Consider the following 121,885-nt stretch of genomic DNA (forward strand, 5'->3'; position numbering starts at 1 on the left):
TACTTGCAACAATAAAGCAGGGGGTGATGACTTCCTTCTCTCCACTAACAGCCCATATTCCAGTGATTCTTGCTTGGGATTTAGTTGAGGAAGGTTTAAATCTAAGCTGAACCTAAATCACAAGAGTGGTTCTCACATCTTGGAGCAGGCCTTGTTGCTCATCTCTAGGACATTGTGTGGCGAGTCCTTCTGATGTAACATTTGTACTGTACAGTAATACAGAAGCATTTATTGCAGCAGATAAGAGAGGCCAGATTGCTTCCTTTACAAGGAAGACCTGGAACCATTCAGGATGATTCTCATTGTCCCTCTTTTCAAACAAATATTTGACTATGCTCTATATTAAAGATAATTTTCAAATTGAAAAGAAATAGTTAAGTGTTGAGTAAAAATATTTTTTCCATTTCTTGGTTTGATGGCTGAATGAGAAAAATTGCATATTTTTGTTTTTTATTCATGACTCTAGCTCCAGCATTTACAGCTCTCCTCTGTCCAGCAAGTTTATTACATTTAAAATTAAACTTCTGCTAGCATTTTGGGTAGCATGTCCCAGCTGTCTTCTGAGACTCTCCCACACATGGAGTATCCTCTTTTTAACAGTTGTATCAGCTATCTTAGATGAAGACTACTATACACCTCTCCTTCCCTGCCTGTCACCCTCAGGAAACAACATCGAGGGCTTCTGCTTGAATTGTTACCATTTCCATTGGGTTGCTAAGCGCACTCTAAAAGTAGGCTGTCATTTCTTTCTTCACTTTCTTTCTCCTCCTCTCTTTTCCTCCCCTTGTCTCCACATTCATTTGTGATATGTTTGTGGAGTTGTTCTTCAGCTTCATTAGAGCATTGATTTTTTTTGGCTAATTTATCTAATTCCCGGTCAAATGAGGACATGGTATTTGTAAATCGTTTAGTTTCTCATTAATCTCTTCCAGTGCTGGCTCCATTTTTCAGCTGTCTCCCTATTTACTATCTCTAGCAAAAAATACCCAGTGTTCCCATCACTTGTCACAAGTAATGTCACGGTTGCTGTGGATCCATTGGCCTGAATAATCAACATGATTTTTTTTAAATTAGAAATCAAAATATTTTCTGCTGCTGTAGAAACCCACATCTGAAATCCCATACAAGGAAGTTCACTAAATGAAATGCAATAAACAGAAGATCTCAAGCCTGCTCTGTTACTTTGTGCCAAATCTTTTTCATTAATTTTTATTTAACAATAGCTGTAGAATTTGAAGATGTTGTTTAGAAGAGCAGAAATCCTGAGAGCTGCATCCTTATGCCTTGATACCTCTCTGGCAAGGATCCCATTGAGATGAGAGGAATAAGGACTTCAGCATTCACTTGAGAGATGCAAGTATCAGCTTAGTCAAACCCACAGATCAAGAATTCTCTGCTGCTTATCCTTGACTATAAAACACTGGTATCACATCAGACTTACAAGCTGCTTATAGGTAGATTGCCAGGCCAGGCAGGGTGCCTGCTCATATAGCAAACTAATGATAAAATAATTTTCTCTAGAAATGAGGAAGTGCTTTTCAGGGCAATAGGCGGTACTCTCCCTTCCAGGTCAGCACTAAACAGCACCCTAGCAGGGTAGAAAAGAGAATTAGGCTAAATCTCTGCTGAAGGGAAGGGTTGTCATTCCCCGTAGCTGTGAGGTTAGTTTTATTGTTGAGGTAAAACAGGCCCCACCTTCAATGTTCGCTGACCAGATCTATCCTTTAGCTGCATGAGAAGAGTGGACTCCAGTGTCCCCTAATATTGCTCCGTACTATATGGCAGCTTTTTCAAAGTGGCTTTCGTTGCATTTCAGATATGTTTGCAGATTATTTCTGTATAAGCATACATATGCTTTGTGGCCTTTAGATCATTAACCTTAGCCACTGTTATCATCTTATTTTGAAAAGAGACAGATTTTGCCAACAGACCTTTCTTGGTGTCACTTATCCTGACTTTATCTGTAGGCTTTGTGCAATAGTCACTGAAAACAACTTCAACGCTATGGTTATTTTAGTTGCCACTCATCTTCCTCTAACTGTAATGGGATTTAAGGAGCATTTAATGTTCTCTACCAAGTAGGGGGCAGTTTCTTAGCCAAGAGAATGATAAGCATCTTAGACTTACTATAGATAGAGACTTTAGGCTGATGGGAAGGATTAAACCATGTACACATTTTGTATTTGAAGCAGCAAATAATACCTACTGCTTCTTCAAGAAGAGAAGTCCTATGCAGGGAAGATCTTCAGGTGTTTCTTCACGTGGCAAAAATATCAGAGGAGATGGAAGAAATAAATGGTGAAGCTTTGTCTGTGAAGTATGCCCCTGTTAAATTGCTGCTCCCTGCTGATCCGTCTAATCCTTTTAATGAGGCTAGGTAAGCAAAAAGGAGGCAATAATGATGCTGATGACTCAGAGATTTCTCTCTGTGAAAGAAAACAAGCAGAAGATGGTTGTCTAAAGAGTGCAGTACAGTGACTCTCCAGGTGTCCTTTTCACCTGTAAAAACGATTGCTGGATTGTAAGCTAACCAAACTCAGAGGCTCCCAGTGTCCCTGGGTACAAGTGCTAGAATACAAATCAGTATGGTGTAAGAGTGTGAGATTTGTTATGTTTCAGCCACCTTTTGGCTTGCAGCATGCATTTTTCTGAAGGCTGGATTTGTGTTGGTCCTTTTTGTTTAAAGAATTATGCAGCAGCACAAAGGTATAGAGGCTGGGGCCAGCAGGTAGAGACACTTTGGCACTTTGTTCTGCTCTGCTGTATGGGATTTAACTCATCTTTCTTGATGAAATTTCCCCAATCTGACAATAAGAGATGGTGTTTCTTTTATACCCACTCATTCTAGTTTTTGTAAGATAATTAAAGATTTGGAGGGGTATGCTTTGTATTCAGTGATTCCGCAATGGAGAGTCCTGGGACAGCATCCCTTTACCGATGTTGATTTCACTGCAAAATTTGTAGTCACTTCTATAGACCTAGGAATGAGAACTCCCTGGAGAGAAGACTGACCACTAGGTAACAGAGCCAGGTTACTTTCCTTCACCCAATGAGCTATTAATTTTTTATACAGAGTGAAACCAGCTTAGCCAGCGAGATGGTAAGGACTCCTGCCCCATAAAATAGCTAGACACTTGTCATAAGAACAGTCTTCTGGAGAGGCCAGTTTGAATCCCGTCAGGTAGAAGATGGCTTTGAATGTTTTTTTTCTGTTCCTTCGTTTGCTGAATTTACTGCTAGATTGTGGTACAGTAGGGGGAGCAGTAGTTCATTGGTTAGCTGTGCTTCAAAAGGCAGGAGGAACACTCTTCCTTTAGACATCCTGAGAGACCACCACCTGGATCACCCCTCAATTGGAACACCAACTGGTGGGACACAGCAGGGCTTGGCACTCAATTGCCAAGTGATGTTAAGTATTTGTGTGCATGGCCAGAAGTACTCTAGATACTTGGGGAACACTCACATTTTGGCTTGAGTCCCTTGAGGGACTTGAGGTTTTATGTGCCAACTGAGGAAGGAGGCAGACAGCAGTTTTACGTATCTCAGCTTCAGAATTTGGTGGTAAATACAGAGACAAGTGAAATGTAGATGCCCTAGCCTTTTTGTGCATCTGGTACTTAGTAGCTTTATCACTTGAACAACATGGCCTTCTGCCATTGCAACCTCATGCCAAGAAAACCACAGTAATGTATGTTTCATGCCAGCTGTGCAAGTTACACACAAGAAAACTAGTTAGAGGAAAGTTTAGAAAATCTAAATTATTTCTGCAGGGGATTTTTTTTTTTTTCACCTGCAAGGCTTAATTAGTAGGACTCCAGATTGTAACAGTGCAGTGCTTGAAAACATGTTGGATTGTATTGAGACGTGTTGTTTATAGGTTGCTCTCATATGCGAGTTTTGATGATATAGTGAAGTTGTGGAAAAATCCAGCAGCACTTTTTCAGACAGCTCCAGCTGATGCACACTGCTTTGGATATCGGAACTCATTTCATTGCAGGCCAGAAAGTTTCACATTTGACTTATTTTTCTTCATACAGTTCTTACAACAGTTTTATTTTTTTGATTTGTCACTATAGAAATCTACATGACCTTTACGATAATCTTGGATGGTTGTAGCAGTCTCAGTGCAATGTATGTTCAAATGTACAAGGTAGGTGAGAATGTGACACGCAGTACAGAACATCTCTGTGCTTTTGCCTGGGGAGCTGTTAGCCTACTATGCTCAAGAAAGCAGAACAGAGCACAGTGCATTTCACAGTGCATAAAGCTAGCTGAGCACTTGGTAATATTTTTCACTTTCTATCAAAACACTACAAAGCAAAAATGTTAGTATACATATTTCTAGGCAACAGTGCGTTTGTGTGCATTGGTAAATATCATAATTCTCTTCTGCTTGTCCAGATGTGCTACCTACGATCATGGGGCTTCAAAGGAGGCCATTTAAGAACATAATTTTCCGAACATGATTGGCACTTGCATGCCCCCCTAAAAGAGAGTCATTGAGACTGCAATTTTGAAATCCTGCTAAAAAGGGCAGTATCTCTCTCCTGACATATCTGTGCACTTACTGCTGGAAACCAGTTAAACCAAGGGAATATTTATAGCACCAGTGAGAGAATAAAGTTGGTCCCTTCACAGTGACAGAGCCCATTTCAGTCTTGTCAGCTGTCTCCTTTCTTAGCTGAACATCAGAAAGCAAGTTCCATTCAATGGTGGCTTCATGCTGCTTTCTGCTTCTAGCTGAAGCTTCAGTCGATGTCAGTGTGAGTCAGTTGGTTATTAGACACTTCTGTCTGTACTGGCTGCAGCTCCTGCTCTTGATCCCTGATCTCTTGCATCTGACATCTTCTTGCTCTCTTGATTGTGTAATGCTTCATGGAAGTTTTCTAGTCCGTCTGTGTGTAGGGGATTTTAAGTATATGCTAATTTTGTTGTAAATTATTGACAAGATGAACATGGAAAGATCTGTTTTTTATAATGCTGCTGACACTGGAGAAATCTGATCAGAAGTTTTCCATCAAGGAAGCCTCTTGTCCTGTTTTTCCCTCTTTGTATGCCTGATTGTGAGTGTCTCCTGCTTGGTAAGTGGTCTGAGAAACTGAGAACTAGCCCCCACAGTGTTCATAGCTGCAGATGCATGAAGGGTATAATCAAGTTTAGGCAGCTCAGGCTAACTCATTATGTTGGTGTCTGCACATTTGGCTCTATGGTGACTATCACCAATTCCTTCCCCGCAGGTTAGGGTGGGGAGGGCCAGAAAATGCCTTCTGAGATATGCTCAAGAGAGCCCAAAGAACAGTGTTTAAGGCAGCTAGATGTCATTAATTAAAACCCTAAATGAATTTCCTTAGCTAAACCTAGCCACAGATTCTTTGACCTTTCAATATTATGGGTTGTTATTAGGATTATTATTAGGACATTATTAGGATCATTGTTGTTAGGATTAAGGGCCCCAAGCTCTTATTATCCTAAAAGGATAATGTGTTCTTTTTATTTTAGATTAAGAAAATCAGACCTGCCAAATCTCATGATTGCTTGAGAGGCTCCCACCATGGTGTCACATCTTGTTTTCCTCACCTCCCCGTCCTTTGTCCGCTACATAACAACCTGCCCTTTATCCTGCTTTGTGGAACCTGATGATGGAGGATGTGCATGACCAATGTGACCTGTAACCTGCCTGTAGTGGCACCTGGTGCATGGGCTGGTGGAGGGGCAAGGCCATGGTGCTACAATGAAGCACAGATATGCCATCTCATGGGATCCAGTATTCGAAGAGACTTTCAGAACTTCTTCAGCAGGACCCTTTTGCCAAGATCCATCCCTGTCACAGGCTTACCAGATCCAGTCCACTATCACACACTGAAGGTGCTGGGACTTGAATACTGGGAAAGAAACAGCTTGCAAAGACTGCAGAAAAACCAAACCAGAACAAACTTCCAGTGAATGCTATGTGAATACCTTCCCTAATAGCCAGAAGTAACCCTGATACAAAATGTTTGCTATGCTAAGGACTCTGAAGGCAGAGTGCACAGTAAAAAAGATACTTTGGCTGCGTAAATCACAGAATTTCAGAATATTACCAGTGTCTCCTGTGCAGATCCCTGTTAATTATCTGTGCTGTAGAGAACATAGTTTTTATTTCCCTCCTGCAAATTGATCTTGTACACGCTTGTCTGACATACGAACTTTCAAAGAAATTTAGATTTATTTTTTTGCAGGTTCAGAGGCTATAGCACTGAGACCCTGAGTTCCTCCAGTTAGCTGCCAGAAATTAAATCCAGGCTCTTTGATTCATGACCGTGTCTCTTTCCCATCACGCCTGAGGACTGATACCCTAAACACTGAATTCTGGGAATTTGATTCTGAACTTCATAGTCTTGGCTTCTTCATCTGTGCGCACATACCCAGTGGGTACTATGTCCTTATATGCTCTGAGTTGGTATCTCTGTTTAGGGATCCTTGTCTGATATTTCTGGGACTTGGAATTTGCTCTTTTAGATTGTCTTGGCAGAGAGACCTGAAGTTGGCCCTCTGCCTGCTTCCTTTGGCCTTTAGTCTTTGCAGTGGTATGTTCTTCTTTCCTGAGACCTGTCTTCATCTCAGCTGTCTGGAGAACTCTGTGACTTTTCCCATCCTTTGCCCTCTGGTTTTGCGGGGACTCCTACCTAATTGTGATCTGCACAGGTCACTGATATTGCAGGGAATCAATTTTCTGAGAAATCTTGCTCTTGCTGTTCTTTTTTTTTTTTCCATTTCCTTTTCCATCTTAGCACCTTTGCCTTTCACTTGGCCTTGATTTAATATCTCATGGAACTTCACACTTTGCCCCTTCATAGCATGTCCTCTACCTGTTGATGTTAAATGAATTCAAAAAGTCTTGCAGAACCCTGATTCAGTTGTAGCATTATGAAAATATCAATATTGAGAACATTTCCTGAAAAGAAGTCAAAACAAAAGAGTTCGATACTGTCTCATTACTGTTTAAAAACCCTAAATATTCACATCCTTTGCACTTGGGCATAGCTTGCTAGAGCTGAAAATGTCCTAGTTAGATTAAACATTGTGGAAAAAGTTCACATGAGATCATTAACGACTTCAAAATACAACAATTAATTTTCATTTCCCTTCCTCTTGAGAAAAAAATAATTTGGTGATCTACACTGTGGTGGTCTGAACTCTTTCAGTAAAAGTTTCACAGATTTCCTGAGCAGTGTCAGATGACTTTCATTGTTGGAAAAAGTTCTAGTTCTATCGCACCTAAATATATACCTATTCTCTTTCAGAGAACTTTTTAAAAATAACTCCTCTTGACCAAGTTTCAATTATTAAAATTGCTACAATCTCACTGAGCTCAGAGCGAGATCAGAGCCCTTCTTCCAGTAGATAAGTACACCTCTAAGTGTACTGTGAAACCTAAGAGGCGTCCAAGGTTGGCTTCCCTCTCTGACTACCAATGGATCCAACACAAAGCCATTTAGAGGGCTTTCCAGGTGGTCATTAGTGGGGTAATTTGGCCGTAAGATGAGCCTCTGCTGCACAGGACTGTGAAGATTGTGTAGGGGCAGTGTCTCCAATGGCAGATAAAATGGGCCAGGGAGCATTCTCTGCCCTTAGGCCAGGTAGTGTAGCCTAGCTCATGTTCGCATGCCTAAGTTCTCTTTCCCTCTTCAAACATGATGATTAAACCCAAATGGCTTAATAATGACATGCCAATACTGCTCCATCCCCAAAACTGAGCCCGGATAGGATGTGGGACAGTTAGTATGAGTGAGAACTGGACTGGGAGCATGCTAAGACCTAAATGGCATTGATGATCACGGACCAGAACGCAGGTCAGTACCTGGCCCTGCTTAGGTTACAGTATACAGTTATTAAAATTGAATTTCGTGGCTATTTTAAGTTAATGTGTTACACATTGTAGTGACAATCACTGTGATGGCAGGGTCATAATGATGACAATTATCAACAAGGCCTGACCAGCAAGGAAAAAACCTTTGCTATTAATGGCTAACCATTTCCATCAATAGTAAAGAAACTTTGTGAAGAAAAGGTGTGAATACTTACTCCACTTACTCCTTTGGCTTTGAATTGGTTTCGTATTCTGTGACTATGAATGTGTAAGTGGGGTGAGATCGGAAAACCTTTGCTCCCTCACAGGAAAAAAAAATTATGACCATATCGTACCTTTACCTCAGAAGTGTTGCCCTAGTTTGAATCCCAGGTAGCTTCTTTTCGGACCAAAATAGTTTATTCCCATGGAAACTCTGCATTTGCATGTTGCTGCTCTAAGCCAAGTCCCTTCAGGCTTTTGCCTTGAGGTACTCTGTCCTGTACAATTCTGATCATGTAGCCATAATCCTTTGCTTCGTTACAAGCCTTCCTTTTCCTTCCTAAAAATGCATGCTTTCCAGCTCAGTTATAAGATGACCTAACAAAGATGTCTCCTGTAACCTGATCTATTTGTTCAATGGTCAGTGCAGCCCAGCAACAAATGTTAGAAATTTCACTCTTTCACTTCCAGTTGCAGAGAAAAGAAGCAGAAGCGCAACACATGGCATATCAGGGATGGACAGAGAAGCATAGCCCTAATTAGCATTCCCTAGGTTATTTTCATCCAGTTCATTTTTTTTACATCTTGACAGGACAGTAGTTTTGATAGGTCTCTGATCTGAAAGTCATAAATGTCAAAATAGATCAGTATTCTCTTCCTCTGTGTTGTGACTGTTATCTTAATTTATTTTTCTTCTTTTAGAAGATTAATGATCATCAATAACTAACTTGGGTTAAAATATGAAGGCATCTGGGAGTTCCAGGTCATATTTTTTTTCTGGAAAATTCCAGTTAAAATGTTTTCTGATAAACGATGATGTTGATAATGCCTTTGAAATACGTGAGGGTTTTTTAGTAGTATTTGATCATTTGGGGCTAAGTTTTATTTATCCAGGAGGAGGTATAAGGAAAGAGCTTATTATGGTACAGCTTTGTGTGCGATTGTCTTTGGCCCCAATCCTTCAACTTGATCTTTGCAGAGGGACTTCTCCAAATGCTGCATAGAGGCACTTGAGGTCATGGAAGATGCTCCTGTGTTATGTAGCAAAACTCAGCACACAGACCTCTGGGGTGCTACTGGCCTGCACTCTCACATGCACCTGGCGCAGAGTTGCTAGCCTCGATCAAGCCGTACTGCCAAAGAGCCACAGGTTATGATCAGCTGCAGAGGAGTTCAGTGAAGTGAGGCCTAGACTAAAAAGGCTGTGAGTTAGAGGTCTATAAAGTGCCACACTGAAGACTTTCGTAACACTTGCAATTCCCAGACAAGTCGTTCACAGGAATGGCCGAAGTGTTGTCAAAATGCGTGGGGATAGTCCTGCAATCCGCTTTGGGGTTTGGCTTTGACCGGGACCTCCTCAGCCAGAAGACAAAGATCGCTCCTCCCCTCTTCATCCATACATAGAGCCTGTACAGTTTAGTAACAGGCAATAAATTGTAGTAAGTAGTAAGTAGCAATTAATAAGTAATAATTCCTTCTGACAAGGGAGCTCCTGACAGGCTTGTTCAGAGACTGACCAGTTGGTCTATTCAGCTTGCTCCTTGAGAGAGAAGACAGGAGGGTGCCCCACTGGGAAGCTGCAGAGCACAGTCCTGATGGTGATCCTGAGCTGAATGCGGTGAACAGTATAGCTGAAGGAGTAGAGAGAGGCAACCTTGCCCACCAGCCGTCTTCATCTGGAGCTATACTACTCCTTTCCTCTCATCACAGGTAGCTCTACTCAGACTATGGCCAAGCAAGGAAACGTGACAAGTGATAACAACTGATCACCCATTCAGTGAAGCTCTTAAAACTGTGTGTTTGCAGTTAAGGCTGAGTCTGTTGCTAAGAAAACTGCTGCACTGGCTTAAGCTCTTACAGTCTCTTGGCTATTTGCTAGTCTCCCTCTTCCAGAAGTTACTATTCATGTAGGAGACCTGGCAGAAAGAAAAGTGTACCTGTGCCTCCACCATTCCCATTCACAGTCCGGCATCTTAGTGGAAACCCACGCTCTTTGGTACTGCAAGCTATCAGGTGCATTGGGAGATAAGGTGATTTTGGTTTAAACTTAGTGAGCAGGGTTTAAACTCACACATGTAACGTTTAAATTAACTTAAATTTTAAATTAAATTAATTGAAAATGATGTTTTTTGTTAAACTAATATCACTTCACTGTGAAGTTAAATCCTCAGGTTCATATCTGAATACTCAGAAATGTGAGCTGTTGTGGAGATTTTTTTTCTTTATCATGGAATTACGAATTTGTGGCAGACAGAAATAACAGGTTTTGGTACTGCGCCATCATAAATGTATGTTACTTGAATCTTTATGCACCAGATCAAATGCTTCTATGCAAACGGCGAAAATGAAATCCAAGAAAATTGCCTTCATTAAGGAATAAATGAAACCATTTGCTGTACTTACAAAGACATTCCCAACCTGCTTTTGGCATAAAATGTGTCTTTTACAGCCTATCTTGGCACACACATCTCCTGCCTCCCAATTATGAATGCCTTGGGGTGACCAAGTAAGCAATAATTCCAGCTGCTCCTGGCAGAAGAAGACACTGCTGCACTGCATTATTTTTCTGAGGAATGTATCTTCCCAATAAGCTGAAACAGGCTTTGCATCAGCAACATCTGCAACAACAGGGATTTAGAAAGTGGGTCAGGTATATTGATGGATTGGAAAAGGAGAATGGATGAAGGAAGGTGTGTATGAGCATGTGCATAAATGTGGATCTCCTTTTGTCTTCATATTTTCCTCCAAATACCTTGCTAATTGACTCAGATCTTCTGGCAGTAGTCACAGAGAGAGCTTTCAGTATAAAGTGCTTTATTTGGAGCTTTAGTCACCATGGTGGAAAATCTGACTTTGTTACAGTTAATAGTAATTAATTTTCTGGACTCATATGAGGACAGCATTTCTTCTTGTAAATTCTAAACTAGTGCAGGGTAGGATCTAGGTAACACATTGATTATGCTATTTGTCCTCAGCACTGCTCTTTACTATTAGCTCTGGAATTGTGTATGTGGCAAAGACAGTAGGTTGCCTGAGGATAAAAAACGTCTAAAATAAGATGACAAATTTCAGGAGAGAAAGGACCAAAATCTGCAGACCAAGGATTACAATCAGTTAGAGAAAGAGGTAGTTGGAAAACCTGTGTTGTTTTGAGTGTGGTGTTAATATATCAGGCAGCCAGGCAGGAGGACGTATTGTGAAAACATCTGCAGTGTGAAGTTTGATTCCCTGGGGTGAGAAAGGAGATGGTGGAAGCAGCTGCAGCTGCAGTAAGACTGAGAAATCTCTGCTTTTGTTGTTTATTTTAACAGCAATATTGAGCTTATGTTGTGTTGATGGCTCTGGAGACAGTCTAATTTTCTTCTTGCTGGCTAGGCAGGGCAGATTTGGAGCATGTTTCCTGGGAGCTGCCCATTAAGTTGGCTAATGCATAAACTGGAAGGGCCACCTAGAGGGAACAGGGATCTTGAAGGAAGCACCTCAGCCATCAAATTTAGTTCTCTGAAATAGCAGGCAGCACTGTGATAAATGTTTAGTACAGCTAAGTCAACAGAAATGCTACTCTGTGTATATCCCAGGAGCCATAGAACACTTCCCCCAAACTTGTAATGACATAAAAGTCCATAATACAAAAGGCACGACCACAAAATCACACCACACCACAGAAAAAGAGCAGAAGAGCCTGGGGCATTACCATTGTGTTCAGGCTCAAAAGTAACAGGGTAACTTGTCCCCTAAAGAAGTCTAGAAGATCCTGCAAAGTAAACAATCCCTCAAGCTACTGACAGAGACCAAAACCTTCCAAGCCTTCCCTGCCAATCTGCTCTGAAAGAATTTTTTGGCCCCAAACCTGGCAACCAGCTTAAACCTTGATGTCTGAGCAAGATGCATCATGATTTGGACAGCTGTTTATTCTCCATGTCCATTCAGTTTTCTCATTGGCCTCTATCTTCTGAGACACCTAAGCAGGTTCTTCGTTAGTATCAATTACGGACATAGCGATAGTGAGTCATGCTAGAAACTGACTGGACACAGACTTTCAGACTCATCTTATGCTGACCAATCACCCACCATTACCGAGATCTTGTCAAATCTTGCAAAAAAAAAATCTAAATATAAGCTAACTTTCTTTTGATGTTTGTTTGGTTTCCTGTTAGGCCTTTCTGCAGGGTGAAGGAGAAGGGGCTCATTAGAGACTAGCACGGGAGTCTTGTTGGTTGGCCTTCCTATGCTGGCATCATATGTGTCTATCCTCTTTTTCACTGTCATTGTCTATAGTAGCAAGGAGCAGACAGAAATTCTCGCCTCTCCTATGTATTTATAAATTAAAACCCTCCAGGTGGGACTGCTGTCAAACTAAGTTAACTTTTAGACTCTTTATCATAGACAACGTCTTTTAAAATTACCCTGTGGGGTTTCAAGGCCACTAAGGGCCATATGCTTCTAGCTTTCAAACAAAACAGAAGGAAGCAAATGTGTAGACATCGTAAAAAAGAAATCAAGTGAAAGCTTCAGCCCATTCTTCACACCGAGAGGTTGTACATAACATTCTGGAGCAGGGCACAGCAAAGAGAGGGCTGCAAAAGAGTCCATTAGCAGTTATGTTGTCCTGGGGCAGAAACTGGCACTTCAGCACAAAAATCACCAGGTGTTTTCCAAACAGACGAACTGAACTCTGAGTTGCAAACCTTTGAAAGTCTCATGCATGGTTCCGAGTAGATGGGAAAGATTTGGTTTATAATGCCGTAATATACCAAATGTTCCATGTTCTTTTTAGTGTCGAGTGGATTCTGAAAATTGCCTGAACGCAGTCCTGTTATTTAGCATTTTTGCTGTAACCTTTTTATTGAATTGATTTTTTTTGACTGGTAAGGGAGAAACACTAATTAGCTGTCTCCATTTTTGATAGCTTGCCTTATTATGAAACTAATTACTGTCTGACTTTTATTGTTGTGAGAATTAGAATACTGAAAAAAGCCTCAGAGTAACAAAATTAAAAATATGAGATTTTGCTAATTATTCTGTGCTGGGTCAGACACTTATGAATTTATTCCAACAAAAATGTCATTTTCTGTGTAAAAGAAACAGAAAAGAGAGTACTCTTTGGGATACTTGAAGTTCTGTTACTGCACCAGTTCTTAAAACTAGCCTCTGAGAAAATGGGAGCAGTAAAGTGTAAAAGACATTCAGGGCTAGAATTGTTAAGCAAAAAATCCAGTTTGCTATCAATAGAGGTTTCTGCTTGAAAACTAATGGCATGATTATCATCTTCATTCTAGTACTGAGACTGCTCAAGAATTTGCTTGACATCTGAAAAGAAACCAAAGCATCCAGAATGGAACAAAAGCCTTTATTGCCACTCTGTCACTGTAAATGAACTGAGTAACAAGGAACTAGGATTAAAGAATATATTAATAGATTTACAGAGAAGGGTCAAAAATAGTAGCAGTGGTGTCTTTTGATGACCAAATACTGTAATAAAAACCAAATGGCCTTAAAGGGTCATCTTGAAAAACTAGAAGTAATCTGAGATACCTAATTTTGCTACAGTGGGTCAATTTATGTTAGAAATTTTAATGAAAAGTTCTAAATTATAGGAATTGACCTTTAAAGAAGAATCAAATAGCTACACGGTTAAGAAGAATTATCTATATCAATATAACTAGTCCTATTTTAAAAGGCAATATGCTGATGAAGCATTGGAAATTCCGTCTGAACATGAGGAAGAATTTCTTCCCTCTGAGGGTGATGGAGCACTGGAACAGGCTGCCCAGGGAGGTTGTGGAGTCTCCTTCTCTGGAGATATTCAAGACCCGCCTGGACAAGGTCCTGTGCAGCCTGCTGTAGGTGACCCTGCTTCGTCAGGGGGGTTGGACTAGATGACCCACAGAGGTCCCTTCCAACCCCGAACATTCTATGATTCTATGATTTGAGCTACTGATTTAGCATTTCTAAATACCAGTGGTAAGAATCTGTTTCAGTGATTCTGTTAGTTTTTCTATGTCTGAACTGCTATACTGACACTAAAACTGTGTCTAGGCAAACCTTTAGAAATGGGTTGCTTATGTGCAAGATGCAACACAGATGATTTAAAATTACATAGTTTGATTTTATGTTGCTGTTGACATTCAATGTTTGCAGATGGTTATGATTCAGGAGGGAAAGTAATTGGTTTTAATGGACCACTGTTGTGAAGTATGTAATTTAATGGCATCTTTATCCTTAAATTTGTTACATACCACTCTGTATTGCTTTTCATAAGAAGGCACTAAAAGAATATGTTAAAATGATGCATTTTCTCTTTGTTTAATTTTTAACAGTTTTTAGTTTTATATAGTTGTCAGATATTCCCTATAGTTCATTTTTTTTGTAAAATGGTACTGGCATCTTTTGTAAAACAAGGTATGCGATTTCATTCCATTGCACAGGTGGCAGGCCTTGTATTTTGTGACTGATTTGCCTCCATTCTTTTTGATATGCTTGTAGAGTAGGTCTTTGCATTTGTATTCTTCTGTGTTGTGAAGTCTACTATTAGTCATCTTTACTATTTTGAATACAGCTGGTTGAGTGGGCAATCAAAGTCTGCATTTCTTTACCTGTGAAATCCAAAGAGACCCCAAGAGAAAAGATGTCTTGGTGAAGAATGGCTTAAAACTTTGAATGAAGGGTGTCTCGTGAGAAAATCAGTTCTGAATTATTAAATAAAAACATTTTCTTGGAAACAATAAATCCTTTTTCCTGCCTGGGCAGCCCGATACCAGCATACCTCATGAAAGAGTCTATGTAACTGAAACATCCAGGGCTCTGAACCATTTCCTTCAAGTTGCAATTTTTGTTTGCAGCTGACTAAGTTTTCCTCTAATTTTCTTCCTAAAAAAAAAAATCTCAAAAATACTGTGTGAATTGCTGATAGGCTTTTCTCCTGCTTAGGGGCTGAGACTTCCATTTCTTTTTGCTGTGTAACAATTTAAAATCACTGGCTCATTCTGTCTCAAAATGTGGTGTGTACTCCATGTGCAGGACACCACGCTGGGCACAGGAGATAGGAGTTCAGGTCCTTGCTCTCAGGAGTGTGGTAGGTAACTTTCAGCATGACATTGGCATTGACCTGATTTTTCCATACACTATATTGTCTGTATGCAAGCTGTTTTCCTTAATCTAACAATAGAGACTTTTGAAAACTTCTGTAAGAATTGAAGATGCTAAGAGGAGTGAGCTGCTTAGCACAATTCCTGTCCTGAGAGGTGCTAATATTTCTTGTTTATCTCCTTTGATCTCAGAAAAGATGCTTTGTCACAAATTAACCTTGTTCCTCATAATAAAAGAGATGCTGGAGAAATAACTGAGAAAAGAAAGAGTTGCAGGCATTACTGATATGCACTGTACTGTGCCCAACTCCCAGTCATCTGTTTCTTGGTCTTCAGCTTGAATTTGCAAGGCCAGCTTGTCGCACAAGTCGCCTGTTTGTAGCTGATGATGGATGAGGTGTTGTGAAAGCTGTACGAAAACCAGACGCATCAGGACAGACTTGAATTGCAGTTGAATGTGTGTCCATCAGAATAACTAGTCCTTTTGCTTTCTGTGGGGGCTGGGGGGGGGAGGCTAGATGGCTAGATATTACCAGTTATCACAATAACAAGGTTTGGCACAGCTGTGCTTTTTAACCAACAGTGTACAGACAGACAAAAGGGCCCCTGAACTACATAATTTCTGCCTCTGCTACCATGAGAGAGCTGACACAGGCCAGAAGTGCCTTCCGGTTCCAAATAACTAACACTGTCCTGAAGAAGTTAGTCCTCTCTCTGTTGCTTCTTCATTTCTCCTGAAAGCCAGAGGAGTAGCAAGTCACCAAACTGAAACTGGTTCTCAAATCTACATGCAGTATTTACATTATTTTAAACATTCTACCATTAAAAAAATACTTTGTTCTGGGTGTGGGCTGATGACATCTGTTTGCTTCTTTCTTGTGCCTAGTCGCTGTATCCCAGACATGACATCAACTATTACAATCCCTGCATAAAGCAGATTTCATTTTACCTCAAACTTCTTTAGCCTTAACAGGTCTTCACACAAATACAAGAAATAGTGCTCACTGCAGTGAAATTGTACAAGGTCACATCAGATATGAAGACGGATCAAAGCAGCTCTTTTTTCTTCCTGAATGCAGGTTTGTGATGCTTGGTGTACACTGTAAAAAGAATTCTACATTTGCTATGCAAGTGAATGTTGAAGTCATTTCATTTGCAGAAACCACAGGCTTCTTTTTTGCTAAATAACATTGCTCAGTATGGTTCTGAAATTGCCTGCTGCTTTGCATCCTTCTGAATGTTATGTGGTCCATGACTCTTGATTTGCAACAGGAAAGAATTCATATAAAATCTGTCTTGAATTGATATAAACTTTATTCTTCTCCGGAAGTTTGCAGAGACAGGATGCTCATGCATTAGCCCTCCTTCCCTAGTATGGTTACATTCTCTGGAAGACAATGTAGACGTGTTCCACTTACGCTCTCCAGTACCTGTATCTGCCTCCAAAGAGTATCACACAGTGCCCTGCATTGGATGGAGTGTTAAACCTGTTCAAGTGCATTTCTTGGGCTCATGTTCACTTCTGGTGGCTGCCAGCCACAAAGAACAAAAATCCTGATTCTAGAAACAATATTCATGCCTTTTATTTTATGGCTTGCTAATGTGACAATTACAGCTTTTGTCCCAAAGGTATTTCAGGACGCAATATACTTAGCCTGCTCAAAATTTCATGGTTTTTATTCTTTGGGAAAATCACAAGAGATTTTTTTTTGGTTTTTTTTAAGGTGGCGAACAAACATGCAAGCTACTTCATGTGGAAAAAACAGGTATATAGGGTTTTATTAGGGTTCTTGGTGCTACAAAAAGTGAAAGTGGAGAGTTTGCCCCTTCTCTACTCTTGTGCTCTTCGGAGCTTATTGTCTCAAGAATATCTAGTGAAGCCCGATTCAAAAGTATGTAGACAAGATTTTGGAAAAGAGCCAGTGTGGGAGAGTCTAATGGATGCAGCTGACTGATGAGTGAAACCCTGTCTTTTTACTAATTGCATCTTCAACTTTTTTAATCTTCATCCATGGATTTTATCTCCTAACTTCCAAAATAAACCAAGGACTGATCTTTGATCTGTTCTGCCAGCACGTACAATCATCTGTCACAGCCCTGTGCGTGATAGCATTCTGGCTGCAGCAGCGTGTAGCTCTGTGTGGGCCATGTGCCAAATACCCAGCCTTGGGGAAGAGTCTGCAGCTTGACTTGAGCATTGTGTTACTTTTGCTACTTCTTTAGCAATATTCAGGCTTGCTAGTTTAAAGATAGCTCGTACATGCCCACACTAGCTGCAGTGGCCACAGCAGAGCAGTTTCTGGTGTTTCTCTAATTTTTCTTTATCCCTCCTCTGTGATCTCCTTTCTCTTTCTGTGCTTAATATAGAATGTTAAGATTATTGCATTTTAAAAAAAAAAAAAAAAAGAAAAAAGCTATGGTCACTTCTAGTGCCTTTTTGGTTACCAAAAAACAAGTACAGACACATAATAAGGATGAAAACACCTTGCTTTTGTTACCCATTTTTCCCTAGGCTTCTGTGTCTAGAATACAATGAAACAGGCAAATGTGAATTATATGGCTATCAAAAGATTTTGGTAATGTTATAAACCACAAAAATGAATCTTGTATAGTTTTTTCTTTGTAATCAACAAGATCTTGAGATAAAATTAGTCTGAGATTTGAAATATCCTTATTTGTTACAATTCTTTATCGTGATTTCCTTATTGCTTCTGCTCTTTCTTTTGTCTGCCTGATTCAAAGAGTAAACATAAGCCCTGCTCTAATCAGTTGATCGTCCTATTTTTAATTTGCAGGAGTGATTTAATCCCTCTGAATTACGGAAGGGGCAAGTGACTTCATAAACACGAGTAATGAGATTTGTTAAGCATTATTTTATCACAAGGATCTTTCCTAGAGCGCATATGTACCCCAGGAAAATATTTGATTATAACATAAAGAGTGAAACAGTATGTTGATTGCCAAATCCTGTAAGGTTCCTTCTCCTATGAGGTTTTAAATTTTTTCACCACGCACCAAAATCAGCATTAGAGAAGGGATATGACATGACCTTATTTGCCAACATTTATTAGAAGAGAATGTACAAAATGTATGTTACTCAAAGGTAGTATTACAATTTTGAGATCAGGCACCTCAGGTAGCCTACCCTTTAATAAGGTATATTACAAGGCTTCTTTTATTAAACATGGGAATAATAACAGTCAGATGTATAATTATCATTATTGACTTGAATCAAAAAAAGTCAGTCTTGAAAGGTTGCATGTTCAAGGGTTATAAATAGCCCTATTTGGATTCCTCTAGAGTTTTTTTCAAGAAAATATAAATGTGATTTAATAGATTTAAATACACAACATGGATATCTAAACTGGGTCTATGAAACCACGAAAGACTTGCCGGCAATTTGAGTGAGCTTCTGCTTGAGCAGCAAGTGGGGATAAAGCTAGCAACATGAGGTTGCCATAGACCTGAGCAGGTTGTCCAGCCCAGGCCTATGGTGGAGTGCTGGGGCGTCTTTTCAGTGCCTCTGACTGTTTTAGGCTGCTGCTGTTGTCTCCTGCTCCTCTTGCTCCTGGCACCACCAGCAGGGACAGCAATGGGTTCTGGTGTTCGACAGCTCCTTTCGCTGCCTCCTAAGGATGCAGAGGCTTTTGCTGTTTGTGAACTGCTCCCCACGCTTTTCTCCACCTAGACTCTTTATAACGTTTGTGATCTTTGGACATCTGAATATGCGGTGGCCAAAAGAAGATATGGCCTATGTGTGTCTCAAGGGAATGACATTTGATCACCTCTGATACGCAGAATATCATCTCTGGAAAGTGTCCTGTAGCCATATTTTGCTGCTTAAATTCAGTATTCCTTTTGCTGGCTTTGTTGCCTTTGCTTATGCCTTTAGGGTCTGAGCCTTATCTACTAATGTTTTGTTGTTCTGAGCCTTGATGTTCTGAAGAATGTGTTTTGCCAGCCAGCTAATGTAATATTGTTCCTTTGAAGGCATCAGAAGCTGCAACTTGAGAGCCTAACTACTTCTTCACTTTACTGTATAGAATGATCACCTTTGGTTGGCCTCCAGTAGCACAGCAGCATTATTCCTCTAGGCATCAAAAAGGTAATGAATGCCGTTCAACCTCTTAATGCTTTTTTCTTCCCTGTCTCAGTTACCTGCACCAGACTACTAATGTTTGAGTTCCATAGGTGATGTTGATACTGATAGAGGTAAGCATGACACTTCAATTATTAATGACCCAGGATCTGATTTTCACAAGCCCAGGGATGCTCCAGCTTTTGTTTATTCCACTTGGACTTCGGAATTCTTTGTAATTCTAGAAATGAAGCCTGTGGCTTCTCCTGGGGAAAAGACAGAGAAAGAGCTAAGACCCTACTTATGCACCTTCCAGGTTAGATTTCCAAAAATAGCTGGTAATTTTGAAAGCTTCTGTCTTTACAACCATCTAAATGGCCTGGCATTTTTCTAAATAATTTCTAGACGTTAGAACCATTCACAGGGTGTTAAGGTTTGCATAGCAAAATTAGGCAGTTCAAAATCTTTAAGTCACTTTTGGATAAAATTGTTTCATTCTTTGGAAAGCACCCTTGTTTTGAATTTTGGGGTAGCGGAACTGAACAAAAGTTTACAGCCTAACTCCAAAATGAACTTTCCCTCTCCTACTTTATTCTTTCTGCCTTCAGTTAAGGAATGTATTCTTAATCTGCTGTTCTGTTTTAACTATTTGTTTATGGCCACTGGTTTTCTGCATAGTTTAGAGGAGGTTCATTACTTGATGAAAAGGCTGTGTCTTCATATAATGAACTTCAGGGAGAGGGACAGGTGATGAGTGCAGAAAGGGCACCAAGGTGAACATTGCCACATCAATTTTGTGAGCAAAAAATAGAAGATACAGGTTCACAGCCTGGCAAATATAACAATTTAAGAATGTTAGTTCATTAATGTTTAAACGTAGTTCTCGACAGTTTATGTGCAACACAATTCAGTTGTGTCATTCTGGCTGCTTTCAGAGAGGTAGGTATTACTCGCCAGTGTCAAACCTTTTAGTCTTCGTCGCATACCACAGCTCATTATGGCAGATCATAGCTTCAGGTGAGGTAACTTGATTAATTTATACACAAGCTGGGCAAGAAACCCATAAATATTTAAAACTGATGTATATTTACTAGTGTAGCATTGCATATAGAATTAATTGTCTGGTCTGTCTGCCAGTGTTTCAAAGCTTGCAGTTTAATTATCATGTTACCTAAGTCTGATGGCCAGTGTTTTTAATGGATTCATGCTTCTGCCCTTTCCTTCAGCTTCTCCTTAAGCTCTTTTGAGCTCCTTTGTGACCCAGATGAATTGGAATCTTGTCAGCTTAGTGCACTGACAAATTAAAATAAGTGACTAATGTTGATTGTATTTTGATATTTCATACTCAGCTTGCCAAGAATGTCTTGTGTAGTGCGATCATTTAAAATCCTACACTCGGGACAGTCATTTTTCATAGAGACTGATTGCAGTCAGTTGACAAAAAATATCAGCTTGAGCAGATGCTCACCAGTAGCCACCCCTTCTGATATTTGCTTAGCACAACAAGAAATAATGAAGTAAGACCACAAAGGACCGTTTAGTCCTATGATCTGATCTCCTCTGTATCCTATGTCATTAAATTTCATGCATGTACAAGCACTGAAGGCAGTAACCTGCATTTGGCTGAAACCTGTTTTCCAGAAAGACGTCTTGTCCTGATTGGGGGACATAAAACCATTAAAAATTTCTTGGTGCCCTTGTTAGCTTGTTCCAGTGATGTATTATCACCTTAAGAAGAAAAATCGTGTGCTTCATTTGAATTTGTCTGATTTCTACCACAGCTTCTTGTTATGCCATTATCCGCTAGGTTAAAGAGCCCTTCAGAATTCAGTGTTTTTTTCTGCATAGAGGTACTTACATGCTGTAATCAAGTCAACCTTTTTGATACGATAAACAGATTGAGCTCTTTAAGTCTCACTTAGCAGCATTTTTCTTCAATTCTTGAATCACACTTTCAGCTCTTAATCTGCCCCCTCTCCAATTTTTCAACGTTTTTTTTCAAAACATAGTCAGGAACACAGTATACAAAATTGGTCTCATCAGTGATATATCAAGAGATAAAACCAGGTCCCCTTCCTCCTACTCCCCTGATGCAGATTCATCCTTCCTGTTGCCAGTGTCAGAGAGACTGTTTATGATGAGATGATGACTACAACCCCTAAATCTTTTTCAGCAAGTGTCATCTCCCTCTCAGTACACAGCACCTACAATCACTTATACGTGTTACAGGGATTTAGTTCTAGTAAATGTATTTTATTTGACAAGGCGCAGTTTGCCACTCAATTCAGACTACTTCACGTGGTTGCTTGATCCTTATTAGCGTTACTGTTTCTCTCCTCTTTGTCTTATTTTCAGATGTAACGCCCGCTTCACAGAAACATACCCATTTGATGAAGGCTCCTTACTGTCAGCTACTTATTGTCATCAGTCATTTAGGCAAGTCTTAGTCAATTTATCATGTGCTTCAATGATATCATGGAGTACCAAATTTTCTTTCAGACTGTCTTAAAGGTGTAAATCATCAATATACACTTAACCAAACGAGTAATCTCATCAAAGAATGAATTAGACCTGGTCTTCACAAAAAAAGACTGTAATTATTTCTATTCCTTTCTTTGAAATATTTTTAAATTAAACCTGTTATTCCATTATTATTTGGGGTTCTGATGTTGGCCTGTATTTCCCTGTCATTGCAATTGCCCTTTTTTGACTACTGGTATAACATTAGCACCCCATTGGAATTTCACAAGTATTCCAAAGTTTACTAAAACAGGTGTCCAAGTATCTATTCTGGAACTGGGAGTAAAAGTTATCTAAGTTTGCTGATAGGAGAATGGTCATGATTCCTATCTTTTTTACTTACTAGCAAGCTGAAGCAGTTCTTCATAGTCCCCTTGAGATCCATCTATTTGTTTCTTTTGTGGCACAGAAGTACTTATTGTGCATATTTACATTTTCCACATCAGCACAAACCCACCTATGAACTACATTTACTGATGGGCCAGAATCACCACTGGGTTTTCTTTTATTCCTAACACACTTAAAATGTCCCATTTGTCTAGCTCCTACAACCACAGTTTTTTTCCTGCCTATTAACTTCCCTTATCAATTTTTTACAAAGTAACTTGTAATTTATATCAACTGTAATTTATATAACTTCTCTTTGTTTTCAATTTTATTTCTAACTCCCACCTTTGAGCTTTTATGGGAAAGTTACTGCCTTCTGTGACTGCAAAATCGTAGTGGTTTGGCCATTGAATCGAGTCTTTAAGAGAGCCCCTTTTTTTGGTGTTCTCACCTTTCTGCCTTCTCAGTTCCTTACCATTTTTCTCAGTTTGTGGAAATTAGCTCTTCTGAAGCAGCAGAAATACGTAGTTTTGACTGGGGTTGTCCTTCATTTACCCATGATGAATGCAGTCAGGCCATCCCAGGCACCTACGCACTTTTAATTTAATGATAGCTACCATTTTTATCTCTCACGAGGTACAAATACTTATCTCTTGCAGTGTAGGATATCTATTGGGCTACAAAATTACCTTCTGCAAGTTGTAGAAGTTATTAATGGCTTAGTAGAGGCTGCAGTTGAAAAAGGACTATGTTTGTTTCCTTACAAACAAGGAAAATTGGGACAGTACATGTGAACAAATGTTTGATTCACGCCTGAATATCTCCCCAGCTTCCAAAAATCTTTGCCAAACTGTAATCAGGCCTGAATTTTAATGGCAGACATGAGCTTTTAGGGGCTTTGGTAGTTAATTTTTGGACACTTTCAGACCTTCCTGTGACAACAGCACTAACGCCTTTTTTTGTCTTTGGTTAAAGAGGTAGCAATGACGAGGAAAGAAGGGGATGGGGATGACGAAGGCCTGCTGCGTCGCCTTGAACGGGGCCGGTGTCCTGGAATAAACCGGGAGAAGGAGGTCGGCCCTGAGCGCCCCGCAGGCATGGCAGCAGCCCCTCCGCGGCCGGCGGTGCCGGGCCCGGCTTTGACGGGCGGCAGCAGCGGACGGACGGGCGGGCGGGGTGAGGGCGCTGCCGCCGCTCCCCTCCCCCCCCTCCCCGCCCCGGGCAAGGCCTTTAAGGCGCCGGGTCAGGCTTCTGAGGCGCCGAGACAAACTCTGTCACCAAGCGGCGACGGCAACGAACCCCCGGCGCCGGGAAACGGAGCAGCTCCCGGGCTGTTAAAGCCCCCGTCCGTATTTACGGCAGCCTCCCCGGCGGGCAGGGAAGGCCTCCGGGCGGCTCCCCGGCCGTGCCCCATCGCCCGCCCCTCCACCGGAGGAGGCGGCTGGCGGCGGGCCAGCGGCCCCGAGGGTATTAATAGGCGGCCCGGAGGCGGCGGCCCGGCAGCTGCGGGTGTGAGGGGCGAAGGCTGCGGGCTCGGCGCGGCGCAGGACGGCTCGGTTCGGCGCGGGAGCGGCTAGGGCCACGCCGGGGACGTGCATCCCCCTCCGGTCCGCACCGCCGAGGCGAGATGGAGGGTAAACGCTGCCGGGCCCGGAGCCGCCTTCTCCCTCCTCTCTCCCCGCTGCAGCGGGGGCTGCGGGCGGCGGCCTCTCGGCCCGGGGAAGGCAGGGAGGAGGGAGCCGCCTCGCTCCCTGCCCGGCTCGGGGCCTTTGGCCCCTCGCCCCGGAGCCCCCCCCACCGCAGCTGCCACCGGGCCCGGGGCGGAGAGGGGCGTCGGGGCAGAGGAGGGCAGCAGGGCCGGCTCGCAGCCGAGGTGCGGGAGGGGCAGGGCTGCCGCCTTCGCCCAGGGCTCCGGCCGGTGCGGCAGCCCCCCGGGTGAGGTGCGGAGAGGAGCGGAGGGGCCGCCCGTCGGCGTGCAGCAGTAGTGTAGCCAGGGCGGTGCAAGAAGGTATAGAGTTGGCAACAGTTGTTATAGAAGCGTTTCAGCACGGTACTTGTGTTGGAATAAATGATCTTTAAAGAGTGGTGCCTTTTTAAATTCTTTCTTTCTTCGTCAGGCACCAGCAGGCGTGGCAATGCGGTGATGCGCGTTGGAGCAGAAGGTCTTAGGAAGGGAGAAGTTAATCGTGTTTTATAAATGTATTATCAAGTTAACTTGTTTACCTGCATTAACAGGAAGGCCTTGCAACATTACATAATGCAAAATAAAAGTTGACCGTGTGTTTATGAAAGTTGGGAGCATGGAAAACCCGTGGCTAATACAGTGATGAGTCTCCTTGTAGAAGCATGGAAAATGAGGAGAGATTAAACTGCGGTATGCTTAGGGTGTAGGTGTGCCATTATTTGCAAGGCTGGGAAGTGAGGAATTCCTTGTTTGTGTGAGTGCAAACTTGTTGCTAAGTCAGAAAATAGTAAAAGTGTTTGCAGATGGCTGTCCCCTCTCCCACAAGATTAATATTCTTGATAAGAACTTCTCCACTTATCCCAGACTAGAATCTCTTATGAAAACAGTAAGAATGGCTTGGGACCTAGTATGTTCCTTTTAGTTTTACCCTAAGCATGGATGAGACACTAAAAAAGTTTTTACTCCCAGGTTGGGAAAGTCTCCTAGCTTGTCTCCCAGAAGTTCAGGGTCTTGCATTCATGGGTGACCCAAGTCATGAGCACTCAATTGGTGGAAAAAATCTCCAAACAAAATCGTATATTTGAAAGAAAATTCCAGAAACTTAATACTTTCGGAAGGATGATTCCCATTTGGTTGATCTGATTTAAATTGAATGAGCTGTGTAAAGTTACATGGCAATTCTAGCATGCAGTAAATATGTTCTGGTGTACATAGTAGTTTAAGGCTGTACTGAGCAAGTAACAGCTGCTGTGCTACGTGAGTAGCAAGAGCAGTACTGCAGGAGTGACAGCAGCTCCAAAAGTGATTTGCTTCAGATGCTGCTTATCTTAATATCCTTTGCCAAGACAGCACCAAAGATAAGCTTCTAGTGGCCACTGAGACTGATCTCAGTGTTCCCTTCAGCTGGGTAGTAGTGTTCTTGTTCAAATATTGCCTGAAGTATGCTACCAAAAGTCTAATTTCATTCTAAAACCGTTGGCCTGTGCTAGTAAGACAGAGTGTGTCTAGTGATAGTACAGTCCCCACCCTTGTTGCTGCAGGTTTTTCAGTCTCTCTGCCTTGTTCATGAGTAGCATCCGTAAATTCTGCATACTCTGTCTCTCAAGAGGATTTCTTTCCCTGTGCTCTCTTCCCTTTACCTTTGGTGATTTGCTGGGTTCTCTGCTAGGTTCTGTCTGGTGAATGAACTTCATGAGTGAGATGGTGAAGGACGCTGGGCTGCATTGTAGCCTTTTCTGTGGGTGTTGATTGTTGCTTTATTCATGAATTCAGGTGATTTTGGATCTGGGGAAAGATTTTGCTCCTGTTATCTTGAGTTGCTGGAGAAATGAGGCTTTTTGGCTCTTGAGGTGGTGAAGGTCTTTGCTGTTTGCTGAAAGATTTTTTTTTTTTTTTTTTTTTTTTTTCCCCCCCTAGCATGTGGGAATCCACAGTTAAAACCAGACCTTCTGGGCTGATATGTGCAGTTCTCCTTCCAGTACTGATTTTATGGGCTCTTAGCTTTTAAGGTTGTATGGGAAAACATCTAGGAGAGAAACACTGAAGGCACCTGCCTGTTGCAGCAGTAGCATTGTGTTTGCCTTGCACAGCTGGAGACTTGGATGTGCATAGTTACCCTTGCAGTGGCTGCTGTAGTTGTGAACACAGTGGAAGCACTCTTGGGGGGTGACACAGTTGTGGTGATTTTTTTTTTTTTTTTTTTAACACCCTTAATGTATCTGAAAATGAGCACTTGTGAGGTTCATCTTGCTTGTTGCTAATTGAGCCTGATTTCTCTCAGACATTATTACCACTCTCCACAAGGGCAGCCTTAATGACTGTGCAGGGATGAGTAAGAGGATTTTTTAGGTTATGCTTCCACTAACACAAAAGATAGTAAAATCCCATTAATGAAAGGGGCCCAAGTTGTAGATTCCTACTCCTAGCTGCAGAAACAGATCTGAACTGTGTATATCCTTCAGTCATTTGGCGTCAGAGTAGCTTTCCTAGGTTGTTTTGGCGTGGAGAAAGCCTGGAGAATTCTGTATCTGGAGAAAAAAAAAAAGTGAGATGTTCCCTTGTGGGGCATAAAGGCTGAGTCTATTAAGCAGAGTCTCAAGCAAGTTACTAGCTCATCAAGTACAACAAACAGAGTCGGAGCTGGAAACCACGAGAGGAAGGGAGCAGCCAGCATTTATGCAACATGATGCTTTTTAACTTCTGAATTGCTGGCTGCTCTGTGTGTATGTGGTATGTTTGAGGCATTATGTGGTTTGTGTCTGCCAGCAAACGTTTATTTCATGTAAGACGTTGCTGTGTTGCCATCTCAAACAGGTGTAATGTGAAGCATGGTAAAACATACTGGAAGTTAGGGTGACTTCAAGGCTCCAGTAATGTGACACTTGGGTTAGTATTTTGGTCAGAGCAGAGGGATAGGATCTCTCCTGTGTCTTACTATCCGATCTGATAAAAAAGATACTATGATCCTTGTTAATACCACTTCATCAGAGGAAGGGAAGTATAGTTTTGCAGGAAATGAAGTTTGCATCAAATAAAGCCATTCTGTGTGAATGCATTCATTGTGCTTTCAAATTAATAAGAATTTTCTTGGCAGTTAATGAACATTTACTGAAGAAGCCTAATGTGACATTTGAGAAGTTCAATAAATAATTTTTCTTTCTTGATTAAGGCATCTTTTAAGCTGTCACTTATACAACCAAGAATTGTCACTTTTTAATGCATTGGGGGATCTTGTTGCATACTGATTTGGCTGTTATTGCCTATTAAACAGTTCAGACTTCATGAGCTTTAGTTTTCCTGCCCTTAATTATTTTAAGCAGCCTCCTTCTATAAAGACCATTTGTATTTCCATAAGCATTTATTACATGTACAAGACATGAAAAATGGACACATTGAAATACATGGCTTAATATTTCTCTTTTTTCTTTTTTTCCTCCTCTGGGTCAGTTTTGGCATAGTCAGTCCTAATACTCATCCCAAATGTTTAAAGACACTACTTCTTCAGGCTTTGCAAACATCAAAAGTTAAATTTCTTATGGCCTTTTTTGCTTTGTCTTGTGTCACAAATCATAGAGGTTGTTGAAGGTAGTTGTTTGTAAAGCACTGATAGCTCAAGGATACTCAGCAGGACATGTCTAAATTTGGGCCGTTTCCCCCCGTTTTTTCATTCTCCTATCTGGACACAGAAGTTATCTTATTTTAACATTAATGGGGTTTATACATGTGCAATGAGGGAGTAATAAATTTAAAAGGCAAATGCTTGTTGTTTTGTGGCATGTCAGTGGGGGCTGCTTCTGTTGATGACTATCGTCAGGGCTGCTCTAAGGGTGATAAAAGGTGACTTGGACCTGGTTCAAACGTATGTATGTATGTGTCTATTACTGTTTCTTGAATATGTGTGATCTTGATTATTTTTTTTTTAATTAAAAACTTGTCAAGTGTCAGCAAATAGAGGTGTCTTTAAAGAAAAAGTCACCGGACCAGAGGTTTTTCAGTACCATAAATATGATGAGGAAAGTGGCTTTTAGTGACCAAAGTCTTTTGTCACCAAAGTAGCAATAACTCTACAAAGTAGCAAATCTAGACAATTTGGAAGAGCTTTTGGCTCTGAAGCTTGCATGTCCCTGCCCTTTGTCACGTCTCACCTTATGTAAGCTGAAAAGCCTCATAAAGATGATCTTATCCATTGGCAAATGTCAGGGTTTCAACAAGAAAGGTTGTCTCATAAGCAGCTTGGCGTCCCTCTGCTAGTTACACTGCAAGACAGCTTGTGTCTCATTGAGCTGCTTGAACTCATTTTTCTCAAGCAGACCTGCTTGACTGTTCAGGGATTATTGAACCAGCTTTGGGGCCAACAGATTGTGTTAAAAAGCTCTTACACCTGCCTAAGTGGGAAAGAATAAGCAACAAATGTTGTATGTATCTGGTATTTTGTTGCAGTGCTGATGCTGATCTCAAATGACTGATTAAAGTTTGGGCATGGTAAAAGAAAGAAAACCCAAACAAGTTATTTATCTTCTGCTTTTCTTAAAGGAAAAAGGGAAGACATGGGCGCAGTCAGACTGCAGGTGGTGTGAGGGCTCTGTTTGGGCCTCCTTTAGCTGCCTTGCCTGGGCAGGGATCACGGGGTCTCTAGCATGCTATGCATAGCATGGTCAGATCTGTGCTTCTACTGGGCATCATCTGGGCTGCTGCCCTCACAAAGGACCACTGTATCTTCTGCTGGCACTTGCTAATGTGTATTGTCCCCCCTCAGCTTGGCCTCTTGCAGCTCAGGAGTGGTTTCCTGAAGCCACATAGGAAAATCAAGGCAGGCATGATCTGAAGTCATGGGTACAGAGCCCTGCCGGGTCCCTCAGCTGTGTGACTGGTCTCTGCTGATCACAGAATGGTTTGGGTCTTAAGGGAGCTTATAGAACATCTAGTCCTAACCTGCCTGCCATGGACAGGGACATCTTACACTAGAGCAGGTTGCTCAAAGCCCCATCCAAGCTGGCGTTGAACAGTTCCAGAGAGGTGGCATCCACAGCTTTTCTGGGCAACCTGTTCCAGTGCCTCACTGCCATCATAGTAAAGAATTTCTTCCTTATATCTAATCTAACTCTACCTTCTTTTAGTTTAAAGCCATTACCCCTTGTCCTATCACTACATGCCCTTGCAAAAATTCCCTCTCCAGCTTTCTCGTAAGCCCCTTCAGGTGTTGGAAGGCTGCTCTGAGGTCTGACCAGCAATGTTATAACGGTCTGTGCAAGGCAGCTTGCTTCATTTTGAAAGTGGATTGAACTACTTCGCTATACATAATATCCTAATAAATTATGAATGTCTGTGTAGGAACTAGTCCAGAAGACCTAGCTGACCGAAAAGTTACATCCCAGTTTACTATGCACCAGCTTCCCCTTGTTAGTAACTAAGGGCGTATCTCAGAGCAATGCTGTAGACATGGATTAGTGAGCAGTAATTGGAAATCTTTTGTAGGGAACAGAAAATATGGAAGTGTATATGATGTTAAGAAAAAGTGAGAGGAAAGAAGTTGTTTTAACTGTAACTTGAATGTTACGATGTTGAATGAGCATTACAATGTTGAAATTTTAATCTATTTTTACATTTTAAATTGCGTTGAATCCCAGAGAACTCAGTTTTAGTAAATTATTGCTTTCCTAGTTGATTTTTGAAAGATTGGAGTTAAAAATTGTTTTTATGTTATGACTAAAAATACAGTTCTTGCATGAAATTACAGGCTGTCATGGACTCTTTTAAATCAAGTTGCAGGATTTCCATTTCGGAAAAAAAACCCAATTGTATTTCCACTTCAATTTTTTCCCATGGGAAGCAGTGAAATCTCAGGGATTCTTTATATTCTATGTGGGTCACACATATATTTGTCACTTCTGTCTGAACTCAGCCTCCTGAAGTTGTTAAATTTGCTATCCCATGCACAATGCCTGTGATTGACTTGGATGTTGCAAATATATTCACTTTCCCGCAGAAAAAGGAACGTTCATTATATGTTCATTATGAATGTGCAAATTCTAATTAAAATAAAAGCCTTTTTTTTTTTTTTTCTCAGATGCTTCCTACACTGGTGGCAGATGTTAAAAATTAAAGTGTGCGAACTGAGAGAATCTCATTGGGGTCAGGGAATTGGGACTTCCATTTTATACTTGGCATGTGCCGTTTCTCAGTTTTGCATCAAGGTGAATTCCAATTTTCCACAGCCTTTCTTCCTAATTGGAAATGTTACAGCATGAATCATTCCTGCAGTTGCTTGATTAAGGCATTGAGAAGTTGTTATTAAATATTAGCATGAATTCCTGAGGTTCGGATGCATAAAAATTCCCGATTCTTGTTTCTTAACTTTTGTCTGCTTCTTTTATTATTATTATTTTTTTTTTTAGCATATCCTGCCTAGTGCTGTTGTGTAGAGCAAGTGCTTGGCACGCAGTGAATGGACACAACATGTAATGAGCATTCAACTAATAGGGGTGCCCCATCAGAACTCTGGAAACGTCTCTGGAAGCAGAACCTCTCTCCTGGCACAGACCTCGCATTCCCAGTCAGATACTCATCGCTGGGGCTCCTCTCCAGGTTTCTCTCTCTCCTCCCAACCTTTCCTTTCAAAGTGGGAAATTCAGGTGTGGGACGGAGAATAGGACCTGTTTGTTGTGCTGTTGCTGTTCAGCACTAGCAGGGTCCTCAAAGAGTCTGTTGAGGGGCCTTTGAGCCTGGATACAAGTGCTCTCGTTTTCCTCGGGTCCTGCTCTATAAAGGTCACGTTTGCATTTTTGCAGTTGGAGGATTCCTGTGTGTGGGAGGCTGTTACACACCGTCTGAAGGGAAGCACCTGCCTTGTTTCCTGTCCACATGCCTGGTCCGTGATGTACCTGCAAAATAAGAACAAGTAGTATAGGGGCAATTGCATGAGTCCTACCATACCTGCGCCTAGGTTTTTTTTCATGTGGGTGGCTTTGCCAGAACACAAAGTCAACTGCATCTTTACTTGGCAACAGGCTTGGGAAATGAGTTTACTAAGAAACAGTGTATTTTGCCTTAAAACTGGAGTGACTTTACTTCAGTCATAGACATACAGAATGCGGTGATTAAAGAGACAGAAGTGTCTTTAAAGATCGTGTACACTGAGGGACTCAAATAGCTGCACAGTACAGGACAGGTTTGTGTGTTAATATACACAATATGGCACCACAATAATTCATTAAACATGATGGTGTGGAGTCTTGACACTGAAGTTCACTTGTTTTCCTTTGCTGGAATGGAAACAGTGAAAGAAAATACTGAAGTATTCTGAAAGAAGAATCATGACTAGATCATACAGAATGAGAAATTTAAACTTTGTTTCCGATTAGTGCTGGCAATTATTACTGCATTTGTTACAAAGCAGTAATTGGCCTTTGGCCAAAGCCAGCCTTTTGCATTCACTTGAATAGTCTGTGGTGCCAGTACGGTGTAAACTGAATAGGATTTGGCTCTGACATTCAAGCACAAGCTACTCTTTCAAAACCACCCTGTTCTGTTTCTGCCTTTTCCTTGTTAGCCATAAATCTCCCTGGGCATTTTATTCTACTCTCCCAAATGTTGTCAGAATGTGCCAAGTAGAATTCTCCAGTTTCTTTTTGTAGTGCAAGAATTTTAGCAGTGGAAGTTTCTATATGTTTATGGAAACACAGATGCAGCTTTTATAATACTTGATAGTGCTTACATAAAGATATAGAAACATCTGAAAGAAAGTTTATTTTTTCTGTACATTATTGCAGTGCCAAAACACTTGTTTTCTGCTGGAAAAATAATATTGATCATAAAAATGGAATGCTGGTTGGAAATGCATAGGCTACTGTAATAGAATATTTCATTCAGGATGAAATGTGAGAGTTACAGGCTTGATTCTGCTTCTGCTGAAGCCAGTGGCTAAATGCCCAATTGCCTTCAATTGGAGCAGGATTGAGTCTTCTCTTTTGCAGAAGGGTATATTGAACAGTCCATAATCCTTAATCTCTGATTTAAAGCAAAACCATTTGGTAAAGTTTTAGTGCTGTTTCAAGCCTGGAGCCATTTGGCTAAAATTGCATTTGATATACTTTCTGGAAGTCTGTTTTCTGAGTCTGCTTAGGAGTCTGTTTCTGTATTCTTAAATGGAAAGGAATGTATTTATTGTAGCCACATCTCTAGGTTGTTTGCTTATCAAGTTTGAAAACAAAAAAGATATGTATGACAAGATACTGTTTCTATGAATTGCCCTCCATGTGGAACACATTCCCTTAGTGCAATCAGGTGTGTTTGAGACAGATATGTAAAAGGCCCAAAATTCTTGGAAAATAATGTTTTGAGCATTTGAGGTATGATCTTTTTTTTTTTTAAAGAGACGGCATGAATTATCAGCTTATAAAGACTGTGTGTGTCTTTTAGCTTGGATGCTGAGCTCTGAGAAGGTGTTAAAGGCAGGCTGTTTAACTTGGGTACTGTGACATAAAAAGTGAACCTTGAATCCTTTTTGGACTTTTATCATCTACTTAGTTGTCCTCTTCAAGGTTTTTACTGCAACCACGAGGAAACACACTTTTAGTAAAGAAGAGTTTGGTATTCTCCTAAGAACTACAGAAGTCAGACAGTTATACATAGAAGATTATGTATCATGGGATTTGCAGTAAAATCATGAAGGAGGGGAACAGTGTATATATCCACCAGTGGTTTGCAAAACCTGAAGACTTTTATTTCAGAAAATGTGCATGCTTGGGGCTTGATTTAGCTGCTGATTGTGAAATAGCTGTTCCTATTAATTTCCAATAATAGTCTTATGGTATGTTCCAGGGCAGAATGTAGCTCAGCAAGTTCAGATTGAAATGGTGAGTGATAACAAAAAAATTATTGAGAAAGTGGTAAATAATTGTGAGGTGTATTATTTTATTAAATATAATGTGGGCTAAGTCCCGAACTCTTTGCTGGAGCCTTACACAGGTAAACTGCTGTTGAAGTGAAGGCACTTTCCCCTCCTTTCCTTCTGATCTCTCTGCTTTGCCTTTGTTTCACAGACTGTGTCTGAGGCTTAATACAGATGTATTGGGACTAGGGTTAGGTGCTCTCCCATTTTCCAGAGGATGTCTTCTTCAGGCTCCACAGTGTCCTATGGAGACTGTAAAACTGTGTGCAGAGGTGAACAGACCTGCTTCAGATAGGGAGCTGTTGTTAGACCCATCACCCCACCCCCTAAGGACCTGGTAGAAAAAGTAATGTAAAACTCTGGTCATGGAAGTAGTAGTATCAGATCTCTGTGCATAAGTAGAAGTAGCGCTGATGGAGTTACCAACAGAAAGCTTTTGCACAGCTCTGGTTCTAGCGGAGACCCAAAGGGTGGAGCAGAGCACACAAAAAAAGAGTGAGTTCTCTTGGTCCGCTGTCTCTTCTTATTAGAACTCTGGTTAGTACTTAAGGCAGCTGTTTATGCAGCCAATAACTAACTCTCAATCCAAAATGCTCACTGCTGTGTCTGCCCGAAGGCCTGGTGCCTTCAAATTCCTTGTTAATACCTGAATGTTGAAGTCTTGAAAAGTTGACCTACCAGCTTATGTTTTCAGAGAGAAACCTCTAAGACTTTTTCAAAGCTGCTGTTTCAGTACAGAAACAGCTTCTGCTGTGGTGTGCTGGGAAGCATGATGACAATCGACATTTCTTGATGTCTGGGATTCTCCCTCTTTGCCTGTGGAAGATGTAATACTGCTCACCTGCTTTTTCTCTGTCTGTCCCACAAGAACATTTATGCCTCTTCTGTAACAATATGCTGAAGGATACTCCATTCAACAAAAATTTGTATATTGCCACTTTGGATTAAAAATAGAAGTAATTTCAGAAATGCAGAGAGTGGGAGTCTCATTTTTGTCATCGGCTTTATGGGAAGCCTGAGGTTCCATCTCATGTTAGAATTTGATCTTGTTTGTCATATGTCTCCTGATAAGTGAAAGTAAACTGAATAGCTACTCTGAGTCATCGATAAATAAAAGCTCATGGGATTGACAGAGTTTCTTTCAATCGATGGACCTCAGTCATCTACCTTTCTAGGCAGCATTGTTGTTTTATATCCTCCCGTGCATGAGGAACTGTAATTATGATAAGTGTGATGAATGTGTCAGACTGCAGTGTCTGGCAGTCTTCTGGAAATTCAGTTATTTGTTTAGACTTGTGAAAAAGCTGCCCTTCTTCTATACTTTACAACTGGAGCAAAAAGCAAAGCAGAATATAAAGTTGTTTCAGGCATAGAACTTTCTCCTTCGCACATCCTTACGCTTCCACCATTCTCATTGTAGATGAAGAAGACCCTTCAAGGCAATGCTGCCTGGCGTCATGGATCTGGCTATTCTAGGATGAGATCAGTGGATAGGCGCTGTCTGTAACCCAGATAATTTGGATATGGTAGTTACTGCTTCTCCTTTCACCACTATACTGTTTCAGATGTCTGTTCCTTTGATATCTCCAAATGTCTCACTTTCATCTTTATCCTCAAGTTGATTAAAACTGAAGTCCTGATCTTGCCATAGGAAATCAATACATGAAATAGATACGTGGTTGCCACTGTTGGCCAGTGTCTTATAAGCATCTTGGGTGTGCTTTCAGCAGTAATGTAAAGAAGGAAGTAGCAACGTGTTTATGGAACACATCAGGAGAGTGTGTTGTGTGGATAGGTGAGGGAGAAGAAAGATATCATCATTGAAGTTGAATAAACAAGACAATCTGCACAGCAAATTACAGTAATTAGTGATTAAGGGAACTTAATAGGATAAGGCCAGAAAGGAGAGCAATACAGGTATGTGATATTGACAGCAATCTCGAAAGGTTTTATCTTCGTGGAGAGTGGGTTGGCTCAGTGAAACACTTTGCAAAAGATGCATCAGACTCAGAGCAATAGGACGGGGGGTTGGGGGTTGGACTAGATGACCCATGGAGGTCCCTTCCAACCCCTAACATTCTGTGATTCTGTGTGACTGGCTGGTGGGAAGGAGCAGCATGAGGATATGGGAAATGAAGCTGGAAATTATTTCTGTGAAAAAAAGGGGAGCAGGAGGGGGATGCCATGTGGAGGCAAATATTTTCAGTTAAGAAAAATGCTTGTTATCTTGCAGTTTATTTCTGTTTATCCAGCTGTATCATGTTCTAGGCCAGAACTGTGTTTTCCTCTGTGTTTGGAAGGTGCCTTGTATGCTTTTGTATGCTACGGAAAGCAGTAGATACCATACAGCAGTAGGCTGTTCTTACCTACATAATAACAATCTAGGTTTGAAGTAAAGCATCAGTTTTTTTGTCTGTAGAGATTCTTCCACCAAAATCTAGGATTTTTGTACATGTGGAAAGTCTTTGTGAATGTCTTCCTTAAGCTGACTAAGTCTTCAGTAAGGAAAGAACATTTTTTTTCAGTTTATGATTTAGTGATCCAGGCCTTGCTCTAATGGTGAGTTAATTATCTTACAGTTGGTATTTGCAAACAGGAGATGCTCCAGAAGAAGAATGCTGTTTTGGTGGATGGGGTCATCCTCAATGGTCCTATAATGGACTCAAAAGCAGGAGAGAAGTTTGTGGAAGAGGCCTGTAAGATTATAATGGAAGAAGTCATCCAGAAAGCTGATGACGTAACAGAAAAGGTAAAGCTATAGAGCATTGTTGAGAATTTGTAACAGAGATAATGAACAGTGAATCAATTTTTTTCTAAGCTGCATTTTATTGCACTTTAGCCTCAAAATTGCTTCTAGTCTGTGCCTGGCTCTGAAATAAGACAGCCTTTCAAATTAAGAAAAATCATATTATAAAACCTTTCAATAACATAATCAGCATACATATTTGTCAGAATATAATGAGTTTTTTCATCTCAGAGTACAATGGTCACTTTCTTTGAGATGACAAATGGGTGCAGTGTTTTCCTGCTTGGGGTGAGGGGAGTTATTTGTTTTCTCCTCAGGGGTACTGGTATCAGAGAAGGAGGAACTGTGGATGTGGTACCACTGTGGAGGGGCAACATAATTATATTGCTCTGGGTTTCACAGAACGCATGCTTAAGAGGGTGTATTGGAAGAGGAGCTGAACATGAAGTGTGCATGCCTTTGGTCATGCACTGACTGCTCCCACCCTTTGGCAGAACAGCATCTGAAAACGCTGTGACTGCAAATCCTTAGCTAAGGACAGAATTTTACCTGCAGGCCTCTTACTCCTAACTAGAATACATGAGCCATGAAAAGACAGATTGGTTTTCAGACTTGCGGCTGGCTTTCTACACCCCTGCATTCCAACAGGCACACCTTATTCTCCTCCAAGTCTTTTCCTCCTTCCAGCCTTTCCCACTCTAGTTTTTATGGCCAAGGAGTACCTGAGACACGATAAAGCCAAGATCCCATGAGGCCAGTTTACCAGAGATATTTTCTGGTGGCATGCTGCACTGCAATGGGCAGTTTTGTGAAACCTGTGCTGAACGTGATGCTTATCCAGTACCTTTATAACCTCTTCCTCTTGGTTAACCTGTTCGCTGCTGGTGTCTCCCTCCTCCCTCTCACTAGGTTTGTGAATGGCGGGCTCCCGAAATGCTGAAGCAGATTCTTGATCTGGAAATGAGGGACACTGGCGAATCTCATCAGAAACTCTTGCAACTCTGCCGGGATGTTATACAATACAGCGTCAAAACCAGTACGCGTGTGATTTCTGCTGCAGTTATTTTGTATGCTAACCCAGGAAGACAAGATAATGTTTACAAAGTTCTGTCACCTTTCAGGGAATTGGGGGCGTGAATGTTTGTTTTATGCCTGCCTATACAAGTATGCAAACATTTGGCTGTGTTTCAGTTGTTTGACTGAATGCTGGTCACCATAGGTTTGACTGAAATGTGTAATCATGGCAAACTAATCGAAAACTAATTTCTGTAATGCCATCAACATTAGTGGTAAATTCTGTCATTTGGAAGTCTGGTGAAAGTTACCTAGATGGGTATGATATAACAGTCTAGCAAAACCAGGCAGGAGAAAGACCTCTGTGTGTGATTTCCTGCTGTCTGAGTGGAGTCAGTGTCATTGCCCTCATACTTTCTTAGTGATGATTACCCTACATTTAATATTGCTCTTTTTGAGAGATTGTCTTATAGGGTGTCAGTTTGCTCATAGGCAACAATTCCTGTTCCAGACACTGAGAAGGCAGCCTGCAGTGTTTCAGAGACAGTACACCACAGCTCTGCAGGATTAGCTCTCTACAGCTAACCTTTCTGCAGCATGTGTCGTGCAATTCAATCGTAGCAAAAAGGGATGAATAACATCTGTTCAGGAAATAGCTCTGGAGCAGTAGCTCAGGATTTCAGATGTGACATAGCTTAAGCTGTGTTTTGGAAAGGGAGAAGGACGTTTGATATAGTTAGTTGTGCATTTCCAGGACATGTTCCTTGCTACAGTCACTATTACTACAAAGTAAAATGGTAAAATAATTCTGAGAGTGAACGCATGCCTCTGAAAACCATAGAAAAGTAGCAATACTGTTCTACAGGGGAAGTGCACTAATAATATACAGATAAAATTACTGAGTTACTGGCAGATATCCTGTTTAGATTTTGCAAATTGCCTTTAGATTTTCATATTACACTATGTCATCTTAGAAAGGATATTGTATATAAAAATAAGCTGTACAAATAGTCTGTAATCTAAATATAAACATTTATTGAAGCCCCAGATATAATTGGAGCCATACAGTTTACCTGGTTTTGCATGCAAAAGTACTGTGCTGTGGATGAAAATTTAGGTGGTGATCCCACTGCTGAACTGACTTGTTTTTATAGTCAGCAATAATATATACTTTTCTCATAATTAGTCATATATCGGTGTTTCAAGGCAAGTCAACACTGAGCTTGTCATTTTAAGTCTGCAGCAAGTTTTTCCAAGTGGTTATACTGCCTCACTCTATCAATACAGAGACTTTGGTGGGAGCACAGGCACAGCTGCCTGGGACTGGCAGGTTTGTGCAGTCTACTGCTTAGCAACATTTGGCCGAACATCTATTGTGGCCTCTCAAGACCACTGTTAAAAGCCACTGTGTATACTCAGTTGTCGATCCCGTTTCTTTTTTTGATTTGTAAAACTTGTGAACAACCCACATTCGTTCAGTGCACTACTTACATCTCCCTTGTTTTGGGACCTGAAAGTGCTTATTAAATTTACTTTCAAAGGATTGTCTAACCTAACAAAAGGATAGTTAGTCCAGAAAATGCTGAAAGAATGATGGAGTGAATTGTGATTTGCAGTGTTCAGCTGAGAGGGCCTGTGATATGTTCTCTTTTCATGTATATCCTGTCGCTGCTTTTCATCTGTATTTTCAGGTCATCCAAGATTTTTCAATCAGCTGTATGCTGGAATAGATTATTACTCGTTAGTGGCTCGTTTCATCACAGAAGCACTGAACCCAAGTGTGTAAGTGTAGTTCCTTGCCCTTTTGATGATAAATTAGCACGTGTTTTGGAATAACAGCCTTCCCCCCCCCCCCCCCCCGCGATTTCAGTTTTCAGTGTTACAGAGGAGGTAGGAATTGTGCAGGAATTTGGGATAGAGAACAGTCTGGATTGGCTGGATAGCTCAACAGAAACTTGGCTAAGCTCATGAGGCTTTTTTTCCTAGTTTGTGAGGTGGGGCTTAAGAGGAGAGATCTCTGTTTTTCAACACACTTAAACCTAGACTTTTTTTTTTTACTTAGTGCATAAAGGTGAATTAATTGGACTTAGTTCTTCACTTCCTTTGAAGCATTCTGCAGAGTTGAATGCAAATGGTTTCCTGCCTACTGTTTACTTGCAAATGTAAAGCCTAAATGAAAAGTAATTGCTGCTTGCAATAGATCATTATAACTGAAATTTAAGCCTGTGACCTACATTAAAAGCAACTTCTGATGTATTACTTCGAGAGTGGAAGTGTTGATGTGATGCTGTCAGGAACCAAGTAATTGTTCTACTGGGTTGGATTCACAGTGTTTTTGGTTTAGAGTTTTACTGCTGATGATGGTCACCTTCTGATAGATTAGAGAAAGGTGCAAGAAACTTTTATCTAGTTTTAACAGTATTCTTTGGTGTTAGTTCTGTAGTCTTAATACCAATCATCATGCTTTTATTTTTGTTCAGATATACATATGAAGTATCCCCTGTGTTTCTGTTGGTGGAAGAAGCAGTCATCAAGAAAATGATTGAGTTCGTAGGCTGGGAAGAAGGTGATGGTATATTTAATCCAGGTAGGAACAGTTCAGATTTCGAGCTGAGTCATTATAAGCCTACTAACATCAGTAATTCCATGAACATTGTACTCGTGTAGAATATTTGAAAATGCATGCAAAAATCCAGTGATGCACACACATAACTATTTAATCCAGGTTTATCTTGTCTGTTTCTAGTAATAATTCTGTGAGTCTGATCAGTGAATAAATGAAAACTGTTGTACATTAAAAATAATTGTGTGGAAGCTGTTTATAACTGATGGTACTCCTGAGCTCATTAACAACAATACCAACAGCCTTATTGGACTGAGTCAAATGGGTTGGCAGACAGGGAGCTGATTTATGTGCTAGACACCGACCAGTGGTGCCTGAGGGCACTGGTCTCTGTATTCTGCCTGTCAGCTGTGGGAGCCAGAGTTTGTCTTAGCGGGAGTGTCATGAGTTTAACTCCTTTGGGTTTTGATTGTTTTTTTAAATGTTACGAGAAGGCCAACCAAACAAATATTTCTTAAGCTTCTTGATAAGCCATGGTTTTCAAATGCTCTGTAAAGCAGCGTTCCAGCCTACTGTACTGAAATAAGGAAGCATGATGATGCTATTCCACAGATTATTCAGGTACCAAATTATTAGGCTAGATGTGAAGCTCTTCTGTCTAATTTGGGGGTGAGAAGAGAAATGAAATTAGTAAAAGGATTTAAACAGCTCCCTTCAAAAACAAAACCAAAGTCAGTAATTCTAGCCAACAAGTGAGTAGTAGAAAAATAAATAAAATCCCCTATTTTTTTAAAATATGTTAATAGTATGGATTTTTTTTAATGTCAGATTTTATGTGTATTTTCAGTAGAATCCTTGCTTTTATGGCAGGATTGCCTAATTAAAACTTACTGAAATACTGTCAAAAGATAAATGAATTATACTTTTTTTGTACTAGTTTTGTGGAAGTGTTTTTCATATTATTTTGGTTTTGTTCTTTTAAGTGAATAAAACTAATCCAGATGTTACCTTGCACATCTTCCATTTCCCACTTGCTGAGTGTAGTGTTTTTTGGTTTTTTTGTGTGTGTTGTTTTTTTTTTTTTTCTTCCCCAGTGGATATCTTTTCCCTGTAATACTTTGAGGCCTGGTTGCCCAAGAGATCTCCTAAGCTCTGTATGCTGCAACCACAGCTGAGCTTGGTGCGTCCAGCTGAGCTGGCACCACTTCAGTGTAAATAGGAAGGAGCTGCTGCAAGGTGTCCCGTGTCAGGGAGGGCTGTTTGGGTACAGTGCTTATTCAGCAGGAAACATCCCCAAACAACATTCAAACACACTCTGTTTCCATACATGCTGCAGAGCCCAGAGTTCAATTTATATCTGTCTGTAGGCTTTTGGGGATGACACAAGCTATGATGCATGCATCTATAAGCTAACTGTATGGTTTATTTTTTTCCCTAATAGGTCAAGCACTCAGACACAGGACTGGTGGTAAGGACTGTGGGTAATATATTTGTATGTCTCTCTCTGCAGGTGGCTCTGTTTCTAATATGTATGCTATGAACTTAGCAAGATACAGATTTTGTCCTGAGATAAAGGAAAAAGGGCTTTCGGGTTTGCCAAGACTAGTCCTGTTCACTTCGGAAGAGGTAAAAACAAAACAAAAAAAAGCTTTTTGAACTTTATTTTCAATGGCTGCAAAATTATATCATTTGCATATCTGATGGGGGACTGGTGCAATAAATTTGTCATCAGTGTATGACGTGGAATACTGGCGCCAAGTGACGAAGTCCGATGGTAAATATCCCTGCAGAAGCTTCCTTGCTTTCAGAAAACACACACTTGTTTCCTGCTCCTGGAAATTACTGATATAACAATAGGTTTTATGTGAGGCGTACCTGAAGCAGAATGCATGTATTGTGTTGTGGAGGTCTGCAGCATCTGATTTCCCACAGCATAAAGTCTAGCAGGACCATAGGTAGGTTTTCAGTGTCAAAGTTTTTCTCCTGCAGGTTTAATTTGTACTAAGCTGAGCACTTGTGGACCTGTGAGACAGTTCTCTGCAGCTCCCACTCTGCTTTATACCTCAATATATACTGGCTTTTGTAGAGAACCAAAACCACCATAAAGCATTTTGGAAAAACCTGCTGGATATTTAGACAGGTCTTCTTTAAGTAATTGAAAAATATGTGGCTAGTGTTAAAGTTTTTTGATAATATCTGTCCAAACTGTCTGTGAAAAATTGAGTTATATTCATGCATTTATTCTGAAGCTAATTGTTTTAGAGGCTTTTTCTTTCACCTGTCCCTCCAATTTTAAGAGTTTATAGTTTGATTAGTATGGAGTTGTTATTAATTCTGACTCCACTGTATAGAAATCCCAGTGGAAGTGAGAACCTTATTGTACTTGGGAGTATATAGTTACTAGAATAATTTTAGCTCTTAAGTTTATGCTCCAAACAGTTAGCAATGTAAATAGACAAGAGAGGCTTGTTTTGAAGAGGCCTGAGGGCTGAAGGCATTGCATAAGTAGTCCAAGACAGCACATGTATTTTGGAACAGAATCCAAATGTCCTAAATAAAGGAATTTTTTTCCAGGCAAAATATATTTAGTTTTTTCTTTCTGAAAAGTGTGTATATGAAATGACATGCCTGTTCATACTTAATCCATCATGTTACATCTTAAAAATAGCTAAGGAGGAAAAAATGAGGATCACGTGTTGCTTTAATGCGTTTGAGATGAAGTGCATAGAATTTTTATCATAAAGTTGCAAGATTTCATTGCAAGATTTAAATAAAAAGTACACTGTCTTACTCCAAACCAAACAAGCATTTAATTTAATGACAAAAAATTTTGTTTGACTCACAGAATAAATTTATTTTGGTATCTTTGCTTCATCAGAAAGACCAAAACCAGAAAACATGGAACTGACCAGGAGAGAGAAATTGGTAACTTAGTTGTAAGGCAATGATCTTCATCTCTAATACTTTTCACAGAACCATGTTGTCTTCTGTACTCAGTAATCACTTCCTGTAAAACTGCCATTTTTAGTAGCTAGATACTGGGACAATTGTCTAGTGTCTCTAGTATTTATTCATTGTTATGAGGGAGGAGTTGTTCATATTCACGGATCCTTATTTTAGCACCACCTGTACTGAGTCCCAGTTACATTACCTTTTGGAATTTTATTTAGTTTATATAGGTCATACTATTGAGAATATATTTAATAAATCGCCCACACTGAAAATAAGTAGATAAGTGCTTGTGTCACACGCTCTTCATTTTTTTAATTATTTATTTTTTATTTTTTATTTTGAGCCTTTTTTCTGTGTGTGTATCCTGGAGGACACAGACTTGTTTTGAACCTGAAGTGATTAAAAAAATGATCCTGGTTTTTTAACTCCTGGAGGAGTTAACAACCTGTGTTTTTCTTTGAAGTGAATCGTGCAAACTGTTGGCATGGAGCAGCCATGAGGCTATAACAAACTGAGAGTATTGATAAGGATCAAAAAAGGCACTTGTGTCATTTTAGGGCTTGGCTTCAACACTGTGTTCAAATGAAATTATTTTTGCCTTCAGTTGCCAAGTCCCAAAGTTTCAGTCCGGCACTTGGCAAACCGAAAGAGTTCCTTGCTGTAGAGCAGGGGAATGCACAGACTTGTCAGTGACTTGATTTGATGTGATCTGTGGCTATGTATGTATGTTCTTGGATAACGTGAAGGTGTATGTTTAATGCATGGCCCACCCAAGGTCCTCATATGGTCTGACTGGCCTTCAGGAACAAAAAAGCTCTTTGTTCCTACACATAAAATGATTAGCAATTTAAAATTATGGTGATACACAGTGCACACTGTTTATGCTACTGCTCCATAGTTCTCTTGCTGGGCCATTACAGGGTGATTCCTTTTGAGACAGTAGTAGTAATAGAGAAATTGTTATAGCCCGCTTTCTTGAAGCGTGATTTGTGTTTCTGTAGGAACTGAATACAGTTGTAGTTAGCCCACATTTTTATCACTTTTTGCTGTTTGAGTCCCATCTGAACTTTATTGTGACCCAAGAATGTATTGCATTGATCTGAAAGGTAGAAATCTGCTAAATTTGAGGCAACTGAAGGTAGAAGAGGATGTATAAACAGTTGAAATGTGCATGCTGATATGAGCATTTTTTTAGATGCAATGGAACTAAATTCCTCCCCAGTGCAACTTGATCATGAAAGTAATAAAGTGAGAGAAGACAACATTAACTCACTGTGTCGTCCTCTGTTGAAATTACAACAGACAAAAATGAGTAATAAAACAATCTCATAATAATGTAATTGCATTATGCAATCATGTTTCTAGGAAACTTTTCAAAATCAAGAAAATACAAATTTATCTTCTGTTTTAATGAGCACATGGGGAAAGTACCTTGTCTTTAAAATGTTATTAGGAGGAGAAAATTATGTCTAGCTATAGTTAAAATAGTACAGCAGCACATCTTAAATGCACTATTCCAATTTGATCTTGTGCACAAAAGCGTTCATTTCTTACTACAAATGGCTACAGAGGTGGTAATGTGTCCAAACAAACAGAACAGCAAAAGACAAGGTGAGAGTCATCTGAACTCACCATTTTTAAAGTTATTTAAAATTACATATATAATCTAGATACAAATAATACCTTTTATCTGGATATTTCTTTCTCTTTTTTTTTTTTTGAAAGGGAACTATGAACAAATGAATTAGTTGACACTGTTGTGACTGGAGCTGCTAAATGTTCGCTGGTATATTTTTTTCTTAAAATGATGCAGTGTAATTTAGCATAATGACTTCTAGTAGTGATAACAGGGGAAAAAAAAAAGAAATTCTTGTATGTTTTCAACCAATATAACTGAAAGACTACTTTTTTTATCTTCAAAGAAAGCATATTCCAAGTCTGTGTAGCAGTATAAATCTTGCCCCTTTTGTGTCCTACTGAAGACTGAACAAAATTTTCCGAGAGGCGCAGAAGTGCTTGTGGAGGCGAGAAATAATGTATCTTGCAGCCTGTTTTGTTTAGGTATTCCCTTTGTTCTTCTCTTTCCCTCTGCTTTTTGGCGTAATCTCTCAGGTGCTCAAACCTCTGTTATCTTTCTCCCAATCTCCCATACCATTTTTTATAATAAAATACCTGTTTTACTGATTGCCTGTTTACTAGTGTACTGAATTTGCAGGTCTACCGCTTTCTCAATTTGGATCAATCTCATTATTCCTGGTGATTCATACCTTTCATTTGAACCTAATGGACAGAAATAAGTGATGGAGGAAACTTGTATTTGAAGTGATTCACTAATCAGTTGAAAACATCTCCAAACTTCTACTGCACAACACACAGCCACTCTACAATCATTATTACCATTATTGATGTAATCTGATGTAATGTAAGACTAATTATCCACCTATGTACGTTATTATTCTTGTAAGAGTCTAAATGAGTGAGCCCTAAAGGCTTTGTGGATGTGTCATGTTACAAAATTAAGCTTTCTTATAACTACCTGATAGTATCAGGTAGCGTCTTTGTATGCCTTTTTTTTAAAAAGTGGGTGATGGTGTGGAAACCTTTTTGTCAGAAAGACAGAGAGCCCTTTGAGATGATCCATCTCATCAAAATAAGCGTGACAGGCTTTAATACCCTTAATATATTCATACCCACACGTTAAAATGTTGTACATTTTTCATAATTATGTTCTGCAGTAACTGCATTTGTGTGAACTCTCTGGAAGAAAATGGAATTAATTAACCACCTGGCTTCACCTCCTGTATGAAAAGTAACAATTCTAGACGTCTTCACGGTTGCTGGAGTATGCATTATTTTAACTCTTCAGTAATGAGATGAAAAAAAGCCAATTTTATTTTTTGGGAAGAACAGTGATAATCCAAGGCAGCTTGGATGATCTTGCTTCTGAGAAGAACTGTGTAGTCCTATGGGATGCTGCATACTCTCAAAACTGACTTCATTGTTGTGAGGGGGTAGGCACTTGGCATGCTGCAGGTTATTCAGAGTGGTTTTGACATCTAAAAATAGCTTCAGATTAAGAAAGTTACTGTATCTTGAATTCCTAGGCTAACCTTGAAGATGGATTAAGCTGAGATCAGCATACTCTTATTCTGAAATAAGACAAAATGTTTTTATGCTGAAATAACAGTATCCACAGTAGAGCAGGTGCTTATGGAGGTGAATGTTGGAAATATGGGAAGATGTACCTTGGGTATTTGTTTAACAGAAAAAAAGCTTGTAAAAAGTACGGTGGACTGTAGGCTTGAGTATCCTTTTTACCAGAGCCATTTTACCACATTCTGATTTGAATAAATGTCCATTTCTGACATCCCTTGAGCAGTCAAAGGGGCCTCTTCTTTTACACTCACTTCATAGGTTTCATATGCTAATGCCCTTTATTCAGTGCAAAGTGAGAAGTGGACTGGATGTGTCTGTGGTCATTCAAAGATGCCTCTGTGATGAGACCTAGCTAAAATATTGTGCTGAAATAGTAACTGGTCCAAACTGGAACCTTCTGCAAAATCCATATTGACTTTTGAAGACGTGCTGAGTTCTGTCTGAAGTCTGCTTGCTTTTGTAATGGCTTCTAAGAGCCGCATTCATGTGAACAGCCTTGGTATCTAAACACCAAGATTTTCAGGTCCTTTTGCAAGGCTTTGGAAGCTTTGGAAGTCCCAATTGTACTGCATCTAAAGGCTTTGGTAAGTCTTGGGACTTGAGCTCCTTGATCTTATGAAGAGAGGTCAATTTGGCATAGTATCCTGTCTCTGGCAGTGGACAACAGCTGTGTTTAGAAAAACCATATAGAAAAATCACAAGGATAAAGTGGTAGAGGCTTTGGATATATCACAAGGTACATCCTATTTAAGGGTCCACCTTCCAAGGGGTGGTGCTTTTTGACTTTCAGACCTACAGGTTGCTTCTAGGCTGTTGAGTTCAATTGCCTTTGGATCTTTCTTCTCGTGCATATCCTAACACTTGTGCTCATCAATACTTTTGACTCAGTTCTATTAAAACACTTTGAAACAATAGTTCTTCTCTGATGACACTTCAAAATTTGTGTTTCATTATAATGCAGAACCAGCTTGAAAAAAATCATATGGAATAGAGCTTTTTATTATTTCAGCCCACACTTTAAACATGGTGCACATCATTTTTGTCTTATTTTCCCCAGTCTTCAGTGTGTGTCATGAATTGTTAAATACAAGATGGTCTTGGTGCTGTGTAGCTTTGTCGGTTTGCTTTTTGTGTTAGGATATACTGTTGTCATGCCTGTTAACTGCTATTAAATTAATTTCAGTGTCACTGTTCCCTATTCTAAGGAATTTTTCTTTCTTTTTAATTGCATACTCACTTTTTTTCATGTCTCTTTCATTTACAGTGTCATTACTCCATGAAGAAGGCAGCCTCTTTCCTGGGTATTGGTACAGAGAATGTTTACTTTATCAAAACAGATGAAAGGTAAGCAAGCAAAAGCCATGGCTGTGGTCTCTGAGCCTTTTTAAAATGCAGTAGCGCTGTACATAACCAGCCTATTTGAATGTAACTGAAAAAGTTTTAAATCTGTGTCCCTTAGAGGTAAGATGATACCTGAGGAACTGGAGAAACAAGTCGAACGGGCCAGGAAAGAGGTGAGAGGGGGAGAGAGGGCATGAAGGAGAGAGGAGAAGTGTATGCAGACTGTGTGCTTGTGTCTGAGTGAAAGGAAGGAAAACTAAGAGTGAGTGAAATCTTAAAAAGAGGGCAGTTAATGTGGCAGTGTCTTTTTTACAGGTGCAATCTGTTTGCCACAAACTTGTGTAATAAGGTGAGACTTTAGGTGCTACACTCTTATGAGGGAGAAAAATTGCACAAGGTGTTTACTGCTAATGAAAGCCCTGAGTACAACACTGCTCTGAAGTATTTAGCACATTTCTTCTTAGGATTTCTTTTCCCCTTGACCCTTTTTTTAAATGAATGCAGTATTTGTTTTCCTTAAATGGTAAATGATAACTGTAGGTTTTTCAGTTAATTACAGCAGATATCGCTCTGTCCTCTGCAGTGAGCAAGAGCTGTAACATGTGGCTTAGAAAACTAGCATGGAAGCTACAAATGCTGAATTTAGTCCTTTCTAGCATTGTAGCCAGAGTGCAAGGATTCTGTCCTGTGCCTCTTTTTCCTCAGGGACTTTGCCAAGTAGGAAGTTGAAGGCCAGCATTTGGAAATGTACTTATGTGGGCATTTAGACAACATTAACATACATTCATACAATCTATAAATAGACAGCACTTACCGTAGTCAACATAGTTTATTTTAGAGCTTCGAGGACTGAAGCTGAATTCTAAGGCACAGAGCATCTTCTTTTGGCTTGGTTAGCTCACCTTATTTCTCACTTCCAGTTTATGCATGAAAGCAGTAGGATTCGGAGCTCAGCCCTTAGTCCACGATCTGTGAATACCAAGCAACTACTGCAAAGTCCAGGGTGTCAACAGTGCCTACCGTGGAATCCTATCTTGAGAAACCCTGCTGTTGTGGCTGATAGAAAAGCCAAGACAGTGCTGTCCAGTCTTGCACTGGCATGACTGCAACAGCTTTCACTAGGACCTGATTTAGATACATCTTCTGCCAAACAGCCATCTCCTCTTTGAGTTTTATGCTAGATAGTGTAACTATTGATACATGGTGACCCTAATTACCTAGCACTTTCTTGCTTTCCTCTTTCTGTACTTTGCAATATTCATGGAAGACATCTGTACTTTGCCCATTTAAGAAAAAAAGGACTGATATAAAATGGAGCAGGAGGAAGCAGGCTGACAGGAGAATGAGCTCTTTGCGCTTAAAAAAACAGAATTTTTGTTTGTAGGTGTAAAAACAAATTTAGTAGTTATTTTAAAAAATCATCTAGCATTTATGATTAACAAAAAAAGTTAGCCTTAGTATGGTGCTCTGCAGTTTTAAAACAAATGTTCTATATTTAAATGCTCTGCTTACAGGAGGAACACTATTTCACTTGCATTCTAATGGAAGCTACAGGTATATTGGAAGGTTTTCATTTCACCAGAGCTTCAGGAAGTGTCTCTGTCCTTGATAAAGTGCTGTTTTACAACCTTACGGAAGGATACTTCAGTGAATTACAGTAAATATTCTAATGACTCTAGTCAACAGAAGATGTATTTGCGAGTGGCAGGAGCACAAAATGATCACTGACTATGAGCAGCAAGAGTCTTAGGCCTCTTTTTAGAGGATTTAGTCAGGAGGGTTTATTTAACTATGTTGTCAAGAAGAATAAAAATGTAATTCCCTTCTTTGTTACCATTACCTTTTTCCCCACAATCTTCGGAATTTGTCGAGATCCTAGACTTGTCCCCATATTCAGTTGTGTTACCTGTTGGCTGCTCGGGGAGCTTTAACTTTGATGTAGCTGTGGGAGAAAGTTGATGAGAACGCTCACAGAAACTGTTAAGTTCAGCAGATACATCTTTCCCTCACTTGCAGGTGTGTTTTGTACTCGAGCTTCAGGCTGTTCTGTAAGTTTGACTTTTGTCAGTTGTACTAGGAATGAATGACCAAGAAGTGAATTATAGGCTGGTAATTCTTTTTGAATGTATGGAATTAATTTAAATTCATTACAAGGTTACTTTCCACTGTTTTAGCAATTTGTAAACAAATTTTGAAATACAAATAAATCATAATTATGCACCATTCTAACAGCCATCTACGCTATTAGAGAAGTATAATACTGTCAGAGTGTAAAAATGCGTCAAACCTGTCTCTGAAGTAGATGTTTAAAATAGCAACCCTTTAAAAAAAAAAAGAGAGAGATCAGATTTCAAAGACTCATGAGTAGACTTTGATTTTTCAGCTTCACCACAAAGAGAATCACAGAATGGTGGGGTTTGGAAGGGACCTCTGGAAATCATCTAGTCCAACCCCCATGCTAAAGCAGGTTCACCTAGAGCAGACTGCACAGGACTGTATCCAAGTGGGTCTTGAATATCTCCAGAGAAGGAGACTCCACAGTCTCTCTGGGCAGCCTGTTCCAGTGCTCCGTCACCCTCACAGTAAAGAAGTTTTTTTTCTCATGTTCAGATGGGTGATTCAGCGAAGCTACATTGAGTTACATCAGCAGAGAGATTTGCATCACCTGAGAGATTTAATGCACTGCAAATGAACTCCAGGGATCCCAGACTGTACGATTTAATAACAACTTTAGTGCCTGTTCAGGAACTACATTGTCATGCTGTGGGCCAGATGGTGAAACGTGCAGAGGAGATCCTTCAGCATGTATTTACCTGCAAGTGAGACTGCAAGTCATTGCTGGGGCTGATACCCTCAATGTTGTGGAGCTGTTACAGACTCCACCAATTCTTTTCCCTGTTTCAGTTTCTGCTCCTAAGTAGGCACAGGCACATACATGTGCCAGGCTACATGACCTAGTCTGCTATTGTAATTGCACCCCTGCTATTAGTTGAATGAAAACTGTCAAGAGATTTCCAGTGATCTCTCTCCTAGCACCCAGTTACCATCTGCAGCCCTTCCTATTTTCTAGATGGAGGTAGGAGCAAGAGAAAAGTGCTTTGCTATAGACCAGGCTCTGGGGTCAGATAGTGATGACTGTGGCAGTCACTGGATGTGCCCTGCCAGCGCTGCTTCAGGCAAATCATGTTACCTTGCTGAAGGTTCCCCTTCACCAGGCAGAGAACAGGACATTGTAGGGACAGCGCAGGTGGAACCCCTAGAGGGACAGAGTCATTTCCTTGCATGGGTAGCCTGCTGGCTGAGCTGGTAGCTCTATTGCATTTGGCAGAATGGCAGCAAATATGGTAGTAAAATGTGCAAGACTGAGAAATGAAAATCAGCGTATAAAGAGAGATGTCAAATATCTGTTATGTTTTGATCTTGACAAAAATAGCATCTGTCAAAACAGTCTGACTCTGGTGAAGTCTGCCCTAGGATGGTGCTAACTGGAAGTGGGAAATGCCTTTTTTTTTTTTTTTAAAAAAAAAAAAAAAAAAGTCAGCACTTCTAAATGCAGTACCTTCTGCTGGGAAACTAAAATATAGACTGTCTCATCTTTGTCCTACATTCCTAGACCTTTTTAGACTTTAGCTCTGCAGATATACCAGAGGAAATGAGCAGTGCAGATGTCAATTTTTTTGTTTTGAATCCTGTTGCAGGGGTCAGCACCATTTCTTGTCTGTGCTACAGCAGGCACAACAGTGCTGGGAGCATTTGATCCTCTGGATAAAATTGCCGATATCTGTGAAAAGCATGGCCTCTGGCTTCATGTTGACGTGAGTTTATATACTGTGTATTTTTGTTTAGCATTGCTTTCTTATAATTGCTATTTTTCTTTCACTGTTGATGTTTCTTTGTAGAAGTAAGTTGGGTTCTAATAACTTTTTTTTGCATGGAGAACAGAAATACATTCTGATTTGTCTCTGTTACATGTGCTGAAAAACAGCAAATAATTTAGCTACAGCAAGCAGTCAAAGCTATTTTGTCATTGTCAGGTTGTATTTCAAAATTATTTTAAAATCAATTTCTTCTTGCTACCTCCTAAAAATGCTTCAAGGTTGATTATATATGAATATAAGTTCGGATTCTTTCCACATTCTGTTGGAGAATGGATACGTTAGAATTGTGGTGTATGGTTCATACAGGTTAGAATAAAGGTATATTTCTGACTCACCCAGTCATAAATTATTCTGTTTCATACGTACAGGTTTGAGTTTCCTGTAGATCATCTTATGCTTTCCTAAATTGTTCAGAAAATTTTGTTTTCTCATTTCTTTATAATTTTAGGTTAGGATATTAAAATTCATTCATGAATCTTTTTGGAATAATAATTGAGCCTTTTTATGACCTGAAAGAGCTGTGAATATGTTTTTCTAAAACTAGGTCTTTTCATTTTTTCTAAAATTTCATTCTCTATATAATTGCAATGCAGCAAGTTCAGAGAGGCTTGATTAAAAGCTATAGAGTGATGAGAGAAACTGGAGCCAACATTAACAGAGATACTTAGACTTGCTCTAAATTTTTGAAGTGTTTGTTTAATGTTGAGTATCTAAAGAAAAATCGCATACAGTGATGTGTATTTCAAATAAATGTCTTAATAAGTCGCTGTATGTGTTAGTCAAGAGTTTTCTTACTGACTTGAAGGCAAAGATGTAGAATTTAGTCCTTGTATTTAAAATGTCTCCAAAGCCTCCTGGTGAGAGGTGGTGGTCAGAACAACCCAATCGATTTTCAGCAGAAGTGCATCATTCACATTAGGTGATAGTCTCTTCGTGTCTGTGTATAGTTGATGGAAAGAGGGATATATTCAGAATCTGTGTTGGATCTTAGGTGAGTTGAATAGACGTGGCTGGAGACACCTCTAATAGCTGTGGGAGGACAATGAGTACTCTCCTAACATCACTACCTGTAGCTGAACAACGAAAATTAGGTGGGATGAGCCTGGGCCATATTCTGAACTGTGTGCATCATAGTTTATAGAGTTTGTAAAGAATTAACTTTCTTCTTCAAATTTTGCCTCATGTTAAACTAAGGTAAAAATGTTGGTGAGTATCTTAAAGTTAATTTTCTGTTTGAACAGTGACTGTAGTTGTTAGATGTTAGTTGATTCCCAGCAGAAGGACAAATGTCCAGTAATAAACTGGGTTTAAAGTCTGGAAGATTAATCGTTCTGTAAAGATGTGATTCATGTTATGAACATCTCAATGGTTCTCAGGAGTTCTGTCAGCGTTTCTTCCATCTTTTCTTTCACCCTCTATGAAAAGTTGAGTGGATGGCAGTTTCTTTATCTTTTGTTTAAAGTTCCTAGCTGTATTTATGTGAGAACAGGGTATGGGGAAAAGACTAAAAGCTTTCCACGGGCATGACATCAGGCGTTCATGTATAAACAAATACGCTATGGTAAAAAGAGCAGACTGTAATTCGTAATGTGACTTTTTTTTTTACTCACAGCACAGTTAGAAATAGGTTTACCAGAATAATACGTGAAAAACTACAGTGAGACCAGGCATCTGCCATTAAGAAGTAGCATGCAAAAATAGTGAAGAGTTGGATTTTTTTGTTTTATTTTTAAGCAAGCCTGCCTCCTTCTAGCCTCATAGGCAAGAATATAATATTTTTGAAAGCTTTGAGGATCTATGTTCTTCTGAAAGGCCTGGTTTCTTGTTGAATGATTTACACGTTATTCAGTCTGAGTTGTAGCAAGTGAGTACTGCTGTTTGGGCCTGCTATAACTTTGGAGGAAAAAAAGACACAGTACAATTAAAATAAAGATGAAAAAACAGGGAAAGTTCTGTCTAATTTAGGACTTTCTGTGTATCATTGTTCAGAATCAGGATTATCTACTGCAAATGCTCTCAAGATCTGTTTATAAGAATATCTTCTATGAATGTCAGTGGTGTTATTTCCAGATGTACACTGATGTATCTCATTTCAGAATATTTTCTGATCCCCAGAATTGATATGTTTGCCTTAAGGAGACTATTTTCATTAAATATGAAATGATAAAGCTCAGGATTCTTGGGAAGGGCGAAATGGAGAGTGTCAACATAAAATCAGTGGGCTTCAGGAAGATAAATTTCAATAAAGTCAGAAATAGTAGATAAGCTCTCACATGGAGACAAACCTAAAGAGGAAATAGTTATTTTAAGAAGATAATACCAATAAGCCCAAACTGTCTTCAGCAGTCAAGTCATTCAACATCCTAAGTGCAGAGACTGTAACCAGGCTTATTTTGTGCACATTACAGTATTCATACACACATTCATGTTGCTCATTGCATTCTGTCTTACATCCATGATGCCTTTCTTAATGACTTGTTTTGCATCATCAATATGCAGTCGAGCTCCAACACTTATGTATGTTGTGTGTTGTGTTCATGTAGCTTTCAATACTATATATGCTGGTCCTTACTTTGACTTTTTTTTGCTATGGCTAGACCAGTATGCAAAATCAGATTTGACCTGTTAGCCTGTGCTTAGGTGGTTAGTTTAATCACACTGCGACCACTGTGATTCCCATCAATTGGTTGTGAGCGGGTTGTTGCATATGAAACACAGTAATTTTCTCATACCTAGTTACCAATTACATTGAATGGGACAGAGGTGATAATCATTGTGTTTTGAGCTACCCTGCATTGCTCTTGGGTGAATTTGTCATAAACAAAATGTGTCAGTCTAGTTTCATCAATCTACCTTCCTTCCGTAGTCTCATGGATGGAGAAGAAGTGTTTAACTTTATTGTGTCTTTGCAATATCTCATCACAAAGGCACAGAATCACAGAATGGTAGGGGTTGGAGGGGACCTCTATGGATCATATAGTCCAACCCTCCCCGCCAAAGCGGGGTCACCTGGAGCAGGCTGCACAGGACCTTGTCCAGGAGGGTCTTGAATATCTCCAGAGAAGGAGACTCCACAACCTCCCTGGGCAGCCTGTTCCAGTGCTCCGTCACCCTCAGAGTGAAGAAGTTCTTCCTTATGTTCAGACGGAACTTCCTGTACCTCAGTTTGTGCCCATTGCCCCTTGTCCTGTCGCTGGGCACCACTGAAAAGAGTCTGCCCCCGTCCTCTTGACACCCACCCATAAGATATTTGTAAGCATTTATAAGGTCCCCTCGCAGCCTTCTCTTCTTCAGGCTGAGCAAGCCCAGCTCCCTCAGCCTTTCCTCATAGGAGAGATGCTCCGTTCCCCTCATCATCCTTGTAGCCCTCCTCTGGACTCTCTCCAGTAGCTCCTCGTCTTTCTTGAACTGGGGAGCCCAGAACTGGACACAGTACTCCAGATGGGGCCTCACTAGGGCAGTGTAGAGGGGGAGGAGAACCTCCCTCGACCTACTGGCCACACCCTTCTTAATGCACCCCAGGATCCCATTGGCCTTCTTGGCAGCCAGGGCACACTGCTGGCTCATGGTTAACCTGTCATCCACCAGGACACCCAGATCTCTCTCCGCAATGCTGCTCTCCAGCAGGTCCGCCCCAAGCCTGTACTGATGCATGGGGTTGTTCCTCCCCATGTGCAGGACCCTGCACTTGCCCTTGTTGAATTTCATCAGGTTCCTCTCTGTCCAGCTCTCCAGCCTGTCCAGGTCACGCTGAAGGGCAGCACAGCCTGCCGGTGTATCCACCACTCCTCCCAGTTTTGTGCCATCAGAAAACTTGCTGAGGGTACATTCTAACTCTTCATCCAGGTCATTGATGAAGATGTTGAACAAGACTGGGCTGAGTACTGACCCCTGAGGGACACCACTAGTTACAGGCCTCCAACTAGACTCTGCTCCGCTGATGGCAACCCTCTGAGTTCTGCCATTCAGCCAGTTCTCAATCCACCTCACCATCCACTCGTCTAGCCCATACTTCCTGAGCTTCCATATGAGGTTGTTATGGGAGACTGTGTCAAAATCCTTGCTGAAGTTGAGGTAGCATCCACTGCTCTTCCTTCATCTACACAGCTGGTCATGCTATCGTAGAAAGCTATCAGATTGGTCAGGCATGATTTCCCCCTGGTGAATCCATGTTGACTACTCCTGATAACCTTCTTTTCCTCCACTTGCTTAATGATGACCTCCAGAATGAGTTGCCCCAGCATCTTTACTGGGATGGAGGTGAGGCTGACTGGCCTGTAGTTCCCTGGGTCCTCCTTCTTGCCCTTTTTGAAGACTGGAGTGATGTTGGCTTTTCTCCAGTCTTTGGGCACCTCTCCTGTCCTCCAGGACCTTTCAAAACCAGACAAACATGCCAAGCTGCAGGTGTGGTAGACTGAAAACCCAGCTAGAAAATTGTACCCAGAGAGCAGTAACCAGTGACTCATTGCTGAAAGGGGAGACAATTTTGAGCAGGATTCCACAAAGGTCCATCCTAGGTTAGAAATTATTTGGTATTTTCATTATTAACTAGGATGAAAAAGAGTATTCTGACTATATTTGAAAATGACATAAAACTGCTGCAAGAGGCAGTGGGAGGACAGGATTAGAAATCAGAGATCTTGACAGCTGGAAGAAAAAAGTGGAAAAACTAGGCTACAGTTCAGTAAAGACAGAGCACTAAGTTTAAGCTGTAATAATCAACTGCACAAACACAGTCTGGGGATTGTTGGCTAGACAGCAGATTTTCAGAAAAAGATCTGGGCTTTGCAGTACATCACGAGTCAGCAATCATAAGCATTTTCAAACAGGGCTAAATGTCTTTCAGAATTGAGTAAAAAAGGTACATAAAATAATTCCCTCTTTGGGTTTGGTGCTCCACCTGGTTTATCTAGTTTGTGTCTAAATAAAAAGCTGCATTTCAAGAAGGTGAAGGACCTACAGGAGGAAGATTAGAAAATAGTAAAGCAGTGAGAATAAACAGAACGATATTTAAACCATATTTAGAAATTATGACCAATGAGGAAAGATTGAAAGCGCTGATGTTACTTAGACTAGAAAAGATAGAGACAATATGTAATAGTCTACAGATGCTTTAAAAGCTGCTGCAAAAAGAAAAGGAATAATCTGTTCACTTTACCACTGCAGGTATGACAAGGTAACAGTGTTTAGGACTGACACTTTAAATCAGTAGGGTTATTACCATTAAACACAAATGGTTTAAGTTGTGCATCGTACATCATTAGACATCTTTAAAACCAGACAAGCCAGTGATCCTCAGTCGTCTTCAGTGCCTTCTCATTTGTGTTTGGTTCTTTGCCAGCCTTGGATCCCTAAGCACTTGGTCTTTGAAATAGGTAAAGCAGCATGGAGCACAAATTCATCTTGTAGTACTGTGGCTCAAGCAGAGATAGAAAGGTGGTGGAGATGCCTGGACTTCCAGTGCTATCACCCCTCTCTTCCAGATCTCCTGCAGCAGTTTTTAAAACAAAGGCAGAAAGTAGTGCCAGTAGTACTGTGGAGGCAGCAGCTGCGGATGTCTCTCTGCACTTTAGTTTTCACTTTGCTAATCACAAGCTGGGTGTCTTTATTGATTCATAATCTCTAGAAAAGACAAGCGTTTGACAGAAATGAGATGAGTATGGCTGATCCTGCATTTGGGCGTGGCACACTGTTGAGATGACCTCTTGAGGGCCTTTCTAGTCCTGTTTTTCAGAAACAGTGTGAAAATGTCAACGTTTTCAAATACAGACACCTTTGGACACAAATTTTGTAAGGATTTATTATATTTCAATGGGTTGCTTATGAATTGTGAAAATTAGGGAATAACTTAGTGACTGTTTTGACTTTATTCAATCATAGAATGAGAAAAGTAAAATTTGTCCATGAATAGGAACTTTAGTTTGATTGTCTTCCCATAACATGGCAAATTTGGACTAGGTGGAGAAACCCAGTTTCAAGTCATGGTTCTGTCACAGGATAACTGTGAAGTTTCAGGCAAATGATTTCCTGCCTTAGGTGCTACCTGTAGATTGAGCAGCAGCCCTTTCAGCAAGGATGTTGTGAGCATGACCACATAAAATATGATGTGGTGCATTAATGTACTGCATTAATGAGAATGACATGTGTTAAGAGAAGTTATTAACCTTTCATTTCCCTTGTGAGCCTTTACTGTTCCTGTCTCCCAGAGACAGCAGATCTTATTCCTAAAGTATGGCCTATGAAGCAAATACTGATGTTAGTTGGTCTGTGAATTTATCACATCTGTTTCTTTCAAGGAAAAAGAAAAAAACAAACCCAAAAGCTGAACAAGCATGTATTCTCCATGCTTAGGTCAGGAATCTTCACACCAGTGATTTTTTTTTTTTTTTCTTCATTAGACTAAGATGTGTCAATCTTTTTTTAAAATAAGCTGAGTCGGGAGGTTTTGTGGACTGATGCCTTCTGTGCATCTCTGAGGAGCCTTGCTTACTTCACAGGGAATTTGCTTAAGTGAATTTTGCCCTTGCTTACACAGACAGGCACATAGTGGCACAAACCACCAGCTTCTCTGTTTTAGGCATAGCCCCAGGCTGCCATCTTTATTTCAGTAGATGATACTGCAGGCAAAATTTAGCCCACTGATTGTGTAGTAAATGAAGTTTTACATGAGATAAAACATCTTCAGAAATTATTAGATGAAGCATTATCAAAAGAACTTTATACAAATAATATTGTCTTGGCTCTATAAATGTTCCACCAGGCTTCTTGGGGTGGCTCGGCTTTGATATCGAAGAAGCATTGCAGACTTCTTCATGGCATCCACAGGTAAGTTGATTTAGTTTGAGTGCATTTACCAGGGACTGAGATGAAAGATGTGTGGCCTGTTAGCCTCCATGAGAGCTGTATTTTCCAAGATACATATTACTATTAATGGGAGAGATTTCTGAATCTGTGGGTGGGTGGGGTTAAAAAAATGCAGTGTGTTTGGCCATTTTTGATTCTCTAGTACCCATGATTATAGGTGCAATTTCCACCTCCCTTTCTCCATTTATAAAATCCGCAGGGCTGATTCGGTCGCCTGGAATCCCCATAAAATGCTGTTGGCAGGAATCCAGTGCTGTGCTCTACTGGTAAAAGACAGCTCTGTAAGTCCTCCTGTCCTTATATTTTTCTTTTTTTTTCTTTTTTTTTTCTTTATTGCTGTGTGCTGTCATTGCTGTAATATGGAAGAAGAAATAATTAGAAAAGAATTGCAGTCAGTTTTACTATACTGCAGTGCAAAGGCTGAATGATATTATTTTGAATTTCATCACAAAATTAATAAAGGGTGAATAAGAGAGCAGGCTCAAACTGATCCAAGTCATAGTACTCACCAGTGGTCACATTTTGCAGCTGGTGCCCTTGCTAGTTAACTTCTGTACACAATTTGCATTCAGAATTGAGTATTTTGTCACCTGGGTCTGCAGCACTTAAACACTTAAAAACTTAAACACTTAAACACTTAAACCTCATCAAAGTCCTCAGAATAGCTGTCATCCATTGGGACTGCAGCAATACTGTGTCTGTTTAAAGTAGGCAGAGCTCTTCTTTGCATCCCCTTGCACGGGTGCACCAGACTGGGAAAGGAGAGGGACAGGAGTGGGAGCACATGGAGATAAAGGTGCTGAGCCTTTTTTCCTCACTCCGCTAGTTCTTCCTCATCACCAGGGTGATTTAGACTTTCCAAAAGCCATGGCTAATTAAAATGTTTAGCAAGCAAACAACAGAGCTCTGATCTTAAGTGGCACGAAAGTGAGATGAGCCTGCAATGTGGTAAAAGCCCCTGCTTATCTTTGTGGAATTCTTCTATCTTAATATAGAAACCGGTAAGAGGTCAATTATTTAAAACCCCATTTCAGACTCAGCCATGCTAAAACTTATGCCCATTGTCCACCATCAGGGGTGAGTTTTAACTTATGCTTTGTAGGTTATGACTGAACATCATGAGGATATGGAGTCCCTGAGGTTTGCATCACTATTTTGTGGCATGGTTTGTAAATCACTTTTATAAATCTCTGCCAAAACAGCTGATAGTTTCTGTTCAGCTGCTAGTGGTTAGCTGTCCATGTAATTGTTTACTAACTTCTGGTAGTAAGAACTGATGAGGACCAAAGAGCATAGATGCTAATAAGCACCCTCTTGGAGCTGATTGCTCCAAGTCAGAGGTGAGACACGGCATGACAGCAAGGAGAAGTGTGCCTCCTCATTTCGTTAGACTGCAGTCTGTGGGATTAAAGAGGATTAGACTCCAGGACTACCCGTCCATCACTTTATCTTTATTCCAGGACAAAAAGCAAGTAGAATGAGTTATTGACTAAGATTAATGTGGTGTCTTAATTGCAGGCTTGGGAAGAATTCAGTGCTATATTTTTAACTAATTAGGCCCAGTACATAGATATAGCCCCAGGTAATGATTAGACTACTTGCGCTGAAGAGTGGAAATTTCTCAGGGAGACAGAGGAAAGAAATGGAGATGGAATTAAATATTTTAACTGCCCTGCCATTTAAAGTCAGTTTACAAACACTGTTCCAACTTCAGGGCTCTGGCAGCCTTTCTGTATTCTTCCATGGAGTGTAATGTCTAGTCGAGCAATTCTATTCGACTTTGAAATCACAGCTAGGCAATGTTGTGCTGGAAAGACTCGTAAAGCTGAATCCTGGGTCGTTGAGGGGTGAAAACCCAAGTATTACTGATCATACAATCATATTCTGTTATACGGTGAGACGTGTTCTGGAAAGCAGATGATTTTCTCTGTATGGGGAGAAAAGGGGTTTTACTCTGTTTAATTCCTGGAAAATTGGCACTTACATGTTTTGTGTATGTGGCAGTGCAGTCTTTATATGCAAACAGACACACATACAAATTTGAGTACTTTATCAGCTTTTTGAAAGTGTTGGAATATAAATGCTCAAGAAAGAAAGATCAAATGCATATTTAAGACACTTTGGCAGAAAGGCCTTCCTTTACTTTGATCCTCTCCTTACCAGAACAGGCAGCTGAATCCAGTTTCCTGTTAAAAATGGTATTTTCACACCAGTAAGAGAAAGGAAAACTACATGTATTGACTTCTCACTTTGGAGCTTGTTCCACTGCTCTTACATTACTTAAGTACCTATGGCTACAGATGAAGCACAGATTTAGATGTGAACATAATTCCTTCACCCTGGTTAGGATGTGTTGGTGGGAGCTGGAAGAGTTTGGCATTCATTGCTCTGCTAGAGAATGTTCAAGGAACCTCAGGCAGTTTCTGAAGTGGTGAATTCTTCGAGAAATCAGAGCAGCAAACACAGAAGTTAAGTCCTATTTACGAATCAAGCACGAGCTCACTGTGAAGGTCTGATTAAGGAAGTTTCGTTAGCCAGTCTTCCCATTTGCTTTGAGGTCCATTTGGAAACAGTGGACTACCTCAGGGTTATGGCTGGGTGCTTGTAAGTGGACAAATAATTCCCTTCAGTTTTTCTTTCTCTCTTTTCTTTTTTTTAAAGGTATAGATCATTTAACAAGCCCCAGCTTTGTATTTCACTTTGTATATGAAAAGATGATGTTTAGAAGGAGTCATCACATTTCTGATGTAGTGGTAACATCCTAATTTCCCATTAGCAAAAGTAATAGTGACTGGTTTTGTTTGGTTTGGGTATTTTTTTTGCCACATGGCTTCAATAAAGCTATGTGGTTTAGCAATGTTAATAGGCTTAAGACATTGCAGCTGTATTATTAGAATGAAACATTGTATTCAAATATTTTCCCTTACAGATTTAAAGAAAAGGATAAACTGCAGTGAAATGCCGATAAAAGAGCATCCTACAGTCTTAGTGAAACAAAATTGGAATGATTTCCAAAGAAGGTAGAGATGGAAAAGAGAAATATGTGTTTGACTTGATTAGAAGGGAGAAGTGTTGTCACCAAAGGGAAAGAGATTGATTAATGCTCTTTAAAAGCTGAGATCAATCACAGTAGTTCTTCAGTGCTTAAAGCACTCAAGAAATGCACAGCTATTCCATTTTCACTACCATATCCTGAGTAACTTTGATCACTTTGGTAAAAAGATAGACTTACTCAGAAAAGACTTGTATTGCTGTGGCGTGAATTGCAATGACTGTTTAAACACAAAGCTAGATGGACTGATATTCTCAAAACATTGAGTCAACTTTGTTCTTATATGTTCTTAAAATGCTATGAATCAGTCTTGCGTTGTACGTACTCCTGTAAGACCAAAGAGATACTCCAGTCTGTCCATGCTATAATCCATATAAACATGAATATTATCACCAAATAAATAGAGAACTAATATTTATCACCAATGCCAAAGTTTTGTGACTCATTAGAGTGTAGCACTAGGTTAGGTAATTAGCAATCAGTTCTAGGTGATGTGCAGAATTTTCACTTAATAGTTAAAAATTAAGCCTTAAAGAATGTAGCTAATGAAGTCCTAGTTTAGCACAGAATATAATTGACTGAGGTGGTCATGGTAGCCATCTACAGCATAATCTCTTCTTCATTGTTAGCAGTATCACAAAGATATCCGCTTCTCTGATTCCTTTGCCTGGCAGCTGCAGGAAATACTTGATTCCCATTACTTTCTGCTTGGGATTAGTACAACTGAGAGCTGCTGCTCACCCCTTTAAGTGGATTACAGCAGTGGCCTTTTGCACTGCACTTCTGTTGGGAATTTTCATGTATGCTGTTCAAAATATTGTCCTTATTGCTTCAGATGAGGCAAATCAGGAAGGTGTTTGTCTTGGGGGAAAAAGATGTTTGGTTAATGAAACTGAAATTCACTTTTAACTAGCAATGGAAATGGAAAGAGACCACAAGGCTTGCTGTAGGTAAGCATGTTCAATGAGAAAAATCGTTGAATTATGAAACGAGAGCTCTTATATATTGATTTTAGTATCAATAATTATTCATGTATTTACCATTAATTAGAGCACACAGCAACTATCCATAGACTTTATCAAAACCAAAGTCTGTTTGAAACTTCATAGTGGATTGGGGCCTCCATGAAAATAGTATTTCTATTTTCTAAACTTTAACAGCCCCAGTATAAGGCAGAGCAGTACCATTAGTCTCTGTACAAAGGGCAGAAAGATGAAATATGCTGAAGAATGAATCTCACACTAATCAAATGGGGCAGGTCTAATGAAATTTGTTTGCAATTCTTCTGAACAGATGGAACAGTCCAGTTACTGTGTGGAAAACTGTTGGGGTCTTCTTGGGACTGAGAATGTTATTAGAAAGCATTTTTTTTTTTTCTCCTTCTACTTTTCCATCATTTAACTAGGCAAAATGAGATGACTTTTTATGTCTTCAGCACGTTTGAGTCTATTACTTTTGAGACAGCAGCAATCAGGAGTAACTGCTTTCTTTAGCATAAAATTTATCTTGAATTTTTTTCCTCTTCTGCCGTCCTCCCCACCCAAACTCTGTTCTGCAATCTTCCCTTTCTCTTCCCTTCTTTCTCTTGCACCTTGCTTCTTGCATTGGTCTGGCATATTTCTTTCTTTCTCACACAAAGCATGATTTTTGTTTCTTCTCTTGTCTGCTCTAGTGATGTGCTGGAGGACATCATTGTACTTGCCTCTGGAGGTTGGCAGTAGGCAATATCTTCAGCAGGATTTCTTGAACATGTTGTGTTATTAGTAAGATAAGCAGATAGAAAATGATCATCAAGCCAGCGCTTCTTGTCAGCTTTGGATACCCCAGGAGAGTAGGGCAGTGCTCTTTTTTTTTTTTTTTTTTTTTTTTTTAGATGAAATGTGTTTGCAGGAATTTGAGTTCATCAGAGAGATGGTACTATTTGTTTTTGTTGTGGCTTCACTCTAGAGCATTTGTTTTTAAACCATAAAACTCTGCAGCTGTACTGTGACCTTAAGTGAACTTCTCAGTCTTTTTGTAATATTACCAACTGAGTTTAGGTTTCTTGTGACAAACAAAAGTTGTTATTTCTCAGACAACAGGCAGGAGGGGAACTAATATCCTGTGATATCCTCTATTGTGCAGCTGTATTACATTCAGATAAGGCAGAAGATAGTACCACATTGATCAATTCTGGTATATACACACGGCAGAAACACTGTACAAAATTTTAAAGTCAGTAAGAGACAAAGCAATTAACTTAAATCTCTGGTTGTTGCTGCCTTTTTTCCTATTTTTTTTTAAATACTCTGTCTAGTAAACTCTTATTTCCCCTGAAAATCAAGGTAAGGAGGTATAAATGAATAGGGCATAGTGGCTTGACAAACAGATTCCTGTTCCATTCCTGTTCCTGTTGTGCAGCTGCTAGCCAAAGAAGACAAAGCTGTAGAAAAACTGTGAAGGATGGATGCTGCAGTGCTAACTTTTCTTTGGTTTCTAATGTCGTCATCTTGCCTTTCTTTTTCTGAGAAAGTTAGGAAGTGGGTGTGAGAATCTTAGAGACTGCAAAAAAAAACATGCCCAGCATTGGCTTTCCAGCTATGGCTACCATGTGCTGCAGCAGCACATTATCACTCTTGATGACTGCAGAGGGAGAGCAGCCGCTGCCTGTTTTTTTCAGCCAAGCTGCCACCAAACTGTCTTTTCACAAGGCTTGAATGTACCAGTCCTGTGGGTAGAGAGTTCAGACCGAATTTGCTGTCCTTTTTGCAAACCCCTGATACTACAATGGGATTGTTAAGCCCCTACAGAAGTTGCAGAGAAACCTTTGGTGGTGTACTCCTTTTGTGCTCTATGAATAGGTGCGCAGGTGGGTTTTTTGTTTGTTTTGGTTTTAGTGTTGGAGGGAATTGAAAAGGCTAGGAGAGAGGGAGACTTATTCTGTGTATGTCAGTGGATTATCTCTCCTTTGGATTTTTTTTTTTGTCTTGACCTTTTTTCTCTATTTTATTGCTAGTTCAAAGTTATCAGTAGTGTATTGTAATGTAGATCAAGAATTGTACTACTGTTACAGGAATATGATGCTCTGATTAAGAGTGATGGCAGACACTGGCTGCCACTTTAGAATCAGGCTTGCAGCAGATGCAGAGAAATGGATGAAATGTAAAATGATATTTCAGTTGATTCAAATTGAAGAGTGATGTTGAATTGGAAAATGAATTGTGCTGTTTAAGATACTGTTGAGCAACTTTTGTTATTCTGTCCGCTTCTGTTCCTTGGTCTGTTCTGTGTGGAAGACTTCTGTTTCAACTGTCACTTAAATACATGTTTGGAGATCTGAAGCTGATGCTGTAGCCATGTTTTTGACCTCACCTGAATTTCTATTCTAGTATTATCTTACAGATTAGTTTTTTTTCTTACCCACTTTTAATATCACTGACAAATCTACAACCCTTTCTTTCTCCTGGGCCCCTTGTAGAGCCATCCTAATCTCTCCTTTCGTAACTTACTTTTTGCCAGCCCTTCTCTCTACTTCGTAGTATTACAGAGTACACTTCAGTATTTCATTCTTCAGCCAGTGACCAGTCCTATGCCTCTTCTCTTCCCATGCACCTTTAAACCTGTAACAGCCTCTCTGCTTTCTGTTTCCCAGCTTTGTTCTTTGCTGGAACATGCCACTGTACTCATTTGTCTTTGTCTGTTTTCTGCTGCTCATCTCTGCCCAGGCAGCCTCTCAGAAGTTGGAGGCTGGGAATTGCCGCATAAAAATAATTTGATTAAAAAACCATAATTAAGTACGCTAAAAGTATCTTTTCTGAGGCTTACTTTCAAATGCTAAAATTGCCAGAACTGAAAAAGAGACAAAAATTGGGGTTGTACTAATCTCCGGTTGGTGTTTCCACTCAAACAGTCAGATAGCTTATACTAAATCCTCAGTGACTGTCTGTTCTGGTAAGGGCTAAACATTTATTTCTGGGGGCTGAATTCTGGCGGCTGAAATCTGCCTTACCTTCAACTAACTGTGCCATATGTAAAGTTTTGTCAGACAAAAGAAGGAATGTATTGAGCCATTTGAGAACACGTAGGAAGCTCCTCAGAGGCTCTTCTTCCAATCTGTAGACTGGAGCAGTGGACATAGGCTTCTCCTTCTCCCACTTTCCCACACATGTATGTCTTTGGGCAGCTGTTTGCACGGTACCCACACCCACAGTTTCTTGATATCTGAGCCATAATTCCTCTTCAAACTGCAACTCTTCAGTGACACCAGGAAGAAAATAATAATAAAAAAAAAGTTTCCTTATTGTCAGTGCTGACTTCACTGGGTTCAAGTTCATCCGGGGTTCTTAAACCACACCATAAGCTTGGGGTTTTTTCCTGCGCACCTAGTTCTGTTTTACTAATCGGTTGGTACAGACAGGAAAAAAAGGCTTTGGCTTGTGAAGATAAAAAGGTTTGAAAATGCTTATCGGCAATCTAAGTCTCTATTGTGTTTCCAATAGGGCCTCCTGAAGAAGTGTTACTCTGCCAAGGCCGCATACCTGTTCCAGCAGGACAAGTTCTACGATGTCACCTATGACACTGGTGACAAGTCCATTCAGTGCAGCAGGCGTCCGGATGCATTCAAATTCTGGCTGATGTGGAAAGCATTGGGAACCACAGGCCTCGAGGAGAGAGTAAACAGGGCACTGGCTTTGGCCAGGTACAGCCTCGCAATTTTGAATATGTCCAGTCTGTTTAAATGACTGAAAAGTTGACACTGCTGATACTCTGTATCCTGCAACAGACCACATTTTTACTTTTTTTCCCTCTCCTTTTTATAATAGGAGGCACTAACAGCAATAATATTTAGTGTTATTACATTTGCTACAATATTTAATAGCAATTATTACTTTTAGCAATAAGCATGGATGTTGGTAAACATAGAAGTCCAAATTAGACTATCAATTGACATTAACATTTATGTTATCTGAACCAGGCATAGGACAGGTTTGCCAACGCACACTTTTCTAACTCATAACTGTGTATTCTGCTGCTAATGTAAAAGCAGCCTTACATGCCAGGTTCTGAGCTGTGTCTGGCAAGAAGTGAATTAGCCGTTGTTCTGTTCACTTCATTCCTCATGACTGAGGAAATGCAGAAAGCCGATGATGTGGGGAAATGTGTATGAGGACACTGTTGAAGTTAGGATGTAGTAGAGGTATATGAAGATGTATTGTTCTGAGATACTGCTTGTTTTTTCTCCACAAGTTTGCTGAAGTTCTTAATGCTTACAGTATATTCTGTTAGGAACTGAAGCACCTTTTTCTTGTCATCTTCTCCTCATCCATCTTATTCAATTTTACTAAGCTTTTGGTCTTGCAGAACTGAGTTTTCGCAAGAGAATTCTGCAAAATCCTTGCTAGAAGGTGTTTCTAAAGTGATAGTGATGCCTCAGTTTCTGAGAGTAAGCTTCCATACACAGGTTGCTTTGTCTTCTGATAGAAGAAATAATATTGATAATGCCCCATTAAAAACAATTTACTTAAAGTATCATATTTGTTCAGAATTTGTACAAGACAAACCACAATGAAATCTTTACCAGTTCCTGGACTAGATACACACTACCATAAGTCAAAACATTAATATTGAAAAACACTCACTCTTATCATATTGCCATTTTATTTTTGATATAAACTATCGAGTTAAAAAGAACTGAATGTTTACTCCAGTGAAAATTAAAGGATTAGTCTCACTTTAACGAAGTCACTTAAAGAAAAGGTAAAAATATTCATGACCTAAATCCAGAGTGAATTAGAATGGAATAAAGAGAAAGAAGCAAAACCAGAAAAGCCCAAATGAGCTGTGGCTTTTTTCTCTATTTTATTTCTTTAAAGCCACTCATTGTTTGGCTTGTTAAGTGTTCCTTAATATCTTCTGGTTAAACTGCCCCTTGTTTTTGTTGCAAAGCAATGTACTGTTCTGTGTCTGTACAGAGCAAGTAATTCATTCCACTATCAGTAGGAGAATTCAGCCTTATCAAGGTCACTGGCCAAGGTCGTTTGACTGAGAGTGTAGTGATTAATGACCTTTCTGGGATCGATATTGTGTTTGAACATTAAGATTCAGCTAGTAGCGCTTCTAAGGAGTGTCTGAGTTGTCTTTTTTTTTTTCTTTAAGAAAAAATTTAATTCTTAGTCATTATCTGATGAAGTATATTCTTTACAGTAGCTGCATTGCTATCTTGAGTTTGCATGGACATAGGCACTTTGCAGCTGAGACATCAGGTTTACTGGGCACTATGCCAGGTTTCCTAACTACTCAACAGCTGTGCAGCCTTCTTCCTAATTTGTTACAGTAGGTTTTACTTTGATGTTGCAAAGATAGTATTTCAGCATTCCTGAACACAGACCTGGATTAGTTCTGGAACTAGTCCATTGACTATAGAACTTAAGAGCAAGATTACTTTTTTTTTTTTTCCCATGGGCAGGCAAAGCTGCAAAGGTTTTAGGGTAATTGCACTCATGTGTTTCAATCGCATCAAACTTTGCTTATTGGCTATTCCATTAATTTCTTCTTGTTCTGGAGACGAATCATGTTTTCTGTGTATTAGATATCCCAGGAAACATTGTGATGCGACCTATCTGGAAAGGCTTATTTTAAAAACACCTACTGCTGATCACTTAAAGTTATTTGCTGCTCCCCCCCCCCCCCCCCCCCCCAATTATTTTGATGCAGGGATGTTGCTTTATGAGCTACACTAAAAAGAAAATAGAAGCAAATTGCTTTTAGAATACAACTATAACCACCTCTGCTTTTTGTGCTTCATCATCTTTGCAGTTTTTCTGCCCGTTTCCTCTTCTGACACCCACTCTTAGCAGACATATGTCTACTTTCACTGCAGGTCTCCACCCCTCATTTTCTACAAGGCTTAATCATAGCAAATACCACTTCTCTGTGCACTTCACTCCTCAATGAGACTCAAGCCCTTCTGACGTTCTGCAACCGTGACATGATAATAAAACTCCACTGTCAACTGTGGAAAGATGTGCAGAGTAAATTGCTCCACTGCCATCGAATGGTCCTGGCAAGATAAATTGTGGGTGATGAATTTTCAGATGGCTGCCTTCTTAGGCTATTGGCAATGTAGTTAAGAAAATGATTAACAGTATTGTGAGCTTGACCAACATCAGATATCTTATGTCAGGTGACAGTATAAAAAAAAGGCACTTGTGGTAAGAGAGAAGGGTGTTAAGCATTGTAAAACAGCTCTGACAGTTCAAGACCTCAAAAAAAAAAAAAGTGATCATACATAGGCTTCTTTTTCAGATTTATTTTAAAAAAATTAAATTGAGAGACACTGTCTTGTGAATAGCCTGATGATTCTGTTGAATGTTGGTTTTACGGCACAGACAGATATTTTCTAATCAACCAGACAAAAGCACTGAGCTTATTTTATTCAAGACAATTCTCCTAGAGAAACAGGTCCTCCCCAGCACGCTCACATGATATCTAGCCTCCTGCTTACCTTTCAGCATGCCTCTCTTTCAACCTAAACAGTAGTGTGGGCATTAACAGCCAGATAGCAAACAAATGCACACAGTAGGATCTTAATGGCCATGGCAGAAAAGACCCAGAACCTCGACTTGTTATAGAGAGAGGAAACATCTCAAGAGTGCACAGTGTGGCGCAACTCAGAGCTGCGTGTGCTGGGAACTGGCACTCTACCACAGCAATCGTATCTCAGGGATGTGTGCTGGAGGTAATGAGTCACATGCACAATACTCGTTAATGACAAACAGCGTGACAACTCCCCATGCTCCATTTTGAAAAATGTATATCGTCTAGGGTATTGTTTACTGCCTCCCTAGCCAACCTGTTTCTGCAGCACGTCTGCCGAATAGCAGGTGTTGCAGATACAACTGTGCCAGAGATGTCCCTGTGGGGGAAGGTTTCAGGCATGTGGATAGGACCAAGGGGGGTTATTCTGACAATATTTTTCTTCCTCAAGTAGTGGATGAAAGAATTATTTGTGTGATGACCAGTAATGCAGCTGCAGGCAGGAAAATGCCAAGTAAATGCAACAGAAGGACAGATTTGTACGCAATCAGTAGTTTAACTGTCCCAGTTTTATTACTGTTAGACAGCAAAATCTTCATGTAGAAGACTAAAATTCTGTTGAAATGGAAAAGCTGTGTGATTTTGAGGTGATTTCTTTGGAGTTTTCCTTGGGAAGGCTTTGAGGGGGAGGAACAAAGAAAGCAGTCCTAGCTATGTCAAAGTGTTGTCTTTGCTTCGGAATTCCTGTGTGATGTGTGCCGTGGCAAAGTTGAGGTCATGTTTTAAAAAAATTCTATAAATTGAAGCTGTTTGGATCCAAAGTTTTGTTTCAAACCCATCTTTTCATTGAAGATTTCTGTGTTTTTCATACTGACAGGTGAAAGAGAAAAGAAATACTTGGTTCAATGCAGTGTTAGCATAGGATGCCCAGGGATTGTTGTGCGTCAGCAGTGGCTCACTGAAGGGAAACGTGCACGGTTATGTACAGTGTGGAACAAGGACAGTACTGGGAAAATTGCTGGGCTTGAAGTACGTGGAAACTTTTAAATTCTGGGCTAAACTAGGAGGTCCAGGTGACAGTAGTAGTGCAAGAGACGTCAGGGTGACCATGAACTGACACGGCAACGCAGCATCAGCACTTGAGAAAAAGAGATGGAGGAATTAATTTGTAGAGAACAAAGTCGATGGAAATTTGCATTGGGAAAGTTCACAGCCTGATGCAAATACAATCGATTTGTGCCATGTGTCTCCACTGAAAATCTGTGCCTGAGGACAGAATTTGGCCTCTCCTCAGTGCTCCGTGGCTGGCTGTAGCCTTCATTTGTTTCCAGGAACTGATAGCTACTGCATTTTCACAGCAGGTAGAAATGAGGTTAACTCTATGGTTTCTCTGGGCTGTGGAAAAGAAAAAAAAAAAAAAAAAAAAACTGGAAAAAAAGAAACAAAAAAAACCCCATGTATAAACATTCAAGACCTTTTTTCTTGTTGCATGTATGCTTTGCTTGTTTTGTTTTAAAACCCTGCCTCTTTTAATTACAGATACCTAGTGGAGGAAATTAAGAAAAGAGAAGGATTTCAGCTTATTTTGGAGGTAAGCGAAAATGGAACTGAAGTGGTGTTGTCGTTGGGGCATGTCTACTGTTTGATTTTGTTCTTTTTAGCCAATTGCCACTTTGTATTTGTAGTATATAATTTAATAAGCTTTATCTATTGGAGATACACAGATATGATTGAACACACAACAGGCTCTGTATTCCCTGCCATCCCTCTGCCTATTTTCCTAGCTTCCGGGTCTGTATTGCCTCAGGGGATATAGATGGAGCACTTTCACAGAAAGTGAAGAGTGTGGCTGCTAGTACTTGCCAGACTTATGGATAAGACTATTTTGTTCCTAAAAATTGACTACTCATCATTGAAATCTAGGGTGTTTTTCTTTAATTCTGTTCCTACATCCACCTTCCTAAAAACTAGCCAAAAGTTGTGGCTTTCACCTGTCTTTGCTGAATCTGTCATCTTATTACCTGTTGGTGATCTTGCTTAGGGGAGAGGGAGTAAAGGGGGCAGAGCTAAAGTGCTCTGTTCTGCCACCTATCTCCTTCTCTTTCGTTAATGCGGCTAATATCTGGGAATGTTGAAAAGACCTGTCATTTTTCTAAAAATCTTCAGCATTGTTGGAAGTGTATGTGTGTGAAAGCTGGGTATGTAGCATGGGGAGGAAGAGAGCACAGGAAGGAGGAAGGGAAAACAAGTAAGTGCCACACGTGGAGATTGACAAACCATAATCATGCAGATTTGATCTACGCTGGCTGATGCCAGGAGCATTCCAGGTTAGGCTAGAAGAAATACAAAATATAGAAAAAATATTTCATATAATTCATACAATATAAACTTTAACTTTGCAAACTGATGATTTCAAAGTGGTTACTGGGAAACTTCACATGGAGTAAAGAATTCTAGGCCAGCAGCACATGGTGGGGTTACTAAAGTGGCAAGTCTGTTAAAAGCTCTCCATTATTTGTTACTGTAGAGCTCAGCAGAGAGCCTAGATCTGCTATAGATGTGAAAGCTGTTGGTGAGAGCAGAGATTGCTCTCTAGTTACTGCAGGAACAGGACACCTGGACTGAAAGTGGGATTGAAGGGAGTGCTATAGTATGGGCTACGAGGAGGAAGTTGAACAAGGGTTAAGAAAGCATTTTCCAGAGGGCAGGGGGACAAGCAGTGAGAATTTGAAGAAAGACTGCTGGGAGGCAGCTAGGCCCAGTTATGCAAGCCCTTTCCAAAAGGAAGCTGGACTTTGGAAAAGAAGCTCAGGAAGATGATCCTCTGATACACGCATTGAGGGAAGTCCTGTAGTGAGAACCACTCTATGGCCTGGAAATGCTGCTCGCGCATGAGTTACCTTGAATTCTTCTGCGGTATAGTTGTTTACCTGCTTGGATAAGAGCTGTGACAAGATAACCAGAAATAGTAAAGCATGGCTGGGGGTAGTTAAATTTTTCTAGGACGAATAGTATTTTCAGAGGGGGATGATGTGTTTGATGTGTGAAAAGAAACTGAGATAATCAAGAAGGCAATATAGGCAATGGCAATATGGTAATATATGCAATCTGTCTAGTCCTGTCATCTGATTTTAAATAGCTTTAAAATAAACCCCATAACAGCGAGCTAGTGCTTGCGCTCCTGAGGAAGCTACTGCCTTTTCAGGCTCCGTGTTTATGTGTGTACTCAATGTATGCTCTTTGGGGAAAGAAATGGGACTTTAAGAGCTGAGCTTTATTTCATTCAGTGGCAGCAGGTGGCAGGTTTGCAGCTCTGTTCCTGCTGACAACAATATTCTTCTTAATGATTAAATTGTATTTAATGCATTCTTTGAAGTGAGGCGGAAAATGATATGAGCAGTTCCCAGTGCCCTTTCATGAAAGAACATGACTCAGCTGGTGGGCTCTCCTTGTTCAGGAGACTGCCTGGGATTGTAGTAGCAGCTGCCGCATTCACAGTGGGGCAAAGAGATTCTGTGACCCAGCTACCAAGCTCCTGTATAACTTCTTTTTTCCTTTCAACCAGGACTAACAAGGATGACATGTGGGAGGGGAGAGGGGTGTGTGAGTTTGACTGTGGTGTAGATTATAACATGGATTATAGTGTGTTACAAATACTGTCGGTCAAGATTGACTGAGAGTTTTTACAGGAAGTGTTGGCTGGCATTGTTCAGTAGAAATAAATGACTAGATATGTAAGTGTTAAATGGTGACAAAAACTGAGTTTGTGTTTTTTGTGTAAAATGCATCATAGGAAACTTCTATTTAAAAAAAAAAAAAAGAACACTAAAAAGAAAATTTGTTCTTCTCTTTAAAATTGCTTCAATTTTGAAATCTGTAAGTTACCTCTCGGTGACTGTTACAATGTTTTCCTAACCAGAATTTTTAGTGAGTGAAGCAGAGTTAAATATGTATGTAGGAAGAAGAAATGAAAAAGGGAACCAGAGAGGTTTCCTTTTCCTGGCAACAGGAAGAGATGTGATGATGTGAAAACTATTTTGAATTTCAAAAAAGGGAGACAAAAGGTGAGCTGGAGAAGGAAGTTTTACTGAAAAGGGTGTAAACTCAAAGGCTCTTTTTTGTCCCGTAAAAAAAATAAGGCAGAACTTTTTGACAAGCTATTATATGTCTTATTGTTTCATGTGTTACATCTCATAAGCAATCACTTGTTCTCCTGTTTAGCCGGAGTACGCAAACATTTGCTTTTGGTACATTCCACCAAGCTTAAGAAAAATGCAGGATGGACCTGAATTTTGGCAGAAGCTACACCAGGTGAGTATCACATGAACAGTCTTACCTGTAGCTTACCAATTGATCTGTGTGCCAGACAAAAATGTGAAGTAGGCTCTGACTTTGCCCGTGATTAACCTATCAATAGAATGAGGATTTAATCCTTAAACAGGTGTTAGTAGGATTTTTAAATTTATTCTCTGTTTAGACAAGGCTAATTTTTCTCTTAATATAAAGGATGCAGATAGTCACAAGTATTCAGCTTACTATCAAAGCTGTTAGCGGGTGGCAGAGCTGAGAGAAGAGGAACAGTGTTGTCTGCATCTCTTGTCTAGACAGAGTATTCACTACCTGTTTCAGACACTTAACAGTTGTCCTTGGAACTTGTCTTGCATTGTCTATGATAATCTATGATAATGCAAGTGAGGAAGTGCTTAAGAATACATTTCTGATGTTAAACGACCCATAAATGACAACAGGAATACAATGGGGAAGACTTCATTGGTGAGCATTTTGGTATCTCTTTGCCATCCTGGTAGAAAATCATGAAGATCTTGCAAAAAGCAGCAGTAAAATTTTGAAGTAGCTATTGGGAATCGGTAATTGACAATGAAGCAAACAGACACTGTGGTATGATGTTATACTGAATAAGATTTCCTGCAAGGAACTGAATTTAATTCACTGTTTGTTCCTCTCTGTAGCAGCTTTGGTGTTGTGCATTATTTGTTACTAAAAATTTAAACTAGATCATAGATGCGTATACCACACGCATACTTGTGTATGGTATACATGTTATATGTACATGCTGTACATACCGTGTACACGTGCATACTTCCTATAAAGTCTGCTCTTCTTTCAGCAGCTTTCCTGTCGCAGGAATTACTTTCAATTTATGCTGGATGCTGGTGTCTTTAGGGGGGAGGTCTGTCTTACCCCTGCCTCTATTGTTTTGGAAAGTACACTTAACTTTTGCAGCACAAAGCCATGCGTAGCCACAGTGTGGATACAAGGGCTTTGCATTTACCAAGCTTTCACAAAGCAAGGATGGGTCTTCCCTTCCTCTTGTTAGTGGAAGGCCTATATATGTATATGTCTGTATACATGTATACGCACACACACAGAGCTGTTTAACAGCTCCTCTACCCACGGAGGAGTAATGATTTGGAAAGGAGCAATGGGAAGGTACAGAAGAAACAATGCTGCAACTGCCACCTTTTGATTTATGTATCTGGGGAGTGGACTAATGCAGAAAGGAATGAAGCACAATAAATAGCTTTAGGCACGTATATTGTGAGTGGGTTTCTGAGTGTAACTTGCTGGGTCTTTGCTCTGCTGCTCTGTGGTGCTTCCAATTAGGGTGAGGAATAGATGCCTGGCTTTATTTTATGTGCTGATATAGATAGACTGATGCTGGAAAGGCATATTTCATAGCCAGCGTTTTGTGAGAGAGAACTTGGAGGCAAAGGAACTTGTGTGCAGTTTCTCCCGAGAACTGAGCACCGCTGCAGGTCTCAAACGTTCTCTTCACGAGCAAGGTGACATTTTCTTGATCCTTATGCCTCTTCTGATGAAGCACTAAGAAACACAAAATGGAAATTCTAGAACATAACCTATTTCCCTCCTCCCCACAAAAGCCTGAAAAAAAATCTACCACAAACCAGAAACTCCCTAGCAAAGCAAGGCGCCGAATGGCACAAATTTCTCTCGCAGAGGATGGGGAGAGGAAACAACAAATGATGGTTGTTAGTTATATTGCTTTAGGCACTGCTGGGAAGTTCTTGGATGCTACTGGAGTGAGCCTGTTACACAACTAAAACATGGTTATTTCACCTCCCTAATTTTCTACAAGGACAGGTCTGGGGTCACTTTGCTTTTTGGATGCTGAGGGTCAGTTTGGGACACAACGTGTCAGTGAGCAGATGAGATGACAGCACTGGGTCATAAAAAAGAAGGCTGACTTGACATTTCCAGCTAATGTTAATTTGTTCTAACATTGCTAAAGCATAGTCATTATATTACTATGACATTAATCAGTACAAAAATATGGCTGGGCAAGAAGGAATGCATCCTGATCAGCAAGGTGTAAGTGATAAGATAGTGAAGACCGGAGAGGTGGTTGCATTATGTCATTGGTGGGCGGATGGGGATGTGTACAGTTTCTTGACTGCGAGTGCTTCCCGAATATTCCCATCATTTGGTTAAAATGAGCATTAAAATGCTTTAATTCGCAGTTTGTCTTTCGACACAACATTTTAATGTCACAGTTATTCTGTTTATCCAGAAATCAATCTTCCTTTTTGTTGACCTGCACATCTGCCAATAATTAAGGAAATGTATCTTAAAAATCCCTTCAGCAAGTAATTGATTTTAGTCAGCTGCTTGTTCAGCGATATTGTTCAGCATAACATGCTGTCTTCTAAGGTTAGTTATGTGAGTTTTAGTGCTAGTGAAAGTTGATAAGCAAATAGCTGTGATCTCAAGTCCTCAGCTTCGTGAAGCATTTGCATGGTCCTATGCAAAATAACCCTGAAGGTTTTCTGCTGTGCTGGCTCTTCTCCAGCTTCCATGGCCCACTTTATGTGGAAAGGTGTCAGGATTTCTTCTTGCAGAAACCGTGCAAGCGGGCACTTCGCGGGAGCTGGGGAGCCAGGGTTGCGTGGCACTGGACACAGTCTTGGGGGCAGTGGCTCGGTGCTCCCGCCGCTGGCTGGGGAGGCGGCCCGTGTGCTGCCGGTGCTCGGCGTGCCGGCAGCCCCCACCGCTTGGTCCGCTGCCGAGGGTGGCCAGCGTGTCACCAAGCCGTGGCCAGAAAAGCCTAACTGGAAATTACACTCCGGAAATGGAACCAAGATGTAAAAAATTTTAAGCCCAGACCGTTCCAATTTATCTATTTTTCTTTTTCCATAACTGCAAATATCCATGCGGGTTCTTACTCTAACAGCCTTCTCTTCAGAAACTCAAAGGTCGGCTTGCTCAGCTCGTGCTGGAGTGTCTCCAGATGACGGAGAATCAGGTGATAGTTGGTAATGATGTCTCTGGAAAGCGTCCTGGCAGCACAGAGGGTGCTGGGGCATAAGGAAAGGTTTGGAGGGGTGCATCCGGAACGGTCACCATCCTGTTGCTAACCCAGCCAGCCAGCCATGCCTTGTGGATTCTGGATCAGCTTGTCTGCTCAGATTCAGTGTGGTTTAGAAGGCTAAGGAGGAGACGGAGATGTAACCATCTTTAACAGAGCCCTCTTCCTGTGGGACCGTGGCTTTGCCGAAGGATCCTGGAGCATAACCGTAGGTAAACTACTGCATATTGAACACTGCTCAGTAAAGAAGGCTAGTGATATATTGCCAAGTACCACTTTAGAGCTCAAAACTGAGGTTAAAGTGTCAGTAGGTTCCTGGTAGGTCTTTTATGCTTTGCTAAACTTTGCAAACAACATATGCCTGAGTATCTGATTTCCAATGGTTCAGTAGAGCTTTCATACACAGTTGTTAGTTCCAATTACTCAAAATTCTAGCATCTCAGTCTCAGACTCTACTTGTGTGGTGTGTTTGGCGGTTTTTGTTTTGTTTGCTTTCTGCCCTTTTGTGGACTTTTGGCCAAATACTACAAAATTTATTGGCTGTATTAGAAGGCTCAGGATACAACTTCATAATAAAGCCTATATAGCTTGGAATGTCATTTTAGCCCCTCCACTCTCCCCCTTAGTAAAAGGTAACCTTACTCTCCTGCCTTTCCTCCCCCCGCTTAAGAGAAGAATGTAGCTGTCTGCTATCTGAAGGCATATTTGTAAAATAGCCTGTCATGCTGACTGGTGTTGTGATATATTTATATAATGAGAGGTTTCATATCAAAGCAGAAACGTAAGGAGGTTGAAGTGGTGTTGCCTTGGCAACCTCTGAATCTTGTGGTCTTTGTGGTATAAATCAAACACTAATCAAGGACCCGATTCAGTATTCTTTACGTATTCAAAATATCTATTGACTACGGTATGAGGTTTGAATGGGAAGGGAAAACAAGACCTCCAGTTGGTTATATTAATAATATTTTCCCTCTATATTTTGGAAGAACAAGAGAAAAATGACACAGATTATAACCACAACATTAAATGCAGCAAGCCCAGGTTTGTCCACAAGAAAAGTCCCCACTTGGGATCTGTGTGCAAAATGCTGTTACTTCAATGCCTGGCATCCTTGTGTACTATATTTTGAGGTTTTCTTACACTTGAACAAGAAAACAATTAAACAGTATTTTAATGTGGGTGTTTGAAGAGTAATGGTAGAGACACAGGTCTGTGAACTTTGCTTGCAGGAGTCATTTTTGTGGTAACAGTAGCCTACTGACTCTAGCATCTAGCTCTGTTTGACACGAGTTTCTGTGGAGGGTCACATGAAATGACAGGAAAATCGATGGTAAGATTTAGACAGAAGTATATGGGAGTTAGATTGACTAAGTCATTGTGACTGACAGATCTGGAGCTGTTCATCAGTCATTTGTGAATACTGCATGTTGATCTAATTGTTGCTGAACCCGTGTGCTTTCTTGTTGCATCGAAATAATGTGATCGTGTAGAAATGTGTTTGGAAAAGCACAGAAAGAAAAAGAGTGGGTCAAGTTCTGTTTTTTTTGCCAACATTTGGGGATTGTTAAGAGGTGATGCCATCCCTTAGTCTTTTTGCTTTCTCTCAAAGCAACCTACAAATCTGTTGTGGACTTCAAGAAACAAAAATCTACAAGTAGAAGAGATTGCTTTGGCAGGTCTGAAAGAAAGACCTTCCAGGGGAATGGAGTGTCCTTTCAGGGAATCAGACGGGGGTCTCCACAGCGGTTGTCTGAAGGAATTCTGTTTGTCAGGGAAATCCTCAGGGTCAACAAAAGCTTCAGATTCATCCTAAATAACTTGAGGTACTTACCCAAGGAAGCTACGTGAGGAGTTGGCACAGTTCCCTCCATCTTTAACATGGAGAAGCAGAAGGGGAGCTCCCAGATCGTGACTTAAGCAACCTAGTGTCAGGATCACCCTTGGGAAAGACTTGTCTGGATTTATTATTTATTCAGGAGGGGAACCTTAGGCATACCAGGATCCCAACAAAGAACCCAATGCTAAATTCCGAGCATGCTGTGCATATGCTGGTTTAGACCCCTATTTTACAGGCTGCTAGAGGGAAGAGCTGCAAAAATCTCATCCTAATTCAGTGGGCCTAGCTGAATTCTCAGTGTTTTGTTCAGGAGGGGCAGAAATGCATCATTCTTGGAGAGGTGAGAGCAGGAGGCCTGGTGGAGGCAGGGCTGCAGGCAAGGACCTCAGGGGAGAGAGCCACAGCAAGCCCTGAAACCACAAAATGAGTAGTACAATAATAACCGGGACTTAGGTTGTAGTGTGACCATTCCTCAGCAGAGGATGGTGCTCAGAAATGTAATAATACAATAAGCAGTCACTTATTACAGTAACAACATCTCTTACTTTGCAACTAATAGTACATAATATGCAGCAGCAGATGAATAAAATCTTTGCAGTTTAGCTGTGTATAAATGACTGTTATTGTTAAGCAGAGAGATCTGAGCTCTGACAAATGAGAAGGAACATTACAGTGGAATATAATAGCAGAGAAAAATTATAGCAGTGTTTCAGTACCTTGTTAATGAGGGATTTGCACACTTTACCTTTTAATATGATTTTTTTCTGCAGTTTTATATAACTCATCAGTACAAAAGTGTCTGTAGCTGTTAATTAAAAAAGATATTTAGCATGACTTTGTTTTAAACGTCTCCTCCCTAGATTTGAGTTGTAAGAACACGCCTTGTAACATGCCTTTTTTAAAAAACAGGTTAATTTAAAATAGAATACTTTGGTTTCTGACTGCATGTCTACACATAACTGGAATTTATGTCTGTCTTCTCTGTTATATTTACTCTTGCATGAGTATTGAAGTAGTAGTGCTAGACTAAGGGGCCAAACTCACTGTTAAAGCCTCCATCAGGAGAAGGAGGGATCAATGCATTTTACACTGGCGGTGTCCACCTTAGCATTAGTCCCAGGTGCTAGCAACACTTCCATATATGTTTTACATTGGTGGGGTTGTACATCTGCTCAACTTTCATCCTCATATAATGGTTTGTGAGACTGACCTGATCTCATGCTTGCTCTTTCATGGGGTGACTGGCATATCAGACGTGTGCGGGAATAGGATGGAGGTATACTTGTATGACTGTATTGTAACCTACAGTTGATGTAATGAGACAAGGCAAAGATGTGAACTGCTTCCAGCCAGCCCATGCTTTCTGTAATAATCCAAAGTAATATTTTAGTAATTCATGATATGTCAGTTGCAGAGATTTATGTTCTAGCTCTCTCCTTGGCCCCTCTTCCAGACTGGCTTTTCAGGAGTGGGTAGTACCAGTTGGGGTCCAGCTAAAAGCAGTCCTGTAAATTTTTTAGGTTGGTGGTACTGTTTCAGATGAGGCAAATAGGCAAGAATCAACATCACTAAATTACCTTCCACTTCCTTTTAACCATGTAAGTTCTGTACTTTGGGTAGTCAATTATTGCTATTCTACCCCTCAGTTGCTTCCCAGGCTTATCAGGTGATATCTTGAACTGAGGGTATTTACATCCCATCCAGCTATAATAACACATCGGGCAGCAAACCATCTCTATTGTAAGAGCACTGTTACACAGCCGGTAAAACTACCCCTCAATTCTCAAAACAAAGAGAAGAAATCCAAATGGCTTTGCTGCTATATGGTTTACTAGATGAGAGTGCAGGGCAACTTTTGTCAGAGAGTTCACATTGAGCCGTGCATGTTCCAGGCCCACTGGGGAACTGAGGTCTATTGATCCCTAGTGCTCAGCCTACAGAAATGATCGAAGCTGTGGGGAGGGAGTCTGCTGCAGCTCCATATGTTGCATTCAGGCTGAACAAGGATTTCATCTTCCCCAAGACACCCGTGGAGCAAGATTGCTCAGATCTCCAGAGGTGAAGTAGATTTCACACTAGTTGTTTCTTGCTTGAAATCCTTTTGAGGATAATGGAGGGTGCAATCATTTCTCCGTGTGGTAATACACATAATGGCACGAAATGAAGCTGGGGGAGGTAGACAAAGTGGAGAAAAATGTTGCGAAGAAATAAAATCATGAGAGACTGACAGATTCAAAGTAAAGGCCCAAACCTTCCAGGGAGATCAATTCAAGATGTATTTTCACCACAGTATGTAATACTCTGTGAAGCTCAGGTATTAGGAGCGATACAGCCGTACAGAAGTATGGTACTTAATTCAGGTAAGAAGCTCACTAGGACTAGTTAGTTAAGCTGGCTGTTCTTTCAGGACCCAAGCAAATCACCTACAGTAGTGGGATGTGTTTTGTTTAGATGTACTGCCTTGTTACAGGGGAAGCATAGGTTCAACTTGTCCAATGTCTTAAAAATTTTGCATACTGCCTCGCTGAAACCTGAAGGTCATTCTAGCTTTCAGTTCAGATAGAGAAGACAAACAAGCAGCTGTCAAACCTTTGCATTGTTAAAAACTTCACACATAATAAATCTTTCTGTTTACATATAGGAAGCATCTAAAAAGCCTTATTTTCTAAATGAAAAATCACAGAAACAAAGGCCATGGGGATTCAGTGGGACTGCATTTTCCGCTTTATTGCCACAGATTCAATTGACTAAAGGGTGCTTAAGCACTGCATAAGTGCTTCGTGCTATTTCTGTGTGAATAAAGACAGTACTATTTAATTTGTGTGGCTTTCAAATAGATACAGCGTGTTACGCAGAGCAGTGGACGTTTTGCATCCATTATTATGAGTCTCACAGATTGTAGAAGGACCAAGAGGGTAAAACTAAACACCATTGCCTTCCAGAATAGTGAATTTTTGGTAGAATTAAGTGGAAGTGGCACAGCTGATATAAATTAAGTAGGCAGTTGGTGATGTATCTCGGAAAATTGTTCTCTCTGTTTGTGGAGAGTTGAAAAGGTAAAATATCCAAGTGCTCCTAATTTGGAGATGATGGTCATCTTGATTAAAGGGTTACACTAAGGTAAAACTGAAGCATTGAAACAATGTACCTTACTATGAATGACCAAGGTAGAAAAGAAAAATAATGATCACTGCAGTGAACACAGAAACAAAGAATAATTTAACATTTTTTGTTATTATTAGCCTGTCCTTATGCTAATGGGCAAAACCAGCTGATCTGAAAACTGTCAACTCTGTAACATTTTTTTAAAAGCAAGCATTAAAATATTTTCAGAGTATAGGAAACTAAAGCAAATTTACATTGAATCTGTCCCTCTAGTTAACCTTTTGTTACATATTTGAAAGGCAGGTAAATTAATGGTGAATTATCAATATTTTACAGATAAAGAAAATAAGGGGGAAAAAAGACATGGATGTAAGAGTCACCATGATCTGTTCTTGCTTTAAGAGCTCTTTAACATGTCATCCTTATTTATGCCTCTCGTCATTTCCAAATAGCATAACAAAAATAAGCACTTCTTACTTGCAGTCATGTTGCCACATGGAACAGTATTGCATTTTCATTCCTTACTGCTATAGAAATGAAAAATTTCATATTTTTTAATGCAATACTGTGAGACCTTTTAGAATTGTTGATATGCACTTTTTGTGTATAAATGTGTATGTGCTCATGTGTAAGATTATGTATTTACATATTGGGATAATGTAAAAGAAAATTATTCTTGAAAAGGGAGAGAATGGAATGAGGCATAGCATTACTGAAGTAACTAGATTCTTAGAAAAGCTTTTTAACAGAATTACAGAACAGTTGAGGTTGGAAGGGACCTGTGGAGGTTATCTTGTCCAAGCCCCCTGCTCAAGCAGGGACACCTAGAGTTGGTTGCCCAGGATCATGTCCAGGAGGCTTTTGAATATCTCCAAGGATGGAGATCTGTAACCTCCCTGGGCAACCTGTGCCAGTGCTCAGTCACCCTCAGTGAAAAAGTGTTTACTGATGTTCGGAGGGAACCTCCAGTATTTCAGTTTGTGCCCATTATCTCCTGTCACCGGGCACCACTGAAAAGAGCCAGGTTCTGTCTTCTTTGCACCCTCCCTTCAGGTGTTTATATGCAGTGATGAGATCCCCCCCATCAGTCTTCTCTTTTCTAGGCTGAACAGTCCCAGCTCTCTCAGCCTTTCCTCATAGGAGAGATGCTCCAATCACTTAACAGTTTTCCTGGCCCTTCTTTGTGGCAAGGACACATTGCTGGCTCATGTTCAGCTTGGTGTCCACCAAGTCCCCTACATTCTTTTCTGCCACGCTGCTTTCCAGCTGGGTGGCCGCCAGCATTTACTGGTGCAGGGGGTTGTTCTTCCCCAGCTGCAGGATTTGGCATTTCCCTTTGAACTTCATGAAATTCTTGTCAACCCATTTCTCCAGCCTGTGTTATCTACATGTTCCAGTTTCTCTTAAACATGGTCAAGATTTTTACTATCTTAATTGTCTTTGGTTACTTTCAGGAAAAAAAACCCTCAACAAAACAACCCTACAAAAGCAAACCCAACCTTATCACTCACAAATATACGCTTTCCAAGAAATGGTGACCTCTAAATCTATGGTTTATTCTTTGACAGAAATACAGTATGCATTCTTAGACTATTTAAAGTTAAATATTTTCCATTCTGAGCTATGGCAAATTGCTATACTCTTGATGTATTTTGTTGTTTTCAGCTAGTGCATCTGGATTCCTGACTACATAGTATTTGTTTGCCCAAACAGCATGTATTTTCCTCTGCTTAAATAGGACTAATTACTCTTCCTTTCCTTTGCTTGATTTTGGAGAGAACATATTGACTAATATCTTAAATGGCCTTTTGTGCCTGCCTGTGAAGAGAACTGCTTTTAATAAGGAAGCAGAGTTTGAAGACATGCAACGCAGTTAATTTAGTTCTAGTTGACCCTATTTGACTATGTTCTTACAAAGCAGCACTGTGCTGCTGCATATCTGCGCACCTCTTCATTATGCTCTCTCGGTGCCATATGCACATTAATAACCAATGATGGAAGAAAAAAAAAGTTCGAGTTACAGGCTGAACTCCAAACTACAGCTTTTCTGAAAGTGTCATAGATCATGTTTAATAGCCTGTGGATCAAAATGAAACCCAGTATATATCACAAGGGAACTCAATAATTGAAGCATCCCAGGAATGTCTAAGTACTGGAGTCTTGAGGTTGCTAGAAGCTTCATTCTGTGCTCAGTTTTTAGCTGAACAAAAGCTGTCTCCTCCCCCCATTGTCTTTTCTTGTAACAAACGATAATGATATTTTAATGCAATGACTTAAATTATTTTATCTGGCGTTTTGGGGAAAAATGAACTCCCTTCTATTCCCCTTCCACCTCCTAATTTTCTGTGGAATGAGAAAAACAGTCATTCAGAGAGGTATTAGCACTTCAGAGTGTCTCGGGTGCACTCGACTCTCGGCTGTCTCCTCTCTGTGCTGGGTGTCTGCAGAATGGTCCCACCGGGGCACTGAGCATGTTCTCTGGGTCTGTGAAGCTGGTCTGCATGCCAGCTCTGAATTTACTCCTTTCATATGAGAAGCCCTGGAGGCTCTCTCAAGGATCGTAACTGTTCCCTTGGTGGTGAGAAAGCAATAATTTGCGACCCTGGGGCTGCACAGGTCGTATCGTGTGGGTATAGGGAGGATGTATAATCTTGTCATGGAAAATAGCAGTCACAGAAGGGTTTTGTGGACTTGGTGCTCTGTGGTTTGCACAGGGGATAAATTCTATTTCTGTGTGAAGGTGGTGGAAGGAAGGATGAATTTTGCAGCATCCTACTGCCAGGAAAAAAAAACCCTTGGAATGAAACTGTAGGAAGCATGGCCAAATGGAGGCCCATGGGCCTTTCTTGAAGTTGTGATCATGGGGCTCCTGTGCCAGGGCTGCATTGTGTTGATTGTAGCAGAGCTGGGTTTGTGCAGGGCGTGCAGGCTGACCCGCAGCCCTTGGGGTTAGAGGTAAGGAGGCAGCCGTGCAGCCTGGATCAGTCCCATCTCACGGTGGGCAGTGGTGCTCCTTGAGGACCGTCATTGTTTCACCTCATGCCTGTAAGCTGCTCCTAGAGCTGCCCTTCCAGCAGCTGTCCAGGCTGTGGCTCCTGGTGCCTGTGAGAATTTTGGTATGCAGTTCAAAGGATCAGGAGTTTTGTCTTTTCTGATAGACAGTGGGAGTTTGAGCTGAACGGGGGTGATGACTGAGGAATGCAAATGAGGGAGTAACAGACAGTTTTCAGGTGAACACTTCCAGTGAACATTTTAGGGTGCACTAGGGGTTGATGAGGTGATTGCCCAGAAGAGCCTCTGGCTTGGTATGTGATGGTTATAGAAGTTCCTTAACCTTGTGAATTCTTGGTATTTCAGTGCTGAAGGATATATGTAGGATAAAAGTAGTGTCTGCCCCTCCCATCAGTCCTTTGCATAAGATGAATCTCATTGAAAGGAAAAAAAAGAACATGGCAAAACAAAAAATATTTTCAGCAGTTGTTTAATTGTTAGTGCATGATTTTTTCTTGCTTTTGCACGTAGCAAAACTACAATGTGGAATAAAAGCCACTGCTTCTTGGTTGGCACCTTTTTAATTGCAGCCTCTCCCTCTGCAAGGGTATGGTGACAGGGGCTTCTCTGAATGCTGTAAATATTTTATAAAGGTACTTGAATATCAGAAGTTGCAGGTGGGCTAAATGACAATCTCATGAATGAATAATGAATGCTTGTGTGGTTTGTTGGTAGTGGCCTTTTAAACAAACCCTTTCTGTGCTGCACAGTAAAGTTTCCTTCTAGTTACAAATCTTTCTGGTGGCATCATGACCATTCTACCCTGCCAGCTGGTACCTGCTGTGGTTTCTGAATGAACCAACTGTTTTCTAGCATTCTGTTGGTTTTGGCATGTTTAATAAATAACAGCAATGAATTGGCTATAGTGCAATAATACTGATTACAAGATAAATAGCACAGTGATTTTTTTTTTTGGTCATTTTGTAGGGAATTGAGCAGAAGGAAAATAAAATCTTTGAGTTTCACCCATAATTAATGGACCCCTGCAGCACGAGTTACTATGATGAAAAACAAGTTAAGATATCTTTCTGCCTTATCAACCAGAAAACGGAAGCTGCTTAACAGTATAAGCTTTTATTTTTCCTCAAAGGACAGGTAAACTTCTGCCACAGTCTGAAACCTGGGTGACAATTTCAATATTGGTTTAGCCTATGCAGGGAAATATTTCGTGGTATTTGTTGTATCAGGTATAAGTGGGGAACTCCCATGTCACATGAAGTTGCAAATGGTATGCGTATTAGGCCATACACAACATCTTAGAAAAAAATGACAAATATACCTGGGGTACAAATATTTTATGAAAGAAAACTTCAGTGGCTGTTTTAGGGTATGAATGAAACATTTATGGCTTTACACTTCTGCTTTTGTTGGACATCTTATGTAGATTTTGTGGAAGAGTCGTAGTGCATGGAAGTGTCCTTACTGTGTTGCTGGTAGTCCAAAGGATGCATTTTTTTGAGGGGGACACTGGTATAGGGGTGCACATACCACAGAGGAAAGCATCCTGTCTGCCAAAGCAGGGCAGTGAAGCTGTCGTACTTTCCCTGCCAGTTCCCCTGTCTCTCTGCCCTTCCCTGCCGCTTCCTGCAGCAGCAGCTCTTTACCGGTACAGTGTTTGTGCCCTTATTCTCTGAACAGTGTCTGCTGGGAAAGATGCATCCGGACAAGGGATGCAATTCTATTCCCTTTCCCTCTTTTGGACAGACCAGGTGAGCCGAATGCAGTCAGTCCGGAGATCTGTGGGATGGCATCAGCTGGCTTTACCCTTTTTTCCCTTGAAAGTATGCTTAAACTGAATTGTGCCTGCCAGACAGGAATGCATTACCCATTGTTTAACGTGTTTTAAGTTGCTGCTTGTGACTTGTAGATTAGGTTATTCATTTATTTTTATATGTTGGCAGTTGATTTGGATCCAGCCATGAAACTGAAGCCTATTATCGAAAAAGAACTTAAGGACAGAAGGAATTACCTGGCCAGCTCTGTATTTTGGGGACTTTTCTCTAAGTAGCCTGGTGACTTTTGTATAAGCATATCTTCTAGAAAGGCATCTGTTCTTGACTGGAAAATACCAAGGAATGGCAAAACTACCTTTTTCCTTGGCACCTTCTTTCAATGGCTAATTAGCCTTCCTGTGAAAGGAGATTGATTGAGACGGGAGGAAAAAAGGTGGTGAAAAAATATCTTTCCACACTAAAATAGCCTTCTCTACTCTATTTTTCCCTTTTTGCATGCTAATAAGCTATCATCAAGTCACCTCTCATTCTTGCATTTATATACCAGTTAGATTTACATCTTGAAGTCTTCATTAACCATTGAATCATTTCTGTGGCTGTCATTTCTGTGGCTGTTTTTCATTATTGTTTTAAAACAAAGCGGGTATCTGAACTATGCATAGTTTCCAGCACCTGAGTTTCCACTACTACATGTGGAGATAAAATTGTGTCCTTAATGCCTGTGCACTTGTTTATAAAATCATGGATCATATTAATTCTTTCTTCTACTGTATTTCTTTGGGAGCTCAAGCTAATGAGGCTTTGTAAAATATATGTATTGTGATGATGCAAGCTGAAGTGAAAACTTCTCTTTTGTGTATAAATGCCTATTTCAAGAACAAAAGAAGTTGTCAAGATATCTCGTGTTTGTTTGTTTTTTTTTCCCCATGGGCCCATGGAAAATAGACTGACATCCCAGGTTAACCAGTGGTCCTAGGATCTGGGGATCTGTGTTTAAGAGCAGCCCTGGGTGCTTTAAAACATCCACATAAATGACCTAATTACAAAACTTTGTAGTCTGTCTCTTGACAGAACTTTTCAAAGCTGATTTTGGCTCTGGTATAGAGTGAAAAGAGTGGCAGAGAACTCAAGTTTCTTGCCAGGAAGGATTCTTGGTTTCTGATATGTGACCTGGAAGCTTATCTGAATTTTGTTTTATTATTGACTGCTACAGTCTTTTCAGTGTCACTGTTTTTAGGATAGTCATCCATTCTGAGCTGTCTGTGGGTTTTTTCCTACATGCATAACTTACCTTTTGGCTGTATTAAAAAGCCATTGCTGGAGTGGGTTTGAGCACTCCAGGTCTGAGTTCCTCCATTTTCTCCCTTTGTGAGTCTCTCACTCGCAAATGGTATCAGCTCTCATTTGTTGACTTCTAGAAAACCAACAATGTGGACTGGCATCAAGGCTAATCCTGATCTCTGTGGAGCCTAACTAGCAGCAACATTTGATTGATGTCCTATTTACTACACGTGGAGATATGCTAGTTACTCAGATCTTGCTTACTTTTACTTTATTGCTATTGTGTGGTCCTAATTTTTTTGTGCTGTTGCTGTGTGAATTGTTCCTGCTATTTTTCATCTAAATGGCTTGTGTAAGGCTTTCTTATTAATGCTCTAAGTGCAAGTAAATCATCAAGTAAACTTGTAATATCAGCAAAATAATGAAGGCAGGCTGGCCCCAAAAAAGTGGTGTTTGGCAAAGACATAAATGTAGCTGAACACAAAATACTAAATTTTAAATCTGTTTCTGTGAATTTTAAAGTGGCTAAATATTCTCACCCTTTAATTAATTATAAACTAAATCCAGAACAAGTGTTTCTCTTTTTTTTAACTTTGTTTCTATTTGCTCAAGCATCCTTATTTCACTAGGTGCATCTCCTTATCACTTCTAATACTGGTGCTTGTTTCCTGAAATTTCTGTGGTATCCCCAAAATTACCCAGAGATTCAGTGAGCCTTTTTGAATCTTGGGTACAAGCCATTCAGGCCTGTAGATCTAAAAACTTGCCCGCAGTAGATCTTGAAGATCCCAATAGCTGCTGGATGGCTCAGAAAGTACATCAGATTTGTGGTCGGAATCCCTCCGTGCAGAAATTGAAAGCTTATTGAACACTTCTGCCTTGGCTGCATTTTTAAAGATTAACCATAGGTAGGGCTCCGTTCGTGCCTAATGTACATACTAAGGTGTTTCTTCTCTCCTTAGTCCTGTAAATCAAGGCTTTCTTTTCCTTCTGATCAGTTTTCTCCATGTCACATTTGTATTGATTGCTATCTGATCCCTTTCCCCCTTCCAACTTGTTCAATATTGCTTTGCTATCTTCGCTTTGCCAATAAACCAGGATGGACTTTTAGATAAAGCTGTCTTCTTTCTTGATTGAAAGATTGCAGCTTTTGGCCATCTAATATCTTCTTAAAGACGTTTAAGCTTTCATCTCTCTTTTCCACCTGAAGTTTTTTTGAAATTAAGTCTTTTGAAACACCCTTTGTGATTGAGACTCTTGTTTTCCTTGGGTTGCAGTGAGAATAGTCAGGTTGTGATCGGTTCATGGAGGGAAGTGCTGATTTGTAGACCAGTGATTAATTTCTCTGTGGCACGATACCGCTTGGAAACGAAGATGTATCATACTGGGTGCACGCCACCCCTGCTGGTGAGTTGGGACAGGAAGCATTGCTGTGCAAAACTGATTTTGGTATGAGATGACGACTGTCTGGACGTGCTAGGTCAGCGTGTGCGGTAATGGGATGCGGTGACTGGGGAAGGGAGGGAAGGCACAGCCAGTGCTGGGTATCCGTGCGGCTTGGCTGCTTGAATGATGCCTCAGTTCGATGAATGTAATGTAGTTTTCAACAGAGACCCTGGATGTAGCATCTGTGCCTGTGAACCAGGTTGATTTTTGTGATCAACAGTAGCTGTGAGGTGGTTGTGTTGACCTGGAGGGCTCGCTGCTCAAGCTGCCGAAGCGGTTAGGGATGGAGGTCAGTGCCTGGCTGCAGGACCTGCCCTGCGTGCCCAGCTCTGCAAACCACGCGTGGGAAACCCGCATTGCCGGGAGCTGTGTCGGGGCTCGGCTCCAGCCGGACGAAATGCTGCTCGTGTGTTTGGGGATGACACCCAGAACGGAGCTTTTTCCAGGCGCGGTTCTTAAGCCCGGTGACCATCGGGGGGCACCAGAACAACAGGATTGTGCTGGAGCTGCTCCTTCGTGCCGGCGCTGCTGGCGTCTGTTCGGTGCAATCAGAGGAGAAAAAAACCCTGTGTTTGAGGAGGGGAGGAAATGTCTTCCAGTTCTTAAATCAGCGTAATTTCCTTAGTAATACTGCCAGCTCTGTTTTGAAGGCATGAGCTGTTAAAGAATACACTATAGCAAGCACGAATTATCTCCTACTTTCCGGGTAGCACTAGCTTTTTCTTTCTTTTCTTTATCCTTTGTATAAAATTATGTATTGCTTACAAGGTTTAGACTATAAAGTTACTTTGAATAACATATTTTGAACAATTATCACTGGAAGGTCAATGTCTAATAAAATATGAAACGATGCTTCTAAAGATTTTACAGTTCTCTTCTTCCTAGGCATTTGAATGTCCTCTATGGGGTCTAAATTCATTAATGTTTGAGGAGTTAGTATACAGTTTTAACAGCAGTTGAGTGCTGTGTGGGTTTGTGGATTTTTTTGGGGGGTGGGGTGGGTTTTTTTTCTCCCCTCAGTGACAATTCAGCTGATGGTCTGAATTTCAGATGTGAAGGGATACCTAAGGACATCCCTTCTGGATCGTTGCTTTATGTGGATTTTAGCATGGGTAGATACTGTATGACAGTGACTATAGGCTACTGGCAAGTCATGGTGTCAAAGTATCTTTGCCTGCTCCTTGACCTGGTCTCAGAAGAAAAGGGGCGGAAAGTAGTATTTTTCCATTTAAAAAGAAGACTCTTCTGCTGTCTACAGGCAAAGGCTTCTTCGAAGTGTCTCCTGAAAATTCCTTCTGATAATCTTTGAAAATTTACACTACTATTGTTTAATATTGAAGTTATGACCCTGTTTCAGTAAAGATGTGTTTTCTGGTTTGTTTTAGACTTTCTGAGTTCCTCAGTGTGAAGATACTGAGTTTCGGTGTCTTGAGTCGCAGCATGCTGAAAGGCAAGGCTACTAGCCAAGGTCTGGCCTTGCTTGGCCAGTGCTGTTGGAAAGCATTGTCCTGAGTTATCCTGAGTCATCTGCAATGATCAAAACGTAAAGTTGCCAGGGACTTCCACCCCCAGTGGTACTGGTGGTCTTCCTTTGTCCAGTTGTCTTACTGGTTTACTGGCCTTGAAGTCCCCATTGCATGGATTGATGTGGAAGCACAGTCAGAATGTGGGTTTTAGGTAAACAACACACAATTCATTTTTGTAAGTGAAAAATTTTGCAAATAGGATTTCCGACAATCTTGACAAAAAAATCAGAAAACAATGAAATGAATGTAACATTTAGACACCTGGAAACAACACAGAGACTTGATGAAAGGACTTCTTGCCTGAGATCATGTTGCTATTTCTGAGTAACTCGGCCTGAAAAAGATACTACTTCACTATGCAGGTCTTGCTTTCTTCGTATCCCTAGACCATCCACAGTCACAGACTGCTAGAAAATTCTGTCATTATGAAACATCTGGCATCTAGGGACATCTGGAAATTCTCACTTTTTCAAGTTCGCTAAGCCTGTCTGAGGTCTTCTAAACATGATGAAAAGAACTGTTAATCCTGTTGCTGCTTAACTTCAAGTCGGGAAGTCTCGCCTGAAATTTGTGCAGTTCCTGAACTCACGCACTAGATGGTGATCAAAAGCAGCCCAAGTTGCGTGCTCGCTTCTGCTTCCCAAAGTCGCAGTTGACAGTGGAAAATGAAAGCACTGACCATTTTTCCTGCCAAGCATTTGAACTTCTTTTCTCTGTCCCTGAATTATTAATCTTTTTAGCAGAATCTTTTTACAGATTAAGGTAGAAAAGAAAATATTTAGTGGTGCTGCTAATTTCATATATCCTGTTGGAACTGTGATTTTTAAATCAGTTGTTTGGTAAACACATAGGAAGTACTTATGTCTATGCAATCACCAAATACTCAGAAAACATCCTATAACTTCAAGATGGGATTAATGTTGTTTCTAGAATACAGAAATTTAAATATACCAGTTCTTAGAATAGTTGCTACAGACTGAAGCCCAGTCTCTGAATGCAGAAATTGGTTACTAGCATTTAGTGCAAGGGTTGTAATGGAAAAGGGGGAGCACTACTCTGAAAACATGGTTACAGATTTTTATAAGATTAAAAACAAGCCAAGGAAAAAACATTTCTGTACTGCCCACCCTGAAATTATAAAAACTGCTCTGATCCTGTACCTTGGGAATACTGCTGGCTTCGAAGGGAAAGATTGCAAGATGCATTTTGGATTCTGTAACTGGAAAAATGTGTTCCACTGAAGGGAGCAAAAAAAAAAAATATTCCTATTACTAAAAAAAAATCAAAGACTAATTTTCAGGTGTGGAGGCTGATAGATAGGCAGATTAAGGACATGGGGAAAGCTAGTACAATACTGCATATAGCAGTGGTAAGTAGAAAATGTCAACAGTGCAGCGTTTAGACAGGAGAAGGGGAATGTACAGCACACAGGCCTCTACTATCACCATTACAGGCCAACAGCATAGTTCAAATAAACAGGTAAAAGGAGGAGAGTGTCAACGTAAATAGTAATAGCTGGGAGCTTTTTTTTTGTTCTCTGTTTACATTTGTAAGCAAACCAGCAGAAGCCTGTGTCAGAATTAGTGCACTGAGCCACTCTTGGGCATATATCCTTCCTCTGACAGGCTTAAAAGATGGTGGAACCAGCCCTCTTGCTGCTCCAGCGTGGTAAGGAGTCCCACGGTGGATGGCTGTGGCAAAAGATACAGTGGTGTGGAGACATCTTCACATTGTGGAAAGATGGAGGAGATCTGATGGTGCATGGAGCAATGGTGTGGCTTACACTGAGAGTCCTTTTTTCTCTTCCTGAGCAGAACACAGACAATGCTGAGGCCTTATCCCAGAAGCTGGATAGAGAGATCCCCCTGGGCAATAACCTCAGGTTAAATATTTGTAACTCTTTGTGACTTTTGTGAGGCAGGCAGTGAAGGCACAGATCAGCAGTAGTTAGGAAGCCGGATAACAGTAAATAAGTATCTACTCACAGGCAATTGTAGGGTTAAAAAGAGCAAAAGGAAATTTTATGCAGCTACAACATGTTTTACACTGGTGATCTGTGTAGCAATGAGGAAATGCACATAAAAGCAAGATTCCAGACAACTGAGTTGATGATATGATTCATACACTGACTTTTTAACTCAGCACTCAGCCTGGTTATAATGAGAATCATCTGAGGGAAGCACAATAACCACAGTCTGAAGCTTGTAGGAGGGCAGTAGCCTGTAGCCATGCTAGATGTGAAGAGTCAATTGCTCTGTAGCACGTAGGAGAGATGGAGGCTGTGCCACGTACTAGATGGAATTTTTCCTTTGGCTCATTTTTTGTGTTTGTGTTTTTTGGAGGAGTCCACTGCAAGTCTGACTTTTGTTCTAAATTGGTCCTACACAGCTGCATGTATACACTTCCATATACAACACATGCAAGTACATAGTCTGTGTATGCATGAAAACTGAATCCTTGCATGTACACATAGTCAGCTTGGCAGCAGTGCACCAAAGGGATTTGTATACACTAAATTTATAAAAACTCTCTCTGAACGTACGAAGGAAAGTAGCGTCAAGAGGGCTGAGGCACACCCTCAGTATGGTGTTAGCACGTATTCTCACAAGTGTTCTTGGTTAAAGATGGCTCTTCCTCAAACAGAATCAGAACTGCAAACCTCACATTGTCTCATTCTGTGCATTTTAAGTTTTTGAGCTCAGAGAACTTAAGATACGATAGGATAATGAGGTAAAAGCATATGTGAATTTAATCCTAGTGTGATGTTCCATTTCAAGTTTGTGCCAGATGAACCTCTACCCTGAAGGCAGTTTTCTAATGATCAGTATGCATGTGTGGGACCACTGGGATGCTCCTGGGATCAAATGCGTTCTTATGTACAGAAAATGATTCAAAGCACATGTCCCCACAATTTCAGTGAAAATTGTCAACCACAGAAAAGACTTCAAGGCAGTGGCAATTCAGTACAATGTCAGAAGGTGCCTGAAATCATAGAATCATAGAATGCTTTGGGTTGACAAATTCAGGTGTCCTTGGAACCCAGGGGGCTTCCTCCTTTTCCAGCCCAATAGGTATGAGGCCGCTGTGGTTTGCTGTCCCCAGGGCCAGTGACTACATGCAGTAGGTGCACATGTGCATGCACACACACATAGAATACACAATATACACACAGATGGCAACACAGAGCAACACAGAGAGCAGTGTCTTTACTGACAACCCCATAAACGCATATAGTGGTCATTCAGATATGAATAGCATGAACTACCCCATTCTCTTCAGCTGATAAGGACTGAAATCTTGGATAAATATATGCATGTTATGGTTTCTCTGGTAGCTAGTCTTAGATACTGAGTCTTTCCAACTGCTGGCACCTTGGTCTGCAAACCTCTCAGGTTGCAGGTGCTCAGACCTCTTATCCTGCTAGCTGGCTCACCTGTCTTGAAGTTCTCTAGTCTTCACACATCCACAAAGAAGAAAGAAATAGGATTTAATAAGTATATAGGATAGTTTTCTGTGATCAAGTGCAGTGTTCAGCTAGACGAGTGTACTGACCAGCAGTCTGTTTGTATCCGACTACCCTGTTTATCTTCTTTTCCCTCTGTTTTCCCCACACTTGTTTCTTCCAAATCCACCTTGACATCTCTCTGTCTATGCCTCATGGTCCTTCACCTAATAAGCCCATATTATGTTTTTTACAGTCCTAGAATTTTCTTCCTTCTGTATCCTATAGTAAGTACTGTACCCCTCACCTGGTATTCCTGTGAGACTTTTTAATTTATTTCTCTTTGTGGGTTTCACACTAGGTGCAAGTGTCCTCCTTTGATAGAACAGTAGTCAATGTGATATGCTCCATTTTCACTGGTCAGGTTACTAGGGTTCCTCTGCCTGTTGTTGTTTGTGTGATCCTTGCTGGGTCTTTGTGTGCTCTGCAGTTAGCATTTAATCACATTACCTAACGCACAGCTACCGTGTTAGTCACTGGAGGAGCACTTGGTTTCCCTTGATTCTGCTTGCACTCTGGATATCCTCCCTCTGCACAGTGACCAGTGCAGCTCTTGGGCCTGTCCAATGGTTCCATAGCCTAGAAACAGCAAAGTAATGAGGATTTTAGATATTTGAGATAAACTGTCTGCATAGACATTTAGCCATCTAAAACGTAGGCAGAGGTCTTCCACTGAAGCCCATGGAGGAGGAGAGAAGCTTTCCAAACTCAGCCCATCTGTCTTAGATGCCTGCTTTAGGAGGAGGTGAATCATTCTCTGCAAGTGCCTTATTTTCTCCATTAATTAAAGGCAAAGCCTAGATGACTAGCTTAGGCTAGATGCCCAACTTTCAGACTGCCAAAATGACACCAGTTGAATCCTACTTTCCACATTTTACCTTCAGTGCTGGAGGCCATGTCTCTGGGTAACACATGATGTACAGTTCAATGCACTTAACGTTTCCTCTCAAGCTATTACTCTCCTTATGTTTAAGACTCTTGGAAATAAGGAACTACCATCTGTAAACCATGCAGGTTCTGATGGAAAAATACTGTCAAGGATCAATATAAGTCAATACAAAGAGCTGAAACTTGGGAACGGTAGTCTATATTACCGATGTGCGTGGCATAAAGAAGATGGAAAGACCAGGATTTGATTTTCTGTGATTTCTCATGTTCCCACTAAGTCTTCACCAACAGTGAAGCTCACACCAGTCACCAGCCCTAGGTGTGTGCTGTGAGCACATGGAGTGCTAACCATTGGAGGAGCTGTTGGCTGCACTGCAAGTGGGGCACTCTGTATTGCACCCTGATGCCTGGGTTCATCTGTGGTTCCCGCAGGAAGGAAACCACTTGGACGGACTCAAATAGCGGTGAGTTTGTGTTTATTCTGCAAGAGTATTTGCAAGAAAAATTTGCACTAAAAATACCCCGTCCTGCTGGCTGACTGATGTACCTGAGTGATGTCTAGATTTGACATAGAGTTGTCGTTATTTCTAGGTACTGGTTGTTATTTCCTTTTTGTGTGCCTCAATTCCTTCCAGAGATTAAGATAGAGATGATAGTATTTCCTATTATCTATGAAGTACATTGAAATATGGGGATGGAAGGCACTGTAAAACTCCAAAACAGAAGGAGTTTTTCACTTAAACTTAGGAGTATGACCCCTTTTTCTTTTTCCCAACAGCAGCTACTTATTTATTTGTGTCCCTGCTCCCTACCTGCCTGCTGCATGAATAGCAGATGGATGTGGCTTTAGGAGTATCAGATTTTTAAGACAAGTGAGAAAGTTTAAAAAAACGGTGTAGCCCAAACAGACCTTTTGATTGCTTAGTTGTGCTGGTCCTGGCAGAAGAACAGAAGGACAGTCTACAGCAGCATGAAGGAAGAACCCAATGAAATGTACAATAATATAGTAATGGTAGAGGAAAATAAGTATTTCTATCCCAAGATATTTAAATTTATTGGAAATTATATGATTTAATTATCAAAGCACAGTAATTATGACCCATGCAATACTAATGACTATTGGCAACAAGGCTCATGAGGACACACAATCTAATTAGCTTTAATGGGATGGATTTAATAATACATTGGATTAACATCTGTTAGAACCAAGTATCAAGATTTATTGTTCTCTGAATAAATATTGACCTCTTGCTCTCAGGTTGAATAAATCTTAAGCTTGCCTCACTTAAATGAGTATCTACTTACTACGTTAGCACTCATTCTGTTTCCTGTTGCCAACTTCAGTAGGAGAGGGGAGCTGCTCTTCCCTCCTGCTGCATCAAACGCTGCTTTAAGAAATTGCAAGAAAGCATTGGCTTTGCAAATAGAGGAAAAAAGGCTTGGGGCCTGAACTCTTCACGTAAAAATGCCATTCTTAACTGCTGCTTGAGAAGCAGAAATCTCGGAAATGTTCAGAAAAAATCAATTAATAGTAATGCAACAGAAAAGGTGCGAAGCTTGCATCGTCTGCTCAGTTAAGCAGTCTGTATACTTTGTGTAATGTTATGAGTAGTGTCACAAATGTTTGTGGGGGTGAGTGGGAGGAAATCCTGCTCCTTCATGTGTACTGAGATACAAAGTTTTCTCTAGACTTCAGATTTCCTGTTGTCATGTGTTAGTCTAACTCTACTGCAGGTGAATTCGGCTATAAAACTCACCATGACTTCAATGGCAGACTTCTGTAGGTGAACACTGATGAATGAAGAGAATTTTTTCCTGAGCCACTGATCAATTGGAGACTTTATAAATTTTGTAGGAAGATTATTTGTATTTATTGAATTATGTGAAACCTTTTCAATAAAGGAAGTGAAATCTAGCAGACTTTAATGGATGAGTTTTATATGCTAGATCGTAACTGCTTTGAAAGATCAAAAGACTGTTCTGGTGTGTGCGCTTTCTCTCATATGAAAATATATATGCTGGTGCAGAAGCCTGACAAAAACATACAAGTTTTTCACTTTTTTTTTACCCTGCTATTTTTTTGCTTCTAATTTTACAATTTTTACCTTTTTGGTGTGATTTACAGGTAGCTATGGCACTAAGGGAAATTGTGACATTTGCCATGGTCCAGAGTGAATACCTGGTCAGACTGGCAAAAGGAAAAGGTTCTCAAAGCAATTTGGTGTACAGGATTATGGGATTTAATCTGTGCCTCTGAATGCTAAGCCATATCTATAGCTGTGTAGGGTAGGCCTGAGGTTAGCAAATTTTTTATTCTATATATTCTGTTTGAGGTAAGTATATTGTTACAAATCTCTGCAAGAGGGGTGCTACATTTTGAGCCCAGTGTGTCTTGCCCCTCCAACTGCCCTTAAATTATCTAGGGATTGACTGGAGTCCAGTTCCATTTAGCTAAGACCTTTATTAATCATAATTACCTATATCTTGTTTCTTTAGTTTGCAAATACTTGTAGGTGCAAATCATTATTTTCCCTTCACTTTCCACCCTTTCAGGCTTCAAGAAAATTTGCATATTTTGAAACCCTAGGGATTCTGCTTTGTTCTTTCAGTTTCCTGCTTGCCCATGCATTTAAGCACAGAGGTTTGTAAACATATGTTGCATTCAAGTAATGGATTTAAAAAAAGAAAAAAAAGGAAAACATGCTCCTTGGGGATGAGGAGAGGAGGAAGGCTGAGCTGGAATGAACAAAGGAATCATGGGACAAGACGTACATGCGAAAGTATTCTTGACTTTGACAGGGCTTTGTGTGGAAGTTGGTGGCCTTTATTTCATGTCCAGATCGAGCTTCAAATAAATCAGTCTCAGATCAAAAAATTCTAATATATGACAGTTATTGGTCCTGTATTTCACTGGGTGGAGAGGGAAGGTCGATCATTTTCTTTGATAAATTGGGTGAGCAGATCAGATAGCATCCTTGCTTTTGTGGCAGCAGTCTGGGCATCGTAGACAACATAACCCCACCGCTTTCAAGATTGTAAGCAACCTCTGTGAAAGTCATTAGGATGTTTTTAAAGGAGAAAAAAAAAAAGACACAAAAGATACCTAGTTTTGTTGTAATACTAATTTTTCTTTAGATCTGGTTAAATAATACCAACAAAGAGGCATTACTTCTTTAATCCTTACTGTAATGCAAATACAGAAGGTGCTGCTACCTTATGCCAGAAACCCACTTGTGCAAGTAGTAAATAAGATCTTAACAGCTGGGAATCTTTCCAAGTTTCTGAAGTGACATTCCTTTTTCTACACTAGAAGTTTGTTGATTTTTTGAACTTGTGTCATTATGTAATGTAATCTTTCTGTTGTAAAGGGCTCCTCCCAGCCCCAGACGTTCACATTGCACTGTGATTTCTTGTTCTCCCAGTGAAGTAGAACAGAAGCTCATCTCTATGCATACAAACTAAAAGGGAGAATTTTTTTGGTTAGTTACTCTTGCTTTCAAGATGACAAGTTCTCTTTCATCCTGGATGGGCAAGGGGAGCTTATCTTTGGCAAGGTCGAAAGACTGGAAAACTTAGGCACTAAAATGTGAACTTAACAAAATGTTACACAGAAGAACCTTGTGTATGCAATGAAAGCTAATTGTTTTTATAAAACCAGTAGTGCTCAACTCTTGTTTAAACAGATCAGAGCGCTGGATTAATAGCGCTGTGTGCTAGCCTTTGGAGTTTTCTTAGTGCCTGCACTTTCCACGTGGCTTGTTAATAAGACCTTGGTAAAGCACAACAGAAATGACAGAAGAATAATAAAAAGTCCATGTGAATTGTCTTGAAAAGCCACATGTACTTAGACAGAAGAAGACATGGGACTGTGCTCCTGGAAAACCATGTTGTTCACCAGTGTACGTTTTAGCTGTAAGTAAAAACATACACAAACATCTTTTAAGTGCTGATTCTGTTCTGGGTGCTGTCTATTCTGCTGCCCCCTTTTCAGAGGCCAATACCATTAGTGTAAAAGCCTTTGTCTGAAGGCTATTTTTTGTTGCGTAAATGACCGGCTAAAGAAGTCATTTAAGGCAATCAAAATCTGAAGCCAACCCGCCATCTCCCATTAGTTTAAGTCATTTTCAGTGTTTTGTGGAGTTCATTAATGTGTCTTCCGGCACAAAGTAATGAGCGAGAAGATGACGTGCAAAATATGGTAGCGTAGACATACTGCACAGCCCTGAGTTGGAGGTGCGTGGAGAATGTCAGTATTGGGACAAAAATAAAGCAGCATCTGTTCTCCTTTTGATATGTTAGTTGCTCTGAAGAATGTGGAAGTGGTTACTGCTATTTTGACAAATGCACTTTTTTCTCCTTTTGTTGCCTGGTGTGGCACGAGGGGAACACTGGCGCAATAGCATACGGCAATAATTTATTAGTGGTTTAGGGATGTGGGCCCAGAACAAATTCTAGACAAAAGAAAAACATGTTTGGGTTTTACAGAGTGCCTTGGCTACAGGAACAAAGCTGTGATTTGGTGTGCAAATATTTGGTATTTCGATTGTCCGGGTTGGGGTGACAGCTGACAAATGGTCTGAGTTTGTTTTTAATTATCACTGAAAGGAAAACAGCCTGTTGTTTTAAAGACAGCAACTGATGTTGCAGTACAAGGCAAGAAAAGGTATTTAGCAGTGGAGGATATACTTTCTCAGTGTTATAATATGTTGAAAGCACTGTTACTTCCAAATATTTATAGTATTTAGCTAGTTTTGTGATTACAACCAACCAAGGAATGTGTTTTGTTCACTTGTATTGCATCCAATGATTGATATTAAAATGCCAGCTACTGTTCTTACTTAATACTGACTGGTATCATAGATATCAAAGTTATCTTCTGCACTCACACTGGGAAATGAAGCTATGCTGTGACAGATGTTTGTGAGGCCTATTTGGCACAGAAATTATTTAATATATATCATACCAGCGTACAGAGCACCCACGAGGTATCAGGGCCGATTACAATAGATGTATGAACACATAGAGACTTTGCTGCCCTGAAGGGTTATCTGCCTCCTGTGAAGGGAAAAAGAAACCTGTTACCCCAAAGAGATGGAGTGATCTGTTTAAAACAGCCTCAGGCAGGGTTAGGGGACTGGTCCTATTTGTTGAATCTGTATCCAGTACTTCAACCACTGTGCTATCATTTAAGCGAGGTAAAAAACAATATTGTGAAGACCCACTGAAATTAATAGCCCATATATAAAAGATTAAAATTGTGTGAAAATACTCCACTGAAGTGGGGTTTTGTTTACTTTTTTTGGTGGCAATTGTTGTACAATAGTTGTTTTCTTACGAATATACATGAATCCAAACTAGTCATTTCTTGCAGGAAGCATAACTTGTCAGACTTTGAATAGCCAGTAAGTTGTCTTTTAAGCAACAATCATGAACTTCCAAATGAAAATGTGCCCCTTCTAGGGGAGATAAAATAGATTTTTGTGGTCAGATGAGAGACTCTTCACTATAAACTTCTCTTCCATTGAAAGGAATAATTGAGGCAAGAACAGAAAATGTGTTTTCCATTTTTGTGAAATCATGAGAATGTGATCTTTCCATTTTGTCAAAAGGGCAAATTTTTTGTGTCTACTAGCTACAAATCTTCAGCCAATTTCTAGTGCAGTATTCAGTACCTTGGAAAATTTCATCAAGGCTGTATTTCAGGAAGAGAAATAGTTTGAGCTGCTAATATGCTCCGGTCTTTCCAACATTGTCTAGCCTACTTTTGTGGATCCCTGGAAAGGTTATTGATTTACTGCGAGCGTGGCTTTCTCTAGTAAAAGTTGAAGGCTGTTTGCAAACTGCCACCTGAAGCAGACACTAAGGAGGAAATTTAGATAATTGCGTTCTGCTTCCATTGAAGTCCGTGGCAATTTTGAAATGAATTTCAGGAGGAGCAGAGTGGAATCTGGTGACTGGGAGTCGCTGCTGCCAGCAGCTGGAATAGCTCTTCAGCTTTGCATTGCATAGATGCTCAGTGACCTGGGAACTGCCCAAAAGATTTGGAGAAAATGTTTCTGATAGCAGTTGCCAGTACTGATACCAGTTTTTGTAGGCATTCTGACTTTGTAGCACTTGCTGGTCTGGCACATTTAGAGTCATCCACACTACTCAAAGCTGTCCATGGGAGATTTCCAGCCAAATTTTGCTGATGGAACAGGCAGTCCCATGAATTTTCTCATACTTTCTGTCTTTTCTGGTGGCCAAAAATTCTACAGATGTTTCTGTTAAGCAGTGTCAGCACTTTTGTTCCCACGTATTTATGGTTGTACAAATAATGGATTTTTTGCTTTGGCCATTGAATTAAGAAACTGGAAACAGTTCTTGGTTTTAGTTGACCAGAAAGAATTTTTGTTTTCAGACAAGCTAAAATGCAGCAATTTGCTTAGTTTCGGTTTCCTCAATCCTTTTCTGCTCACTGCAATAAAAATGGGTCAATTTCCAATTGAATTTAAGTCTTAATTGAAAACAGTGTTTTGAAACATATACTTAAAATATTTTTATTTTAAAAATTTAGAAAACCTTTAGGCTTTTCTGGTTTCTTTATTTTTCTGGCTAATGCTATCTTTTCACTTGGGCTATTTGTCCAATTAACTTTTTATTTTTTTCCCCGAAGCAAAATATTTTTTGCAAATTGATTGCTAAGCAGAATATTTTTACAGAGCATTTTTATCAATTTGCAACTCACTCCTGTTGCCTTAGTGTTTAAATACAAAATTTACAGAATGTTGCTTTTAAAGAGTATAGCCTCTAGCCTACGGTTTAGAAAAGCTGTTGCGATATGTCACCATCTGGTATGACTAGACTGATACGACTAATGTCTGTGACAATGACAGCAGTAGAAGTAGCATTCAGGTAACAGAGGTACAGTCTTAGAGGCATAGAAAATCATTTGTGGTGGGACAGTTTGAAAATACTGGATTAGGTCTAAAAGGAGATCCATTACAGATTAAGGGAGGGCATGGAGAAAGAAATTCATAAGCAAGGTTGGACATAGGCTTCCATTACCAGCAAGGTATTCTGCAGTTTTTCAACCTGAATTTTCTAGCACTTTCAGCATATCTGTTAATTGCAATTGTCAAAGACAACATTAGAGCAGAAAAATAAGGGACTAATTAAAATCAGTAGGTGCTTATTTCCTTATTTAAGCAAGAAGAACAAGGTAGTGTATTTGTTGGGAAATTCTGCTTTTCCTTAGGACAACTTACTTGGCTATCCATACCCAGTAACATTAATGCAGCTGGGGTTGAGGGCTCAGTGGATTTATCTCATATGAACAAAAGAGCCACATGACTTTTTTTTGTCCCTTGTCATCAGAGCACCTCAGCTATTTTGAAGTAAATATAGGACTTGAACTATAAGCTGGTAATAGTGGAGTATGCATTTTAGAAGTTCATGGGACTGTGTGATTTGAAAAGGCTAGGCACCTGGTTAACTTACGATTTTTTTTTTTGTTTGTTTTTACTTAGAATAAACTTTTACAAACCAGTTCTAATTACAAATGTCCACACTGTTCAACAGGAGGCAGCTTACAGTGAATGAATTCCAAAGCTTAATACCGTACCATGACTAACAGAGTGGAGACATCACCTACGTAATGGAGCTGCTCTGTAGATTTCACTTTACACAAGAAACCCACGTGATAGGAAATTGTTCTTAGCTCAAGAACCAGGCTTACGTAGCTTGACCACTGTGAGAATGGTTTTGGAGGCCTTGCTAGCTGGAAGAAGAAGAAATTATCTCAAATAGGTGTTTCATCAAATCCTCTGAAAGGATTTTAAGTGTCCAAACTTGGGAACTTGCTCTTAGAGACACTAGGTACATGTTTCTACTGCTGAGAATGTACTCAACCCCACTGATGAGTCAGTCTTTAATGGGGGTTGCTGAAGTGTGCTATGCAGTCATGGCCTGAGCTTGGTGGGAGTTCTTGAAGTGTTGGAGAAACTTGCATTGAACGTCATTGATGAGTCAAGTAGGGGGAAATACAGTGTTTTTTAAGGTACTGCCTTGTGGTATCATTGCGCAGAGCCACCCTTCTCAAGCATGCTTGAGATATGGAGAGGGAGATATATTGCTTTCCTGATCCTCCTGGTGCAGTAGGTGCTTTGGCTGTAGTGTCCAAGCTGGTCCTGACTCCTTACCACACTGCTCTGTGTGTGTGTATGTGCTGGGAAGGAACATCCGCATCCTCCATGTGAATATATATGAGGGTCAGCTGTGGTCTGAACTCTTGATAGAAACAGCTTAAATTTTAGAGCTAAAACTTTCTGTTGTTTGTAGTGTGTCTGAGTGCTGGCTGAGAGTGGGAGAAGAGATTATCCTGTCACTCAGGTAAATGGACAAGGAGCTAAACAGCTATGTCATTGCTGCTCTAATTTAAAAACCTCTGCTATTAAAAATAAGGGAAGCACGAGATGTCAGCATCCACAGGGGGAGACTGTGATGCACCTGTTAGTCCTCGGGCAAAACAGTTCCCTGGGCCTCTGGTTGCACAGCGCAATGTGTGCAGCTCTGCTGCAGGATGGCCTTCCACACACTGCACCTCCTCCCCACCTTCCTAGGTGGAAGAAGGCCATGTCCGATAGCTACAACACTGCTGTAGTGAGCATTTGAAATAATAATCTCCAGGATGGATTGGCAGGGGAGGCCAGCGGTAGGAAGGAAGAGGTGAAGGGAGCGAAAGAGAGAAGATGACTTCCATTTTAGGATACATTATGCTTAAAATTCTGAGGCTGCTCCACTGACGGGCTGCAAAAAGAATTAGATTTACAATTTGAAGTTAGTTCTGTAGCAAAATAATTGGACTGGTGAAGCAATCTCACTCTCACTAAATTGCTTTCCGAGGAGCCTATCCTGAATGGGGCTGTGCAGCTCTTTCTGATATTTGAGCATCCTCAGGTCTCATTGACTTCAGTGGGAATTAAACTCATTGAACTCCTCACTAGGCAATTAGTTCCTTATAGGTCTAATTTTTATGCAGCAAGGTGGTAGCTGGCTTTACTTTCAGTTAGCAGTCATACCCTGAGCTCCTCAAGGCCAAATCTTGGCATGCATGTGTCGTTTAATGGTCCTTCTGTGAGACGTACTGAAGCATTTGTGCATATATTCGGTTCCTTACCGCTTTCTGTGGATAGGATCCCTGAGTTTTGTTACACTGGCTGCATCACCTTACCAAATAGAACACACAAAATGCTGGATGGAAAATCTTTCCAAAAATAATCCTGTCAAAAGCTCATAAGACAGTTTTATATTTTGTTTTGTTTCATTTAAGTCGAAAGTGTTTGCTTTGCCTTCAAAAGGGGATGGATGCACTTCAAATTAAGAGGACAACTTCATTAGCACGGAGGGCAAATGACATAATAAATGAGATAATGAAAGTGGGATTTTTCTGCCTTTCCTTTCCGCGAGACAAGATCTATTGAAATGCAGTATATTTACAGTCCACAAATTACTGAAGCTCTAAATGTTTTTGCTTTCATGGTCTCCATTTGTGCTACTGCACATTTTGGGATGATGGATTGTGGAGTACTGGGTGTTGAGATGAAGAGAATCAATAGTGTGATACAAAAGATGAAATAACTGTGATGGAACATCAATAAAGGCTAAAAGTTGCCACAGGGATTTGAATCCTGAAGAAGAGCTTGATAAAGTATATTAAGAAGAATTTGCTTCTCCCCTTGCACTTGTAGTGTCTTTATTCCATGAGCAGAAGTCACTTGGGGGATCTCATTGAGTACAGGGGTGGAGAAATTGTTTCTTTTCTGTGTATATACGATGCCCAGCACTATGGGTCCTGGGCCTGATGTCTTCCCAGCGTTGTCACAGTGTCATTGCTATCTCAGCCTATAGCTGGTGTGAATAAAAATGGAAGAGTAGAGCTCTTAGTAGCCTTCTGTGCTGTTAGAGGGTTCAGCACGTGCAGACTGCAGGGGAAGGAAAAGAGTGTTTACCGTGCCAGAGTTATTCAGTGTTTAAGAGAACGCGTGTTGCAGGTCTGTTTACTGGTGTGCATAACCAGGAATGTTCCCAACCAAGCGTTTTCCCATTGGAGTCCACAACAGGCAAATTGTGCAAGAACAGTTATAAGGCTCAGACTTTGCCCTAGTGTTAGCACTGCACAGTACTGCGTTCAGCGGTTTGTTAGCATGCAGTTTGGAATATTTGGTCTGAAGCAGAGGATTGTTTGCCAAGTAACATACTTTTCAGGGTGAAGAAGGCTGTCTCATGCAAAATAGCTACCATCTCTATCCAAGCAGAACTCCAGTGTTTTGTTCATGGTGGTTTTTTTGTTTTTTTTTAAATTGAGTATGGACTATATGAGGTTAGTCTGATGTAATTCTGAGCTATAAAACAAGAAAACTGAGGAATCCTTGAATCATTTGCTAGGCAGACAGAAACCCAGGTGGGTGATGGTATAGGGACAGATTTGATTACTTCGGTTTCTAAATGATGTGCGCATTGCAGACACACAGCAGAATTGTGTTTTCATTGGTAGCTTTTATTAGGATCTTTATGCAGGAGGCACACCTGGAGCTCCACATTAGATTTTATGGATTTTATGGGAAAAGGTGCTATTGAATGTGACTGAAGGTATCACAGTATGCCTCTTAACATTTCTGTTGTAATTCTGAGTGTTCCTGTCCCCGTTGTTATCATCTTGTTTCCCAAATGTTTATCAGAACTACTTTCATAACTTATATCTCATTTTTTGCTTGCAGCTGTATGCAAAAAAACAAAATTCTGATTGCACGTTGCATTCTGAAAGGATATGCATTGTTTTCATGTGCGTAATTTATACTGATGTCACACTCTGGACTTTAATTAGAGTTCTGACTCTATCACTTTCATAGTTCAAAAAACAAACCCTAAATAAACCGCATAGCTTTGTCACAAAGATAAACCAAAATCAGAGAGGCAAATCAAGTTAGAACCATAAACACTCCTCCTCTGAATTCAATATCCATCTTGAAACAATGGTAATTTAGACATGTACCACTAAACAAATATGGGAAAGCTAGGCTGTTAATGTTGAAAACCTTAGCTGTTTCTATCTAAGCAAACTGTATGGGACTTGCCTACTAAAAATGTGCTATGTAGAAATAAAGCTACAAGGCAAGGTTGGCATTATCATTTTTCTTTTGCAGATCAAGTGGTAGTTTCTGGCAGTAACTTTTAGAGGCGAAATAAATTAATGCAGCAACCAAGGTTAGGTCATATACCTATTTTCTTAGTTCAGAGTCAAACCATCACAAAAGGAAGAAAAGGAATGCACTGTTCTGAAATACGTTAGTGTTATTAGTAATATATTAAAATGCAACACATTTTTTAAAACACTGCTTCTATTGATGTTGAATTCTATCTTCCAAGGAATAGGGTACTTAAACCAGAAATGCATTTAAGCTTATGACTGATTTCAAGCATGAGGACACAGAACTGCTCACACGCTTAACGTTAACCACAAGATAAATTGGACAAGTTTAATAGCCCTATGGGGATGAGATGTGTTCAGCTATAAGGACCTGACTCTGCCAGTCTTACTCATGGGGTTTTTTTCTGCAGTGAGACACCTATGAGATTTCGTCCCCTTCAACATGAGTGGTGTAGCCAAATGCTACTTACACCTTAAATATGACAGATGAAATCTTAAGCTCCAGAATTGGGCCTTCTCCCTTAGTATTGTGTCACACTGACTTTGGCAGCTTAAGTTTCACAAGGGTTCAATGGAGAGTGTCCTCTAGGGAGAGCTACTTTGCAGATGTGGAGAAGATGTGGAGAAGGGCCATCAAGGGCAAGGAGTCAGCCTTAGCCTAGTTAGCACAAGGAGAGAAACCCTGCCTTTTACCAGCTGCAGTTGATGTTCCTCCTGAGTTCAAATCATTGATCTAAATCAGGAAGACCAGGACCTTAACCCAGGCTTTCCAAGTCACATGCTAAGGCCTCAAGCAGCAGCCTTTTGAGGGTTTTAGATCTTGCTCTGATTCTGCCAGGAGTCCCAGTAGCTGAGGGTCTCAGTACACAGTCTGCCTCCTAACCGGCAGGTCTGAGCTTTACTGTTTCTTGGGGCAGGCAGTGGCAATGCAGGGACGGGATGCAGAACTCAGACACTTAAAAAAAACTTCATAAGTCACAAAATACAGTTCCTGCCCAAATGTGCTGTGTTTCTGACTGTGACATCGACCCTTTTTTTGTCTCTGCTTTCAGGTTGCTCCTGTAATTAAAGAAAGGATGATGAAGAAGGGCAGCATGATGCTTGGGTACCAGCCTCACCGGGGCAAAGTCAACTTCTTCCGCCAGGTGGTGATCAGCCCGCAAGTTAGTCGAAAGGACATGGACTTCTTGCTGGATGAAATTGAACTGCTTGCTAAGGACTTGTAGCTGTAGCTCCACAGCACCAGGCGCTGCTCACGTGTGATATTTATGGAGAGAGAATGGCAGCAGCATTCTGGTGCTATTTTTGAAAGGTAGTAAAAAGCTTGACATACTGTTTGGAAACTGTCATTTTACAGAGTGGTGTTAAGAGCTTTGCAGGTAGAACACCCCTTCACAGGAAAGTATTTGCTGATGGGGGCTGAGAGCAGCTGGGGGCAGGTTGGTGCTTGCAGCACCACTGCCACCATTCTGGGAAGTGTTTCCTCGAGAAGGGAGCACTTCTGAAAATGATGTCTACGTCCTAGGGAGGGCAGCTATTTATGGGGTGCCTGTGCACAGTGTAGCTTAAACTGGTCACTTACATGTGCAGGCCATACTCCTCTGAAGCTACTGTTAGGAGTGGATTTAGATCAGTGAGCTTTAAAATGCTAGTTAATACTCTGTCTACTCTGTCAATGTTTTAGTTTGGTATGTGTTGAAAGGTAGAGGCCTGGCTGGTAACTGCACTGGTATGACTGAACATCGTGGACTTGCATGAAGCGTTGCTCAAGGCCCCTAACTAGGTGTTCTGCCATGAGCACAGTCAACATGGGGTTGTGCAGTTGCCACCCTGGGATGTTTGCTGGACCCACCTGCACAACGCCCTGAGCACCAATATTGACCCTGCTTTGAGCAGGGTAAACTAGATGACCTATTAAAGTCCCTTCCAACCCACGAGATTTTGCAATTCTATGAAATACAGCCATTGGGCCCTGTCAGCATTTGCCAGTGTTGCCCACCCAAAATATCACCACCACTTTAGCAGAGCTGAGAATATTGGAATAGCACTTAGAACTTCTTACCTCTGTATTAACAGGAGTTACCTATGAGTTCTGAACTGCTGTTCACCTTCTTCTATTTTTAAAGTGTAAAGATTTGTTTAGAGCAGCTTTTAGATGCACTTCAAAATTGTAGCAGAGAAAAAAATAAATATATTTACCTGAAAGATACGTTTTTTTTATGCATGGTGACTATTTACTAAGAATATAGCAAAAATTACTTATTTGTCATTGTCTGTTTGTATTTTCCTGCAGATTTGAGATGACTGTCTTACGTTATCAGTGTATAATTTATATTTTGATACAGAAATTAAAGGTGGTTGTGATCAGGGAAGGCCTGCCTCTGCATTTAGGATATGAACAGCTTGAACATTTTTGGTCAATCTTAAGTTGCAAAATTAGGTTCTGAACTTTGTCTTTGTGTTAAGAATTACCATGTACTTTTGAACTGTTTTTGTTCTACAAAATGATCTATTTATAAAGATAGAAATGTATTTCTTGGGGTGAAGTTCTTGCAGGTAGCTAATGGAAACAACCATGTCTCTCACCTTGTAATCAACACCTACTTAACATTAATGTTTTGACGTTTGTTCCTTATTATGTATTTGAAGTGGCACTGACCAATATGAACCTTTCTGCAAAACGTGTTTTGTCCTGCTGAAAGCTGTCTTTAGGCACAATGCTTTCTTGTTTTCATTTCCTGCATTGTACTAGGATCCAACGTTGTGTGACATTCCTACTTCCAGTCTCCAGGATGATGGTGTGGAAAGTTTAGCAAGGTCACAATAACCAAGGACATCACACTATCAGACCGGTAGATAGGAGCAGGAGTCAGCCTGCACCACTTGACAGATGCCATTAACAGTGTCCTGGAAGTGAATATTCTTGTGCTGTTATACTGATCCATGGGACTTTAAGCCAAAAGCCACGTTGATATTACCTTAAAAATGAATACCACAAGGTGGCTCCTGGATTCTGCCCTGTAATACCTACAGATCACTCTATCATTTATTGCCTTGTGCTTCTGGCTACACTAGCCATCATGATCTTGGAAAGCCTCTAACTAAATTCGGGGCCCGTAAGGCTTATTTGGCCTCCCAGCCATTCTGAAGTGAGTGGAGAGTAGGCAAGGGCTGCTGAATGGATGGGATGACTTCACTGTTGCTTCTGGAGATAGATAAGACTATTGCCTTCTCTCCTTCTGTTTTTTTGACCTTGAAGGGAGAAACAGAATACAATGTCAGGATGTTTTGATTATGGTCCAGATTCTTGGCGAGTACTTGATTTTGTTGGTTCAGGGGGACGTACGTCACCTTCTGTCGGCAGAGAATTTGGTCCATGGTGTTTTGTGACACTGCTGCTATCATAAGTATGTTACTGTCTTGTTTCTCATCATGCTGTTAGTGCACTTCTGTTTCCAGATAGTGATACTTATGACACGTGTCAGACTGAAGTAACATAGTTCCTTTCCGTAGCAGTAGTGGCTATAGTATTTTAAATAAGAGCAAAATGGAACTTTTTTAATGTTTGCATAAAATAGGTCTCCAATAAACATGTGCACTGATTTCTTCAAAGGTATAAGTTAACCTTCAAGTGTCACGCGAGTACCTTCTCTCATCTCTATATATTTTCTATTATTTCTGAACCCTTATCGTGTCCTAGGTGCGCAGTATGATGGTCTCATTTCAGGACTGTTGTCATTTTTTCATAGTTTCTTAGTATGTACAAAATGTCTGTTTTGTAGCTGGTGATTTTAATAAAAGGTGAAGTAAATGACCACCTTATAAATACAGGTTGTGTTTGTCATTTGTCAGTCTGAAACTGCTGAGATAGATAGATAGATATATATATATATATATAAAGAAGATACTCATGAGCTCTCCAGATGGAGAAACAACAAACTGCCAGCACAGCTTTAAAATGTGAAACCTAGTTTAACCCTGCTTCAGGATGTGGTTTATCTGTGTGCTGTGCCCATATCATCTTTAATAAACTTATTGGATGAACATGTGTCACAATTTATCTTACTTTTGCTTTCAAATGCAGAGGTTAAATTGTTTTTGCGGAAATGGCAATTTTATTTGTTTTTTTACTATTCTAGCTAATGGGATAGGCCCGTGAGCTCCCTCTCCTAGTTACTGAGAAGGGTCGTCTCTTGGGATGCTAAGCCAAGTTCTGGAAGTAATGAGGTGCAGGTATAAATCATTGTAGATGCTGATCCATTGGCTCTTTCCATCTTTGTAATTTCTTGTGTCTACTTCTAATAATTTTTTTTCAATAGGAAAAGAATGAAATATTTAGAAGGGATGCTGAGGCAGTTTTTGCTCTTAGTTGTGTGGATTCATCTTGTGAGAACTTTGGGCATTTTGTGCTGAGTCCATGTGCATAATCGCTCACACAAATTATTATGCCTGGAACAAGCAGTCCTGGTCTCAGGATTTCAAATGTGATTTTCTGTGATAGATTAATACAAATCAATAGAGTCTGGTTACATAGGATTTTAGTGCCTCTAACTCTCCCCGAGTTAACTGGAAACCCTTTCTGAGTTTTATCGCTGGGATCTTTCAACACCAGCAGTTTGGAACTCAGAACATCTCAGTTATCTATTCAAAGTTCGTGCCTAGAGATTCAGATTTATCTTTGTGAGACTGAAATGTATTTTCATTTATATCTTTCAATGATGCATTAAGATGCTTTTCAAATATCACTTGACCCTTAAAGGACAAGTAATGTAGTTTAAGAGAAGCATGGTGGAACTGGTAGAGTTGCATTCCCAGAATGCCAGGTAGGAGCATGTAAATAACCTGTTATGTGCCTGAGGCTTCCTCATACACACAGATCACAGCATTAGTTCTTGCTCAAATAATTTTTATTTTTAAATCCTTGGGTAGCAAAAATGGGCTTATAAAACTGATATGAACTGTTGAAGGCAGAGGAGAAGAATAATTCAGAAATACTAAATGCTAAGTCTGCTTTCTCCTATTATGTCACACATGAGCTCTGTGGCAAGTCAATGGTAAGCTGAAAGTGTCATTTGAGTCCCCCATTTTCAATAGTGCCAAATCTGCCCAGCCTCTCTTCCTTGTTGGCTGTTTCCATGGGCTTTCAGTGGGAGAGGGAAGTGTGTTCGTCCTGGCGATCACTCGTAGTTATGGCCCACTCACACGCCTGCCCTCCCTCCTGTGGCATAATTGGTAAATGCTGATAAATCGTTTGAGCTTATAAGCACTGTGTCTAGTACAGAAACTGTGCTAAATATTGCTACTGTTACATCCCAAAATAATGCAATTGCACACATTCATTATGTCTTAATTGCACATGCTAATTGCAGGTTAGATGCAATCAAAGCAGCACTGCCTGGCAAATGCACTGTGCAAACCACGAGGAACCCTGGTGGAGGGGTTTTCTTGCTTTGAATTGAATCTACTCTCCCACAATTACAAGCTTTTGCTTCAGATGTACAATTAAATGTTATTACTCTAATTCTGTAACTACACAATAATCAACCAAAAATTACTTTGAGAAGTGAAACAAAACAAGGAAATTTGCACAGCAAGAGGTACAATAAAGAGAACGTCAAAGGTTTCGAGGCAAACCCACAGAAGGAAACAACAGTCATGTGAACGACTAAACTCTGCTAAATCTAACGTGCATGAATGCTCCGCATTGGCTGTGCTGCAGGAGTGGAGTGGTGAAGCAGAACCCATCATGCAGTCATCAGAGAACTTGCATATGCCCTGACACTGCAGCAATCTGCCACAACAGAGCACATGACCCATCCACTGATCCTAGAGAAGCCCTTGCAGAAGGCAGAACACTTTGTAGGATCATAGAATGGTTTGGGTTGGGAGGGAGCTTAAAGATCATCTAGTTCCAACTCCCCCTGCCAAGGGCAGGGACACCTTCCACCAGACCAGCTTGCTCCAAGCCCTGTCCAACCTGGCCTTGAACACTGCCATGGAGAGGGCAGCCACAGCTTCTCTGGGCAACCTGTTCCAGTGCCTTGTAGTACAGTAATGATTTTTGTATATATCAGGGTAAAGTTTCTTTTAAAGCAGTTTCAATACAAAAGTGATACTGGAAGTGTAATCTTGAAAAAGTCCAGCAGAGATGACTGCTTTAAGCCTTTGTAGCTCATATACAACTGAAGTGCAACTGATCATATTTTTATAACTAACTAAAAAAACCCCCAGCAGAATCTTTATTTTATGAAGGATGAAGGCAAATAATAGAAAGTGAAGGACATGGACCATTAACAGTTCTGTCAAACACAGATGTGCTGTTTTGTTGAAGTAGTTTCTTTCTTGTAACTTGGAGAGCATAAATTTCTACAGAGCTATTTAAAAATGGAAAGTATGATGAAAGCATTTGCCATGAAACAGCAGAGGCCCATGGAAAAGAACATCTGCCTTTGGGACTGTGCAGTCTATATTGTCCTCTGCGCAACGCTGTTCTTCCAAGAAACTTTCACCCAGTTAGTCCTTCTGGGAAGTGACTCCTTAAATCTGGCAGGCACCAGCTCTGGCAGCTACAGCTTTATACATCCTGCCTGTTGCCTGCCAGGTGCTACGGATTTTTACTCTTGCTCTATTTCTGTGCCCTCTCTCATGCCTGGACATTTTTTCAGAGGAAGATTTTCAGTGTTTGGCACTGTAGGAAAAACGTCAGAGTAGCAGAAGAGGGAAGATTGAAAGCTGAAGCGAAAGCAGTGTTCAGGTCGGTATCCTGAAGTGACATTTTGCCTTCTCTTTTTCAGCGATGGATTTGTCTAGATGCTCAGATGATGATCACACCACTCCTGTCAGAAGTAAGGTAACAGCAACACCAGGGCTTCACTATATAAGGTGGGAGATAATTTGGCCTTGGCAAACTAAGTAAGACAAAGGGTGAGAGAAAGAAATGTTCGTTGCCCTGTTTTACAGAAGAATGATGCACAAGGAACTTACAACTTCTATTTTTGTGAAAACTTGCAGTGTGGATTTAGAAAAATTGTTGGAGGAGTCTCTAACAGGAGATGGTGGTGAATGAAAAATGGGATAATAGTGTGATATGGGCTTAGCAGAGGGAAGTGGTGCTAGGTGAACTAGAGAGCTTTCTGAGAAAAACATTGTTTTCTAGGCTGGAGTCTGATGGTGTTTAATGTGGTCTCATTTGGGAAAACTTACATAAGATGGGGCGCAGGACAGAAAATATAAGGAGGGTAGGACTATCTAGTGAAAGGTGAAAACAAGTGATGGAGAAAGGAAGATACCACTCAAGTACTTGTATTGATTCTGGGATAATCTAGTTTCATATTGTCATCACTAACCTTTTCAGAAAAAATAGACCCGTGTTCATGAAATTTTGTGATGAATCTACGACGTTGGAAGTTTTAGAATTTGATACAGATGAAGAACTGGATGATTTTCAGAGCTTGTGGCAGGGGAGACTCAGTCAAACAAAGTGCAAAATCTTTGGCGTTTTGCAACAAGCTGCAAGAACTTCTTGGTTAGAGGTAGGATGTACTAAACACTCAGGAAACAGAAAATTGTGGGGACAAGTATCTTAATGGCATGAATAGCAGTGTACGAGCTAAGCCTAAATGCCATATCAATAAAGTCAGGCAGCCAAGAAATTCAGTGGTAAACATCAAAGCAGATCTAGCCTCTCATCTGGAGCATAGCAGCAAGAAAACTCTAGCTGGGCGGCAGACTTGGTGGCCGGTCCAGGCGTCTATGCCCCAGCTCTGTTGTCTCAAGCTGCAAGCAGTGAACAGCGAGACTATTAATTGGTTTTACAGAGCCGAAGAGCAGCGCTGCCTGGTCTGGTCCTCCATCTGCTGGTGTGTCCTCTGGTAACCAACTTGTGCCACACAAGGGATGTCTCTTCCAAAGAGCACTCCTGGGCATCTCACACGTGGCAGAGGAGGGAAGTGGAACTAGAACTTCTTGGGATTTTTCAGGCAAAATTGATTTGTCAGAAAACGTTGCTTTGTTTTAGGCAGGCTCCTGTAAAAACACTGAATTTCAATGGACTTTAGGGAAACACATACAGACCCATGGTCATTTCTTGTCATCCGGCCTAAATATTGATGGGAATGTGTTGCCATGCCGTGTAACCGATGATGCTACTGCTGTGTTTGGGGCATCCAGGCTGAACAAGGAGGAGCTGAGGTGCCCTGAGAACTTGCCCAGATCTGAGCCCCTCAGCTGAGCAGTGACTCCTGGCTCTCGCTCTTTACCAAGGTTAAAAATGGAGTCAGGAACATGCAAGGCACTTTTAATATGTATGCCCTCGGAGTGCTGAGTTTCTAGGCTTAATTTTATTCTGTAGCAATCAAAATGTCGGGGTTTTTTTTAATTATTTTTTTGTATTTTCCTTTTCATGAGAAATATCGATGTTCTATGGTGAGTTACGAAAGAGGATGTCCTGCCCCCGTGCCCTAGCACATTATGGAGTTTCCAATAGGGCAAAATTTCCAGCTTGTTGACCATCCTGAACTGAGACCTTTGGAGACACAAACTGTACAGAGAACTGCAACCCCTGTGGCAGGAAAGGATCACGAGATGTCATTGAGACAATGCGACCTTCATCCTGAGATAGGATCAGTGATATCAGAGAACTAGTGCCTAACCTTTGCCTAGTCTATAACTCATGACCAAAAATGCTGGACATCCTGCAGCCTTCCCATGAGGTTTTCTTAATGGATAATCTAGATTTATCACTGCTGTATTTCACCACGATCAGGGCCAACAAACTTCCTCTTTGCAACTTCTACATGTTCAAAGATCGTTATATTACTGCCTCTTAATTTTCTTCTTTTCCAGTCCTGCATTACAGTCATTCCTCCCACATTTCCTCAGAGGCCATGTTTGAAAGTCTTCTGATTATTCTGCTGCCCCAAAGAAGCCAGAGCAGTTCTCTGAAACCTCACCAGGTTTTAAACGGGAGGCGGGATCACTTTGTACATCTCTCAGCTATCGATGCTGCTGATACATCACCTTAGGACATTTATCTGCTTTTGTAGCAGCAAGACACTACTGACTCTTGTCAGGTTTGTGACCCACTCTGAGCACTAGAGCTTCTTTGGCCATCCGCTCTACATGGCATTTCCCCATTATATATCTGTACACTTAATTACTCCTTTGTAACTTTTCCCACTAAAGAGGATCATGGGTTTTTTTAAAACATTTGTTCAATCTGTCAAGCACAATTTGAACTGTCAGTCTGTCTGTCCTGCAGCACACTTGCAGCCTCTCACAGCATGATACAGTTTGCAGATTTAATAAGCATACATTTTTGTTCATCATCTAGGCTGTTATTTAAAATACTGAATAGGAGCTAGACTCAGGCTGCTGTGGAACCATACTCAACACCTCCTACGGCTCTGCGTAGTAAGTATTGTATCTTTCAAGTCAGCTTTGCACCCACTCTGCGCTTGAATTTAGACAACATTTCCCCAGTTTGCTAACAAGAATATTACTTGAGGTAATGTCAAAAGCCTTTCTAAGTGCAAGACATATGACGTTCACTGTATCTTCTCCATTTTACGAGAGCTATTGCTATAGGAAAAAAAAAAATCGTCACGAATCCATGTTGGTGCCTACTCTCTTCTCATGGTTTTGCAGTTGCCTTCAAATAGTTTGATTCTTCCCATCCCTTGTAATTTCCTGAGACACAGGTAACTGAATGGGTTCCCCAGCTCCTCTTTCCCCCTTTCAAATGGTAAGCACCACCTTTGCCTCTTTGACAACATGGGAGCAAGCTGTGTGACTGCAGAATTCCTTGCTGGAGCATGTTATAGCTTGGACAATTGCATCATCAAGTAGTTGAACCTCAGGCTGGCTGTGGATGGAGCTGAGGCTGGAGCGTGCTGCAAAGGCCTGGTGGGGCCATGTGCCCGGGTGCTGACTCTGCGGGAAAGCAGGGGTCTGGGAGGCAATGGATGGGGGAACTTCCAAGTCTTGTCTTGGTACAGAGCCATGATGTGTCTGGGACGTGCATTTGGGTTTGGAGCCGGACACGTACTCTCATTTATGCTGGAGAGTGACAGCAGTCAAAGACAAGCACGAATGGATCTGAGACTGAGAGGATGAATTTCATCCATATCAGTCAGGCTGAAATAATACAATATACTAAGTGTTTTCCATGCTTTTCTTATCCTGTGTTAATTTGAGAACTAATCTTTTATTGTCAGATTGTATCTAGAGAGAAGACTGATACAATCAAACAAGTACTAAATATTTTGGCCTTTCCGGCTACCCTTCTTTTCAGTTGTGCAGCTCTTCCTGAAGGGTTTTTTTCTTTTCTCTTTTTTTTTTTTTTTTTACCATTTTTCTTCATAAAAAGTACCCTCAGTATTTAATTTACTGGGTTTCTTTAGAACTGGAAGACAAAGACATTGCTCTGGTCCCAGAGTATTGAGCCTGGTGAGACAATTATGTAGGAGGTATTTGCACAAGACATTAAAAAAAAAGAGCTCCTCCCCCCTGCCCAATTAAGAGCCCTTCCCCCATAATTATTGTCTTAATGAAAGCACGACATGCAGCTCCCAATACGTATAATTTCATTTTAATTACTCCTGGAAGACAATTAAAGCAGTTATTTAAAAATGCAATTCTTAACATAAAGTATAGCAAAATGGAGTCACAAGCACAGAGAAGTTAATCATCAGAGCACTTAATAGTCTCAAGTTAATAATTTTATTATTGCCAAGATGTGTGGTTCAAGCAAGAAATGTGTTGCTATGATGGTGAGAGAAGTCATTCGCTCTATAGCGTTCATACATTCCAATTGCTAATGCTTTGGCCGCACGTATAGAAAAGGAGATGAAAAAAGATGAACATCATCATTTGACCTGTCTGACCCTGTATCCCAAGCTTATTTCATGCATTTGTCCATGAAATAAATTTCCATCTCTTCTAGAAGCTAATGTGATTGATTTTGCACATCCGGGAAAGTAGTGCAAAAATACAGAGCTCCAGATTGTCAAAATGCTCACTGGAGAATTGAAAGGCAAAAATTTCTTTGTAAAAATCCATTGTATTTCTTGCTAGGATGTTTGAACCAAATTCTTTGTATCATTAGCATGAATGTGAAGACACATAAAGAAAAGAACAACCAGTCTTTAGGGTGGTCTATGAGCACTCCCCATGTGTTTGTGGGAAAAGCACATTGTCCATACTAAAAATCTGCCATAACAGGTCAAATTGCTGGAGTCAAACCTAGTGACCTCAGCAGCTTCACAGTGGGGCGAAGGGATGGTCTTAACGCAAGCCCGTGAAAGCAGACGGAGTAGGCTTCATCTCCCCAAGCTTCAGGTGCCCACTGCCTGTGCCCAGGGTCCCCTGTTGCTCCCTGCACAGCCCTGCTCCTGCCAGGAAAGGGCGTAGGAGCCGATCTTAGGCCGAGCTGCTGACGTGATGAGGGTGGTGAGATGCTACTGTGTCGCTCGCTCGCTTGCTCGCAGCTCTGGGGAGAGTTTTCCTGAGAATGTTTTACACTGAAAAGTGAACCATCTTCTGCCAAAATGTTTTCCTCTAGATCTAATAAAACCAAATTAGACTGTTCCCCAGATCAGGAATGAATTTTGTCTGGTTGTGTGTCATGGATATAATAAACAGTTTATACTTGGGTAAAGGCTGTGTTTAAGTATGGCGGAATCCTGTTTGGTTTACTGTGATTAACCTAAACAATTTATAAATGGATGAAGTAACTTAATTTGAATTCTTTCTTCCATTTCCTATGTCTTTGTTAAGATTAGGTTCTTAAAGCAACCATTCCAGAAATTATGTCAAGGGAAGTAAATTAATGTTAACATTCCTATATTAAAATTAAATTGCCTTCTTTTTTCCCCTTATTTAATAAGGCTTACATGGCATTTCCAGAAGTACTCAGGCTAAACAAGCTGGTGCTTAATGGGAGATGCTATTAATGCCTTAAAACACAGGAGCTTTCGTTGTGCCTTTCAAAGCATTACAAGAAAAATTTCAGTCTAATCCCCTGTAAGTTGCTTCTGCAAACCCCTCCTTGCTGGTGAAGCTGAAGTGTCGGTGACGTTGTCATGATACAGAAATATTACTCCTGCTTCTCACATGGGGATTAGATGAGCAAAAGGTGTCATAGCCAAAGCACAGGAGCAAGTCTGTGTAAAAGTGTATGAGGCTCAACAACTGGAAAATTAAAAGTCCTGCTATGAGATCTATGTCCTGCTCAAAACCTTTTAGCTAATTAAAGGTATGGCCTACTGTCTTCTGTCTCCAGGAGGTCCGGATGGTTGATGGAAAGCAAGTATCTCGGTTGAAGAGAATCAATACCTTGGCTTTAATTTCACCAAAGGAGGAAACCTCACCTTTCCAGAAATAAGGTTGGATTCAAGGATCAGCAGTTATCATCTTTCACTTGCTAAGTGCCCTTTTTATGGATGAGCTGCTCCTGAATACGCTGTCTGTTAGCCCATGTGCTGCAAGTTACAATTCTCCTTGGTGGCAGCACTGCGTAGCTGTGTTTCTTGATGGCGTGAGCAGATGTGCTGTGTGTTTTCTTTTACCAGAGCCTTTCTCTGACAGTCTTCAGTTCAGTTTTCTTGGATCAAAGCTGAAACACTGTTTTTGTCATTCCAGGCATTCAGATACCCTGTATAAAAGGCTTTGCTCTTTCAAAAAACAGTGTTTTACTTTAAATGATTCTCAAACAATCATTGCAATGATGCACAGAAAGAGCCCAGAGTAGACCTCATATTTTAATCTCAATCTCTGAAGTGACAACCCTTGCCACTTCTGAGTCTAGGGAGGCATTTCTTACACATTGCCAAATGACATATTCCCAATTTAATATCAATATTTCTATAATCTTATTTTACTGGGTAGTCATAGCATAGACAGCCTTGCTAGATGAGTATAGAGATGCTCTAAGCGTTCATGTACATGTATAAGGACGTCAGTAGATAAAGACCAGCCTTTAAGAGCTAAACATTTGCAGCTGCAGACAGACAGATGTTTATCTCAGGAGAAGTTTATTCTGTGTTCTGTTTGAGAACTAGAAAGACAGTTTTCACCTTCAAGTGAAAGCAGGAATTAGACGCAACCAATATCTTCTGTAAAACATTTTCTAACCTTACATGGTCCCCCGTAAGGTCGAAGCGTGAAGACCCTGGCATATTTCTAACAGAAGGAGTCTATTTCTGGAGCTCTTTGTGCGAGATGGAAAGCGCTGGGTTTGGGCTTTGTCGGGGCGGGGGGAGCTCTGCTTCTGTAGCTCACCATACAGCTCTGATAACACGTCCTGCAACCTGCATTGGTTTAGCTCATCCTAAATAAAGCACTCCCCTACACCCCACAGGCAGCTGGCCACTGGCTGAGGAGTTCTGCAAAAACCAGGACATTTCAAAGGTCCTTAAGTTATGCTGGCAGGCGACTGAGCTGTACACTACAGAAAACTCTGCTGCAGCAGGGCTGTAAATGCTCTAACGAGTGTTTTCATCCCTGGCTCAGGGAGTGGAATTCATGGGGTGGGATGAGAGTGGGGGGTGAGGGGTGGGGGGTAATGCAGTTTCCTCATGTGGATGACAAACCTGTGGAATCACAGAATGGTGGGGGTTGGCAGGGACCTCTGTGGGTCATCTAGTCCAACCCCCCTGCTGAAGCAGGGTCAGCTACAGAAGGTTGCAGAGGATGCATCATCCTGGGGGTGCCTGATGTGGTCATCCTCACCTTCAGAAAACTAAGGACACAGCCCTGGTCCAGGGAGCCTCACGCAATCACTCACGCTGGAGCAGAAAGCCAGCAAGCCTGGCTGGACCCCTGACCACCACCTCTGTGCAAGCTGGTTAGAAATATGTACAATGTGTGTTTCTTTTGGGCTTTGCTTCCTCTGCATCAAGCCTGCCCTAAATAAGGAAAGTGATGGTGTGTTAAACAGGTGTATGCAATGGGTTTACTCAGGTGCTGTTTCTGGAGGAGGACAGGCCCTGGCCATCAGGATGGTCCCTGCTGGGGGAGGTCAAGGGGGCCGGGGGAGAGGGACACCGGAGGAAGGGCACGAGCAGAAGCAATGGTGAGGTGCCCTTCGGGAGGTCAAGCAGGGCTGAACTCAACGCTTAAACCCCAAAATCTGATGCAGGTCTTGTTCTGAAACACAAAAGCAGCCATCTTGTTTCATGGCAGAAAGACCAGCGCCCTGATCCAAAACCAGAAGCAGGAGGGAGAGCACTGCACAGCCCCGGTTCAGGCACCCGAAGGTGCTTGGGAGGAGGAGGGGAGCGTAAGGGAGGGGACGGCAGCAGCCTGGACTTAAAGCCACAGATGGGCGAAAAACAAGAGCGGGGTGAATTGCTTTTCATTGCTTCCACAGGCAAGCCTTGCTGCAGCGGAGGAGGAAGAGGCAGAGTGTTTTCAGCTCTGAGTGGTCCCTCCTGCAACAGACAGGAGATAGCTAACCCGGGAAGAAATGCAGAGGTCTCTGCTCTACCTGCTTTCGCATGGCAGCACGTTTGCAACACAGACATTTCAGCAGCAGGAGTTTAATCATGCTGACTTCATCAGGTGACCATTTTATTATTAAGAATTTAGATATGTAAATGTAACCATCTGAAGAGGTTTCTTTTACCACCATTATAACTAAGCAAATAATTCACAGCAGATAATTTATGAGCTGCCTTTTGCCTTTGGCTCTTTATGAAGTGATTAGATGGTGCTCAAAGCATTTATTAGTCAAAAGTTTCAAATCTGTTTCCTGGGCTTGGTCCTCCCAGGAATCTCACAGTTTGACTGTATTTCAACAAACCCCTGACTTTCTCCTCAGCTTTCTGCCCGTGAGCAAGGCCTTTCAGCTGCTGGAGGTCAAAAATATGTGAGAGCTGCCAACAGGCCAAGGCATGGTGAGGAAACAGGGTCCTGACAGCCAGACTGGGAGACCATGGGCTCTGGCCAACTGAGTCTTGTGGGTCATGCAGGGAAATGTAACCCAGCAGGGCACAGGTGCTTGAAAAGAAACCCACCAAAATCCTGCAGTGAGGTGCACCACTTATACCTACGCTGTTTGCTGGAATGAGACTGGAATTTTTGGCATCCCTCCCAGCAAGAGCCTTCTAAACACGCACATGGTGTGCACCCAATTGCATTAAAGTTTGCCAAGCAATAAGTAGCATGAACACAGCCAAACTGCATTCAAGACCAACAAGCAGACAGTCTGGAACAGAATTTGCTCCATCTTCTTTGTGGCTGGAGGGAAAAATTGCCGTAGGCAGTGTTTTATTAAAAACATACTGTCAAAAAAAAAAAAAAAAAAGGCAAGTAGGGGAGAGAGAGAAAAAGTTAAGGATCAGGAAATAAATTAATCAATGTTCCTTTGGAAGGAAAGGAAGCCCTTGGGTCCCAGCACAGCTGGCTCAACAAGAGGACAATATTGCAGGTACTCCACATGTCGCCCAGTTTGTTTCTAGGAGCATTCAGAATAATGACATCTTAATGCCCTTTTTTTTTTTTCTCACCACCCCCTCCTCCCCACCCCCACCCTCCTATGAGCTGGATCATGATTTTTTTCTTCTTTTAGCATTTATGTCTATTCCAGTAGCAGTTGAGACTATTCTAAGGGGGGGGGGGGGGGAGGGGGCTGGTGGCTGTGAAATCGCTGTTGTGCTGGGAATTGTGCGAACTGGTAAAACAGAGGCAGGCTGCCCCGGGCAACTTTGCCATCCAGTTTAGACCATTGCATGGTTCCGCAGTAAACCCAAGGATTTGTCTTCTGCATTGCACAGCTGGAACCTCCTTGCTGTGTACCGCGGCAATAAAATGCTGATTGACATGGTAATTAAGAGCTGCTTATAGAAGAATGCTGAATACCATATTTAGGCTAAGAAAAGTGGGCAAAAGCCTTAACTAGAAAAAAAAATCAAAAGGATATAGTGTGCTTTATATCAAGGATATTGTGTACTTCAAGACTGAAAGGTCTGTGGAGTTTTCCTGCTATATTTTCTTAATACAGTTTATGTTTGGATTTACAACTCTTGTTCACCTTGTTATGCCAGAAGGACTTAATTAGACTTTGAGCCAGTGTAACCAGGATGTCAGGGATTGAAGATCTTTTCCAATATGCAGCCAGCGGTGGGAACTGGTGAAGGGTGGCCCCTGCCACCAGTGCACCAGCAGACGCTGGGGCTGACCACAGTGACACTGGGCTTGTCTAGGGCTCAGCAGAGCGCTGCTGGAAATCGTGGAGGGGTGCGGGCAATGAGGCTTTGCATGCCCATAGGGAAGCTGAGAGCTGCTTTGTACCTGACCTTCGCTGAAGGAGCAGGAGAGAAGGGAAGGCTGTGCCGTTAACGCTTGCTGGGAAGGGGGAGGCTATAGAGCATCCCACCATCCCTCAGTGTTATAGCGACTACAGCAAGGCAGGTGCTGGCAGCGCTGCCTTGCAGCTGGCGGGGGTCCTGTCCTGACTGCGCCCTCGGCAGCCGCCCTGCAACAAGGGTCCCTGCAGGCCTCTCCATGGTGTCCCCCGGCAGCTGGTTTCAGCCAGCTGCAGAGTGTCCTCGCTGTGCAGCTTGATTCATAGTCCGGTAACACAGGGCAGAGGGCAGCAGGCTTGGAGGAAGAGCTGGTCACCTGCAGCTGTCTGCTTGAGGGGGCACCTGGGCACAGCCTTCTTCTTCACAAAGCCCCTGTTTAGCCTGTTCGAGACTAGCTGGGGGCCACTGTGCACTGTGCACGACACCTGACATTGGCTATGTGTGTTGCTCTGTTGGGCCAACGGGTGTCCAGAGAGGTTGTGAAATTGTTAGTGTTGAACACACTCAAAATTCAGCAAGGGCTTGATCAACCTGATCTAATCTGCCTGTTCTGTACAAGAGCCTGGACCAGACGACCAGCAAGCTCAGCACCTGGACTGGGGGTCCACACCAGCCTGTTATTCTCCAATTCTGCTCATGAACAAAGACATCTGGGTGCCTTCTGGGGAATCCCCACTTGGAGGTTAAAAAGGAGATAATCTGTGCAGCCAAGCGTGAGCTCTGGGGGAGGTTTTGGCACAAAAATACATTCCCTGGAAAAAACAGTGATGCTTGGAGAGTCTCCTGTGCCTGAATCAGGCACTGGTGGACTGCATCCTGCATAATGGCTTAGATTCAACTTAAGTCACATTGGGCCAATTTTTTGGGGAGGAGGGAGGTAGCTCGCTTGTTGTTTATGTGGTGCTTGTGTTCTGCATGTCTTCCATGGGAGAGTATCAGCTTAAAAAGGTGAAGGTTCTGA

General features: G+C 40.9%; 1 protein-coding gene across 6 annotated transcripts; it reads left to right on the plus strand.

Annotated features, from left to right (window-relative positions):
• Positions 1 to 16,147: 16,147 nt before the first annotated feature.
• GADL1 (glutamate decarboxylase like 1) lies at positions 16,148 to 108,664 on the plus strand. 6 transcript variants are annotated; one of them, XM_075418961.1, is made up of 16 exons: positions 16,148 to 16,217; positions 19,129 to 19,243; positions 35,217 to 35,386; positions 36,293 to 36,419; positions 38,089 to 38,179; positions 38,878 to 38,984; positions 40,471 to 40,586; positions 46,333 to 46,412; positions 46,528 to 46,582; positions 50,108 to 50,224; positions 57,048 to 57,112; positions 57,351 to 57,432; positions 64,682 to 64,881; positions 69,258 to 69,309; positions 71,940 to 72,029; positions 105,673 to 108,664. In XM_075418961.1, exons 2-16 carry the CDS (start codon positions 19,183 to 19,185, stop codon positions 105,844 to 105,846), a joined length of 1,587 nt encoding a protein of 528 aa, XP_075275076.1. In that variant the 5' UTR covers positions 16,148 to 16,217; positions 19,129 to 19,182; the 3' UTR covers positions 105,847 to 108,664. The 6 variants fall into 6 exon arrangements, with proteins under 6 accessions (XP_075275076.1, XP_075275082.1, XP_075275078.1 ...); XM_075418963.1 differs by lacking the exons at positions 16,148 to 16,217; positions 19,129 to 19,243 and adding an exon at positions 23,426 to 23,697; XM_075418964.1 differs by lacking the exons at positions 16,148 to 16,217; positions 19,129 to 19,243 and adding an exon at positions 23,426 to 23,697 and having other exon boundaries at positions 35,234 to 35,386.
• Positions 108,665 to 121,885: the final 13,221 nt, after the last annotated feature.

This window comes from Opisthocomus hoazin, chromosome 4, assembly GCF_030867145.1.
Source record: "Opisthocomus hoazin isolate bOpiHoa1 chromosome 4, bOpiHoa1.hap1, whole genome shotgun sequence".
NCBI lineage: Eukaryota > Metazoa > Chordata > Aves > Opisthocomiformes > Opisthocomidae > Opisthocomus > Opisthocomus hoazin.

Bases quoted from the DNA above. Each gene is read 5' to 3' on its own strand.
- GADL1 (XM_075418961.1), top strand. From the start codon at position 19,183: ATGATCACCTTTGGTTGGCCTCCAGTAGCACAGCAGCATTATTCCTCT. The intron at 19,244-35,216 runs GTAATGAATGCC...ATTATCTTACAG, and splicing joins TTCCTCTAGGCATCAAAAAG to TTGGTATTTGCAAACAGGAG. The intron at 69,310-71,939 runs GTAAGCGAAAAT...TCTCCTGTTTAG, and splicing joins GATTTCAGCTTATTTTGGAG to CCGGAGTACGCAAACATTTG.